The 127,505-nt window shown below is 37.0% G+C and overlaps 5 protein-coding genes across 10 annotated transcripts; 2 read left to right on the forward strand and 3 right to left on the reverse strand.

The window, feature by feature from the left end:
* Positions 1-5,736: 5,736 nt before the first annotated feature.
* neurod6a (neuronal differentiation 6a) lies at positions 5,737-12,067 on the reverse strand. 2 transcript variants are annotated; one of them, XM_079863629.1, is made up of 3 exons: positions 12,015-12,067; positions 8,453-8,732; positions 5,737-8,101 (listed from the first exon to the last, which is right to left on the reverse strand). In XM_079863629.1, the coding sequence occupies exon 3, from the start codon at positions 8,089-8,091 to the stop codon at positions 7,108-7,110; it is 984 nt and encodes a 327-aa protein (XP_079719755.1). In that variant the 5' UTR covers positions 8,092-8,101; positions 8,453-8,732; positions 12,015-12,067; the 3' UTR covers positions 5,737-7,107. The 2 variants fall into 2 exon arrangements, with proteins under 2 accessions (XP_079719755.1, XP_079719756.1); XM_079863630.1 differs by having other exon boundaries at positions 5,743-8,101; positions 8,555-8,732.
* Positions 12,068-17,695: 5,628 nt separating this feature from the next.
* itprid1 (ITPR interacting domain containing 1) lies at positions 17,696-33,512 on the forward strand. The gene is made up of 18 exons (XM_079863229.1): positions 17,696-17,887; positions 17,975-18,058; positions 19,666-19,848; positions 20,079-20,127; positions 20,319-20,356; positions 21,210-21,266; positions 24,617-24,665; positions 25,548-25,622; positions 25,706-25,908; positions 26,815-27,281; positions 27,358-27,418; positions 27,868-27,992; positions 28,676-29,572; positions 32,267-32,394; positions 32,475-32,586; positions 32,803-33,084; positions 33,175-33,226; positions 33,391-33,512. Exons 3-17 carry the CDS (start codon positions 19,731-19,733, stop codon positions 33,220-33,222), a joined length of 2,709 nt encoding a protein of 902 aa, XP_079719355.1. The 5' UTR covers positions 17,696-17,887; positions 17,975-18,058; positions 19,666-19,730; the 3' UTR covers positions 33,223-33,226; positions 33,391-33,512.
* Positions 33,513-35,938: 2,426 nt separating this feature from the next.
* Positions 35,939-36,568, forward strand: ppp1r17 (protein phosphatase 1 regulatory subunit 17). Its single transcript, XM_079863332.1, has 3 exons — positions 35,939-36,086; positions 36,286-36,408; positions 36,490-36,568. Exons 1-3 carry the CDS (start codon positions 36,017-36,019, stop codon positions 36,558-36,560), a joined length of 264 nt encoding a protein of 87 aa, XP_079719458.1. The 5' UTR covers positions 35,939-36,016; the 3' UTR covers positions 36,561-36,568.
* On the reverse strand, positions 36,563-94,341 carry pde1ca (phosphodiesterase 1C, calmodulin-dependent a). Of its 4 annotated transcripts, XM_079862862.1 has the most exons (18): positions 94,071-94,294; positions 91,142-91,168; positions 63,056-63,169; positions 61,738-61,920; positions 61,368-61,434; positions 55,553-55,669; positions 54,757-54,897; positions 53,385-53,485; positions 53,172-53,300; positions 52,159-52,260; positions 51,876-51,996; positions 49,645-49,726; positions 49,441-49,564; positions 48,057-48,229; positions 46,651-46,989; positions 43,796-43,852; positions 42,078-42,199; positions 38,978-39,056 (listed from the first exon to the last, which is right to left on the reverse strand). In XM_079862862.1, exons 1-17 carry the CDS (start codon positions 94,199-94,201, stop codon positions 42,126-42,128), a joined length of 2,082 nt encoding a protein of 693 aa, XP_079718988.1. In that variant the 5' UTR covers positions 94,202-94,294; the 3' UTR covers positions 38,978-39,056; positions 42,078-42,125. The 4 variants fall into 4 exon arrangements, 3 of the variants coding, with proteins under 3 accessions (XP_079718987.1, XP_079718988.1, XP_079718989.1); XR_013820150.1 differs by lacking the exons at positions 42,078-42,199; positions 43,796-43,852 and adding an exon at positions 36,563-36,683 and having other exon boundaries at positions 38,818-39,056; XM_079862863.1 differs by lacking the exon at positions 43,796-43,852.
* Positions 94,342-105,335: 10,994 nt separating this feature from the next.
* LOC307153429 (dual specificity calcium/calmodulin-dependent 3',5'-cyclic nucleotide phosphodiesterase 1C-like) lies at positions 105,336-119,649 on the reverse strand. 2 transcript variants are annotated; one of them, XM_079862868.1, is made up of 6 exons: positions 119,601-119,649; positions 115,800-115,928; positions 111,553-111,736; positions 107,122-107,172; positions 105,892-106,057; positions 105,336-105,608 (listed from the first exon to the last, which is right to left on the reverse strand). In XM_079862868.1, the coding sequence occupies exons 3-6, from the start codon at positions 111,635-111,637 to the stop codon at positions 105,569-105,571; spliced, it is 342 nt and encodes a 113-aa protein (XP_079718994.1). In that variant the 5' UTR covers positions 111,638-111,736; positions 115,800-115,928; positions 119,601-119,649; the 3' UTR covers positions 105,336-105,568. The 2 variants fall into 2 exon arrangements, with proteins under 2 accessions (XP_079718994.1, XP_079718995.1); XM_079862869.1 differs by lacking the exons at positions 115,800-115,928; positions 119,601-119,649 and having other exon boundaries at positions 111,553-112,007.
* Positions 119,650-127,505: the final 7,856 nt, after the last annotated feature.

Genomic DNA, 127,505 nt, shown 5'->3' on the forward strand with positions numbered 1-127,505 from the left:
TTAAATATTTGTCATATAACATGAGAAAATGGAGCTAACAGAACTGACAAAAAATTCTGATATCTGTATCTGACATTCAAGAATAATTAAAGCCTAAATTCAATCTGTTCATCATAAAAAGTGATCGTATCTCTTCAGAAAAATTGGACTAAACCACTCAATTCATATGGGTTCCTTTTACGATCTCTTTATGAACTTTTTGGAGCGTAAAAGTGGACACACGTTATGATTTAAATGTAACAACTCAAAAAGCCTTTTCTAGAACTTTCATGAAATATTTACAAAATGAAATCATGTGGGGTTTAATTTGATCAGTATCTAGAAGTGGGACTGCACAGTTGCCTTTGTTGAAAGAGAAAGGGAGAGATTTTCGCCTGAAATCTTCTTCACCATTAACTGCAGTGATAATTTATGGCACTGAATCTGGTGCCAAGAGACCATTTGGTCCTTGTGTCTGAGTCATTTTACAAAGACACACACAGTCACACATACATACACGCACAGACATGCATGCATTCTTTCTACATAATCACTTATATGTTGTTATTTTTTACATTTAATAAAGGACATTTCAAGGATAAAGGATTTTTTTATTTTATTTAAATATCTCACAATGTTGTAAATGGGCAAAACTGCAGTTCAGTGCAAAAATATCTGTATTAATCATCACATTTAATGCGATACAACAGTTGGTTTACGAACTAATAGTTTTAATAGCGTCTGTTCTCAGCCTTCAAGATCAACAGCTTCTTTGTTGTTGACACTGATCTATAACATTGTCTTATCATTCTCTGAATAAAGTAACTTGCATAACAAAATTTTGGACAGATTCTTAAGAGTTACACAAGTCTGTGAAATAAACATCATGCAGCTGAAATGGAGGTGTTCAACCTGTAGGAACTTTAGGAACGACTAAAGCATACCGATCCATATAAAATGAGGTTCTTAATTGATTTCCGTGCTAAAATATGCGCTGAACACCCAGGCAAAGACATTTATCAGAAATAGTCATTAACTTTCCTTTAGTCTACATTTAACACAGAATACAAATGACTTTACTGTCCAACATTCGGTTTTAATGGCTGCTAAATGTGCCTGTGATTAGCCAACATCTACTTCAGACAAACTTCATGTAATTTGTCCAAATGGGAATAGTTCATACATTTTTAATATTAGGTTTTGAAATTCACATTAACGACCTACTAGATTGATGAGCTCTAGGGCCTCTTGATGTCACGCTCTCTGCCAACTAGCTGAAAATCAGCTTTAAATGGAATTGATGGTCAGGTTGAACGTAAAAGAGAATCGTATAGGCTATACCTGAAAATTCCCAGCACAAAGCGAGTGAGAAAAAGCCCAATCCAGACCTGCGAGTCTCTATTAGTTTAAGTTAAGCTCGTGGGTCAAATGTAAGGGCTGAATAATAACAGAGAGATCAAGTACCCCGGAAACCTCATACTGAAAACACATTTGCGTTCCGTGCCAGGATACGCACACTCCATGCCAAGTCTAGAAATAGGGGCGTTCATCTCAGCCAGGACGGGTGCCAAACTGACACCAATCTAATATGCAAATGAGTTGCTGGCTGATGATGTGGTTGCTTCTGTGGGGAGGATCACCTGCACCTCCTCTCACAGGACATGGTTTTCAAAGGGGTTTATCTCCTTAAACCCTCTAATTAAAATGAGAAATCCCTAAGCCACCAGAACTCATGCAAAAAAAAAAGAAAAGAAAGAAAGAAAGATTATTAGGAAAATTCTGTGTCCCACACCATCTGCGACCCAGGACTTGTGGAGTTTTTTTGGGAACGAGACGGAGAGAGCGAGCAGGAGTGGGACTAACGTATGACAACACCCTTTCTCCACTCGTTAGAGGGGCTTCACACAGATAAATCAACATCGCACCAGTTCTACATTGTTCATTCCTAATTACCATTATTATTAACAAGCAATTCATTCCAGAAACTGTCTCTGAGGCTCTCAGGTGTGAGTTACCGAGAGCTACCGAGTGAACCTTCATTAACAACTATAATCAAACAACCTCCCTCTGAAGCACGCCGGCAGAGATCTCGACATCTGTATTGCATGTTTAGCATGATCTCGGAAATGTGGGTCGCGTCCAAATTCCTGCACATTAATAGTATGTATTCAATTATGTGGGTATTATAAATACATTTACAGACATACCAAGAACATCTATACCTGGACAAATAGCCTATGTTATGCATTCCCATTCATCTTAACAGCATGCAGCCCTGGAAGTATAGCCTACAAAAATTGAAATCTGCCATCTTTGCCTTCGATCATGACAAAGCTGATTGGGTGATGGCACCAAAAGAATATGCATGAGCTCTTTGTTAACTATTATCCAATGCATGTTTTAATATCGCTACAATAATTGTTTAAAAGTTATTTATTTCTATTATATTTGTATAAAAAAATTATGTAGTCAGAATTAACAGATATTAAATGGCTGTCAAAAGAGGAAGATGTTCCTTGCAGCCAGATGGTGTGGTTAGAAAATTGACCACCAGGGGCTAAAGGGCCAAGTCCAGTGACATAGGATGCATCCAAATAGGTCTATGCATATTTTCCTTCTAAAGTTACATAGTAGGCCTAGGCGAAAACTATGTCCGAATGTATTCATAAAACATGGCCAAAAAGTACTAATTCAAAGCATTTTTAAATACTTGTTTATTGCCTATGTTGTTCTATCAATAACCATGAAAACAATTTATTCGGGTTCCGTGTAAAGCTATAGGCTGCAAGGACTACATTTATCTATTTTTTGTTCAAAAAAAAAAAAAAAAAAAAAAAAAACGAACGAAAAAACCCCCCGTTGTTTTCAACAAGTCAAAACAACAGCGGCATAAGCTGCTTACCTGTTCATTATACATATTTTTCGGATATCCAACTTTCTTTCGTTATTGGAGGAATATTTATGTCGCTAGTGACATTTCAACGCTATCTCATGACCAATTCGTACGAGTGAGTAAAATGTGACTGATTCGAACGCCTCACTCGTAGCCGATGCACAACTCACGTTATTACAAAACAATGTTCCTCCGCCGCTCCGCGTAAGTAACTTGTAGTTAGGCTTCAACCGCTAGATGGCCAAAAGTTACACCGTGTATCGATTTGAAAAGTGGGCCCACATTTACCAAAAGAAACAATTTGTTGGTCCTTATAGCACTTACATTTTAAAAAATCCATTAAAAATATATGTTAAAATATAAAAAATATGGTAGGCTATATAAAAATATGGTGCCCTAGTTCCCATGGCCTATATGGGATAGCAAAATGTCTAGAATTGCAGCATCAGGTAGGCCTATTTTTGCCCAACATAAAACACCATAACAAGAATTTAGACATCAATTAATTTTGCATATACTATAGTCCGGCAGGACACATTAATCGTGTGGGCCATTCAAACTAACTGACCACATACAGCTTTACCATTCTGGACAGATTGTTTTTGGTCATCATATTTGGTATAATTCATCTTCCAATGATAGGATTTGGAACAGAAGTGTTGACATCAGAACACAGAATGAAGCATCACACGTGGACAAGGGCTATGATGAGTGATTGTGAACATGGTAATAGTATTTTACCTCCAACCATCCACACACAAATACACGCCCACAAACACTTACTCCCACATACATCTGTACCATATGCCACACAATCAACACATGGAATTTCTTTTAACTTTTTAAATTAGTGTGTGTGTGTGTGTGTGTGTGTGTGTGTGTGTGTGTGTGTGTGTGTGTGTGTGTGTGTGTGTGTGTGTGTGTGTGTGTCACCACACCCAGACTGTAGTAGGTCCCGTACACAAACTCTACTGTGACCTACCAGAGAAAGACTTGATCTGATCCGGGATGAAGTTCCTAGCGTTCAGCTGCAGACATATGTCCACTAAGTTGGTGGTGGGTTGCGAGAGCCCTTTAGACAGGGTCTGAACGAAGGTCAAGAGGTCAGGCCTCTTCCCAGTGCTCAGGATCTCGGAAAGCGCCCAGATGTAGTTCTTGACCAGCCACAGGGTTTATATATATACAACATACATGCGTCTTAATTCAAAGTCACCTTACTATGACTTTTTTTCATTATCATATAATTGCATATTTTAATAGGCAATTGGTTGGGAAAAGTTGTTGATAGTGCAAATTATATAAAAAATGTCATTTGTTAAAACTATATAGTGTTAAATACAGTATCTGTTTCCATGTTTTTGCTGTTTCACAAATAGTTCTGTTTCATAATTTTAATATTGGAATTCCACTTTTGTTTTTTTTACTTTAAATTGTATATTTTAAACTTTATTCTTATGAAGTCGGTTTCACAGATGCATTGTGACAAATTACCCCATTTAGTGTATGTCCCACTATTTTAAATGGAGAAAGAACTATCCAAAGTGTCAACTAATAACTGAAAAAAATTGAAAGAAAAAGTTTTGATTAGGAATAAAACATATTTATTGAAGTCTAATAATAAAAGTACTGTTGGAATAAGGCATACATGCGAGACACTGTCAGTGATCACACATTACATTTTGAACTAAAAATAAACCCCGATCTAAAAGAAAGCAATGGTGAGAACTTTCCACCGGCCCTTATAGAGGCATCGAGAAGTGTTGCTGCTCATTTTTCAGCTGTTCGATCCTGACAGCTTTGTCTCTGGGGCAACATATGTTCTGCCTCTCTGAAATATCGCCACTGTGGGGTTTTTCTGACACCTCGACATCCCCACAGCACATCAACAATCTCATCGCACACAATCGGGGAATGTGCAGGTTGGATTTTTGCACCTGTCAAAAGCATTAATTGTTTTAAGACATCGTGATGGCTAATTAAATGTTAACGCAGATTACTGTCTATTTTTCGTTGAAAGCGTGGAAAAGAATCAATTAGCCCACTACCAGAAAAAAAGTCTTGTGAGATTTATCTAGGCCTACTAAATAGGCTATAAAGCGAACTTAAATTGCATAGAAAGATTGATGACTGACTTATGCATTTGGCTCGGCATTTTATCCGAAAGCGGTTCACATTGCATTCACTCATTATCACGCATTATAGTCGGGAATCGAACTCACTACCCACTTTTGACTGTGGGGTGAAATTATGACAATGCACATTCGCGGGGGAATCGCTGATTTCGGGATCCTGATCCGCAGTCTGTCGCTGTTTGGCCCGCGTCCAGCTCTCTACTGAGAGATCCAACCCAGACAACCTTTACTCTCCTAAACCCAGTGCTGAATAACATCTCAAGAACATCTCATTTTACAATTAACATTGACTAATGCGTCGCAAAGGCATAAACTAAAGCAAGAGAAAGATTGCGTGGTTTTGGCAGGTAGGCCTATCATAAATTAAATTCCTTTGTCCTCTGCTTTTCACAGACATTTTATGACCTCCTAGGCCTATTTGTACTTTAAATTTGTAGCTAACACAATGGTCTACCTATATTATCTTTAAAGCGTTGTTTATTTTTGTCCATTATGGTGTATAATTGCTAAAACGAAATGCGACATTGTATAATGTTGGTTTCGTTTTTTCTTAGTCCTTTTTTTCTTGCGACACAGCGAGGTTTAGATAGGCTATCTATTCGATTTTTTTTTATTTAGATATGCCTGTGCATTTAATTTTTTATTATTTGCATTTGATTTCAGATATCCTGTCGTAGTCTATTTATTCAACAGTGTTTTCAACAGAGAACTGTATTTAATTAAACTTTATTTTACTGTACAAAACAGCTTGACAGTGTACAAAGACCAGTTTCAGTTCATTCAGTCATTTTCACACAAAATAATTAAAATAAAAAATCCCGTTTGGTGAGAAAAGTCCAAATGCACGAATCCACCACTGTAGACGTCCATGACATTGCATGAATGATGCGTGACAAATATATTAAGGCAGGTTTTCCTGTGACATGAGTTCACTAGAAAGCACACAGACATTTCCATTAGAGATTTTACATGCTTCAAATGCATTTGCTTACAGTGATTGTTCCGAGATTGTAGGCTACGCAATATCACCAATTTATCGACGACTCTGCATTACAGAAAAGACAGAATTGCCAAACAATCTGTTGCATAATTACATCATCGTGTATTGTGATTTTCCTTTATCATCCTTCTGAAAATTATGCGTAGACAAATGCGATTTATATTTGGAAATTAAGATGATGCTCAAAAATCAATTGCCCACATTTATAAAGTTAAATTACACAAATTGAAATCAGTGAAACAAACAAATTAATAACATACCATAATTATTTCGTTTTTCAGAATTACATCCATATATATTTTTAAATATATCGTCATCTTCAAAGTAAATTGATTCAATAATTGCCTCTTCCTGGTGATCTTAGCGTATAGCCTACATAATAATAATAGGCAATGGTTGATTCAATTTATTTATCGACATATTAACATGTGCCCTGTGTAAAACATCACGAAATTTTCTAAAGTAATAACGAAAGTTTTATTCAAAGGAAATAAATAAAATGCATGTTGTTAGTTTTTCATGTTACTTTTCATAAACGAATGAACACATGTATGCATTACAAAATGATGAGATATTTAGTCTTGTTAACACTATAATATTTTGAACTTCGTGTGAAAACTGTTTAGACAAATTTATGTGTATAAATAAAGAGCCAGATCGAGAATTATATTGCATAGCAGCACCCTTAGCAATTATTGCTCTCATATTTTACTGAATGTTCATCGCAAATATTTGAATGAACTTATAATTAAATGATGCCTTTCGGGGCAAGAGACCTTAGTAGGCTAACAGATTTTTAGATCTATTAATACTCATACAGGCCATTCAATTAAAATGCACACAAACGTGACACTTAAATATCATCAGCGTAAAACACATTATTGTTAGAGGATTGTTTTCCCATCAGACCACACATTTTGTAGAACAGTTAAAAAACAACAATTCATTTAGGAACACTGTAAGCACATCTTTCATTTAATCAAAAATGATAAATAATAAAACATCCGATTGTCCCAAATCAGAGAAGGACTTTATAAATAATACATGTGCGATTGAAAGTCCAGCATTTTCGGTCCTTTTCACTTACATTGGACTTTCTGTCATTAATTATGAAAAGTGTTTAATTCGTCTTGCACGGGGTAAAACTGGCCGCGGAGATGAACGTCATAGGGGAAATGCAGATCTGACGCGCCTCTCGCGCTCTGGCTGATGGAGGAGCGCGGCGGGACCGCGCAATAGCGCGTGCCGTAGTGGCAGCTCTTGCCGTATTCGAACGGCTCTTCTTGCTTGAGGGAAAAGATCCCGTTAAAGTTAATAGGAGGGCTTATAGGACCGTCGAACTGAGGGCTTCCGCATTCCGGCGAGACGCTTTCGTAGAAAGTCTCATAGGAGCTGCAGTAGTTGAACGGCCTGAAGGGTTTGACAGGATCTACGGAGGCTCCAGAGGGTGTCACCACACCCGGACTGTGGTAGGTCCCGTACACAGACTCGTACTGCGACCTACCGGAGAAAGACGGCTCGCTGCTGATCTGATCCGGGATGAAGTTCCTCGCGTTCAGCTGCAGACATCCGGCCACTAAGTTGGTGGTGGGTTGCGAGAGCCCTTTGCACAAGGTCTGAACGAAGGTCAAGAGGTCAGGCCTCTTCCCAGTGCTCAGGATCTCGGAAAGCGCCCAGATGTAGTTCTTGGCCAGCCGCAGGGTTTCGATTTTCGACAGTTTCTGGGTTTTGGAGTAGCAGGGCACCACCTTGCGCAGGCTGTCCAGGGCGTTGTTCAGGCCGTGCATTCGGTTCCTCTCCCTAGTGTTGGCCTCCGCGCGCCTCAACTTGACCCGGTCCACCCTAGCTTTGGTCATTTTCTTTTTCCGAGGCCCTCTCCTCCGAGGCAGACCGTTCTCGTCCTGTCCGTCCTCCCTTTCGTCCTCGTCTTTCTCCGAATCCTCGTCCTCCATAGCGTGGGAGAGCGTCTCCTCCTTTTTAAACGGCTCTTGTTTATTGACCTTCATTTCACCCACGCAGTCCCGTGGAAAGTTTGCCCCGAATTGGGTGTCCATTATGACAGGATCCTCAAATGGAAGAGTCAGCATTGTGCTCTTACTGGGGATGATGAGAAGATAATAGATCTTCTGAATCAATCAGCAGCGATTTAAAAACAACAGCCTAAACATTACCAGGTGCTCAATAAATACAATGGTGCGCTAACATAACAAATAATTGACAGAATTCCATATGAGTGATCCTGATCCTCTAATCAAATCAATGTACATTGACACAAACACAGCTGCAACAAACAATGCAACAGGAATGAAATATATAAACTTGTATTCATGTGCGATATCGCATGAGATTCGTGCATTTACGGATATAAGCCATTAAAATCTGGTTAAAATGGAAGACCTAGTCGTACGGCACGGATGTCAATCCTTACCCTCGAACTGTCGTGCTTACCTGGAATATGATGGTTTTAGATGTCAGTTTTCATATTTCCTATTTTGAACTTTTTTTCCGCGTGGCGTTTTAGCAGGTGAACAGCTCGTGCGTTTTTCTCACCTCCCCACTGTTCTCCTTGTCTCGCGCTAAGAGAAATGACACTGATGCCAACTGCCAGAGCTGGTACCCATGCCATCTGCCGCTGACGTCACGTGGCACGGGTTGGTCACGTGACTGGCTCCCGGGGGACCTGTATTCCTCCCCTGATCATCTGGCGTGTGCCTCGAGCTGCGTACCACTGCAAAGCCACAAAGCAGCCTCAAACAAGGAGCGACCACCAGCATCCACCATTAGAATTTGATGCCATGGATAAATAGGAATGGTGTGATACGGTCAGGGAAAGACATTTCTTAGTCTTTGCTGTTATCGATTTTCACGCAAACACACCTATAAGTGGTTTAAATCTAAATAGAGACAAAACTAGTTTGCGATATATATCAGGTATATTCTGTAAACATGGAAAAGGAATGCTGGGGAATGACAGCAGGAACTGGATGATTGATGGCTCTTGTTTGCTTGGTCAGTCTCTTCAAGGGCGTTTGCTAAATTACTGAACCTACTGTCTGTCATCATCGTACAGGCCATTTTCTGCAGTGACGTTCACTTGAATAAAGTGAAAACATCATGCTTTGACCAAGTAAATCAAATAATTAAGTCGAGATCAATTAAATTCACTGTCTGACAGTGAATAAATATAGCCAGTCAACAGGGATTCTGAGATTTTAAGCAGCTTTTTTCGTTCTTATTTCTTCTACAAATGAACGTAAATCTTGTTTTTTTTGTTTACACTCTCTCTCTTTCACACGCACACACACTCACACCATCCCTCCCACCTACCTCACACACAAACACAGACATCCACATTCACACCACTCAGAATGCGAATGAATCTAACGAAAACAGGTCCAGGTCACGTTTCACTCCATGAAGTTAAACTGTGCATAAAGAAAATGTTGCTTATTTTAGGGAGCATTATTTTGTTATTATTATTCGGATTGTGACATTGTGACGCTTCCCTCAAATTATGCAGTGTATCCGGATGTTTTTTTTTCTTTTTGGTCATTCTCATTATTGTAATATGGTTATAACAAAATTTGTATTGCACTACATGTAATATTTTTATTTAAATTAGTATAAATTAAGTGCCATACAACAAATACAACCATAATTTATACATATGTTACATAATATTGCATTCAATATTGTGCATATGTCTCTTATGCATTCAATGCTCAAATACAGTAATATTTTGAAATATTATTACAATTTAAAATAACATAATAAAATTTTTGAATATATTTTAAAATGTAATTTATTCCTGTGATCAAAGCTGAATTTTCAGCATCATTCCTCCAGTCTTCAGTGTCACATGATCCTTCAGAAATCATTCAAATATGAAGATTTGAATGTTGAGAACAGTTGGGCTGCTTAATATTTTTGTGGAAATTCTTTGATGAACATAAAGTTCGAAAGAACAGCATTTATTTGAAATAATAAATATTTTGTAACATTATAAATATATGCACACCATACATATAAATATACATTAAATATAAGTTTAATAATAATTTTCTATAGTTATTTTTGGTAACGAGAATTATTTTTTGCATCATATGATAACTGAAAGAAAAATATGCTTAATTGTCATGAAAATAATGTAAAATCATTTTCATTTCCATCATGAAAAATCATTTCCATCCTTAAAACTATATTTTCTTATTTTTATGTTTTGATTCATAATGTGACCTAAACATGTTCTTGACCAGTTTATTGCCAGATTCAGCCATACACATTCACACACAGACTTTGGGTCTGGCCATCTCTGGCATCTGGCTGTTTCTTGTAGCATTTGTCCAGAGCTTTGGCTCCTCCCACATTAAGTCCTGACACTCATGCATTCCATTATCAGTGAAAGCTCCTGCTGCTATTGAACCCGTGCCTGGCCTACTCGCGCTCTCCCTCACTCATTCACATGCACACACACATTTATAATTCAAATCAGAAGCTCTTTAAAAGCCCCCCATGAGCATTTATCCCTCTCAGATGGACAACACAAAAAGCAGCACCTCACAAATGACACACAACACATTTCTGCTCCTGTGTAAGATTAATTGGCTCTTTAAACCCTTTAACCAGAATTTGACAGATTTCACTGGTCCTGTTAACAGCAAGCCACCTATCAGACACAATCCCTGATGCATTGTTAGTCATGAGGGATCTTGGTGAAATAGAGGCTGCTGTGTTTTTCGTTGGGACGGCCAGGTTGATCTGCACTTATCAGCATAACAAAAACATAATGAACACAGCATACAGATGCAGTTTGCTGACAGTGATGGCTCAGTCACGCATGATTGGCGGGTACCCTTGGATGTTGTTGTTTAGAACACACACACACACACGCACACACACAGTCCCTTCTGTCCCCCTCCAAAAATGCCTCAGCTGGTGACGAGCTTTCCGGTTCAACACACACACCAACATCTGATGAGTCAAACTTCCCCATTTCAGACTAATCACTTGACTGCACTAATTGCAAATGCAAATATGCAAATTCATATTAATTAATTACTCTGTTAATTAGTTCTCTGGTCTTTTTGGGCAATAAATCATTGTGCTGCAGAAAGAAAAGGGGACAGGCCCATCCCGCATAAAAAATTTAGCATGCACACTCTGAGAAGGACTGGGCGAAAGGACCTGTAACATTATAAAAGAGCAAAGAGCAAACAATGACAACACAAAGCAATGGCTGGGCCAGACACACACTCCCCTGACAGACCTGCTTTATACCCTGCAGACTCACAGTGGAGGACTGGAACATTCGGCTCACAAGAGCTGTCTGCCAGTGATTTCATTAACACATTATCAGCTTTTAAGGACAGTGTGATACCAGGAACAGGCAGCAAATGAAGGCATGGATGTTCACACGTCAAGTGGCATGCACACGAACACACACACACACACACACACACAGTATTAAGATCAGTAGCTCTGCTAAAGATGGTCTTTTGAGAGTTCTAAACGTCTGTTGATGGGCATACTCGAAGCTAATCTCCAGTACAAGGATTTGATATGGAAAGTATTACCGACCGTCAACAAAATGTTATTTCTAATCTAAAATAATCCCTCTGTTTAATTTTTTTTTAATATGATAAAATAGTTTTAAAATAATCAAACAGAGTTGACACACAAAGATACCCGTGTGTACGACAGCCACAGTGTTTATGATTTGACAGTATGGCATATGCATAATTCATAATAGTTTTTAAAAATGAATAACATCAATTTTTCAGAGAAGGACAGCTGCATGCAGCAAGAACTTTTGCTTAAAATTGCCTATTTTTGTGAATTATGCACAAATATTTCTATCAATTTCTGTATAAAGAACTAGATAGGCTACATGTTATAAAACTGCCTACACTACTCAAACAAATAATATCATATCTTATAAACATATAGCTTATTTCAAATGTTTAATAAATAAAATATAATATAGGCCTACATAAAAGTCCATATTCCAAACCGTGTTTGACTCGCTATGGCTATTCATGATATTCTGAAGCTGTCGGGAAGGATTTTGCGGTAAGTGCACACGTGTTTCCGTCATGTCCGTAAATAAAGAAGACGTTCCGGCTACTATAGCCCTGTCAGATGCGGTGAAAGGTGTGCGGACATCGTATTTTGCAGGAGAAATCACCTGAAGCCATGTGTACACGCCTCAAACTGTGGCTGCATCCGAAATCACATACTTCCCTAATAGGTGAAAAACAAAGAAGTTCTTCTTTGTGACAAAGAAGTAGGTCTATGTCCAAGTAGGCAAAAAGTACCCGGATACTTCTTCCGAGGAGATTCTGAAGTGTACATACGATGAACACTTTACCATCCCATGAGGCCACGGGAGAGGATTTGTGAATGGCAATGAAGCGACGTAACTGACGCTGGTAGGTCACATGATAATGACAACTACACACATTCATAGGCCTACTATATACGGAGCATACTTTTTTTAAGCGGTCGTGAAGTAATTACTTATTCAAAATAAGTAGCCTACCTATGCGATTTCATCAGATTCATCAGCGCAGAACAGCGCAGCCGAAGCACATCTAACGTTATTACCAAAAAATATTCCTCCGCCTAAGCAACTTGCAGTTTTATGTTTCGTTTGAAAATTACACAGTTCAGCCTTATCTCTTTATCATCAAATAAATAGTTCTACCCATCCATTCTCCAAACCTCTGTAAGTTCACGGGTCTAATCTAATCTTCTATCATTTATATTTATTGAAATAAATTTATATCAAGATTTTTCACCGAAGAACTTCACTGGGGCATCAATAGTTCTAAAGTTCTCTTTTCTCATTAGAATTGCTGTTACATGCAACTGCATACAAGCCAAAACAAAATATGCCTTTGATGTAAAATATGAACTTGTGCCATGCTTGAAAACAAAGACTTGATGATCTGCTCAGTGCCGCTGATCCACACTGTTAAGTGATTTTAATTTCACTCTTGTACCAAGCCAATGCTATAGTCCAGGGACTAGTGGGAGGGGATGGGGGAAGTGTGTGTGTGTGTGTGTCAGTGGTGAGGATGCATCGTGCCAGAAATGTTGATGTGACTGTGATTTATGTCGGAATCGTGCCAAGTATGTCCATCAGGGTGAACCCTCTCCAAGCCTCACCCTGTCCACATCTCTGACTCAGTCTCAACACGATTGCTTAAATCGGATCTGGTAAGAAGGTAGATGTGGTATAAAGTGATTTGGCACGGGTGAAGTCTTTGGCATGGGTTAAATGGGTCGTACCCTCTCTTTTGGCCCTGTGGAGGCACACATTGGACCGCCGTTGTCCTTTACAGTCTCCTGCAGTCCCTTGCTGTTGTTGCCCAGTCCAGATTAGGTTCTTCTGGCACATCTCACGCTGGGCTTCTTCCCAAAACCGTCTGGCATCTTCTCGCGAAGCAACCCTGAATGTTGCGATGTTAGGGCCATATTTGGCTCCTCATGAGACCAGAATGTGTTTTTGTCCACATTTAAATGAAAGAAAAGATCAACTTTTGTGGTCGGGTTGATGTAGAAAATAAAAATAGAATCTGGAAAGAGTGCGTGTTTTTATAAATGTCCATTTTTACTTTGAAATGAGCACCAAATATTTGTTCGGTGATAAGTGTCTTCATACAAAAAAGCTGGACACAGCCTAGATGTTTACTGGAGTTTTTGCACTCTATAGTTATTGTTACTTGAACGTTGCTGGAATGTTATGGAAATGTTATGCATTAGCATGGTCCCAGCTGCTTTTTTGCATGTCATTTCATCATTTGCCATCAGTGGTCTCCTCAGGCTCGTCTGATCATCTGCCCCGATGCAATGAGAAGCACTATAACAAATATTGTTTTGAAAATCTGCCTGTTTTGTCTTCACTCTTACCCAGAGAGAAAGCATCTCAGAACTTCATCTTTCGTCTGCTTCCTGAATTCGTACATGCTTTCATTATTTTTGAAGTCTTTAGCAGCTAATAAGACTCTAACTGTATTAGAGATGTTAATGATCCATGGCGTCAAGAGAAAGATGACAGAAACGTTTCTTTTAGAACAGAGATTTCTTTTTTTACTCCGCAAATCAGAAACAGACTGCGTGCTCATTAAAACCCGCATTGGTCTCTGCAAAAGACACACCAACACTTAGAAGTGTGATTCCACACAAGCACACACAATTTGATTCAGATTTGTCCCATTTAGCGCAACCCGTATATTGTTCCTCTAGTGCCAAAACCCATCTGGCTCTGGTCGTTTTTATTATGATGTACCCAATTTAACCCCAGTTGGTACCAGTGCAAGAATCCTCATGCTGGAGCCGTTTTGGACCGCGTACTGGACGGCTCACCCTCAGGAACGGACCTAAATGTCCTTGGTTTCAGCAGGCAGCTGTCCCCACTTAGACCCTAATTTAATCTCCACTCTCCGACCCTCTGAGGCTCCTGTGAATGTTCTGGAAAACAGAACCTGGCAACACGGACTCTCTCTCTCATTCAAACACACTCGCTCTCTGAAGGGATCCAGTGCTGATGTTTATTAGGAAGATATCTGGTATTTATATCACACACACACCTCTCTCTAATGTTATGATATGTATATCTTTCATTTGTAATATCTACATTTTCCATAAACACTCATAAAACGGCACGGCCAGTATTACGTAACAACGCCACTGTCATTGTTCTGTGTCTGTTGTTGCCTCCTCTGAAATGTTGTCCTGCTCTTGTTTTTAGGCATTCTGAAGGCCCCATCTGGTCAGCCTGGTGGGGTTTGGATTAGTCATGGTCTGGACCCTGTGACCAACCGACAGCCTCTCGAGGGTCTGCGTAACCCACCCACAGACAGCCTGTAACAAACTCCGTCCAAAAGCAGCCCAAGCACACAATGTCACATTCAGCCACCACCACCATTCTGCAGAGATCAACACGTGACGGATGGAGTTCACACATAAAAGCTGCAAGTTATTGTTAAGAATATGAAATTTTCATCCAACAATGTTCAGTATTCCCTCTGAAGATTCAATACTCTACAAAAAATGCATACTGTAAGTGTATTTCAATTAAGTCAGAGAAATCACTATCCGAAAGCTACTGTAGTTTTCCATAACATCCCATCTTTAGACACCTTTTTAAAAGCAGCATAAATGTATCCTTCACTGACTATGATATCCCACAATCCTGTGTGCGGTCAAAAACAATTGATTATTAATTTCTCAATTTCTTATTGACACCTTCAGACACAATTTTATTCATTTCATTTATATTACATTTATTTAAATGGATTCATTTCTTTCTTTATATATAAAAACATGCATTTAAATGAAATATTTTATTCAATTAAAATAACATTGATATTAATTGTATTTAATTTGCATTAAGCTGATGATATTTACAAAGATGATATTTACACAATACTTGCATTTTTTTATGTTATGACTGTTCTAGTGAGCAATAAGCATTGGAGTCACTAAATATGTGTTTGGTTATTTCTAAAGCTCACTTGAATTTTGAATCATTAGAAATTACATTGATTTTTTTGAAAGCATGTCTGAAACTTTCCTTGCTAAAACACTGTCTGGGCATGTGCAGTCTCTTTGAATATATATAAAATATATTCTTTGTTCTAAAGCTTTCTTCTAACAATAACACTCCACATTCATGTCTTGATGTGGAAGCCAGAGTAATTGTAACAGATGTTGAATGATTAAATTAGCAGTTGCAGGCTGCTCAAATATTCATGTTGCGTTGCGAACGTGTACCATCACGAAGAAAACCCATCGAACACTACTTGATTATTCTAGGCTTTTGTTTCCTTCGCATACGGCACAAATCTCTTAAAATATATATTCTAGGTGAATATGTCTTGTTTTCTGCGAGGGCACTCGTGTGGGAGAAGGAGATGCATTAAAGTGCCAATACAGCCATTTAAAACATTTTCCAGCACTGTACCGCAGCATTTTATTCAGCTCTGAGATTCATGAAAGTTTAAGACAGACTCTAAGTGATGTCATGGGAAGCATCACACTATGAAGCGAAAGAGGGGAGCTGCTCTTGTGCCCTGGAGCGGGACACTTCACACTCGTCTGCTCCAGATGTGCTCAGCGCCTGCTCCTGTCAGGATGTGTCAAATCCCACTCAGAATGTGCAAAGTCTGCATGGAAAGTCACTGAAGGACTTGTGGACACAAGATTGAATTCCTAAACATAAAGTAAGACAAATAAAAATAAGAGTATAAGACTTGATGTTTTTATGAGCAATATTAAGAACTTGTTTAACAGATCAGATACAGTGAACCCAGAAACTATTTAGACTCCTAAGGCACATGCTAAAATTAAGGAATGTTATTGCATCAGATATAAAATTTGAATTCACACACTCACACTTTGTGTTTTCATGCTTTATAGGGACTTTCCATAGACATAATGATTTTTATACTGTACAAACTGTATATTCTATCCTTACACTAACCCTACTCCTAAACCCATCACAGAAAACTTAAAAACAAAACAAACTAAAAAATCAACTCACTTAATATTAATTATAAGCTGTTTTCCTCATGGGGACCAAAAAATGTCCCCACAAGGACAAGGATTCAGATATTGCCATCTTTGCGGGGACATTTTGTCCCAATAATGTTGGATTTATCAGGACATACACACACACACACACACCAAAATCTTGTGACATTTTATGTGACACTTTAACCAACGTTATTGGGCCATGTTCATATTTAATGTGATGAACTACACATGGTTACTCTGCTAGGACACCCGTGCAAACTTGAGGAGAACTGACTTCATACATCTGCTAAAAAGCACCAAAACACAAGTCGGCCTAGATTAAAAGTCATTGAGCAAAAGCCTGTGTAGAGTGTTAGTAGATTATTATTATTTTTTTAACAAAATATGTTCTGAGAACATTAAATAGGTGAAACAGTAAACAATACTTGTTTATGTGAAACTTTTAGACGTTATCATTTATATTATAACGTCTAAAAGTGATTGGGTTTCTTTGACAAAACATTCAAATAAACAGTGTTCTGCCACATCCATAATGCAGCCCAATCTGTGCCAGTCACCTACCTAGTTGTTTATGAATAGTTTACTGGTCCATAGTGTGCACAGAATATTAATTCACACAGAGAAATGATCTAGTTTCCACCTTTTATCCTGGGGAAAAAACTGCCGCACATTTTTATAGCTTAATTATGAGTGGTGGCATTCATTATTGAGAATGGAGGAATGGTTTTCTTATTTCTGACCTTTAGTGACATCTAGTGATTCACATACAGAACTGCAGTCAAGTCAAGTTGATATAACATACCCTATAGCCTACCATATAGCCAACATTTAATAAAAGGGAAGTCTGAAGGGCAACGCTTAATAATGCACAACGCTATAAATAGCCTACAATATATAGTAACAATAATAATAAATATCATAGGCTACATTGAAATTCGCGCATTTTAAGTGTGAATTATGTGTATAAATTTGTACATGCACACAACATGGGCTACAAAGAACAATAAACAGAACGCACAATATATAAATTTGCACTTTAAATTCTAGCCTAACATTTAAAATACTTAAATATGTATAAATAATCTCTCTTATAGCCTATGTGGATTGTTTTGTATGCAAACTCCTCCTCACACATTTACAGGTAAGAGGTTTCCTGTATTTATCAGTTCTGTGAAATTGCACAAACTTCCTTTGAACGAACAGGTTAGGCAACAAATATCATGTTTCTGCATGCAGCAGCGCTCAAAAGCTCGATTCCTCTTTCAGTCTTCCATTTGTGAATATTCATCTGGATTAAAGCAGAGCGCGACGACCGCGCGTTCACACATCGGCTTTGTGCTTCAGGTTGTTTTTCCTTGCACTTTATTTGCATGCGCGTTCTGCTTTTTCCTCTTGATGTGGACCAAATTAGAACCGTGTTTCTGTTTTTAGCTGGGGTTGATATAGTGATAAGACACATTAAAGCAGGCGTGCTGCAGCAGCTGCTCAGTTTAGGTCTCCTCCGTTGAAGCGCAGGTGAGTGTGTGTGTGTGTCACATCTTTATAGTTTGCTAACTTAATAGTCTTTGCTGATCATATGATTGTTTAAAAATCGATATAAGTTCCAACATTTTCACACGTTTCGTGCTTTCACGAAATCGTGTTTGTGTTTATTTATTAGAATTTGTCTTACATTTTTGTTATGAACAATATGGATTGCGCTGTTTTCATTATACGTTATGTAAAAAAACAAGGTTGGTAGACATGTTTTGTGTGGTAAGAATGCTTGCGGAGCTTTTTGTTTAACTTTTGACAGCATATTTATGACTATAATTATTGGGGTGCCCAGTCCTGTTCCTCGAGATCAACCTTCCATTAAATTTCATCTCCAACCCTAATTAAGCTCACCTGAACCAGCTAAATGCGATCTTCAGGAACAGTATTTGGCATTATATCAAAGGGAAAGTATTATATTTAAATATAACATAAATTATTAATATTAATACCTATATAATCTGTCTATCAAGCTTTTTTTAACCATCATTACACAAAGTTTGGGTAAAACAATTAAGTGTTTATTATACATAATGTCACCATTTAATATTAAATAAGACTCTTGTATCATTTAGATTTTACCGCTGGTTTTACATATAGGCTTAAAGGGATACTCCACTTTAAAATGAAATTTCTGTCATCATATACTCACCCTCATGTTGTTTCAAACCTGTATGAATTTCTTTCTTCTGCTGAACAGAAAGGAAGATATTTAGGAGAATGTCAGTAACCAGGCAGTTTCTGGGTCCCATTGACTTCCATAGTAGGAAAAATATATACTATGGAAGTCAATGAGACCAGAAACTGTCTGGTTACTGACATTCTCCTAAATATCTTCCTTTCTGTTCAGCAGAAGAAAGAAATTCATACAGGTTTGAAACAACATGAGGGTGAGTATATGATGACAGAAATTTCATTTTAAAGTGGAGTATCCCTTTAAGTCCTGGACTAAAATGTATGATTGAGCTGTTTTTACTGAAATAACTTTCACTGACATATCTTAAAATATATCAGTGCCATTGTTTTGTCTCAAGAATCAATATGCACACCAGTAATATTTAGTTTCTAAGGCATGTTTATAAAAGCTACTTAAATGTCCTAATTGAACTAAGGCCTAATCTTGGATTAGTTTAAACCCTGTCTGTGAAACTGGACCTTAGTGTTTTAGTGCACATTTTGCAATGTTAGTCCCGGCACATAAAGCCCAACAACAAGGTAGCTTTAAATGACAAAAATCCTTTTGCTTAACAGATACTGAATAACTGATCATTTATTCACCTCAAACAAAACTGAATCATAGTCACAAGTCTTCTGTCTTCAAATATATGTGAAGGTTTCAGGGATTCTCATTAGCTACATGAACCTGCAACCTTGTTAGATCAAATTACATCAAACTGGATATGTTTTGAGTGCGCAATGGCCTTGTGGATTAGGAACGGTTTGCAGTGCACAGAAATTAACAGGTGTTTAGGAAAGTACAGGTAATTTAAATAATGTAGCATGAATGAATAATATGACTATAAATATGAAACCAAACACCTTTTTTCCCTGACTCTCATCTTGGAGTTAAATGTATTTGTTTCTTTTAGTGTTTGCCCATGAAGATGACGTGTCTGCTCACTACCGTGGCTGTTTTTTGAATGGAGTGGACCTCATGACCGCAGCGATGTCTACTAGTAAATCTGCAGCCAGAAGAGCTATTCTCCAGACCTCACGGGTTAGATGGAAGACGGATCAATGCGAGATCGTTCCGATTATCAATTCTGACACAAGTAAGTGCCTGAGATTTTTGCTTGTTAGATGTTAGTTTTTGTCAGTGTTGTTAAAATCGCATTTCCATGGATCACTCATGCATCTTCACAGAAAATGCAAAGCAGTGCAGTGAACGCCCATGTAACCCTGGAGCTCTGTGATTCAGTGGATCATCCAGAACTCAGAGATACTTTTTTTTTTTTTCTGTTTCTGGAGCAAGGTGAATGTTTCTCCTCTTTGTTTTGAACAGGGAAGTGTGATGAAGACAGCGTAGAGCGCTGGCTCACGACAATCTCAGAGTAAGAATCTCACAAGTGTTTATTTCTCCTTCATTGTGGCTTCATTTTGGGATAAATCCTCTCTCAAAGGGTTTCAGCTGTGCCATTGTGCGATCTGTTGATGCCATTTGAATTTCTTCCCACATTATATTCTTTAAAGCGTTTCCTCCTAGTGATGTGGTTACTAATACAGCTCGACTTCCTTGTTTAAGGGACGGTACGAGACCAGAGGTTGTCCTGGAGACGGAAGGTAAGATTACACACACACACATATATAAATATATATTTTTCATTTATTATTATTGTATTATTAATATTATAAAAAAACAAGGAACTCCCGCACACTATCAATACTTGCAAATGAGTATCAAAAAATGCCTGATGAAGGTCGTGAGACCGAAACGGTGCTAATAAAATTTTGATACTCATTTGCAAGTATTGATAGTGTGCGGGAGTTCCTTGTTTTTTTTAGATTTTTGACCTACCCATTTGGTCTTTTTTCACACGCACCTATCACCTGCAGGTGTGTGATGGTGATTGCCAATTGATTATTAATATTATTAAAATTTCATATCACTGAGTGATAATTCAAATAATAATTAATGTGTTGATTATGTTGAGAAAAGATTTGAGTAAATCCAGTTGGGTCTCACAAAAGTAACTGATTATGTAGTGATCTGTAGTCTGATAGTTGCTGTCTATTTCAATTTAGCAGACTGTTTGATAAATGTGTTAAATGCTCAAAGTACAGAATGATCTTGTGAAAGCCTGTTTAACTATGGAGCTCTAAACGTTCTGTTATGCTGGATATATCATTAATATACTGATATGATTCACAATGATTCAATTAGTCATTTATCTGTGATGGCTGACAGTGTGCTGGATTATACCATTATAATAGGTGTTTGGTGTTTTAAGCCCCCAACGGCGCCTTCCAGGCAGCGAGGGGATGGGTAGGTTTAAGGTTGAGGGTAGGGTTAGCTGCCTCTAAGGAGCCATTGGGGGCTTAAAACACCATCGAGCATTATAATAGGTTTAGCAGGTGACTTATTTTTTTCACTTTTGTAAATACTTTATCGTAAAACACATTGCTTTGCTTTCAGTGAAGGCTATAAGGAGAAATGCGAGCGGAGAAGATGATCTGGCACTGGGAGTTGAAGGTAAGCATTCCCTGTTTTGTGTTGCTCGGATCGGTTAAACTAAATACTTGGCTGAAACGAGACATATGAATGAGTGACACTGTTTGGCATCAAGGTTTGAGTTATTCTTTATAAAAATGTGGAGCATACAATGGCATATGGGTTTGTGCGTCTGTTTCTTTGAATACATTGAACTATTCAGAAGGCCTGTGCTAACCCTGGATTTTAAACATGGCAAACCTTTCCATACTTTCAAACACAAACACTGGCAAAGAGTGAGACAATCCAGTGCCTGCAGTCTTCTGCTTCAGGAAACTTCATCTGCTACTGCATTGTTTCCAGTTACACAGAAAAGATAAGGAGTAGATAAAGACGTGATCTTTACTTTAACATGATTTACGCAAGTACGACATGTTCGTGGATCAACCTCCATATAGGTCTGTGAAGAAAACCGCCCTATCAGATCAACGAATCCTATCAGATTTTAGAGTTAGCTTTTAGGGGCCTAAAACATTTTCTTATCAAGTTCCCTTGATTTTCAAAGTTGGTTATGGTTGTAGATACACTGCAAATACGATGTTTAGATCAAGATAGTAATGCAGGAAAGATAACCCAAAATGTAGTGTTTTTGTTAACTTGCTATTCTGATACTATACTATACTTTCACAAATTCAAGTAATTCATCTTAGTGCAGCTTTCCTATATTTTTATTTTTAAGAGACGATAAATACACCAGGTGAGTTAGATGTATGCAGTTTTTAGTTTAAATAAGCCTACATGAAAATTGTATTTCGTAATTCAGTCCTAGTCACTCTTTTCCCAGCATGCACTGGGGCATGACTAGTTAAGGTTGCATTGTTTGCCGTTTTCATTTATGCAGTTTGTTAATTTTGTTACATTTAGCAACTTGATGTCACGTGACAATCATGACTTGTTTGTTCCTGTACCTATAATGATCAGTTAGTTGATTGTTACCTTTGTTTTGTTTTACCAAGTCTTGAGTTCTGCAGGCATTGAAACATTTTAAGAGTGTTTTTTTTATGTCTCATGAGTGTTCATGTGATGGGTATTCACATCTCAATAGTTTAAGACCACAATCACTTTGCTCTTAATGACATGCACATAGAGAAAACAAGATACATACATAATAAAAAAATAAAAAAATGGATTATTTTGTACTCCTTTTAAGTTGAAACAACTTAACTGTTACGTAATCTACATATTAATTATAATAATTGTTACATATTACATTACAGCAACTTGACATTAAGTTTAGTCAAGACATTTAGATTAAAGCTGCAGTCCGTAACTTTTTTGGGTTAAAGATTATCCAAAATAATTTTTTGAGCAAGTACATAACCAGCCAGTGTTCAAAACTATCTGCTTGCCGTAGCTCGATTCAAAACGGTAAGATTGTAAAAATGGTGTAAAAATCCAGTGGTACTGGTGGATTTCCACAGGAAATTCGAGCATGTCTTTGCGTCATTACGTCACATCTGTACACATAAAGAAGGAGTCTCGGCTAGTAGGCTATATTGCGTGTGAAGATGTTGGAGGTGGAGATTAATAGCCTTTTCTCACAGCACTTGAAATAATTAAACATCAATTTGATCATGGCGGATCCAGAAAGGTTCAAACGACAATCACCAGTGACAGCTGCGATTCACCCGTTGTAAAATGCAAAAGACTTCCGACTTCGGAGTGGCTACAGAAAAAAAGAGACTGCAACCGGCCCGTGTGAAAACAAGGATAAATATCGGAGGGGCATTAAATGTAGTCAAGCAATTCTGATGTTGTTAACATTAACAATTTGAGAACAAAAGTATAATTTGCACAGTTTGACGTGATATGATAAGCGATTGTTAGATTTAATCAGCACGCTTTACTGGAATGCTTTTTCCCCCTCAGTTGGACAGAACAAAAGTGTATGTTACTTATTTGTTCAGATGACATTTTCCAGTGAAAATTCTTATGTTGGTCATACTTCCAAAAAGTAGAATCTGTGATTCCGAATGACAGTATCCACACCGACTGACAGCCACACATTCTCCTCAAAACATTGGATTCATCCGTGCTGTGCCGTGCCGAGACTCAACCCAAGTAAAGTTGATAATTCTGCGATTAACTGCAATTGCAGATTTCAAACAGAGATGGCGACAAAGAGGAAAAAACTACGGACTGCAGCTTTAAGTAGATTAATTCTACTTAAAAAAGCCATGCACACTATTGCCTTTATTTTATAAGCGCTATACAAACACTGATGTTAATGCAAGTACATGTCCAACTATATGCTTCCCATGCATGTTCCTCGTGTCCTCTAGGCACACACAATGAGATGTTAGGAAAATCTGAAGAGGTTAACCTTGAGCTGACCTTTCACTTCAGACACCAGAGACTGTTACAGAAATCTCTTTTATGAAGTTAAGCTCTGACATGTTCTGACATACTGTAAATCGCAGATAAGATTCTAGAGGTATTTTTCCCTAGTACTGAGAAATACTTTTCCAAAGAGAAGTTTAGAATCTTTGTCCACTCACATGGAAATGTATCTTTAGCTCAAATAGGACAAAATCTATTCAGACATTTACATTCTTGCTTGACTTCCTCATGCAGCAATTTAAGACTAAATGCAGAATATAAATAGTCAAATACAGTAGGATACAGTGACTGAAAATATAAGAAACATTAGCATGCAATAAATTGCAATCCCAAATGCATTTGTTTGCTTGCTTGCCAGACATTCCTCATATCTGTTAACATTTCTGAATGTTCATATTCACGTCGACCACCTATAGTTGTTTTCTTTCCGCTCAGTGTGCTGTCTCTCTTCAGGGTTCTGTCTTTCTTCTTAGAGTGATGTTTTCTGTCCTGGGTTCTGTCTTCCTTTTCATGGTCACTTTGTAGGGAGTGTCTTGACTCTTGTCTGTTGTTGTTTGTCTCTCTTTTCTTTCTAAAAAAAAGTTGGTTGCCTCCTATGAATTATATGAATTTCTTGTTCATGTTCAGTTGCGCTGTCAGACACTCCCTTTCTAGGGACTGAGGTGCTTTGGTTTCATAACACAGTTTCAATGAAAGGTACAGGACGGAATGGACTGTTTCTCTTCGGAATCAGCAGGGGTTAAACAAAGATTCTGGTTTAGGAAAATAAGTTGGGCACTTTGGATCCGGGTCCTCTTTTAAGAAGACATTGGTGTGACCCTGACAACATGCTGAAGTCTTCTGTGCAGTTGTTTATGAGAAGACAGGAACATCAAAACAACAATGAAGAATATTGACCTAATATAGTTACTGAACAGCGGTCTGGAGGGGTTTAATTAAAAACGCAGATGTTTTCCATCTTTAAATGAACTCTGTTTCTGTGTTTGATGCAGCATCTTTATATGGCAAACGCTCTCTCAAGAATGTTCAAGATATTTTGAGGTAAGAAGACATTTAATATTCACTGTGTTATTGAGCACTTTCCATTTGTAACTTGAATAACTTTGACTTGACAGAACTTGGATCTGAAAATCTTACACTATTTTGTTTAAATAAAAACTGTCAAAACTAAATACAATTGTTTTCACACAATTTTACAGTATTAAAAATGGATATTCATTTTGGGATTTGCTAAAGATGACATTTAACAGTATTATTAAATTATTCATGTTTCAAACATTAACTTTAAAGTGAGTGTTAGATAACAGCAAAGGTAATAAATCTAAACATAAAAATAGAATAAATGCACAATTTTAAATATCCATTATGGTACTAATATAATGTGTATTCCTAGTTATAAGTTTTGTCTTATTAATTTTAGAACATTTTTATTAAATTTAATAAAGAATTTAGAACTCTTTCTATTTTGTAATAGCACTGTCACCTATCCACTGTTCATTATATAGATATATACATTGTATATCAGTGTTACACCAATGTGTGGGAAATTGCCTTAAGTGGTACATTTGCTATATGAATATGTACTATGTAGTATGTACATGTGTTTATATATACTATATATCAGACAAAGTTCTTTAAGTGTGTATATGTGCGTGATGTAGGCTTGTTCAGGCACCTGCCAGAAACCTAAGTCATATTTCCCATGCAAATGCTGATTTGTTGACATGCCACCACATGGGTTGCTGGGCTGGTTTGCATGAGGTGGAATGTCACTGATGGGGCAATGAGGCAGGAGAAAAATGATTCCAACCGGAAATGGGTGAGACGGAGGAAAGCATGAAGAAGGATTTGGATGTGTAGGAAGGGCTGGTCAGCAGTGTTTGGTTTCATTACTTGATGTTTGCTGATGCCATCCACTCACAGGTCATCTCTAGATTCTCCTGGTCTGTCCAGGTGGAACAGTTTTGCATCGACTGTCTCGATACCATCCGATGTCAGGTCAGAATTTCTCAACCTCCTTCCCCACCTGTCATTCACTTTGGTTTATTGATATTCATACTAATGTTGTTGTTTTTTTGTAGTGTAATGGACGTGTTGAACGTACTAAAAGATGACCCTGAAGAATTGTTGCTAGATTTGGGTTTTGGCACTGAGGAGCCCGACATCACTGGGAGAATCCCGGCCCGATTCCTCAATTACGAGTCCAGCGCTCGCGGCATTAGCTATCAGCTCTTTCTGGAAGCTCAGCAGAACCGAATGGATGTTGAAAATCCGGATGTCAGGAGTAAGCAAGTTTCCTCAAGTTCACACAAAAATGGAATAATGAGTTATTTACTCAACCTCATATTGTTCCCAACCCGTATGACTTTCTTTCTTCCGTGGAATTCTGAATAGGAATTTCCATGTAATTTCTGAATAATATCCAGGCCATTTGAAAATGAATGAAGATTAAGATTGAAAAAAAGGGGGGGAAGCATCACAAAAGTAGCTACAGTATATGACTTGTTTTCGCTAGTCTTCTGAAGTCATACATTAGTTTTGTTTGAGAAACAAGCCTTAAAAGACTTGGAATATAGTGCACAAGCTGGACCACTTTTTAAATTATGCTTTTATGGTGCTTTTTCATACTTTTTGAAGCTTGAAATCTCCAGTTCTAATTAATTGTAAAATCTTGGCCAAAATGTCAATTAAAATGTCTCTTTTTGTGTTCCATAGAAGAAATAAAGTCATCTTGGAGTGAATTAACCTTTTAAATATCCGTTCTTCATATCCACACTCTCAAAAATAAAGGTTGAAGAAGAACCTTTAACACCCATGGAACCTTTTCAATGCACAAATGGTTCTTTTTTTTTTTTTTTTTTTTTTTACTGTAAAAGGGTTTTTAGTATTATGAAATGTTCTACAAAGAAAACAAATGGTTATTTTAAGAACTGTTCACTGAAAGTTTTTTTGGTAAAACCACAATGGTTCTTCTTTGGCCTCACTGCAATACCCCCCTTTGAAACCTTTATTTTTAAGAATTCATAGGTATTTAGGAGGTTGAAAGTGGTTTAAATGTAATTTGTGAAATGGCAAAACTAAAAGTGAGTCATTTCCTGTGAGGCTGCAATATGCTGAAAGTCTGATAAGGAGAGTTTTATGCAAGTCAAGAATCTTGAAGCTCTTTATCTCTCTTCCTTCCGGCGTTCAGATAGGTTCAGACAGCTCGAGGTTCTTCAACAGGTCACGACAACGTTCTCCTCTCTGGTTGGTGCTCAGGATGCAGACGCATCTACAACTTCCCAGATGTCTGCAGAGGCCCGGGAGAGGAGAAAACGCATGGCCATGATTCTGCGTAGAGCCTCCAAAAAGAGCCTCAGACAAGCCCAAACGTCACAGAACCAGCACACCATCCCTTCCGTGACCTCCTCAGACCCATCCAGCCCAGAATCCACTGGCACACCAAAAGCAGATAAAAGGAACCCTTCAAAACGCACAAAGATGTCGGACAATAATCTCTTCCCTCTAAAAGAGGAGCAGAGTGTTAATTCGAATGCAGCGGAGCCGGTTCTGAACAGCCCGACAGCAAGAGGAACATCAGATCTTCAGAAACTCGACTTTGTCCCTTCAACTGAGGGAAGTCTGCAACAACCTATTGAATCTTTCGAGCTGGAAGAGGTATTAAGTCTGCAGTGATATCCTCTGTATGTACTTACACATTGTTCCTTTTCTAATGTTGATGGCTGTTTTCCAGATCCAGAGTTTTGATGAAGGAAGCATTCCTGGGAGCTACAATGGCCCAAGGGATCCTGGAGGTGCTTGTCTTTTTTTTTTATTGATTTTTTAAAAACCCTAAAACTGCATAGTAACATGCTCACAACCACTTAGAACACCTTAGCAACCACCCTGAAATTGTAGTGGTGAGTTTTGTACAGGCTAACACTTGTACTACTTACATACACAAACATAAAGTTTCATTTGAGATGTTCCTTTTACTTCTTGAAAAGCGAACGTTTTTAAAGCCACTGTGGGTTCAAATAATTTACATGAAACCATTTCCATTTTTGATATTAGGCAAATGACTCATGAGATTGCTCAGTCATTTTCATGTGTGTAGTAGGTTATATGCTGGACAGTTGATGTAATGTTCACCTCAGTTCTGTGGAAAAATTATCTTGTTTGTTTAGTCTGATCAAGAGGCTTTAGTGTCCTTCTGAACGCTTGTGATATGTGGCACATGCTAATGGCTATTGGTTCCGTGTAGGTGAACGAATCGGGTCTTACGTGATGAGAACAAACAGCTGTCAGTCTGACAGCAGTGGTTTCCTAGAGGAGCCCTTCATACCTGCGCTGTCCCAGCAGAACAACCCTGGACCAGAGCTCATGAAGGTAAGACGTGTTTCAGCTCGCTCTTTCTTTACATACTGCAGAGGGTTCAAGCATCTGTATTAAAGGTGGTGCCATCGAGTAGTTTTTATCTGCCATTGTGTTGCCCTCCACCAAGGACAGCAAGCCAATATGTTTATTTACTACTACGTTCAGATTACATGAACATATGAACGTTACTGTATTTTTAGTCAAATAAATTCAGCCTTGGCAAGAGTATAAAAGACTACTTTTAAAACCATTTAATCCATTTTGTATTGATAGTGGTGCATAAATTATTTGCAGCACCTTAAAGGTAGATGTAACTAATGTGTGGAAGTCATTTTTATTGGTCACATTGATCTATAAATGCAATATGATACTATTGTTTGAGGTACCTTGGTAAATACCCTGGTAAATTAATATGATAATCACTCCTAAGTACTTTACTTTTTTATAAGGGATGACATCCATACCAACCTACCAATATTGGCTGAAACCGTGCTGAGTTTTCTGACAACAGAGCGTTTATGAAACCTGTTTGGAAACAATATCTGTAGCTGTTGTATTGATTATTTTTGCTGTTACATTTGGTGTTGCTACTGAAGCAGGAATCACGAATTGGCCCTTTAAGGATATTTACCACATGCTTGGGTGTGTTCATGAATATTTGTTTGATTTCCTGTGATCTTTCTGCTTTTTTGCAGATGCTGAATGCAATATCACAAGATAGCACAGAAGGACAACAGAAGAGATCAGAACAGCGAGAGGCGGAGGATCCCTCCACATATGAACAGAACTCTGAAATGCAGTCGAACCAAAAACACTCCCCTTCGACACACTCTGGAAAAACTGCAGACTCTGAAAATATATTTGACTCCGAGTCGGGAGAATTGAAGAAAATAATGACTGAAAAAGAATACTCTTTGTCATCAGATATTAGTAAAGTTAGCAATAATGATGTTTACACTCTAGCATACTTTGTTCAAATGGATCCTGTTGGTTATCAGACTGAAATTCGTAACGGACCGCAAGGATCAGAAAGTCCAGGCCGAAACGTTTATAGGGAAGGCATGTCCCTGTTTGAGGAACTGAAATCTGCTGAGACAAACTCACGCTTGTGTCCTACTGATCTGAGGACAGATGTTATAGAAAACGAGGTGGACAGCTTTACAAATCTCGAAGTGATGCAGGATTATCCGGCCTCTACCCAGAGCAAAACCGTGACCTCTGATGATACTTCTGGACACAATTCCCCCACTGCGCTTAAACTTAGGAGAGAATCTTTCTCCAGGAGGTCCCGGTCTGACGTGGTCACGGATAATGACTCGGGAACAGCACAGACACCCACAACACACACGCCGTTCACATCTGTGGACACATCTACTCCTCACTTGTGGAACTCTGTGGAATATTCTGGCGATCTTGGAGGTTTGCGCACGCGGTCGATATCTCTGGACACGGGACTGTCGTATGAGGAGGAGGATCACAAACTGCAGGGAGCATTGTGGGCAGGGACACAGCGATGTTTCCATTGCGGGTCTCAAATCAACTACGACACCAGCTGGGCAAAACCTCAACCTGAGCTGTCCTCCAGTCTGCCTGTAAGTAGAAGTTGTCTACAAATAATCAGTATCCTACACTATGACAGACAGGTTTGAGGAAAATTCCCATTATGCTGTATATTGTACATTTTAAATTATTAGGAATGCTCAATATATAGGTAACAAATTGATTATTGGTTAATATTACTTTTTTAAATTTTTATTATCATATCAATATTGGTAAGTATTGAATATTTAATTTTATAAAACGGATAGTTCCAGTCCTTGATTCTGATTGGTTGAGCCGCATTCGAAGCCGTTGTAAATTACTCAACAAACATACACCTGTGACCGCATTACATTAGTATAGGCCTATGTCACACTTCCTGCTTCCAGAACGCGGAGTAGGGATTCAGAACTTCCGGTCAACAGTATTTCTCCATACGGATTTAGATTATCATCCATAATATCTAAACCATCCGAGGTAGACTGACCACGAGCTATGTGGTTGTGAAACGAAGGTTTTTGCTCCTGTAGAAGCTATAAGTTCGTATGAAATCAACCTTGTTTTAAGAAAAACACGTTTTATCCGCGATCTTATGAAAAAAAACTACACTACCCACAATCCTAAGCGTAGCAGCAATGTCTGCTGATTGGTCCAACTCGCTGTTACCATAGAAACGTTTACCTTACTGGCGAATGGCCCGCCGCTGTTGTTGTAGTGTACCGGGTTGCTCTGCATCAGGACGTAGACAGCCATACCTCAGATTTCACACTTTTCCACTTGAGAGTTTTCATTTACCATCCGAACCACATCGTCATATGTGATTTCAGGCAGGTTGCGGAGAGATTTAGTCCAGCGATATCTATCGGACTCCGCCATTGTAAAGAGTTAACCGGAAGAGCCGTATCCCTACTAAAAGACGTACTTCCGGTCTTCAATTTTTTCGTGACATAGGCCTATTACTGCGCAACTGCCGTTTGTGATTCTTTGTTGCTGCATGTGTTGCTTAGCAACCTCTTTGGAACTACATTGCTTGGCGGAGGAATAAATGTGTTTATAACGTTATATTTTTTTGTTGCTGGTGTTTATTTTATGAATAAATTAAATATTAAAATGAATATTTTTATGGAATAACCGTTTTATAAAAGCAATAAGCCCCGCAAAGCCGTGTTTTACAGTGGATTTAGAACAGCTAAGGGACGTTGTTAGACACGACGCGGAGCGGAGTACAAGCTCATTTTCCCAATTTTTATCATCTAACACTGGCTTAAATTAATCTTTTAAAACACACACACATATATATATATATATATATATATATATATATTATAATAACACTGTTAAATGGATTCTTTAGCAACAAGAATGTCCAGTTTTCATACTGTACATTAAAAGATGTGATGCCTAAATTTAATTGTAACATTTATAACAGTTTAATTTATTTACACAAAATTTTATGAATAGTTTACATTTTAATACCATTAATTTATTGATTATCAGCCATAACGTACTGTAAATCATTATTGTCTTTTCGTTATCGGCCATAATTTTGTTCTTGGTGTGTCCTTATGCATCAATGGTCTCATTCATGAAAATCATTCTTTGTTCATTAGAGATTGACTGAAATTGTTTTGTTTTTTTATAACCGATACCGATTCCAATTATGTGCCCGATAACCGATATGCAGAACCGATATTTATTTACTATTACACTTCTGTACACCACTGAACTGAACAAATCGTCAATATCACTCCCTCCTTGCATACAAAACAAAACTCCTAAACACCAATAAATAGAGCAGTCTGAAAGAGTGCAAGAAAATAAAGTGCACTGTTACTAAAGTCTTTTTCAAAATAAAAGCTTTAATGAGTTTAACAAACAGGTAAGCTAAATGAAGCACAAAAATAATTCTAATAATTTAAACCATTTTAACATAAAATGTAGCGTTCGCAATACGTAGGCGGTTTACAAATATAGTTCTGCGTAACCATTTTTGTAATATGTTGTTACACATAAATTTGTAGTGCTGTTTCATGAATGAGGCCCATTGTGTTTAAATGTGGTTTCACCAAGCTCATCCTGATTGATGTTGGAGGAGCTTCTCATTTATTTATTTATTTATTTCATTCTTTACCACTCTGAGTTTCCTCTGATTTTAAGAACAAATTAAGATTAAACATTTCTATTTTGGGAAAAACTCTTCTACCCCTTAAACATCTGAGATTAAAAGCTTTGTGCTCTGCTCATGTTTAATGAGGTTCATTTGAATTTGTATAGTTCATTTGCATGTGTAATGGAAAACAGTAGCGAACACTGACCACTTCAGAATCTTCACAGCATTTAAGTGCACACACACGATATCGTTTCATGCACATCCTCGCTTACACTAATTTAAAAAATATATATATTTTCCTTTCTCATTTTAAGTTAAAGATTTTAAAGTTTTAGTAATTTTGTGTGTGTGTGTTTTTTGTCCATATAATTTTTTATTAATGAATTTTTTTCTTGGTATTAACTTTAATAAGCCTGGTTGACCAGTTGGACTACCAGCTTATGGTACTAATGTCAACATGATAGACCACCATGATCACATTTAACACTGGAGGATCGCTTTGGTTAAGATGTGCTGAACATGTTCTAACCCGCTTTCAGCAATAAACCAGCTGTTATGCTTACTTTAAAGCCCATATTTTTCCTGGTTATGGAATGTATCTCTCCCACCAACAATATCCTTCTCTTTCACTTTCCAGTACTCTCTGGATGAGCTTGAAGACATGGTGAAATGTTTGAGGAAGTTCCGCACAGTTCTGACGGACATTGAAACAAGACTAGAAGAGGAACAAGCATCCGTGCTCGGATCTCTATCAGACTCCCACAGGTGAACTTTACTGTCATTATGGATATCTCACTGATTTTATAGTGTACTTTGCAGTGTTTAAAACTGAATTTGTGTTTTAGGGAGGAAGTGGAAGATGTTTTGAGGCTACGAGCAGCTGTCAAACAGGAAGCTGGGACGCTTGAAGAGCAGCTGTCCGATCTGGTGCATCACTATGATGGTAGCATCAAAATGGTATTTAATCTACTCATATACGCTAAATATATGGTTTATAGGAAATAAACTAAGGCTTGGGGCAAAAATGCCACAGAAATTGACAAAAATGTTCCAAATATTTAAATAGAGCAAAACTCTTTCACTTTGTTACCAACCAACATCCTTCAGCAGTGAAATGTATTGAATGGACAACAGAACAGCATTTGTTTTATCTCTGCACTGTTATGCTTATAGAAGCTGAATCGGCTCATGGATGAACAGTCACAGCTGTGCACCCAACTGCGAATTACACCCTCTAATACACCCCGTTCAGAACCCACCTCGACCAGGAGTGTGGCTATTCAATGCTGCCTGCTGCCCGTGACGTCCAGTCCACAGAGATGTGTCCATCATCACTGCACCTGTCATGGGAATCAGGGAGCAGCATGTCGAGATCCACACCGGTTCCCTCGTCAAACCCAGTGGGAGGCCAATTGCAAACCAGACAGGCTGGACTTAGTAGCTTTTATTAAAAGTGTAAGAAATATCTTATACCCTCATCGGAATAATTGGATCTGACAATGGTTAAAATTCTACTGTTGTTAACTGTGAACTTTTATCTTTCAGCTGAAAAATTCATTACAACATTCAATCAACAGTAACTCAATGGAATAAAAAGGTTTGCATTATTTTCAGTTCAGTTTCTGTTGACATTTTGCATGAGAAATTGTTAATGTCTATATCTGATCAAATTTAACTAAAAGACAAAATATTTTATGGGATCTGAAGCTAATTTGATTTTTGGTTTTGGATAATTCTGATCTTTCCTTTGTTTTGTTGTAGTAATGCAGCCAATGCAGTGATGGAGACCTGAAGATCCTTATCAGTTTTTTGCAAGTCACTTATAAAGTAAAGTGCTGACTCTTGAGTTCAGAACTAATAAAGAATCATGTATATAAATCATTATCGTGTGTCCAGATGAGTTTATATGTGCACGCACATCTGTTATGTAGCACGAGCCTCCTCCCAGTAGCCCTACGCTCTCTTTCCCTCTACTTCTTTATCTCTTGTCTGTAATAAACCACTTCACTTCATTGTGGTGCAGCACTGACCGTATAAGGAAACCAGAGCTTCCTTTCTCCTCCAGTGGATGACACAGTGCTGGTTCTCCTGTCTGACTGGACGGTGATCTGATGGTTCCTGAGACGCTTTCCGAGAGTTATGGCCCGATCTCAGGAAACAGTGTCATTTGCTGCTGAAAATTTCAGTACTTTTAAAAATATTTATAAATAAAGATAAAGTTTAAAAACGTTGGTGAACTCAAAATAGGCTAAATCATATTTTCCCAATGGGGAATCATCATAGACAGTGGCAGAGTCAGTCCATATTATTAAAGTGCATTAATATTTATAATAGTGGTCTACAGTATTGCTTTCTCAGTAGCTAGCTTATATAGTATTGGTACTTAACTATAGTTTTAAAGTTAAACTTATAATCTGGCTACTAACCAATAACATTTCAAGGCCGTTACAGTATAGGTTTGGCATTCATTGAATTAACAATTGACTAAATATTGTGGCGTAACAAAACACACATTAATCATAACAGTCGTCTTATCAAAACGTAAAACTAACTTACTTTTTGCTTACAAAATATGCACTGTTCTGCCGTGCAACAGAGCTAACTTAACCTGGCTTGAACAGTTAGCTACTATACGAAACTTAGCCTAGCATACCTGTTTGTAACATTATCAAAAACGCGTCGTTGTTCCTCAAATATGCTAGAAATGTAAAAGATTCCTTCAAAATCGTTGTACTACACGGTAAATTAGTCAAATAAAGTTTCAGAATTGAAACATTTCGTGAGAATGAGCCATGTTTAACGGCTCTCTCATCGCTTAGGGATCATGTGTAAAGTGCCACACTGTATCCTTTAGTTAGACCAGGTTTTTACTCTTACATTCATGTTCTTGGCAGACGCTCCCTTGACTTATGTGGCGTTGGCATATGAATGTCGTGTTTAAACTGGGTAGAGAAGTGCATTCAAAATCAACAAAACCACTTCACACACTCTCCATACACACTCCACACGGGAGGAGGAAACACCATTCACATCAGAGGACAATAGAAAGACATCAAAGCCTGTCAGCAAACAATATGTCCACATTGTTTTCCATTATTATTCATTTTCTCTTGTTCACGCTCTCCATTGTGCTCGTAATGAGAGTGTGGATGCGTCGCAAATTGCAGAAATGGTTTATTGTTATCTGAAATATTATTATTTATGAAGTAGAATGATTTGATCAAAAGCAAATCTTTTAGTGGGAATCACTGCATTGATAACATTCTGTCTAACACAATCCATCTTAACCAGCCTCACCTCCAACATGTTTAAATCACTGCAGAAAGTGTTGAAGTAGTTTCATTTACCTCGATGACGTGCGCTCGTGGAAGCTGGGATGACTGACACATGACAAGGGCCCCTGTCACCATGACAACAGGCTCTAATGGAGGCCCCTCCTCCTAAAGTACATAACCCCTGTCTCTGATCTGGCCTGCACTTGCTCCATCTCTCTGCTGCACCGAGGTAAGGCCCTCTCCCTTTCTTTTAATACACTTCTTTAGTTTTTTCTGAATCTACATACATTTCAAAATATTTTAGCATATAATATTTATATTATATTTAAATAAGTAAAATGTTTACAATGTTTATTCAGTGTGTTTAGACTGTTCAAAGAGTATCAGAGGGTATTTTAAAGTATTGTATGTGTTTGTGTGTGTATATATATGCAATACTTTTAAAATATACTTTATTATTTATATAATGTACATCCCATACATATATGGCTATTTATGATGTGTTATGGTTTAATTTTAGATACACACATCAAATCAAAATCAAATGAAGCAAATACTACTTATATTAATATACTTTAGATATTTTGATTATGTTTTATACATATGAGAATGTGAATTGCATTTGAATAAATGCAATATTAATATTCATCAGTGCTCAAAATGCCTTAAATTAAAATTAGAAAAGTGTAAAACCTGTTTTCCATTGCTGTCGATGTTATTTTTAATTGCTGATTGAGCCTGAAATGCAAATATTGCAGATTTATTTTTGTCATCATGTATAGTTGAAGAAAGTACTTATATTCTTTGAAAAATGAATGTTAACATTTAATGAGTGATGAATATGTTTCTTGTTAAGTGAATGTGATGCATTTAAGCATCATGTTTTGCAATGACATAATTAACCATATTACATTCAGAACCCAAACACCAATAACATGATCATCATTTTGTGAAGCGAGGAGCTGCTTTTGTTGAATCAGTTTGCTACCATTCCCAGGTCCAGTAAATATGCTTTCCAGTAAATATGACAGAGCCTTTGTCATGTACATGAGTGTGTGTGTGTGTTGAACACGAGCTGTTATCTGATACCTGAACAGACTGCTGTGGGGAGCATGTCCACTGACTGTGTGAGGTCACTCTCAGACAAAGCCGAACACACACTCACCATGCACGAACATCTCTGTAAGTACTGCATTTGTGCATCTGCATGCACAATGTTTTTTTTTTTAAAGGAAAAGAAATACATAATGATATTGGAAGGGTCGAAATTGAGGTCAACAGCATCCACCGGGAGTAACAAAGACGGTTACAGATGGCGACAGTCTGACTGATACATACAAACCAGTGATTGTGAACCTGTTTCTGAAATGCTCTCCTGCAGATGCGAACGCTGAAATGGACAATCAGAAGCACGGCTCCGAGGAACATCAGCAGGACAAACTGGGACAGAAGAAACCGCGCAGGAAAGACACTCCCGTCCTCAACAGCCCTCCACTCATCCCAGGCAAGACTTCTCGCCCTCACGCCCTCTCCATCCACCTCTCGCTGTCTCTTTGTCTCAGTTCCTTGTGTTTGTCTTTCGCAGGCGTGAGATTGATGAAGACAGAGGCTCGAATGATTCATCAGGAGGATGAGGAGAAGGAGATGAAGAAGTAGATGTGTTCAAAACATTCGGTTTTCACTGTTGTTTGTGTTGTTTTCGATCGTTGACTGAGCCTTCATTAAATGTAGGTTTTGCAGATATTTGCAGAGTTGTCATGTCGTCATTTCAGTGCTATGCTGTAGAAACACAACTCAGAGTGAAGGAAACAACACCCATTTAATTACAACATTGCAGCATACATATTGGAATAGTGTGAATTTGGTCATCATTCATAGCAGAAACAATGTCTGTAGAACCAGCAGAACTAATAAATTTATTCTGAAAGCGATGATCAATATAGTGTGTAACATGGTACATGTACATGTGTGCTAGTATAAGATAATGTTTGTACAGCAGGTTACAGTACAGTAACTAGGTAAATCTCAAGAAACCTGTCAATAACATGTTCAGGTCATATTTCACCCCCAAATCAAAAAGGAAGGTTGAGGGCTGGGAAAGAAATTATGTTTTGCAGGTTTTGCTCCCTAATTCTCATTATGGTAATACAAAAAAAGAAAAGTATGCTAAAAGTTGCTGTTTTTGCAGCTTTGACTTGCCATAAGTACTCCACCAGGGTTTAAAATAAATGATATATCTATATATATATATACAGCAAGTGCTGGGCAACGATTAATCGCATCCAAAATAAGTTTGTGTTTACATAATATATGTGTGTGTACTGTGTATAATGATTTTGTATATATAAATACACACATATGCATGTATATATTTAAGAAATATTTGCATATATATATATATATATATATATATATATATATAATTTATATGATATATAAATATTTTATATATAAATAACACATTTTTCTTAAATATATATATGCATGTCTGTGTATTTATATACAAAATAATTATTCACAGTACACATTGTGACATTGCAGTTTCCCCGAAGATTCTTATTACTGTAGTGTATCTAGATGTTTTTTAAACAGATGTTCTTGAAATATATATATATATATATATATATATTTCTAGAACATATATTGGAATATATATATATATATATTTCATACTATCTCATACACACACACACACACACACGCACACAAACACACACATGTATGTGACTGCAACAGAGAGCATTTTTACAGAAATTGGCAAATAAAATAAACAAAACTGGCATAAATCTAAAAAAATTTACATTTAAATCAAGGTCTGGTCCTAGAGCATAAACCCAAAGTGGAATGAACTTTCTATCTCATACACACACACACACAAACACACACGTATGTCACTGCAACAGAGAGCATTTTTATAGAAATTGGCAAATAAAATCAACTAAACTGGCATAAATCTGAAAAATGTCACATATGCAACATGGAACAAGCTTGCCCCCCCCCCCCACCACACACACACACACACACACACACACACACACACACACACACACACACACACACACACACACACACACACACACACACACACATTACAGTCATGTCATAGTGGTGACTTGTAAATGTATGTATAATAATTTGCAAAATATCAAAATATATCAGAAAACAACAACAAATTATAACTCTGACAAAACTACATATTTTGTATGTATTTCAAAATGTTTATAAAAAAAATATTCACAAAATATATATCATAAAGTTGTGAGGAGAAGTTTAAGCATCAAGAAAAATAAAGTGAAAATGAATGAGTCTCTATGGCCCTCTATTGGATATATGTGGTCATTGCAATTTCTTTCTTTAATTATAATTTCTAAAGTTTTTCCACAAACCAGCAGATGTCAGTATTCTATCCCTAACACATAGAGCAATGTCCAAAAACTATTTAGATTTAATTAAGATCATCATTTAAGTGATTTTTTCTTTAAAATATCTTTTTTCATGAGACAATTTATGGCCTAGTTATGTAATTGTGCAGTAAATAGTTAAAAAACTTCAAAATTTCCACAAAAACACAGCATAAATGTATAGTTGAGAAGTAAATAAAAAAAATGATATATAGTTTTCCATATAAAAATTTATATTTCCTTATGTAATCGCTCTTTAAAAGTTTGGGGTCATTTTGACCCCAAACAGCTTAAGTGTTGTCCTTTTTTAACAGCGATTAAGGGTTAAAAAACATCTAGATACACTACAGTAATAAGAATCTTCGGGGAAACTGCAATGTCACAATGCAAACAATCTTATTGTATTGTCTTTATGGAAGATATAAATATAGATATATTTTCTTCTTTTTTTTTTTGATTTTGGGTTGAACTGAAATAACATCACTTAACTACAACATCACTGCAGAACAGACCTATTGCTGTGTGTAAAGCAGCCTGAAGTGTGTGCAGTGCTATCGGTGGGGTCAGGGTCAGGGTCAGGGTCAGGGTCACCTCCCCCGTCTCAGAGAGATGCTCTGGAGATGTCTGGCCTTGCTACGGGGGTCTGCTGGTTTGCTGTCCTCTTTCTGCGGGCGGGAGGGCAAGTAGGACTTGGCACAGTAACTGGGTTTTTTACTGTATCTGACCAGGTGGTATTTGCGGCGGGTCGTAGCTGCAAAAAACAGAGAAGAATCTTAACGAGGAGGCTGAACTATTCGTTTCTGTACATTTAAAAACAAAGGTCAAATATACCAAAAATAAAGACTCAAACTCATCATCTGAGCCCTTTGAGTAAAGATTTATTGTCACAAAAGTGCAATTAAGGAGCATTGAAACAAGCATGATCACATGACCACACCTGCCTAATGATTTGATATTTTTCTTTTTGAAATAAAAAGTAATGAATGCATCAACAGACATTAGTGTAGAAAAAAAACAAAAAACAAAATTAAGATAAAATACAATCTCATGACAAATTATACACTGGGAAGTAATAAAAAGGTAAACGAAACAATTTGTGTGTATATAAAAATGTCCAAGAGAATGTTTGACTGCAGTGATGCAGTACACTAGATGGCCAACAGATGGCTGCACAGTACCATATGATTCATGTACTGCTGATCGGAATATTCTTTTATGAAAATGTTCTGTTTGAGTGACGGTGAAGTTACACTGTACGTGAGGATTTCAGACCAAAAAATAAATAAAAAATAGCTTAGTTTTGACACAAACAGAGGTTTCCTGACAAACACGTATGTACTCAACTAAGCTGAACACGTGACAGTTACTACAAAGCCGACGTAAACACTCATTAAGGCAGAATCTCATTGTGCCATATTTACTCATCAACTTCAATATTCTATAAATGTAAAGCAGTTCACCTAAATAATCTCACATTCTGAGCCTAAACAAGGTTAAAAAGGACTGATATGATATGTATCATATTCCATTTGTTAGTATCACAACTCTCACTACATGCTTGATTTCTGCATAAAGCAACATATCACCAACTCTAAATCAGGATCCATTTGGTAACACTTTATTTCGATAGTCCACTTTAGACATTCTATAAGTGACTTTGCACTTTATTTTGATGAACAGACATTCTACTGACTATAAGTAACTTTGCAAGTACGTGTCAACTTATTCTATTAACCTGAACCCTAACCTAACAGTCTACTAATATTCTAATAAGAGTAAGTTAGCATGTAGTTGCAAAGTTACTTATAGTTAGTAGAATTTCTAAAGTGTAACCAAACATTTTATTCTTAGAGTGAAGAACATTTTAAAATTCGAAAGAAAATGTTCCATGGATGTTAAAGGAAGGTTCTTCATGGAACCATCAATGACAATAAAGAACTTTTGAAGGGGAGGGCCATTAAAAAAAATGATATCATATATAATATTCATATTTTATAATGGCACAGTATCAACCAATCAAATGAGCTTTGCAGAGTTCAGCAGCACAGCTGTGAAGAGCAACATGCAGACTGAACTTGAGATTTTCCAGTAAAAAAAGAAATCTCTCAGATCTGAAGAGAACGTTGACACAGAAAAAAAAAAAAAGGTCAAGATATGATTCATGACCCAAAACCAAGGACAACTAAACAGGAAGATGAACACGACACAAATGACAACAGAGAATAACTCACAAGGATCAGGAATTAATAACAGATTTAAGGCAATAACGCTTCTTTATCTTTCTTTCTAACCAATGACTAAGTATGCATTGAATGATGGCTTGCAGTGACCTCCAGTTAAATGACGTACAGACATTATAATCATCTTTGGTTGAGGCAACAGAGACATTTACACAGGATTTCGCTGCCTATTTATAACAGCCTATATTAGGAGGCCTTTACTTTTTTTTTTTTTTTTTTCGTTTTACATCATTTTTGTTTTCTACATTTCTACATTAGTTTTTATGAAACTAATATACAGAAAGATTCACATGAACAGGCGCATTATACTGTGTGTGACACACTCTGAGAAGATGGCCGGCACAGACAGAGACATAAATACCTCGCTAGGACAGTGAACTAAAGACTAATATCAGCATGCAGCATCTAACACATCAAGATGCTCGTGCTCATACTTTATTCTATTTCTTCATTTACCAGATTAAAAAAAAATCCCTTTTTAACTCTGTCAATTCTCAGAGATTTTGAGTAAGCATGAATAGTACACCCTTCAACAATTCATCTATATTGTTCATACCAAATTTCCCTATAAACACTTCATAAATAATTTAATATTTTATATACATCAAATACAAAAATAGAAGAGAATTCAAAATACAACCTAATGTCAAAATAAGTACATTTACTACATTTTTAAGGTCTCGAAGAGACGACAATGGTTGCAGAGTGTTGGGGGAAAAAAATTGGCCCAATAGATTTGGCTCATATCAGAAAATCTGATTTTTTTTTTTAATGCATACAGTGGGGTTCAAAATTCTACAGAATTTGTTCAATTTAATGCAAAAAAATATATATTTAAAAATTATAATGTACTAAATATTAACAATTTGAATTTCACAATATCCAGCTGATATAGATGCATGTTGTGCATACGACAACATAATTTGAATATTCTATCAAAATTACGCCGTATTGTGACAGAACTGATTATTTGTGTACTCCAATGAGTTGAAAAAAATCTTCTATAATCAAAGTGACATTGGTAAATGATAATGGATCGTTAAACTAACCATCCAAACCCCCAATCACAAGAAGCTCCTGAAAAGCATATGAACAGCTTCGTACAGTATCAGCATCAAAACAGGATGACAGGAACATCAAATCCACAACTTACACAAACAATGATAAAAACAAGAGGTAAATGAACACTAGTTCTGCAGACATTCTTTGACCGCGTTGAAGGTGATGTGAGGGACTGAAGTTCTCCCTCCGTTCACTGTCTGTGCAGGTTTGCCAGATGTTGCGCCGTCCCCGGAGGAAGAACATCAGGATGGTTTCCACAGTCGTCTTCATGTGTGACAAGAGTTTCTAAAACCCACCGCACGTCTCTTTGCGTTAACAAAGTCTCAGTTCTCTGATGGCCTTGTGCATCTCTGAACCAAAAGCTGGCAAACATCCTTAAAGTCGGATGTGAATTAAAAAACGAATATGAAGATTGTCCATCAGAGACAGAAAAAAAAAGAAAAGAAAGATGAATAATAAAAAAGAACCACCAGGTGACAGCATAGCACAGGGTTTGGAGTCCTGCAGAAATGGAGCTGCTAGTTTGCATCAGGTGCAGATTCTGCCGGTGAAGACGAGGAGATCCCACAGTTACTGTGCTCGTCTTCAGAGTCTGCAGAGGAGAGCAGATATTTGGCACATTTAGAGCTCTTGTTCCACAGCTCTGACTGATGTCTGACAGGGGAATGAGGCGATACGACAACTCTCATGCCATGAGCTCAGATGGAGGGAATTGAACTTATTTTGATGAATTTGATGAATGAACTGGTTTCTCCTTATCTACTGTTTGCTGCTGGATTCATTATGACTTTCGATTATGAATGTCGTTCCAAACCCACATGATTTCCTTTCTTTAGTGGAACACAAAAGGAGTTATTTTGTAGAATGTCTTGGCTGTTCTTTCACACAACAAAAGTGGGACTAAAAGCGCCAAAGAAAGCACGGAAAACTATTAATCATGTAGGACATGCAGCAAACAATGATTGAATGAATGGTACTTTATATCTTGGACGATGGATCTTGATTTGGTACAGTATGTTTGAAAGCACTCCTGAACAAGTACTTTTTGTCCTATTTTCCAGTTAAATGTATATATAAACGTCCTTGAATCAAAATACGCCATCGTTCAAAATACTCTTTATAATTAATTTTTTTATTCAGCAAGGACGCATTAAACTGTTCAAAAGTGACAGTAAAGAAATTTATGTATAAAAGATTTATATTTCAAATAAACACTGTACTTTTGAACTTTCTATTAATCAGAGAATCCTGAAAAAATGGTATCACGTTTTCCACAAAAATATTAACTGTTTTCAACATTGATAATAATAATAAGTGTTTCTTGAGCAGCAAACCATCATATTAGAATGATTTCTGAAGGATCATGTGGCACTGAAGACTGGAGTAATGATGCTGGAAATTCAGCTTTGCATCACAGGAATGAATTACATTTTAAAATATATTCAAATAGAAAAGACATATATTTCAGATTATTTTTGATCAACTAAATGCAGCGAAAGAAAGTCATACAGGTTTGGAACAACACAAGCAGAGTAAATGGTTTCCTTTTTGAACTATTGCAAGAATGAGAAATGCAGAGGTGAAAGAAAATCAAACCAACATAATGTGGGGTTATTTTGATGAGAGGAATGAACCTGAAGTGACTCTCTCCTGCAGATAGCGGCTGAATCCCAATTGACATACTATCTATCTGTTCTACCTCCCAAATCATAATAATGTTGAAAAAAGTATTGCCTGGATAACAAACTACTTACATTAGATTTTTAGAGGACTGTTTTAATGGATGTTTTTTGGACCAGTGTGACTCCCAAGATGATAGTTTCTCTGATGCATTATGGGAGTGCAATTTTATGATGCTGTAGTCAGTGTAGTACACGCTGTCCTAACCATGTGCAACACAATAAAAACTCAATAAAAGCTCTTCCATAGTAATTTGAGTTTATGTTCTAAACAAGAACAAGACGATCTGTGCGCCAATTAGTTTAGACTTCTGTAATAATGATCTGGGTAGCTCCGCCCTCAGTGAAATCTCATTGGTCAAAACATCAGATATGTCCTCATTTGCAGTAATTTTGGTTTTCAGCGTGGACATATTTATACGAGTGGTTAGAACACAGTGTTCATTGTATAAATTAGGATTCAGCCACTATGTGATGCCATTAGCAGTTAAAGGAGATGATGGTGTTACCGTCTGATCTCTTGCTTTCACTGTCGTCACTGTCAGGTGAGTTCAGTTCCTCGTTTCCTGACATTCAGATAAGACACGAGTCACTAACCGAGTCCGCTTAGGGCATACAAACAGACAAACAAACAAACAAAAGAAAAGACGAGCGCTTTTCTAACATAAGCACCTATTTCGCCAGCTACACTAACTATTTAACAGCATTATTGCAAGTGTGCCCTTAGTTGTTGTTTTTTTAGCTACAGTAAAATATGAACATAAATGCATATACAGAATTCAGAATACTGTAGCACACAGTGCTTTCAAACCACAATACAAGCTACATTACAGAGTAACATACTAGTAAGTAGTATACACTAGTTAGTACACTAGTTTGAGGACATTAAAGGCCCCGATATACTTCAAGCAAAATCGAAGAATGAACTGGTCTGACATAATTTTGAACAAAATCAGGCCAAAACAAGTCAAGTCAAGTAAAGTCAAGTCAAGTATATTTGTATAGCGCTTTTCACAATACAGATTGTATCAAAGCAGCTTCACAGTATTAAATCAAAATAACACAACAGGGTTTGGTTCTAGTGGAAAAAACGTCCACGTTTGGTAAGGCTGATCAATAGTATTATTGATTGATTAAATTAAATTAAATATCCCCAACTGAGCAAGCCAAAGGCAACAGTGGCAAGGAACCGAAAAACTCCACCAGGTGACCTAATGGAGAAAAAAAAAAAACCTTGGGAGAACCCAGGCTCAGTCGGGGGCCAGTTCTCCTCTGGCGTTTATGAACTAGAGGCCGGATTTAACTGTAAGATTAAAAGTATTATATGAATGCCTGGCTGAAGAGATGCGTCTTTAATCTAGTTTTAAACTGGGAGAGCGAGTCTGAGCAACGAACAGTATCCGGAAGACTATTCCAGAGTTTTGGAGCTAAATGTGAAAATGCTCTCCCTCCTTTGGTGGATCTGGATCTCCTAGGTATGACCAAAAGCCTCGAATTTAGTGATCTTAAAGAGCGCGATGGATTATAGGGCGATAGAAGATCCGTTAAATAGACTGGAGCTAAGCCGTTTAGGGCTTTATAAGTCAGTAGCAATACCTTGTAATTAATACGGAACTTTATAGGTAACCAATGTAGTGATGATAAAATCTGTGTTATATGATCATATTTTCTTGATCTAGTTAGTACTCTAGCGGCGGCATTTTGGACTAACTGTAGCTTGTTTATTGAGGATGCAGGACAACCAGCTAATAAAGCATTACAGTAATCTAGTCTCGAGGTCATGAACGCATGAACTAACTTTTCTGCATCAGAAACTGATAGCATGTTACGTAGCTTAGCAATGTTTCTAAGGTGGAAAAAGGCTGTTTTTGTAACATATGAAATATGATTTTAAAAAGACAGGTTGCAGTCTAGTATAACACCCAGGTTTTTTACTGTAGAGGATAAAGTAACAGGACATCCTACTATGTTAAAGTTGTATTGTGAGAGGTTTTGTGGGCGGTTTTTTGAACCGATAAGTAGTACCTCTGTCTTGTCTGGATTTAATAAAAGAAAATTACGCGTCATCCAATCTTTTATATCTTTAACACACTCTGTCAATTTGGATAATTTAGCGTTTTCATCCATTTTCAAAACAAACTTCATATCGGGAGTTTGAAAAATTATAGTAGAAAATGAAGGTGTGATTCTAATCAAAAGTAACACTGTCACTGTTTTTTATGTTTAATACGGCAAAGCTGCTGCTTTAAAGCAATCTATTGTATAAATTGCTATATAAGTAAATGTGACTTGACTTGACTGGAGTGCCGAATTGCAGAGCTTGTGCAAACAGATTCACATCATATGCTTTCTTAACTGCTGTTTTCTCACTACTGTTATTTTTGTTGTATTGTGTTGTGCTATTGAGATGAAAGCGTGCATGACATTTTTACATCTAAACGGCACACTCAGTGTGGGCAGCGATGGGATGTTCGCTAATAGTATACCGCTGGTCACGTATTTTGAACTTCTTTTCACCTTTTAAGCAAAGAATGAAAAAGAACTTTGCCTTGAGTATATCGGGCCCTAAACAGTAAACTACACATTACATGGCAATCTATACACCATACTGCATACTATAAATTGTATTGTATACACTATAGAGCACACTACACAACATTGACCACTCTGTATAAAACACATTATGAGAATAAGAATTAGAGTGCGCTACAAGTATACTAAAAACTATTAAGAACAAAGCCACCTTATTTCCAACATGTAACAGTTTGGATGCGACAGTGCTTGGTTACAACACAAACAATGACAATGTTAAGCAAGGAAAAAAGTGGTAAAGCAAGTATAGTACAGGTTATGATAGTGATAGACTGATATATTGGCATTGAAATATTGTTTATCAGCATAGTACGATAACAGTTCCATTCTAAAATCTTTTTTTTTTAATCAATTTTGAGGAAATGTTTTAAATTAATTAGGAAATATAAAATTAAATTATTAAAATTAAATAAATAAAAATTATTTACACATATAAATGTAAAAAAAAACCTAAATATTATATTGTTTAATATTCAACATAGTATTTTTAATTATTATTTAGCACTTTTTTTTTTTTTTACTTCTGCTATCATCCAGACAGTCTCTAGATATCGAAATTGGCTTTGGCCATTATCATAACCCATATCAGTCAACCACTAGTTTATGTCATGTATAATGTAAATCAAAGGTCAAAGGTCACTCTAAAGTATCAGTCAGTACAGGTGTTTTGGTTAGGACACAAAAGGCACCACATTTTGTTAAAAAATATGAACATATTATTGCAAATAACAGTATATAATTGTAAAGAACTGTTGTAAACTTTGACACTCACCGTTGAGTGCTCGCAGACTGTTGTCCGTGTCACTGGGCTCTTTGGCATCAGATGCTGGTGTTTGAGCCCCATTCACCCCCCCTGGGTCTTTATTGCCCTCTTCCTCTCTGGGCTCCTTGTTATCAACTGCAGCTTTGCTTGAGTCTTCTCGATCTGTCTTTGCATCCTTCTCTTCTCTTGTGTCTTCCTTCAGTTTGTCTTGAGAATTCACACTTGAGTCCGTGTTGATTTTGTCTTCTGTTTTAGTATTAACATCTTTGCTGTCACTGCTGTGTGTGTCTGTGTCCGTTTTCTTTTCTTTCTCCTCGATCTCTTCCTGTTTAGCCTTCTCTTCTAGATCTAACACACACAAATGCAGTTCATTATTACTGAATATGGGCAATAGCATATGTCGTCGCACTATCAAGCTTCTGTTTGGATACACTAGTGGTCATATATGGTCAAATACTGACACATTTTTTTTCATGTTTTTGAAAAAAGTCTGAAAAAAAAAGAATATAATTTTTTTGTACCAAATGTCTTTACTGTAACTTTGATCAATTTAATGTGTCCATGCAATTTAAAAAAAAAAAAAAAAAAAAAACCTTTACTGACCCCAAACTTTTGAATGGCAGTGTACATAAATAACAAAAAGGAAATAACAATACATTCAAAATGTTAAACTATATGATCCACTCCAGAGTATTCTTTGATTTGAGCCAAGAGTTCAGTCTGTGATGTACAGTATAGATCTTCTTTTGGTCAAACGCTGTTCAAATTAACAGGTCAGAGTTTAACAATCTTTTGGAATATCCTTGCATTTCTCCTCTCCTACATTTGAATAAGTATGACTAGAAATGAACGAAACAGGATGTATAATGTGACAGCAAGTTAATGCTACTGCCAGAAAACATTTTTTTTTAAAGAGAAAGTGTTCCTCTGAGATCTGCGGTCACGTCGTATGTCACTCCACAGTCATAATTTAATATTACAACATATTTTATGTACGAAACATGTGCCAAATGGGGATCAAGAGTCATGCTAGGAAGATTTATGCTTGTTTATTGGTTAAGCTTGAATCTTTTATTTATATTGAATTCATTTATATTTCTGAGACTAGATTTCTACAAGACGAGTAGTGCTTGATCTTGCATACTAAGGTATTGTGAATGATGTGTGGCTGCCCTTAGTCTCAATGATTTTCTGATCTCTAGATATGGCTTGGATCCATCATCAGCTGTAATTTGATGTATCATTTATGTATGTTCAGCATAAGTTACAAGCCAAATGTTAATATTTATTATTAGGGGTTTGTTTAAATCCCCAACCCTTAGTCTGAGCGCCAGTAAGCAGCACTAATAATTTACAGTGCAACATCTCGATTTATCTTGATATGAAAGGGTTTTTCGGGGTGTGTGCGTTTCTACCTTTGGCGGCTTGTGCTTTCCATTTTTCCCGGTTTTTATGCACTTCCTCGTTCCAGGTGACTTTGAAGGTCTTAAATTCGACAGCGTTTATGGAGCAGTTATGGGAAGTGCCGCCCTCCGAACCAGTGCTTCTCACACTAGACCGTTTCCCATCCGACGGGATGTTATTCAGACTGCACAAACACACAGAGAAATGGTTTATTTAGCTTATTTAGTAAATGTTTGTCTTTGGATTATATGAAAGTACATCACTTTTAAGTGTAATGTCATTAGTTGTCAAGCTGACGAAGGATACATTTTGACCAGTCGTTTTCATTTTTGATTTAGATCAATTTGCTAATAACTCATTCAGATTGATTTGTTAACCTCTTTTACTCACTGTCAAGAGCCGACTTAAAATATTTTTTTCCACAAAGTTTCGATTTACACAAGAGCAATATCTTGTTGATACAATATTTTTGATCAGAGCAGATCTACAAAAAATATAATTTCACTGTAGAAATTGACTTTGAAATTGGGAAACAGAGGAAACAGTATCCGTGGCATGTTGTTGATTACCACAGAAAATTATTTCCAGTCGACTTTTCGGACTTTTAAACTGAAGTACAGTACTGTAATTCCTGTGGCTGGTTTTTGCTCCATTAAAAACAGTCCATTTCTGCTTTTTGTTATGTGAAATTACTGGCTTTACATGGTCATGAAAGTACTTTGATTTAATTTTGGATAGACAAAGCTAATACGTGACTCTATCAAACCAATCTCAAGTTAGCATGTATACTAATTCTTGTGTGTATTTTTTATCTGTGTATTGTGTGCAATACCTCACCCTATAGACTTCTGTTGTAAGTTAATTACTGTACACATGACTTTTGCTTGTTTCTACAAACTGAAGGATGATTTTAAATCATTTTCATATATACACTAGCTTTCAAAAGTTTGGGGTTGGTAAGATTTTCTAATGTTTTTGAAAGAAGACTGAAATATGCTAACCAAGGCTGCATTTATTAGATCAAAAACACAGTAAAATCAGGAATAATGTGAAATATTTTTACAATTTAAAATAACTGTTTTATATTTGAATATATTTATAAAATATAATTTATTCCTGTGAATTTTCAGCATCATTCTAATATGATTTGCTGCTTAATATTTTTGTGGAAACCAAGATAATGTTTTCAAGATTCTTTGATGAATAGAAAGCACAAAAGAATAATTTATTTGAAATTGTTATAAATGTAATGCTTCTTTGCAGAGAAAAAGTATTCATTTGCTAAAAAACAAATAAAAAATACAGACCCCAAACTTTTGAATGTCAGTTCTTTAAATATGGAGCTTTGATAATTTAATAGTGCAGGGCTGTTGCCGCCCATTCAATTGTCCTCACCTGGAGCGCCTGAATACGGCCAGGCCAGAAGAGGGTGAGGCCTCTTCGATCAGCGGAGTCACTATTTTATCAATCATCTCTGTCAGCACAGTGAAGGTGGGCTCCACAATGAAATCAATGAAACCTGTTAGAAAAGTGAAACACAGCATTATAATACAGGGCATACCATATCCTATTAATTCACACACAAGCCTGATCACTCACCGATCTGAGACTGGGCCACCATGGTAGACTTGCGGTCACATAAAGGAGAGAAAGAAAGTCCAAGCTCTGCCTCCTTATCACCCTGTAACATAAAGTAGAAGAGCACAAGCACCAATTAGCACTGGTTAGCATTTCTGATTATGAAAGCGGTTATTTAATAGATTTGAACATTTCTGGTAGCACTTTATTTTATTCCTGTTCTGCATGTACATACTATGTACTTATTATAGTTATTATAATAAGTGGGTAATAGTTCTGAGTTCTGAAACTTATTGTTTACATAGCATATTGACTTTCATCATGAAGATCAAGAACTTAGACTTCTCAATATATGACCCCTTTAGTACCTGACCAATCCAGATGAAATAAAGATTTTGGTTCATTGCAATTCAACTGGAATCCCTTGTGTTCAGCTCAACTGCATTCTCATTATTCCTCTGAATCAGCCCATAACACTTCATTTGCAAATATCATAGATAATCCTGAGAAACGATAGCTGTAATTATCTTTGCTATGATTGTCTTTAAGCCAAATAATAAAGCTATGACCTCTAAAGAAAATAAGCTCTTAACAAATTACGTTCCACAGGATGTTTTGCAAATCACACCTTTCACGGTCATCACCAATTTCCTTGAGCAACGCTGAGCGATATTTCATCCTAACCCTGAAATTACAATTATAATTTCTGTGGGGTGATTTACCTGCAATGAACTGATCAGTTATTAGCCTAAACATCAATAAATCATAGATTCAATTTCACTCTTGTAGGAACACCAAGATGGGACCGGTGAGATATCAAATCAGACAATGGCAAGTTAATTGGTATGGCACTATAGGAGAGATAATCATGTCTGAAAAACACACTGTTAATATCAGAATTAGATCCGTTTTCATTTAGCAAGGAAACTGAACTCTACCGCATTATATATTCAATCAAACAAGAAAGAAAACTCTGAATGACTTTTTCTACATCTTCATAGAGATGCAAAAAAGCTGATGGAATGAAGTGAAGCAGCCGAGATTCAAATGTTGAGGTTAGAATGCGGGAAATGGATGTTTAGAGGAGATTAATGGGATTTTTACAGTGGCCGTTACAGGCTTGGAATGCTAAATAAGATTAAGACTCAATCTGAGATTAGATCAGAGTGCTGATGACCACAGAATGGGAATATGGACGATGAAATGACAGAGCAAGAGAGAGAGAGAGAGAGAGAGAGAAAATGCTCACTGTATGATTGAAGAACTATAAAGATGTCTACGGGACACTGCTCTCAGCTTCAGACAGCACGCCCACCGGCCATTCACGATGCATATTGCACACAAAAATAGCAAGAGCTTACTCAAAAGCTCAATCTCCAGTCTGATTGTGAACACAATTTCCAGGACTCGGGGTGCACAGGGTTTTTATAGGCCCACTGGGAAACAAAGCTGTGTTTACAAGGTATTGGTCTGCTGCAATGATGAGCACTTTCTAGGAAGAACTAGGATGGATTTGCGGCAAATTAAATTCAGATCACAGACATTTAGAGTTCAGTTTGAGGCATTTACTTTGTAGATTTTTGTATAAATTATTCAGCATTTATTCTTGTCAAATCAAAAAGAAAAATAAGACAATGTATTTTGCAAAATGTAAAAAAAAAAAAAAAAAAAAAATTTTTGCAAGTTCACAGTAGTTTTAAGATAATTACGGGCATTTTGTCCTCAAATTCTAATTACCTAAATGCAATAAATAAATAAATAAAATTCTCATCACACTGTTACAGTGATAAAATTATCCTGGACACATTTCTATTATTAAAATAAGCATGCATTACATGAAGTAAAGCAAATAATACCATATGTATTATTTACCATATGTAGTCTATTTAATTGATTTAATATATATATATATATATATATATATATATATATATATATATATATATATATATATATATATATATATATGGTAGCAAAATTGGAGGAGTGGAATCAATTATTATTAATTCATTCATTCATTAAGTAATTATTTATTATTAATAAACTGTTAATAATTTAAGTTATTAAGTTATTCATATTTTAATTACTATATAATTATTTCATTGTTAATTTGTTAAATTATTAATTAATATTGTATAAGCATATTATATATATATTCAATATGACCCAGAATAAGTTTGATAAGACGTATATGCTTATATAATTAGAATATAAGATTTAACACTGAAATCCCAAGGTGTCGGGACACTGACCTGTCTGAAGAACTCCTCCAGCAGTGAGGTGGTCCAGCGGTGGTGCATGTTCCAGTTTTTGGCAGGGTGGCTGATGTCAGCGGTGTGCAGTAACAGGGATAAGGCCTTGGGTTTATCAATCCTGCAGAGGACAGAGATGTTCAGCCCCTCAGAGCTGTTATAAACACTCTGTCCAACCTCTCATTATGTGGATATGAATATCTGTAGATGCAGAAATGTTTTCGAATGAACAGTGTGTGATTATCTTCCTCCTCGTTACCCTGATGTGTGTGACCACACTTACGCTTCTGGCTGCTGCAGGAAGTTCTTCATGGCTTTAATCTGCTGGAAGTGACAGGACATGTCGGTGGCCAGGACCATCTCGACCACCAGGGCCCTCAACTCTCTGAGAGAAAGAAAAGTTTTAAGTACTACTTTACATTCAGTAAAGAACTCTCGTCTTATCAAGAACCAGTTTTGATGTACATGGTTTTTGAGTTGATTTAATATTTTGATTATAAATGAATAAATATATTTTGATTTGATATACATTGTACACTCAAAAATATTTGACCTTAATCTGGCACAGAACAGATCACATATTTAATTTCAGTCATACAATAATTTTCACGTGCATTTACGGCATTTTATGTAATATGGGTTCTTCATGTAGGCATATTAGTTAGTTATTAGTTATTATAGGTTTTATAAAGCAGGGGTTTTCAAACGGGGGTCTCCCAGAGGGTCCCATGAAAAAGAGGAAAATAGTGTTAAAAAAACACCAAAAATGTTTTCATTCTGCTTTTAACATCTTGGTCAGAAATAATGAGATTAATAACTATTTTATTCTACAGACAGTCATAGTTTTATGTTTTTTTTCTTCCCTTATACATCTAAAAGTGCTCTACTAGTAAAAAATTTAACTTAACTTAATAAAAAAAATCTGATTTTTTTACACATTTTACATAGTCTATTATATTCATATATTTAAATATACATTTAAAGTATATTTTAATATAAATATATTAAAATTTAAATATTTTATAATATTAATTTGACATATTTATCATGATATATTATTCACATGATAAATTGAATATTTTATACATGAAAATATATAGCAACCTTTATTGGAAAAGAAATGGATCCATTGCAAAGGGATGATTTTATTTAGTGGTTTATTGCATCAAAACGTTTGAAAACTCCTGCAATAAAAGCACCTGAACTAGAAAATAAGTTCATTGTGGAACTTAAAAATGTTCTCCTCAAGCAAGATTACTGATTTAGCTGATTTGAGGTTTGCAAAACGTTTCTAACCTCCAGTCATCTTTCGACAAATTGTAGAGGATGTTCATTTCATCATCTTCCTGCAGGAGGCGATATGCAGCGCTCACGTGGTGGTTTTCCTGTACTGCACGGTCATTGTATAGGATGGCTGTGTCGGATCTGTAAAACACAAGTTCTGTTCAAGGCCACTGATGTATTGGGTCTGCTGAACTGAATGATACTGGAGTTGACTTTCAATAATACCGGGTCTGTATGTGGAAGTTGTTGGTAGTGCCAGTGTGTTCGTAATCGTGCACAGCCGCGGCAAACAGCATAGCGAAGATCTCTAACTCAGTTAACCAATTCTGGAAGAAGGGAAATAAGAAAAATGCTAAAGAAACAAGAAAATCCCTCTAGATTTACAGTTCAATTCTGATTCACAAGCTTGATTCGATTACGATTCTTTTGGATACATTTCCGCTATAATGTCCAAATCAGTAACTTGTCTTTGTGAACTATTCATTAAAAGTCATAAGAGTCGGAATCAGACTCCACTGCTTGCCCTGTATATTCTTGATTCACTAAAAAGGACTGGCTCAAAAGAGTCATAAGTTCAGGAATCAGACTACACCAGTTACACTATACATTTTTGATTCACTAAAAAGCACTGGCTCAAAAGAGTCATACGTTCAGGAATCAGACTGTACTGGTCACACTATACATTTTTGATTCACTAAAAAGGACTGGCTCAAAAGAGTCATACGTTCAGGAATCCGACTGCACTACTCATCCTGTATATTCTTGATTCACTAAATAGAACATCTCAAAAGAGTAATTTGTTCATGAATGAAACTACACTGGCTGTGTTGTAATGTTTGTTTTAAAGTGCAGACTTTGAGGACAACTCAATAGAAAGATGTTTTTGTGCCTAGCGACCACCCTAACAATCACACACCAAGGCAAAAACCACTCCAAACACCTTTTGTGTTCAACTTTCTTCAGAAAATAAAAAAAAACACACTTCATTATCAGACAGTTTAAAGCCCCATTCTGTATTCTTCTATGAATAATAATATCATTCTGCTGAACTGAAGATAAGCATACAGGAAATTAAATTATATTAGTTCCTTATTCTTCTGCACATATATTCTTCTGTGCATAACATTATCTTGTATTAGAACTAAATCACCAAAGAGCCAGAATAACAAAAAGAAATCATCAGTGGTGTAAATGCTAGGGGGCAAATAATTTGTCAGAACGCCAGTGTGAAGTCCACACATCATGGAGAGGTTAATGAGCCCGCTGAGGAAGTGACAGGAGTGTGTTTTGAGGCGTCGAGGGAGATTAACTTCCTATCGATTGGTATATGAGCGGCATCATGAAGCGAGAACGGACCGTTCTGAGGGCCCCAACCTCAATAAATACCTCAAGTGCAGTGTCAGGCTTAATAAAACATACTTCAACAGCTCAGTTCAGTAGAAATAATAATAATAAACAACCGAGGGGACTCGATGTACATGATTATTTTACCCAAGTACACGTAAAGATACACAAATCCCCGATGGCAGGACTGTTGATTAAATTCATACAGCATAGGAGACTTTTTTTTGAGAAGGCGGTGCAATTCTGGACTTACAACCATGCCGGTCTTGAGCAGAAGGTAATGCACTGTCTGGGTGACGTCGGCGGCGTGGATTAGGTTATGGTATGGGTTTCTGTGTTTGCTGTAGCCCACCTCCAAGGCCTCCACAAAAGACACCAGAGCAGAAACGGGGATCTGAGGAAATGCATAAAAAGGCCTTAAAATCGGCATGAAACAGAAGTTGCGATAGCTCCCTATTCTCTCGTATTTCTACGTGAAACTGCTTCTCAAACAAGAAAAAATTTAGAGGCGAGACTTGGTTTTGTCAATCAGGAATTGATTGGATTGTTGGACGGTTGTGGTTTGCTATTGGTCGATCTCATGTGAGTGACAGGTTGCCCCGCCCTCGCGCTAGACATCAGAGAAGAGAAGAGATGTCGTTTCAAGAGGAAGGGGAGGTATTTTGATTAAAGATTACGAGGGCACATGAATTAAAAAAAAATAATGACGTGCACGGATAAATCATTTTTAATAAATACTGCAAAAATTCATTAAAAAATTGGTGACTTTAGAATAACAACCCACAGATGATCATCTGGATTTTTGGTTCCTTTGCTATGAAATGTCACTATGATGGTTAAATTCAAACATGCTGTAAATGTGATTTCAAAAGAGATGGTAAATGATGGTAAATGTAAAAATACATTAATCTTTCACATTACCTTATTATTATTTACTCAGATCAACAATACCATGATATTACAAAGGAAACCACTCTGAGATAAAGTTTTACGGTTTGAAATCTTGAACTTTTGGTCTTATGATGAAAACAAAAGAGAGAGCATCTTACCTTAAAGCGATTGATTAAATCATATCTGGTCAGAAGTTCATAAAAAATAAATTTCAGTGAATGATCTGAACTGGCATCATTCAGTGAGAAGACGTCAAACGACCACGTGTCCACATGCTAGACCAACAACAAAACAGACAGATCTGTCAGTGTATTAACATCTTTACCATTATTATAATATCAATACAATCAACTTTTTAAACATGAAATAAACTATTGCTCAAAAACTCTTGAGGTCTGTAAGATTCATTAATGTTTTTAAAAGAAGTATCTTATGCTCATAAGGGTCCATTTGGTTGATTAAGAAACAGTAATATTGTGAAATGTTATTACAATTTAAAATAACTGTTTTTGAGCATATTTTAAAATATAATTTATTTATTTCCCTAATGGCAAAGCTGAATTTGCAGCATCATTACTTCATGATCCTTCAGAAATCATTCTAATATGCCGATTTGGTGCTCAAGAAAAAGCATTTATGTGAAATAGAAATATTTTGTTACATTATAAATGTCACTTTTGATTCATTTAATTCGTCATTTCTGAATAAAAGTTTCATTCAAGAAAAAAAAAATCGTACTGACTCCAAACTGTTGAATGGTAGTGTATATAATCGTGGATAACGAGGAAAGAAAAATCATAAATGAGATCTCTATGCATCTTCTGGGCTGTGTAAAAGCAACTTCTAAGACTTCATTTTATGATGCCTATAAACGTGATAAGATGTTCACAGTCCCGGAGTCTTACAAATTGCTGCTTTTGCATAATGTAGCCTAGTAATACCAACCTCATCTCTTTTTTTTTTTTATAACGTATAAATTACTTTCACCTCCCTTATAAACAGGGTCTGTGATGAATGATGTGTGATTCTATCATTCTATACTTCAATCCTGAGTCATGAAATGAACCAATAATAGTTCAGGAGATTTGGTCCACATTATGGCCGCCTGTGGTTTATCCATTAAACTGCGTTCTCGATTTTTCTCTCTCTCTCTCTCTCCCATCCACTCTGAGTTTGACCCTCTGTTATTTCATCTCATCACTTTCAAAGAAAGTTCTATGTAGGTTTGATTAGTTGGTTGCAATGAACATTTGCAAAATGCTACATTAAATATTCACATCCTAAGATTGGAATATTTGTCCTGCACTCTGTCTCAGTCACGGCTCAGAGCTTTCCATAGCTTCAGGCTATGTGCGGCGATATATATATGCAGATCTACTGACTGCTGTTAGATCAAGAGAGAGAGAGAGAGGCCAAAATCCTGCTGCGAAGCTACCAGGACATCCAGTACAAACCTGAAGCCTCATTTATAAAACACTCGTACGCGTATTTGATTCTATTTTAAAAGTGAGGCAAAAACTGACACGAAAATGTTCTTATACAACCTTTTTCTGATGACTTACAGTGATGTAAGTGAGTAATTCAAGATATTAAAAAAATATTATTTTTACAACATTCACTAGCATTCAAAAGTTGTTTTTTTTTAACTGATGTCTCTTGAGCACTAAATTAGCATATCAATACCTGCAATGATTCTACACATCTTTATAAATGAGGGCTGGACAAAGCAAGAGGTCTCGTAAGGATTAAAAACTCTTTATATAAAACGAAGCCTAATTAGTTTCAGCTTATTATCTTCATTTTCTATTAAGATTAGGTGGACGGAGCAAGCAGATTTCTGCTATTGTTTGACAAGAACATCTGTATTAGTATTCTGTTAATTAGTCACTTAGCAGACACTTACAGTACTTGGAGATAAAGCAATCCGACTTGCTTAAGGGCATTAGACTTATAGGGGACTGCAGGAGATCTCTATTCCATTTCTAAAGTTTAAACCTCTGCCCTTTGTGAAACCAGCCTAGAGGCTTCACCACTAGGACACCACATTATTCAGTTCATTTGACTTTTATCCACACACCTCAAAAAAAGGTTCTGTGTCATGTTGCATGTGGAATTTAAATGGGTTTGAATGTTTACAAATGCGGGGTTTTCAAAAAATCTAGATGTTTATCCCTAGCTTTACATGCATCACAACAAAAATTATTTCATTTAAGTGCCCCTATTATTCTCTTTTGAATGTTACCTTTCATGTAATGTATATCAAATATATCAAAGTGCATGACAAATAAAGTTACTGTATCCTAAAAAAAAGAATCGATTCTGAAATGCATAAACGAGTCGTCAGCAAATCCAGTCTCACTTCCATAACAAATCTACGTAGCTTTGCAACAAATTTGCATAATGCCAGCCTATGGTCTTCATTTAGTACTTAGTACTTTGAACTCGCACTGGAATTTATACATTGTTACGCCGCCTTCACACTGGCAGTTGAAATCAGCTCCGTAATACGCAATACTCCCCCAGCGGACGTCGTACTACACCGTTGAAAAGCGTCGGAAGCTTTCGGAAGCAAGTAGAACAAAAATGGCAGAGAGATTAGAACGGTTGATTTTGTCAGAATGTACTATTCTGTATGATCTCTCTGATGAGGGTTATAGAGACATTAATCATTGACCAGTCGATGATTTGCCATCATGGAATTTTCTGGCTGTATGTGAATGAGCGGGGGCCACAATATTTAACTATACATTTTAATTGTATTAACTGCCCTAATAACGTTAGAAAATCATGCAAATAAAAAAATGACATAACAACTTATCGTTATAAAAACATTATTTATTTTATTAAAGGAGTCATAACCTGCAATTTTCACTTTTCCACGAGAATCAATGTATGTTATGATTGCCTAACGATTATACACTGGCCGGGAAGCCGATATTTAAAAGTGAAGCGTTTGTTTACCTCAGGGTAAATAAACCAGCGCGCGTGCACGCGCACTCAAATACAAGATTTTGATTTCAGCCCCGTCTTGACGTCATGACGGGGCAGGATATACCATATATGGACACCGCAAACCTATGCCGCGGGAAGCCCGCCCCTCTCCCCCTCATATTCAGTTCAGTCGAGAAAGATGGAGAAACGAGTACACACCTGAGTTGCTCTGTGGTTGACTGCCACAAACAACATGTAAATGTGTTTTCTCTACCAAAAACGGACCAAACTATCAGGGACCAGTGGATGAAATTCATTTTTAATGACGCTGTCCCAACAACCCTTTCAACTGGCTTATCGTTAGGAGTCTGCGCTAAACATTTCACACAGGAATCATACACACATTTGGGGCAATATCAGGCGAAGTTGTCCTCGAAGCTCTGTTTGGAAAAAGGTGCAATTCCAACCATCAGAGACTTGCCTGAAATTGAAACGGTAAGACTGAGTTTTTATTGCTCTACTGTGTGTAACAAACAGCAGCTAACTGCTAATGCGGCTATTGTATGCTAGCGGGAGTATTAGCTTCGAGGTAAACATGGGGAATGGCTGCTAACGTTACTTTGCAAAAAACAAATGACTGAGATCATCATGAATTCGGCTATTGTATATTGCCGGTCGCGGCCAGGGGTGCGTTTCCCGAAAGCATCGTTGGCCAACTATGGTCGCAAGTTCATCGCAATGTCCATTGAACTCTATTGGTAACGACGGAACTTGCGACCATAGTTGGCCAACGATGCTTTCGGGAAACGCACCCCTGGTCGGGTTCATTCATAACTTGCGCCATGATGTCATTTTGGAATGATATGCTAAAGCGTTACCTGCGTTGTCAACCCCCCTCCTTCCTGCCACCAATCAACGCGCCCCTCATTTGCATTATTAAAATGACCGTCCACGACAGCCAAAATATCGCATCAGATCTCGCGAGACAATAATGCCTTCAGAAATAAGGGTCTGAGGAGCTCTGTGTTTATTTTTTTTCCACTTTTCTTTTTTAGAAGGGCCTGAAAGACTATAATACAGCAGTAGGTATCCAAGGTAATACTAGGTTATGACTCCTTTAAAAGTTAAGAATTCAGGTTTGTTTATCAGTACCATAGCAACGCTAACTTCCGCTGGAATTGTCAGATAGGAACCGTCCGTAGCCCTTCGCAAGAGTTAAATTTTTTGAACGCATCCGGATGACCAACTGACGCGATTTTTTTCGCACCGGACTCATTCGGACCCGGTTCAGACCCATTCGCATGCGGTCTGCGAATCTCCATAGGAAATTAATGACTTCCGGTCGTTTCGAAGCTGTATCGGAGCTGATTTCAACTGCCAGTGTGAAGGCGGCGTTACTGTTCGTAGCACTATGTACGAGGAAGCCTCCGGAGCTGAAATTCAGATATGCTAATGAGGGTTTAGTTTCCAACACACGCTGTAATCTGTAGACCAATCACAACAGACTGGGTTATCTGACCAATCAGAGAAGAGGAAGCTCTCAGAAAGGAGGAGTTTAGAGAGACTGAATCCATTATTAAACATTTCAGACACTGTGAAAAAAGAGGTGATCCTTCATATTGTTTTTTGACATTGGATGCATGTAAACCTACTGTAGCAGACCTCCAAACAAAATCAGGAACGTTTAAAATAGAATAATAGGGGCACTTGATTTTTTTATTTCAAAAGTATTTTTTTTGACCATGTGAGCATTCCATTGACATTGAAATTCTGCATACTGTACAGTCCACAGCATAGTGTAATACTACAAACTGAAGGGGTATTTGCTATTCCGAACACAGCCTTAGAAGGCAGCAGGAATTTTTTAATCACAATAGGCGACAGAACAAAATAATATTTTTAAAAGATTGTAGACTTATTACTGAAACGACTGTTCTGCCACAAATTGTGATATATGTGAGAAGCTGATAGGAGAAGAGATGCAGCTGATAACAGCTCTGAAATGGCATTCTTGATCGAATAACAGCAGTTTGCTGGATTTACTGTATATACTGGACTATAATTTCATGTGGAGAAAAGTATTAAAGTGGAATATTTTGAATTTGCTCTTGCATTTTGCCTAATACACTAGCATTCAAAAGTTTGGGGTTGGTAAGATGTTATAAATGTTTTTGAAAGAAGTCACTCTTATGCTCACTGAGGCTACATTTACTTGATCAAAAATACAGTAATATTGTAAAATAGCTGCTTTCTATTTTAATACATTTTAAAATATAATTTATTCCTGTGATGCAAAGCTGAATTTTCAGCATCATTACTCCAGACTTCAGTGTCACATGATCCTTCAGAAATCATTCTAATATGCTGATTTGCTGCTCAAGAAACATTTCTTACTGTTATCAATGTTGAAAACACATATTGCTTCGTGATGTTTTTGTGGAAACAGTGATCTTTTTTTCAATCAAGATTCTTTGATGAAGAGAAAGTTCAAAGAGAACAACATTTATTTGAAGTAGAAACCTTTTGTAACATTATAAATGTCTTTACTGTAACTTTCGATCAATTCAATGCGTCCTTGATGAATAGAAGTACTAATTTCTTTTAAAAAATCTCCAATTTTTTGCTCTCCACAATAATGTATGATATTTATTTTTTCCACAGTAATTTAAATGTATCGTGATTTTTTGTGTCAAAAGGAAATGAAATCCGTGTTGTCCACATATACAGCATCCTATAAGACAACTATCTGACTATACCAAAAAACTGTCTAAACTCTCTCTGTCCTGTCCAAACCGCATGTGTGTGTGCGCCAGGTAACCCAGCTGGCCGAGGGACAGATCAATTGTTCACTTCGGTTGATTAAACAGGGCTGTTTGCCTGGACACAAACCTTTGCCTTGTTGTTTCTCTCGTAAGCTATTGTGCATTCAAAACGTGTCGCATTCACATGTTTCACATTCATGCTGTGACCAGGTTATGCGTGTGTTTGTGCATATGTGCATTTGAGGGCACAACCTCGAATCTGATTCGGCCGCTTCATTACCTTCAAGGCAGTGATCACGCTGGGCGGATAGCTCAGCCCCACCATGTTGGAGGTCCGTCGGTACATCCTGTCAGAAAGAGATAACACACTTCTGTCAATGTGTGAGAGCCTCTGGGAAGTGAAAAAACGGGGGAAAATCCCTTGTTTCACTCCAGATGACCTTTAACATTAATATTTTAGGAGCATGCCGTGCTGGAAATATAACACAAGATAGGAAATGCACAGCAGGGTCACAGGTCAGTCCACATCAATCGATCCAGCCAGTCAGTCCCTGTTTAAAATGTATCAGCTCTGGATCAGTTCTTTGAAAGTATATTGGGTTTAAATTGGTTTACTTTATACTGGTAGCCTTGGAAAACCTCATACAAACCTTTCTACAAATATCCCAGCTTGCACCGCGTGCACAATGCTGCGAAATCGCGGCTTCTCCTCCGACCGTCTTAACATCAGCCCCATCTGACGTGTGAAAGTTGATGCCAACCAATCACGCACTTCTGAGGGAACAGAGTCGGACTGGATGTCACTGAGCTCATCTTCTGTATCCACCAACCGCCTGCAGAAACACACACACACACACAAACATGAGACACGATTGTTGTCTGAAGACACTTGGGTAAGTCATGTCACTTCCGATCACGTCAGATGAAATTTCAGCCAAAACGCCTGTGAGCAAAAGTGATGGATAAAAATATACAATTCCACTTCAAAGACAAAGAAATACAAACTAACATATCTGATCACCTAAACACAACTTACATATGGAAGCCCATTTCTGCCATGTTAAAAAAAATCATGATTTGGTAAATGATAGATATGATATAAAAAGTAATAATTATAAGATAAAATGCATATTATTACATTGACTCATAATTATGACACAAAGCCAAAATTATGAGATGAAGTCATAATTGTAATATAAAAAGTAATATTTAAATAGTTAATAGTTATAGTAATAATTTCAAATGATGAGTCATATAATAATTTAGTTTTTGTCATAATTTCACTTTTTTTATCTCATAAATATGACTTAGTATTTCATAATTTTGACCTCAATTGTCAGGGTTATGTCATATTTGATCAGTGTTTGAGATTTACTATGATTTGGTTTTTGAGTCATTGAGTTGATCATTAGGACCCATCAGTCAGATTCACGACTGAATCATTTAAACTGGTTTTGTGAACAGAAACAATTTTTTCAATGAAAAGAAAAAAAAGAAAGATATTTTTATGGTGTTTTACATCCTTTTTGAAGTCTGAAAGCCCCATTCATTGCAATTGCATAGAAAGCAACAATCAACAACAACAACATCCTTTTGTGTTCCATGGGAAAAAAGAGGTTTGGAAAAACATGAGGTTGAGTGAATAAATCTAGAATTTTCTCTTTAATTTGAAACATGGCACATTTCCTTCTCAGATGGTGGCCAGATTTCCAATTTCTGTCTAAACAACTGAAACAAAACACATTAAATACTGGAACACTCATTGCAGCGAGAAGACAGCATTACAGAACTGCAATCCCTGTTCTATCTTTATGTTAAATCAGCATAGGGGTTTAAGAGAAGCTTTAGGGATTAAACTATCTAACGCACTCTAGGAACGAGATATACCTCTGACTCCTGACATCTGACCCTAAATGTGATGATTTAACATGTGATGATATTCACAATGTGTGTCAGAGTTGTGCTTACCTCGTCTCTTCAATATAGACAGACTCCAAAACGGATGCAGCATATTCTAGGTTTTTCTTCAGGTCCACAACAGAAGCTTCACCTCTCTCCAACTGTTTCACCAAACATCTCAGCCTGAAATGGAAAAAAAGACAAAATTTGATTAGGAAAAATGTTATATTTGGATTTTATGGGCCTCTTGTCTTTACATAATAAAATAAATTAAATAAAATGTAGATTCAAACCAAGTCTTGAAGTAGATCGGGTTAAAATTTTCAGTGTGCTCAATGGGTTTAATGGTGTCATCAGCTTTTTGCAGTTTGAGGCAAGTTCAGTAAGAGTCTTTAAAAGTCAGTTTAAGCCCAAACTGTGAACATACTGTGATTGGTTTGTGGCTACCGAATGCATTTTAGACAAAAAAGTACAGATTCATCCATCATCTTTATTGCTAAAGATCATAAAATAGCTCTTTATTGCTGACAGTCTCCACATTCTTTTCACCACTCTGCTAAAAGTGTTCAGCTGTTATCTAAACCAACTGAAAAGTGTATTATAATAAAGATATACTGTGAAACACCTGCCTTGTCTTAGTTTAAAGTCCCCTTGCTAAATGAAAGTTTAGGCATACATATTGAAACTTTTTAAGCAGCATTTTTTCTCTGGATTCCCACTGGTCATAAAATGAGCAGCATGAAGTGCGCTGGCTGTAATTCAGTGAACAGTATGCGTCACTGTTTTGTTTAGGAGCCACATAAAGCATCTCTGAAGTGATCTCCAGTCATGTGGACAAAGGGCCACATCAAAAGGCCAACAGTGATGTCCCAGGTGTGAGCAGCAGAGAGACATTTTTCTGTATGGGTCTGGGTGTTTGCATGAATGGAGAACACAGGAAACAATTTGACCCAATTTCCATCCCAAATGACTGGACCACGCGAGCCAGAGCAGCGTGCAGTGATGAAGCAGGGTGAAATCATGCAGTTAATCCACTGTGCACTTAAATTCCTAGTTCTGTTTAATCATGTGCTTTTCTAGCGCAGCAGCGGGATTCTGCTATCGGAATCTGCTGATTAACTTTTGACAGGGTACTGTTCATATTTTTGGACATGGTACCATGAAAATTCCACTGTATTCCTCAGAGTTCCATGTAAATAGTATGTGATATCAATATGCACATTTTTCAGTACTATAGTATATATATATAAAAAACAAGGTACTATGACAATATGATTGTATACGATAATACACTAAAAATTAATTTCCTATTGTATTTACAAAATACAAACATCTAAATATCCCCTCTAAACATGGTAAAACCAAAAAAGCCAACATTGTAGTAACATGGTAATAACATGGTAGTACCATGCAACGTCCAAAAATCATGTTAAAAACAAGTTTAAAAAAATGCCAACATTGTAGTATAATGGCACTTTTTGTGAACACTGGATTAATACAACCGCAAATAAAAATAACACATACCAGTGTTTATTCCATACTGGTAGTAATGAATACTGACTTAACCAGTTGATATCTGAAAAACTAAAAGCACTTAATTTATTTCTTTACTTTTTTATTTTAACATTGGTTATTACTTTTAAGGAGTGTTTATTTAAGTGAGAAAAAAAAGGTTTTGCTAACAAATTAGCATGAAAAAAATTGATAGTGACTGTGACAGTCCTGATGCTGATAATAAAAATGGAATAATGAAAAAATGAACAAATATTTATTTACATCGGTCAGTTTGGGAGTAGCTTAAAGGAATACTTCAGGATTTAGCATTAAGCTTTGTATTAGTAGAAAACCTGTAGTATTTTCGAATTACCATGCTTTCCACCCTCATATCCCCCTGAGAGGAGAGATTTATGTATTTTTTGTCTGGAAAAAATCCTCCGATGACGCAAAAATCGTCATTTTGCGTCATCGGAGGATTTTCTGTCCAGAGGCTAAAGACTACAGCCAGTAGAAGGAGCTTTTCCGCATGTTTTCAACCCGCCCATAGAGGGTGGGATCTCACTCACAGAATGTACACACAGTCAGCCGTCTTTCTTTGGAAGCTAAGCTAGCAGGCTCTTGTTCTGTGGAGAAAGCTGAGTAGTAGGAGAAAGCTGAGTAAGTAGGAGTTACCATCCTCCTTTTCCCTGACTTGTCCGGCGGGCGAGATCGTTCAAAATGTCCGGGATTCGGCTTTTGCTTTCTGCGGTCGCCATTCATTGTTTACATGCACACATTTCAATCTAACTGAATTCATTCCGATCGGTGAATCTGACTGTAGTGTTTACATGAACGCTAAACAAGTGATCGGTTGATCGTCACGGAGACTCACTGGTAGCCTAACCTTGTTTTAAACTGCGCTCTCTTACCAGTAGGCGTGGCCTCCTAAGGCAGCGAAGCAAGTGCATTCTGGGAGTTGTTGTCTTTCATCCACATGAGCCAAAAATAAATTTTCTGGCTTTTCTCAGTCTAGAAAGCTCCAAATTAAAAAATTTCTTCACATTTCTTCTACATAAATGACCTATTTTAAATACACATTCATCTTTCCAGAGGTGAAGTATCCCTTTAAGTTATGTCCATTTCTAGCAAAAAAATGGAAACTTGTGACTCTCCTCTCAATGGTCTCCTGTCTTCACTCTTCAAGTGGTTGGCAGCTGTGTTATTTGAATGAAGTGCTCGTTCAACTGAAAAGCGTGACGTCGGAAAGAGGGTCGAGGACACGATGTTTGAACAATGTTATCAAAACAGACGAGGCAGAGCAGAAACACATTCCCCTGGTTCCCCAAGGAATCCCCTGCTTCAGACAAACACGGAATCGATGCACCAATTCAATGCCATCCCATTAGAGGATTAGTACTTCCTAGAATCTGTCTGGAGCAGAAATGATAAGAGCAAAAATTCTTTAAGCGCGCACGTCCGCTCGACCACGACTGCACAATGTATGACCTTTCTAATACAGACAAAGAGCCAGATTAGATGATTATGATTAAACCATTAGACTATGGGATCAGATTTAGTAAGCATGTTTCAAGGACTGCATCAGAATTATGGGCTAAAGGAATTGAGGAATGTAAATGTGTTTTAGCCCTGATTTCTGAGCTCTGTAATGTCTGTGAACGGGATACGCTGAAGCTGAAACGCATCAACATGTTGCAATTTCCTCGAGCTGAATACTACAGGGAAATTGACTTTTAATGTCCATCTAACACACAGGTGTCAACAGGGAACTACTTTTATTGATTTTGTGTTTTTGTTCTTAAAACGGCGTTTTGAGGCATAATTTGAGATTACTATAATAGTATGGTGGCTAACATCAATTGTACTAATACACAACTAAACCTGCATGCAGCATATTTTGATTGTGTTATATTTAAATGTAAATGTAAATGTAATATATGCAAATGTCCATACTTAAAACAGTTAGGCTTGTTGTTTGTCTATACAAAGTATTTTCTAAAAAACTGAGAGCAGGAGCTCTATCTCATGAGATTTGAGGCCATTTCATTCAGATTCAAATTTTACAATCTATTTTGGAGTAATGAACATTGTGGGCCCAAAACTGTGCAAATATATGAATAAAGATTTCTAGCAAGGCAAGCTTGAAAACGTGGGTTGTTGTGTTCCAAAATGTGGCAGAGAAAAAAGTGACTTTGAACGTGGCATGGTTGTTGGTGCCAGATGGGCTGGTCTGATTAGAAACTCCTGATCTATTGGGATTTTCACACACAACCATCTCAAACTGGTTGTGACAATAAGTTCACTATACTCAAATGGCCTGAGGAATGTTTCCAGCACCTTGTTGAATCTATGCCACAAAGATTTATGACAGTTCTGAAAGCAAAAGTGGGTCCAACCCGGTACTAGCAAGGTGTACCTAATAAAGTGGCCAGTGAGTGTATATTAAGTACATTGTTATGTACAACAGAACTGTGCGCATGCAATGCGTTGGCCAAACATTCGTGACTGCATTTGCATATTTGCATTTGCACAGGGTATGTGTGTTTTGCCGAAGGCGAACTCTGTATGCAAATATAATTCAATCCAATACTCATTCACTGTCATATTTTGTCTCACAGACTTACAAATTCTGTTGTACGAACAGACCAGCAGTGATATCACACACTAGGCTTCCTGTTCATTAGCGGCTTCTAATGAGCATGTGTGCCGATGACTCATCGTGAATGTTTGACTTGTGATAAACTCCAGCCTAAGGGGTTAAAAGACTGCAATGTCTTAAAGGGGGGGTGAAATGCTATTTCATGCATACTGAGTTTTTTACACTGTTAACGAGTTGGATTCCCATGCTAAACATGGACAAAGTTTCAAAAATTAAGTTGCACGTTTGAAGGAGTATTTTTGTTCCAAAAATACTCCTTCCGGTTTGTCACAAGTTTCGGAAAGTTTTTTTCGAGTATGGGCATGTGTGACGTCAGATGTGGAGGAATTTCCTTATATGGGTCCTAAGGGCGTCGCGGGCGCGCGCGCACTCGTAGACCAGAGAGAGAAGAGAGCGAAAGCAGTACCTCATCAAAGCGCTCGGCTTTTGGGAAGTCAATGTCACCAAAGAAGTGGGTTTTTGGTTGCCAGGGCAAGACAACCCTGCACAGATTCCCAAAGAACCCAGCGTTAAGGGACCAGTGGATGGAGTTTGTTTTTTCTGAGCATCAACGGAGTTGTGCAAGACTGTTTGTTCCCTGCATTTCGACGATGATTGTTTTATAAACAAAGCCCAGATCGACGGATTTGCAGATCGTCTAATGCTTAAGGATCGAGCAGTCACAATGATAAAGGTTCGCGGTCGTGCGTTGGAACCGGGCAGTGAGTAAAACTGCTTCAAATGTCTCTGTGTGTTGTTAGCTCGGCGCGTTAGCACAGCTTTAGCTTCGCCCACACGGCCCGCCTCCAGCCGCTCGTTTTTTTCCGGAAAGACTCGGTACAGCCTATCTTTCTTTTATAAATATAATAAAACTAAAGACTTTTTGGAGATATGAAGGATGCAATACTACTCTATAGGTACTCAAGATTAACAGGAGATTGAGTGAAAATGAGCATTTCACCCCCCCTTTAAAGAAAGACTTCTATGCACAACTCTATAGTTATATTACAAAAACGTATGAGCTTCCCATAGACAGCAATTTCCAGCATTCAAAAAAGGTAGGCAACATTAATGATTTTGCCTCCTAAGATAACTTTTTTTTGTGTGTGTGTGTGTGTGTGTGTGTCTCTCTCTCTCTCTGAGTGTAAATGAGTAAATAATAAATAAATAAATATACTTTTAATGTATTATTTAGACACATATGTATTCAAATATACAATATAAATCATATATTAAAATCTGATAAAAGCATACAGTATGTATAAAAATATAAATAGTTTAGTGTATATTTGTTAAATAGTTTAAGTTTATCGGGGTTTTTTCTTGTATATTTACAGACTTGGATGGGAATAACCTTGTCTTGTAAGTGCTGAAGTCTGTACAAAGGCTCCAGATGTCAAGGGTGTCACAACCAGATTGTTAAATGGAGTATCTGATACAGCATGAACAAGGAAACGCTATTAAAATGCAGACCTCTGGAGAGACGTGACGATGTGTGAGCTTCCTTGTCTGCCTTTTTTCACCTGACACGGCAAGGTCACTTTTAATCCTTCCTTTAATCTTGTCTCCCACCTTTTCCTTTCTCTTTTAATGCATTACACACACACACACACACAAATGAATTAACTCACATTGCCCGCTTTGCCAAAAACCAACACATCCCCTCATCCTTCCCTCCCCCACGCTGAGAGATCTCCATCTTACTCTCCACAAAAGGTCAGTGGACGGTCTGTTTTAAGGTCAGTCATTGAAGATATGAGCCATTATCCCACTTCACTGACTTCTAGAAAATACACAAAAGCTGCTGAATGTCTGAGGACACAAGATTTAATCAAGACCAAGTCCAAGTCCATGTCTTGCTTGAGTTTTATGTATCATTGAACTGGCAGACGTTTCCTTCTTGAAATAGACACTCATATCTAAGCAATTACGAAATCCTTACTCTGATTCACAATTAATTAAAAAAGAGTTTGATGTTAACATGTTGCAAACAGCAATACTGAACAAAGTAAGCCTAATTTAGCATTGAAAAAATTATATTGGAGGAAAAATGAAAAAAAAAAAAGAGGACAAATGTAAATAGAAAAGATTTGATAAAATGAAGGATGAAATTTAAATAGAATAAACAATATTTACTAGTATTTAATTATTTAATACACACACACACACACACAAATTGTTGTGCTTTGTTGTCATATGAAAAAACAAATCTAAAACAGAATTTAAATCTCTGCTACATGCTGTGCATTCGGGGTTTTTTTTTGAGAGTGTGACTGTAAAGTTGTCTTGCACAGAACAGCATGGCTGCATGATGTTATGTTGTTGATGTAGAGTAATGGGGTTATATGGTAATGCATGTTGATGTGAGTTTTTTCTCACAGGGGACTGAATGAATGTGTTAGTGCTGAGTGGACTGTTTACTGTGACCTTGACGGAGCTGGTGAGCTCAAACTCTATGATGCTGAACATCACGTGACTCTCTCGAGTTCCGGCACCGCTGAGGTTGCTGTGGTGATTTGCGATGCGTCAGTCAACTGGCACATGTAGCATTGAAACATATGTGGCTTCCACAGGGGGGCCCAAATGCCTTCCTTCCGCATAGTGGGGGACTGGACCACAAGGATATGCTGGTAATCAGGTGATAAACAATCAGTTCCTAAATCTAGAACCGGATGTGGTTTTAGAAAGGAAGACGGGTCAGCACCCCAATTTCCCAATAGTTCTTTAATTCCGACTCACAACTAGACGCCCACAGGGACAAATACTCAACTGGGCCAAAGGCACCAGAAACCGCTTGGATTGAGAACAATGACATAATATTCTCCAGTGACTCCACCTTAACCTCCAAAGATCAAACCGACAAAATAAACAACTCATAAGCCTTAAAATCTTTTAAACCTGTTTGGTCTCAAATTTCAACAGATAACACAATGTATTTATTTCCGGCTACTTTGAGAGGAAGAAAGGGGAATAGGATTAGGAAATGTTAAACGCCAGATTCAAATTTGTGCTTCTTGCATAATATCAAAGTGTATTAAAAAAATATATATATATATATATATTTAAGTCATAAAGAAATAAATTATAGTAATTTTGGTTAAAAAATAAAAATTATGAGCTAAGCACCTCTCAAATTCACATTTCTGTAAAAAACCCCAGAATTAATTAGTGTAATTTTTTAAAATAAGCCTGTCCAAAGACAATGAAATTAAAATCAGCAAATTCAATACAACCATGATAACACTTTAACTTAAACTTACTTTACAACTGAAACAATATATGATAATTTTCAGCGGTTTGGTGAAGAAAATGACATTTCTCTGAGAAAATCAAAATAATTGGGATAGTTCACCCAAAATTTTTAATTTTGTCATCATTTACTCATCCTCAATTTGTTTCAAACCTATATGAGTTTCTTTGTTCAATTAAACACAAATCAAGATATTTTAAAGAATGTTGGTAATCAAACAGTTAACGGTATAGCCATTGACGTCCAAAGTAGGGGAAAAAAATACTATGGAAGTCATTCTTTAAAATATCTTATTTTGTGTTTAATAGAGCAAAGAAACTCGTATAGGTTTGAAACAACTTGAGGATGAGTATGATGACAACATTTTAATTTTTGGGTGAACTATCCATTTAATGGTCTCAAAAAAGGCTTAGTTTCAGAAACATGCCCATGCACTTCTTAATCTCAGTAGTGATAAATCTTTGCTCACCAGACCAGAGATGGATCTGAACCTGTCAGCAACAGGTTCAGTGTGTTAAGCCTTTCCTAAACCAAAGCATAGTGGCGGATGAAGCAAGAAAAACGATGTTGGGCTGATCTTCTCAAGCTCATCGGGTTTAAACCTGTCTGTGAAGCACAACACTGTAAAAGCTTTATAAACCCTTTAATCAGGTTGGGAGAGAGCAGGACTAAGTGTGCTATAATCCCCTTTAACGGTTCTCTAATTGGATTCTGGCAGAATTACTTATGTGCACATACAGTATTGAAATGATGTCAGTGACTCCAATAGCTACCGCAAACTGAACTTTGAGAGATGTGTAAACCAGTGACCAAAAAACTGAATGGATGTAATCTTGCATGTCTATTTTAAAAGACGACTTTCCATCATTTTGAAAAATAAAAAAATAATGTTTTAAAGTCACACAAATTAATGTGTGCGAACCAGGATATTTAATGAGGCAATTTTTTTTTTACTCATTAGCACTAATGTTTTGTAAGCCTGTCTGGATCGGTCCAAATGGGGGTTTCCGCCAGAACGGGTGAAGGTCTCTGCGTGTTACTGTCTTTCCGAAAGTAATTTAATTCCATTTAAGTTTTTATCTCACTCCATTTTGTATCTGACTCCATTTTATCACAACCTCGAATTTAAGTTAGATTGCCAATTGGTTATTGGTCAGTTATATAATACTTCAGCAATACATTTGATTGTTCTATTTAACTCTTTACTTATATTTTACCCGTTCATATTAGGAAGCTATGTTGCTCCTCACGCCTTGCTTAACGTGGGTCTCACGATCACAATCTCACCAGCTTCGGTCAGTAAACAGAGGAAATTGCAATATACCTGAGATCGGTCGCATTCACGCTTACACAATCAAAGATACTGTGGTATAGCCCCCGTGATTGCATACACTTGAAATTAAAGTAACGTTTACTTCAGTAGAGGTATGGCCACTACTACAAATATAAGTCAACCAACTTTACTTGTCTTATAATAGCTTTGGATTGGCCATGCCGTGATTTCCCACGTACACTTATCTATAGTAACATTAAATTAAAACAGAGGTAAGACACACCCAGATTTAGGTTGGTGAAGCAGCACTTTTGCTGCCCTAAACGGAAATTCACTTCTTGTCTTTGCAAAACATGTACACTTGAATTAGTGCTAAATATTAATCGTCACTAATCTGACGCAAAACTTGCGGTAACATACGAATCTGTTTAATCTACTTGGGAAAACAATTTCAGAGTCAGTCGGAATCAAATCAAATGTCACAATTTATTATGTCAGGTAAATGTATCATGCCAATTTCATAATCAGTTCAAAGATAATAAATACAAAACATCAAATGCTCTGGAATAAAGAGAGAAGATGCGAACCTGACATTATAAAATACATGATCCGGAATGCCTGCATACACTCCGTATCACGGGCTAATTTGAGTTACAAATCGCCCCGAGCCTCTTGTTGCAATTCATTATATACCAAGACCAAGACTGAAACTTCTTTCACATGGAAACATTTGCTAACAATGGGAATTTGCATTCAGAGTTTACACCTTTTGAGAGCAGGGGGCCATTTGCCTGGAAGACGCCCCCCCCCCCCCCCCTCTGTATGCAAGTTATCTCTAAACTCTTAAAAACTTCATTATCTTTTGTGTAACTTCTTTGGGAATTAGACCTTTGTACCAGTCGCACTGAGACATTTCAAATGATACCAAACATGCATAATTACTTATTGTACACATTTAACATTGCATTGTTTTTAGTGAGTTTTAGGTGATGAGGGGAAGAGGGGGAGATGATGAGACATGAGACTGTGTGGTGCATCTCGGATGTTGCTGTTACATATGCAAATGTTAATTCTCAGGAGAGCCTTTTGCTTTCTCGCGGGGTAGCCTAGACTTACTGGCACCCGCCTTACAGTTTCCTAATGTGTACAGTCACAGGACATCTGTTGCGCTGTATTAACCAAAAGCAGGAGGGTTAGACCAACCTTCACATCACTAAAACACAGCCAGGGAGATAATAAACTAATTAATGGAGCCAGAAACGAGATTAGACAAAGAAAAACAGCAAAGAGAGAACAATGAAGTACTTTAGAAGAAAAGAAACAACAGACTCCTACGAGACTGACCTTTAACATGTCTACAATTCAAATCATGCCATTAATTGCCTAGTTTATCCAATTTAAATATGCTATTTTAAAGGTTCACATCAACATGATCACATGATGATTATTTAGCGTTCATGTAAACACCACGTTCGGATTCATCCAGCGCCACCGCTCCCACCACGCGCATCACGCGCTGTGCGAAGGGCACCAAGTGCTGAGGGGGCACCAAAAATAGCCTAATGAAAAAAATATATATAATGCCGAATGCCGATATTATTTCATTAGCCTATAGAAATATTATTAGGCACATTTTAGCCATGTATATGTAACAAAAAAGGGGGAACTAGATAATTTAATTGCTCTAGTCTAGAAAGTACCGCCCCCCCCCGCGTTGGATGGTCCGTGCCGGTTGTTCGCGCAGGCGCCTTTGCGATGGACGCGTTTGCGCGGACGAAGTTTGACAGACAGACAGACAGTAGGCAACTTTTTTGGAAATGGCCCCTAAAAGACAGCAGCAGGAGTTAGGATCTGAGAAAAGAAAGAAGACGAAACTGCGAGATGATGCCCGTGCATCACTTGCAGGTAAGTCCATGTTTAATCATTCTTAAATACGGGAAATGTGCTGCATGTGCTGCTGCTAATCGTAACGCGCCTCGAACTTACTGACGTTAATGTTAGCAAACTATGTTATTATAACTTCGGTGCAAGCTAAATTGAGATTTTACTGTTAAACATTACCTATTTTACAAATAGCTGACGCCAGCTAGCTCTTACTTTCTTTACTATCTTTCTTTAGATATTGAGCAGTAGTTTATGGTTTATTTTGACGTGACGGTGGTTAATACTTTCTCAGTAACAGTTAACGTTAGCAGTCAGTGCAGTGCACATGGTTGGCTAACAATTCCTGTTAAATATATAAAATGTCATTATGAATGATATAAAGCAAACAATACTGTTTAATTGTGTGCATTATTGCACCTCATTCTATTAAGCTTAAATATTAGATTAGATTAGATTTATCAAATAGTTGATAAATAAGGAATAAAGGGGGAGAACTCCTTGGCTGCCATGCTTTCAGTTTTAAATGTTTATAATTTTTTCCGGTATGAGATTCTTTGTTTGAACATTTTGTCTAATAAATGTAATTTATTCAAAGTGACATTGAATTTGGGAAAAACATGTCTGGATTATTTTGATATTTTTTTTATTTTGCTATTCTGTTTACTGAAGAAAAGTTTGCACTTTCAAATGTGTAGTGTGTTGGCTATTCTACATATGTTTACAAAGTCAGCAAAGCTGTGAAGATTTTACTTTCTCTTTTTAGTGCTCTTAAGCTTTATAATGTGATGCTGCTATTGTGTTATTATTGGTATTGAGTTATATGTTTGGTAATAAAAAGTTAAACTGGCAAAAACAAACGTTTTTTTTTTTCTCAGGGTCGGGGTGGGGGGCATCATAAAGGAATTATGCTTAGGGCACCAAAATGGCTAGCAGCGGCACTGGATTCATCAGTCGGAATGAATTTAAACATGTCCATGTAAACCAGCTAATGTTTGAGGGCGAATCGAGCAAGAAGTAAGACTGGAATTACTGAAGATGACTCCTCGTTTCAGGCAGTTCAGAATCGATTCTATCTTTTGGAAAACAATTTTCAGACCTTTTACATTCACAAACAGCTATATTACACACTACACTTTAAATAATTTGTGACTTCTTCTATGTCCTTTTGACAATCTCTCATCGTACTGTCTGAGTGATTACTAAGCTCTGGACATGATGTCATCACCTAAGGTTTAGTGTAGAACAGGCCTGAAAATTACTGATACTTAAGAGTAACACACACATGAACACGATTTGCACTCTTACGCCCTGGAATATTAGTATGAGCATGTGCTGGAGTGTATGATTGCTGCACTTTTACATGGATTTTTTTCCCCCACCAGGCAAAAATCATAAATCTGAGATTAACTTGGAAAATGAAAGTAACCACTGATTTCAATCATGTCTATAGAACTTAAAAGGGATAGTTCTTCCAAAAATTTTAATTCTGTCATCATTTACTCAACCTCATGTTTTTACAAATCTGTATGACTTTCTTGATTGCTTGTATTGTCGAATTTTAATTTTATCACTCAACTGCTATACATGCCAATACGGCATGACGATATTAAGATACTATAAACATCGACATCATGATTTTCTGTTAAGCTGCTTTGAAACAATGTGTTTTGTGACTTTCTTCTTTGGAACAAAGATATTTTGTGTCTGTGTTTTTGTCCTTTCAATCAATGTCAATTTAGGTCCAATGTTGTTTGGATCCCATTCTTCACAATATCTAAAGTTGTGTTCAACAGAAGAAAAACAACATTAGGGTGAGAAAATGATAACCGAATTTTAATTTTTGGATTATTTATCCTTTTAATTCATTGGTTCAGGGGTTAGTTTGAATTGCTAACCCACAGTATGAGCAGTAATAATAGTTATGCTTGCCTTAGCAAACACCACTAATTACTGTAAACATTATTAATGGTCCTTTTTGTGGCCAGGTCTGTAATGGATTGGTTTGTAACTGTAAACTGCATATGGACAACTAGTAGTCACAGTCAGTTACAGACCTCCTGAGATAAATGTCTGGCTTACGGTGCCTCTCCAGTCTCACACACACACAACACACACACACACACACACACACACACACACACACACACACACACACACACACACACACACACACACACACACACACACACGTTAATGGTTAGTACAATAATTAAAGAATTCCGTTTGTCAGATTCACTCCATCTGTCAGAAACCATTTTCACACTGTTTTAATAATACTTAGTGCCCTGTGTCTATTCTTCTGAAGCACTAAAACAGATTCATGCATTAAATGGGTGATATGAATGCATAAAGTGAGTAATAAAAAGACTTGAATGCTTTTGGTGTGCAATCTGTTTATCAGTTTGGAAATGCAAGTGGGATGTCAGCTTTACACATTCAATATAAATATAATTTAAATAAATAAATAAAAAGAATTATGGGTACACTCTTAAATATAAAGAATAACATTTTTGTTAATCTAAAGAAAATAACCTTTTTCCACAATAAAGAACCTTTTGTGCAATGGAAAAATTCCATAGATGTTAAAGGTTCTTTATGGAAGCATTTATGGCAATAAAGAACTTTTATTTTTAAAAGTGTGAAAAATGATCAACAGAGCAGGAGAATTTGAGAGAAAATGAGATAAGAACCAATGAAATACCTCTAACTGTGAACTTGCTGACATGGGTTTCGCCTCGATTGAACCAGAAAACATACTAGAGAGGGAGATTATGGTTTGTACATGCGTGACTCTCCGAGAGGATCAGAGAGGGAAAGACCAGTGCCATTCAGCACCATTACACGCCACTACATCTTGACATCATATTCAAATAAAGTATTACAATTTTGGGAAATTATTTATTCAATTACAACTACAACTTCAAATATTTCAGTGAAGTTACTTATGAATATTTCAGTGAAGTTTTGTTTCCCCTTGGGCAAAGATAGATTTCAAATCTTATACTTCCAACATTGCATGCGCCAGTAATGAACAGCAGGGCTGGAAATAATAGACTGAATAAAAACAAAAGACTTATTTGAGTCAGTCCTTCTATTGAATCATTTAAAACTACAGTATAAACCCATACTTTATACAGACCCATTAAGAGCTTTTAAATGGGAGTTTATAACGGAAGAGTTTATGATATTTTAATAATTTTTAACAATCCCGTTACAATTTTACACAAGAGATGCAATTTAAAGTTTAAACTTTTAGTTCAGTTGTGCCGGCTTAACTCTGTAATAGCATATTATATGTTTTTATATTAATAGCATTTTAATATTTTTTGTAATGTATCAAGTTAGAAGCTTTTCTGCATGATTTACAACATTAGCTAAGAGAATTTCTTTAATATATAAGGAAAATGAGCATTGTCCCTGAAATACAGTATATCTAAATGAAACTGAAATCGAACCAAACTAATGATAATAATAGTTGAATCAAATCAAATCATACTGAATCGAATCAAGGGTTTGTGAATTAGAATCAAATCAAATCTGGAATCAGAATCAAATTAATACCAAATCAAGTCAAGTCAAAATCAAAATCAGAAAAAAACACAACAAAACCAAACCAAACCAAACCCTACTGAATCGAATAAAGGGCTTATGAACCAGAATCAATTAGAATCTGTAAATGTATCCAAATGAATCAAAATCAAACTATGGATGAGTACTTATTAGCATGTTTCATGAAGAATGAAAGCTGTACTTTGAAAATTATTTGACTTGGGCTTTATTAAATTTAAGCAAGTGATGAAATCTGCGAACAGCTGTGATGAAAAACAGTGGGATGGAAAGAGATTTTTGAGCTGGCACTCACAAAAAAGGAGCGACTTGGGCTGATTTGAAGTGACCATCTGTGGCATAATGAAAATCATGTTTGCAACTTCGAGTCTCGTCACGAAACAGCCTTTATCCACGCTGCCACGGGCGTACACAATGCGCTGGCAGCTTTGAAATAAAGTGCAGCTTGTTTACCGAGCGAATACTAAGCACCAAACCGGGACACAATATCTCACAAATGTTACTGCGGTATGAAGGTCAGTCAAAGCTTCAGGTTACAGGTCATATGAGTTTAATTGCCTTCCTAAACTAAACAGAGAGAGGGCAGATGGAAAAAAAAGATAGATAGATGGGGAAAGGGAAAGAAATTCATTAAATATTCAACTCCTATTTTGTTCAGTAACACTTCAGTGGAGACGTTAGATTGATAATTGGTAAAGATTCAACCGACACTCAACTGTCACTCAACCCTAACAATCCCATTTATCCTGAACCCCCCCCAACCCCCTCACTCTCTGGTGATGAAATGAAGGTCACTGATACACAAAAGTACACAATCACTCACGTTTGCGAGCGCACGTACACACTTCGTCACACGTTCTCTGAATAATGCCATATGGAAATTTGATACACAATAGTGCATAATCTGATTGTTTAAATGATTTGATTAATTGCACATTCCACATGCTATAACTATTCAGGTTCACTAAGACAGCTTTGAAATACGACCTGGGCTTGACTGTCCTGTGTGTTATATATAGCCGTGTGCTACGTGGTACTGGACAAATAGGGTTCCATGGATCTATAACCTTGCTGTATGACCTGGTCGCCCACACCCAATCCCCACAAACCAAGCAAAAATTAGCCTTACTGATGGATATCACAGTAAATGATTCTGTTTACATACTAAACCACGTATTCAATGAATACTTGAATATACATTGATATGCACTGAACTTCTCTGCTTTCATTCAGGATTAATGACTGAAGGTAATCTGAGGTTGAAGATTTGCAGCACTAGCAGAGACAAAATACAGCTTTAATGATTTTTCCACATCTGAGAGCAAACCAGGGCATCAGATGATTACAGCACAGAAATCACACGCAAATAATATTTATTTGCAGTAAATGAGAAAGAAACAGCCCATACGTCAATGCTAGTGATTTAGCGAAGTATTTTTTTTAAAACTAATCAATAATTTTATCCAGGAAGGATGCATACAATTTATAATAGTGATAGTGAAGGCATTTTGTGAGCTTAGAATTATAAGGTTCTATCTCCGTTTAGGGTAGTTCTGAGATATTGAGCATCAGAGTTTGCAACTCGGTTTATGTTTTGTGAGATGGAACCTTTTTATTTTATTAATAACTACTAACAAAATATTTTTTTTTACAAAAATAACACCACACAGGCATTAATAAACACCAAATGGATCAGATTATGTCAAAAACTCAATTTCAACCAAAAGTGGAGATAGAACCTTATAATTCTAAGCTCACGATTTATAAATTACCCACATTTTTTTCTATTTAAAAAGTGCTGTTCTTTTAAACCTTCTATTCGAGAAAGAAAAGAAAAAAGAAAAAATGTATCACAGTTTCCACAAAAAATATAAAGAAGCAGACATTTTCAACATCACAATAATAAGAAATGTTTCTCGTGCAGCAAATCTTAGAATAATTCTGAATGATCATGTGACACTGAAGTCTGGATTAATAATGCTGAAAAAATTATTCAGCCAATGATAACTTTATTTCAATCTTTCCTCATTCACATAGATATGGGGACTTAGCTATTATCAAAATTGCTGCCAAGTGTGCTGACATGCCTTAAAGGGACTTTGGCTACATGTCTAGATTCAGACAGATCATGAGGCAGCTCAGAGTTCATGAAAAAGTCCTGGCACTGCTGGAAACGATGAGCTATTGGCAGAAGTTTCCGAGAATCTGTCCAGTCTGGGAGGAAGAGCCCTGTTCCTCTGTAACTGTGGAGACAGATGCAGCGGTGGCTTATGGGTGGCGTAGCCAATGATGCTAACAGTGGGTGAAAAGTTTAATGGCCATAACAACACACCATTTACTGCCCGTCATCACTAATTAAGACCAGAGAGGCTGGTGTGGAATTGGCCAGGATGGGGAAACTCTAAATACAGCTGCTGTTGAGCAGCTGGGCAGACAGAAACGGTTTGACTCTGTTGTGTCTGTTCTGTCCAGGTCACTAATTGTCTCAGTGGCTGGTGCTCTGGTGCGATGGCAACCAGAGGTTGAGGGCAAAGTGTTGACACAGCGTTTGCCAGGTCCATCTGGAGTCTTTCAGAAAGGTCCAGACCTCCTGAACTGCTCTCTGGGGGACAGAATCAATGCCCAGTCTGATCTGATTCATTCATATGACAGGAAACGACATAATACATAATACAATTCCAGAAGTACACAACTGAACCTTTGTTAAGCTCCGCCCCATTTGGTTAATGTACTCAGACAAGCTTTAGATTTGGTCAGTAACATTTTAAAGAGGGACTAAGCAAAGGTTAAAATAACATTTGTGTGTTCCAAAATTTTGTACAATGTTTGCAACAATTAAACTCATAGTACTTTTATATATGTACATTATATAAAAAAAGACTAAAAGCTGGTCTGATAATATGACGGATGGCAAAAGTTGCTAAGGCCGGATTAGTAAGTAACATTTTAAGTTGGACCTTAGCGAAGGATAAAATAAATGATTGAAAACAATTAAACACACAGGATTTCAAGACTTGCATTAAAAGTATTGTCTGATAAATGATGGATGACAACAGTTGCTACGATAGGATTGGTCAGTAACATATTAAGGCGGGCTTAAAGGCTCAATTAGAGGCAGCATATAGATCCTGACTTAACTCCTCCCTTGCTATAGAAAATGATAAATGTCTGAGTTTAAGGTCAAGAGCTTTGTATTGCTGCAATTATGATTTTGATAGGTCATTATGCCACAGATTGGAAATTTTCCACGCTGTAAACTCAGTTTCACAGTATGCCACTTTGCCAGCTATTCCCATGTAGCCAGACATCTTACTTTATTTCACACTGAGGCCATCAGGGCTCCGTAGTAGAACTATGAAAATTAAAACGATTCTCAGCACTGAACGCAGATTCACTGATAGCACCTTAATAACAGAATAGATGGCTGTCTATTTCTCCGTCACCTCATTTCTCGCATCAGCCCGATGGCAGTACTCAGATTTGATTCAAAACACTCATATTGTCTTATTTCCAAGAGCCAAAGCGAAGTCAAACCTGGCACTGATCATCTGAAACATTTCCAAGGCTGGCAGAACACACCGAATGGTTTAAATTATGCTGAAATGAGTTTCTGTAAAACCATAAACCCTTCCATCCCTTCTGTTTCTAAAGACAAAGTGGCAGCCACGAATGAGTTCATCCTAACAGACTTAGTCAATATAATATAGAAGGTTCCCAATGCAAAGCGGAGAGCCTGGTAAAGTGACGATAAACTAGAAACACAGGTACAGAAGCATTCAGCTAACCTTCACTAGCTACTACAGACTATTTAGTCAGCAAGATGATATTTCCCTTTGCAGATTAAGTGGCACAGAAAACACAAAAACATGGGATAAAAATTGTCGGCTGACGGAAGGAGGAGATTTATTCACTAATACCAGACATGACATTTCACCAGAGATTTAGCAGGTACAAAGCATCTGCATTGTGGATAAACATCCCTGTGTATTGCCTGATTATTGACGTCACATTCCTCAGGGGAATGAATGACAGGGAGTGATGCATAATTATTTTAATTAGATTTTTACTCTTTTAGTACAAAATGTGCCTGGTGCCACACTGCAAAAAAAAAATCCTAATCTGAAAATATTTTAATCTATTTTCTATGGAAGCTTGTTTCCGCCACAGAATAAAACATTTTAAGAGATAATTGCGACTTTTTATCTCACAATTGCGAGTTTACATCTCGCAATTCTGACTTTATTTCTCAGAATTGCGAGATATAAAGTCAGAATTGCGTGAAATAAAGTCGCAATTGCGTGTTATAAAGTCAGAATTGCGAGATATAAAGTCAGAATTGCGAGATATAAAGTCAGAATTGCGAGATATAAAGTCAGAATTACGTGTTATAAAGTCAGAATTGCAAGACATAAAGTCAGAATTGCGAGATATAAAGTCAGAATTGCGTGAAATAAAGTCGCAATTGCGTGTTATAAAGTCAGAATTGCGAGATATAAAGTCAGAATTGCGAGATATAAAGTCAGAATTGCGAGATATAAAGTCAGAATTACGTGTTATAAAGTCAGAATTGCGAGATATAAAGTCAGAATTGCCTGAAATAAAGTCGCAATTGCGTCTTATAAAGTCAGAATTCTGACTTTTTTTCTCACAATTGCGACTTTATATCACGCAATTCTGACTTTATAATACGCAATTGGGAGATATAAAGTCAGAATTGCATGATATAAAGTCGCAATTGGGTGTTATAAAGTCAGAATTGTGAGATATAAACTATTCTGAGGTGTATTTTTTCCCCCTTAGAATTGGACTTTATATCTCACAATTGTGAGTTTATATCTCACAATTCTGAGAAAAGATGTCAGAAATGCGAGATATAAACTCGCAATTATGTGTTATAAAGTCAGAATTGCATGATATAAAGTCGCAATTGCGAGAAAAAAAAGTCAGAATTCTGACTTTATTTCACGCAATTGCGACTTTATTTCACGCAATTCTGACTTTATATCTCGCAATTCTGACTTTATATCTCGCAATTCTGAATTTATATCTCGCAATTCTGACTTTATAACACGCAATTGCGACTTTATTTCACGCAATTCTGACTTTATATCTCGCAATTCTGAGAAATAAAGTCAGAATTGCGAGATGTAAACTCGCAATTGTGAGATAAAAAGTCGCAATTATCTTTTAAAATGTTTTATTCAGTGGCGGAAACAAGCTTCCATAATTTTCAGTTAAAATATCTATAAAAAAAATTGAAGCAACACTGCAGAAAATTGTTTTAAAAATCCATTGCAGTAAAACAAAATACATTTATCTACATTTAAATCGTTGGATTTCTAGATACATTTAGTGGAGAATAAAGAGCAAATCCTTCAATGCGAGTCTATGGGATTTTTATACCATTTTTTTTCCCAAAAGTCTAATAACTTTAAAAATGAATATCACACCAATTCTCAATAAGCCACATGATTTGAGATAATTTCAGGTATAATGTTTATGGTTTTATATCCTACATATTGACACTTTCCTTCAGGAAGCACCAATACTTACAAAGTATGCTCTTCTAAGGCACATGAAGGATTACATATAAGATAGAAAAGATTATACTTCATACCTGCATGTGTATTCATAGTCGGAAGCAGCAAAGCCTAACAAATCCACTGTGTTTTGTGTCTCATCAACCGGCAGAGAATACCACTTTAAAGCAAATCTCTCCCAACATCAGAGTTAAACACCCCGGATCTCCTAATAGCTGAGTGGCATTTCCAACTAAAGGTCTCTGCCAAAAGACAAATAATAAAGATGCCGTTTTCCTCTGTGAAAGATAGACAGATACTCAGGAGGCCTGCAAAAGCATTAGTAAAATAGGTCTAAACTAGCTCAATTCTGAACAGAGTTTGAGGAGTCCCTGAACTCTTAATTCCTCAAGAGGAAACATTGCATTATTTCTTCATTCTGTTTAGTGACACAAAAAATTACCCACTTCACCTTTAAATGAACTAAATATGAACTAAAAGTAATTCCGGAAAGATTATAGATTAAAGCTGATAGTAAATAACCGTTTCGAACATCAGCCTCATTCTGCTCCCACGACCCAGGCCCTCGTGGAGCCCCATTGTGCACGACAGGTCATCTGTGGCCAAAGTCATCACAGCTGTGCTGATTTTATGCAGCTGAAGAGCTGTGTGAGCTTGGGCCGAAGCCAGATCGGTCTGCTCCAGGAGAAAAGAGTGTTTATCCCCTCAACAGTATTTTTGCAGTTGGAGTTGCAGTCGTTTAATCAGTATGCCCTACAGATATCTGCATGGGAATGTAGAGCGAGGTCAGAGGTCACTGTACATCCCTCATGCAAAAAACAACGACCAGGAGCAGTGTACTAAAGAGTGCAAATGTTGCAGGGAGGCTTCTGGGTTTTAGCTTGCCTGAGGTGCAAACTGCTGATTTTCTTTGTGCCATTACTTCGAACACATCTATAAATCTTTTTGATAAACACAGCTCAAGTCCCAAGGTCACGACTTCCTTTCACAGTTCTACGGCCTCCATCCAGGCAAGCTATTTTTCTGCAAGTCATCCAAACTAGCCGAAGCAGAAACTTAAACTCAAAGGAATAAAGAAGACCGGCATAACTAAATTATGATCTGTAGCACTTTACCTAATGAACTTTACAATACAAAAAACATTTTCTTAAAGGCCCACTGAAGTGCCTTGAAATGCACAGCATTATTCAATATGTTGACGTATTCTCCATTGAAACAGGAAGACAGGGCGGGGCATATCAAACAGCTCCTCCCCTTTTTTTAAACAGCCAATGGCGTTTAGTTTATATCACAGCTCGGCCAGTGGTTAAAGGGATAGTTCACTTTGAAATTAAATTTTGGTATGTTTTAGCTTACCTCAAGGGCATCCAAGATGTAGGTGTCTTTTTTTCCGCAGTAGTTTCAATTTTGATATTTTTAGGTCAAACCGTTCTTGTCTGTCAGTCATTTTATGCAGGTCTATGGATACTGTCTCAAAGAGCATGCACAAAGTCCAAATTAAAACAATTCCCCATCGTCCAAATTAAACAATTCCCCATCTTAAAGGGTAACTAAACCCCTGGTCAGAGCCTGACTCCACCCACTGGCAATATTTGAAAAATGCTGGAAAAGTAGGCAGAGCCCAGTGGAGAGGGGGCGTGCATCGGAGACGTATCTCTCTGCAGGCAAGGGCGTGGTTAGCTGGTACCCTCTGATGTCAGAGTGTACCACAACTTCCAATAGGAAAATTCAACTGCAGTAGCCACTGTTCAACCTGAAGAGGGCAGCACTCAGACGTTTTTACACCATATTTTGTAAAATTAAAACACTTTAAACACAAATGTCAAAAAAATTACTTGAATCAATGAACAGCACTAATAAAGCCCCATTCTTACAGATCATTCACTAAAAAAAGTTGGTTTAGGGTTTAGTTACCCTTTAAGTACACATTGATGGCCTAAGACACGAAACGAGCGGTTTGTGTGAGAAAACGAACAGTATTTATATCGTTTTTAGCTCTTATAACACAGCCGCGTCCAAATGATCTGAGGGCTCGGGCGGGTATAGATGTATACACTAGATGTCGCCTTGGCTACGGTTTCGTTCCAATGAACTGCAGTAGCGAAGGCGACATCTAGTGTATACATCTATACCCGCCCGCGGGAGGGTATAGATATATACACTAGATGTCGCTTGGCTACGGTTTCGTTCCAATGAACTGCAGTAGCCAAGGCGACGTCTAGTGTATATATCTATACCCGCCCGAGCCCTCAGATCATTTGGACGCGGCTGTGTTATAAGAGCTAAAAACGATATAAATACTGTTCGTTTTCTCACACAAACCGCTCGTTTCGTGTCTTAGGCCATCAATGTGTACTTAAGATGGGGAATTGTTTAATTTGGACGATGGGGAATTGTTTTAATTTGGACTTTGTGCATGCTCTTTGAGACAGTATCCATAGACCTGCATGAAATGACTGACAGACAAGAACGGTTTGACCTAAAAATATCAAAATTGAAACTACTGCGGAAAAAAAGACACCTACATCTTGGATGCCCTTGAGGTAAGCTAAAACATACCAAAATTTTATTTCAAAGTGAACTATCCCTTTAAGCCATAGTTTCCTCCTAATCTCCTCCATATCACTTTAAAATATAGCAGTCAGTGCAGAATTCAAATGAGTCCGGTAGATTTTGAGGTCTGCGCCTACTCGCACATTTGATCCGCTCTGCGCTATCGTGTCTCTGGACCGGAGCAGACTGTGAGCGCTGCGGCGGTTCACGTGACACTAACGTGAAACCAGACTTCATTCACCCCAATGGTAAGCATATTTACAATGTCTGAATCTTTCCCTATCCCCTATAGAGTGCACTATGTGCCATCCACAATGTAGAAAATAGTAAATGTGAACAAGTTAACCGATTTTAGCTGCAGATTTAGCGTCTATTTGGGGGCGGGACGCTTTAGATTCTAGAAAGCATTTGATTGGACAGAAAATCTGATGAAAAGGTTAAGTGCAGAGTGATGTCATCAAAATAACTGATCTATTTTGGTGGAAGTGAGAGACTGTATGTTTTGAATGCTTATATCTTCTAAATGCAAATTTTGTTGTTGTTTTGGAGTACACTATAGCTTATAGATAATAGTAAGGCTGACATAAAAAAAAAAAAAAAAGTGTCTTTTTACACTGGGTGCAATCTTGTTGGCAAATAATATTATAACTAACTCCGCCCACTCTCTAGTTGAGCCAGACAAAATTACAAAAGAAACCAAGCTGGTAGCTGGAAGAGTGGCTTGGAGAGTAAGGACAGTGGATTTCATGGAAAGGTTTTTATTTTAAATCAAGACACCACAGGTGAACAGGGTAAAAACGAATATATCACCATACGTAACCAGTTGATTAATCACAGTATACATTAAAAAAACTGTTTTGTATTACACATTTTCTGGAATGTCATATGCAAATGAGGCATTATCAAATAAAATCTGCACTAATTAGCATACATTTCCAGAACAGAAATCTGAACATTGGATAAAGCCAGTTTCAACATTTTTATTATAATTGGAGGTTTTTACAGAAGGCATTTTTGGCAACAGACCAAAATATACAAATAAAATAAAATTTTCACTATTATAAATCAGTGGTAAAGATTTATAAACACACCCATAAACCCATTGTGGTATGCATGGAAATCAACACGTTAGTCAGCAACTGTATCCCATTTTTTTGTGCGGGAACAGCAGGGAAAGAGGGGTCGTCGTTGGTCCGGAAGGGATTGCTCACTGCTATGGGAGATAAACCCAGACTCATTTCTGCTCTCCATCTCACTGCCGGCAAATTGAAGGACAGATCAGAGCAAAGCGTACCCACAATCAGCACTTCACTCTTCAACAGAACGGCACATTTAATCCCCGCAAACCCCTTTGGGCGCGGGACTCTTCAGGAGTATGGAATTATATACTCAGGAAAGCCTGCTCATGGCCTATGCGGAAAGCACATGAAGAAAGATGGCAAATGACAAAAGCATCCATTTTGTCTCCCTGTTTTGTATTCAATTGAGAAAACACACCAGTGACGGCGGCTCCCGTGGGAGGGCTTTGGTGTTGTAAGGTGAAATCGCTTGTTAAATATGTCAGTTTTTGACTGGAATAATTATCTTGTTAATTATCAGGTGTGGGGGCTGCGATTCAATGACTGTGAAGCGATCAATTAACAAGCTGAAATCAGTCAGTGGAGGCATGACGAGACAAGACCTCAGGAGCCGAATGCATTTAGCTAGTGCAAGAAACTCACAACTGCCAAAACACAGCACTGGATCGCTGACTGACTTAATCTTCTGAGATGTTATTGTGTAAAAAGTCCAAACGCTCCAATGCGAAAGAGAATTTTCGTCTGTCAGTGGTTTCTAAATATTTATCTGCGGTTCATTCCAACTTGGCATTGTTACTCGGCTTCACATGTAGTCTATCAGAGCGACACGACAAAAGAGCTGAATGCGGACAGACTGTTGGGTTCAAACCACATCAAAGCTAGTTTCCATGCCACAAAAAAAAAGAGTAAAAAAAGAACGTCATGATAACGTGTAAACAAACCCCATCTGCACAATGCTCGGGTGGGTTTGAATGCCCTAGTGTTTATTACGCCATGTGTGAGAAACAGATTGAAGTGCCGTCGGGCTGCAGGAGCCTGTAATGGCTGTGCTGTCTCTGACTGGGAAGCCAGTCCTAATTAGATCATCATAAAAGGCCACACTGATGGCCGTTATACTCTCCCTGGACTCAGTGGCTCTGATATCAGTTTGGGTCAAGATGCAAACAGTGGACAAAACGCTGGTGGCAGTACAAACCAGCCAAGAGAAACCTTTAGCCAAATACTCACTATATTGCTGACTTTGGCCATATAAAAAACTCTTAAAATGATCTCTACGAAGATTAAAAATATCTTTTACAAGAGTGTCCTGGCCAGGACAGGCAGCTAATTAAGGAACACAAAATAAAGTTAACGAAAGAAAACATAAAAATCACAATTCACATAAAATACATAAAAACAGTGCCAGGTAAATAAATAAATAAACAATTAAATACATACATTTGCATATTTATGTATATGTACACACACACACACACACACACACACACACACACACACATATATATATATATATATATATATATATATATATATATATATATATATATATATATACATATATATGTGTGTGTGTGTGTGTGTGTGTGTGTGTGTGTGTGTGTGTGTGTGTGTGTGTGTGTGTGTGTGTGTGTGTGTGTGTGTGTGTGTGTGTGTGCGTACATGCATACATCACAGTTTAAAACTTTGGGGTCGGTAAGATTTTCAACGTTTCTTATGCTGCACAAAGGACGCATTCATTGGATCAAAATACTACAAAAACAGTAATATTGTGAAATATTATTGCTGATAAATATTATTTTATTATTTATAACAAATATAATAAACGTGTATTATTATAAATAGTATCATAATTTAAATTAACTGCTTTCTATTTAAATATATTATAAAATGTAATTTATTCCTGCATGGCAAAGCTGAATTTTCAGCATCATTACTCCAGTCTTCAGTGTCACCTGATCCTTCAGAAATCATTCTAATATGAGGATTTGGTGCTTAAGAAACATTTCTGAATTCTGATTGTAATCTAAGTTGAAAACAGTTGTGCTGCCATAAGATTTTATCTTCAAAAAACCTACCGGCCCCATCAAAAGCACTGTGCACTGACCAAACACTTAACATCTCTTCAACTCATCTGAGAAGTTCAACACAGCAATGGTGAGCTAAACCTCACCGGCCACCTATAAATCTAAAGAATATCCTCCTACTAAAAAAGATGCTGCATGTTCACTTCAGACAGAATCTTTTTGAGAGAAATGACTAATGCTAAGAGGTTTATAAGGGAATGACCAGCCGAGTGTCTTTTTCAGGCATATAATCCATTAAAACTGTGTGAAATATAACTAATAATAGCCAAATGAATGAGTAATATCATCAGATTGTCTTTTTATAAGAATATCTTTAGTTGTTTATTTTAGAAATGTTGAAGTGGCTCAAATTTGCATGCCGAACTAGCTCACAGTCCTTTAGTCACGAAGCCTGACTCATTTAGTTCTGAGCCTAAACCACAATGTTAGTGTGTTACAGATCGGCCAACACGACAAAAACCACAAACCCTTGTGCAGTGTGACCCAATTGAATTTGACCTAGAATTTAGTTTCTCTTGAAGCTATAAAATATGTTACACATACTTGCATATGGCAACACACTTCATTCAGATCTTTTGCCATCAAAACAATTTCCAACTGGCATTCAATGTCAATAATGTTGCCTGAACCCTGTATTGATTTGACGTATTGTCAATTAACATACTTTACATTTAAACTTTAGTATGTTACATTATTTTATATTTTACGTCAATATATGCATGAGTCGTGTCAACTACTTTTATTGTGCTTTTAGCTCCCTTTTGGAGCTTAGTGGTGAGAACAGCCATCCATTTTTGTTATATGAAAAAGAGTAGCTTAGACTTCCACATTTTGTGTTCTTCAGAAAAGAAATGAAAAACATATGAGGATGAATAAATGATGGCAAAAATATACATTTATGGGAAATCTATTCCAGTGTGGGAGAGAGATGCATTTGAACATGCAAGAATCCCTCGTGATTTAACAGAGATCATCAGGAGACATAAATCCTGTGAAGGAATGGAGTGATGGTGATAATTACATCAAATTAAACAGCTGCCACGAACAGCCCCAACAGTGCTGTATTTCGCCTGAGAAAACGTCACTCTTCCTTATATACACACACACACACACGGGAAAAAAATTACGACAATGCTGATTTAAGCTGATTCTTATCAAATATTCTCTCTCAACCTTATGGGCACAAAACTGTTTTGCATAGCCAATATAATGTCTAGTCCACGCCCGGAGCTTATTATGGCCAACAGTTGCTGATTTATCTAGGACAAGATTGTTTGAAGGACATATAAAGCGACCAAACAGTGGTTTAATAATAATTAAATAAAAAAATAAAAATAACTATTTAAAGAAATAATATTACTCATACAATACATTATTTAAGCAAAAATATTTCAATAATAATATAATAATATATTAAAAATGATCAATAATAGCTTGTCAGTTTCTACCAACATTTGTATAAAAAAAGTCAGAAAAACATCAGAAAATGTAAACATTTTATCTGAATTTTTGTCCATCTAAAAAAGTAAGTGCTGATTATTTTACAGACATTCTGCTCATGATCATCTAGTTGCTAAGTGTGGTTGTGCTGTTTAAGTCTGAAACTGTGCACAAAATAAGTTCATAAACTGGGTTTGGTGAAACAAAAATCATTATCAAGAGAGATAAAAATGTGATCTGATGTCTGAACGGCTTGTGACCTTTCACCTTTAAGGACTCATAAAGCATATATCCCTCAAGCCCTATTCAAGCACACACAGACACACACATGTACTTCCTTCCAGCCCTGCACACACACACAATTACTGACATCTCCATCACTGCCCTTCCAAACCATCAAAGCCTGACAAACACAGACATTCTCATGCACACACACACACACACACACACACACACACACACACACACACACACACACACACACACACACACACACACACACACACACACACACACACACACACATCCAGTGAGAAAGGCAGTACAGGCATCTGCTGCTGGCTGTTTATGTCTGTCTGTCTGTGTGTGTGTGTGTGTGTGTGTGTGTGTGTGTGTGTGTGTGTGTGTGTGTGTGTGTGTGTGTGTGTGTGTGTGTAAGAGAGAGAGAGAGAACACACTGTCTAGATCAAAGTCATTACTGACTGGTTAGGGCTCATTTTGTTTAGTCTCTGGTTGATGTCAAAGGACGTGTGTAGATTTGCATTGTGTTTGAGTATTTTCCTCACATACACATTGAAATATAAACACACCTACACTGATATATACGAGAGTTATAACCGTACACACAGAAAGTACTATGGTATAGTAAAGGTATCAAATGGTAATGCCATGGTACTCTGATGAGTACTATGAAATACTATGAAAATGCTTTGGTATGGTACCATAGTATTATTATCTAATACCTTCACCGTACCACAGTAATTTTTTGTTCTCATATGCTAATGCACAACTGCACTCCATTCACTTGTGGTAATGAAAGAAAACTGCTGTTTATTTCTTACTGACAACCAGTAATTAAACACAATGCCAAAACCCTGTTCTGCTGTTGGTCTCTGTTTTTAGCACAAAACACATCAGAAAACTGTGACCATACTTGCGTACAACAGATGTGGATCTGCTGACCTGAAACAGAATCATACACACCTGGTTTCTGATTACAGCCAATTTCAAGCAGAAAAAAACCCATCAGTTTATAGTTTGTAAACAGTTTTATTCGCTCGTTTTCCCAGCTCATGATTCACGTTGAGATGATGAGATCTGTCGTATTCACACCAGTCAGAGTGGATATCTTACCTCTGTGACGTCTTCTTATATTTTCGCCTGAAACAAACAAAAAAAATTGACATTTCAGTTCGGGTAAAAGCTAATTCAATTCAGTACATAAAGCCTTCGGGCTAGTTGTCACACATGGATATCTCTCAGCAACTATAAGGTTTTGGGTCAAAAGTCCAAATAAAAACAGAATAATTTTTTTTTTGTGAATTGAATCCATCAAACTAAAATGACAGTACTTGTTCACCACTATGGCAACAATGTAATAAACACAATAAAACCACACTTCATAAATTTCAGGTCAAGTTTTCATTTGTTATTTTATGTTGTCATTTTTTAGAATTGATTAATTCCAATATTTTTTTGGCCAAAACAATAGTTTAATATTCTTGTGTTACTTTGCTGTTATTTCGTTAATTGTTTTGGGTTTCAGAATTGTTTCACTATTTAATTTGTGCTGAAGATCCATTAAACAGCATATTTTAAATAGGTTGTAGATGGCTTTTTTACATTGCACAGCATTTCATATTTCAAAGACATTAGACTATATCATCTCAAATCAGTGTCAATAAACAGTTCCCATGTCCAACTTTATGAAAAACAATCAGTAAACTAACTTTTTCCAGGGTAATAATGTGTGAAAAGTTCAATAGCTTATTTTAATGCATGTGTCTATATAACATTTTTATTTGAATAATAATCCCACCTTGACATATTCACTGCAGTAATAAGTTTGACCACTAGTTTGTTTAATTTCACATACTAGTAATCAGAGTTAACAATCCATTAAATATATAAATTCTACAACGGTCATGAGTTCAGATAAAAAAAAAAAAAATTCTACGTTAACATCAATGCATTTAAATGCTTGTTCCTTAAGGCATCCATGACGTTTCTGTAAAAAAGGAAAACAATGACCCTTCTATGACGGACATCTGAACATTTGGTCATCTAAATCCAGTTACTTCATGAATGCTCGCTCTGTCTTGCACGTAGAGAGGAAATGCCACTTCTTTTAAAGCAGCTTTTGGTAAAATATCTCAACTGCAGCTGCTCTCAAGTCATATGAAGACAGGCGCTCTGATTGGTCAACCTAGATACTGATGACATCACCTTCAGTTCAATTGCTGCTATTCATGTGATCGGTGAAGAGATGCGTGTTCTGAATGGATTTGAATGTGCAGCGACTTTTAACCTTTACCCTCAGCTTCCTGTCTTTCATCTTACAATCTTCATTCATCATCATCATCATCGAAACCTCTCTCTTTTCTCTTACCGCGAAGAGCGCCTGCCTTTATTACAGCCTTAAACTTTTATATGTGTGTGTGTGTGTGTGTGTCTAATGGTGTCGATATGGGTCTCATTTCCCTTGGAGCCGCCAAGGGCACAATTAAATTCTTAATACGCACAATAAAACGGGGTTAAAAGGGAAATAAAACTGGAAACAGAACGACTTTGCTTTCCTTCGGTTCAATTCTGCCCCGAACAAAGCCCAGATCTTGACCAGTGTCGTTATTACAGTGTTGATGGCCTTTGTTTCAGGACAAATAACAGCTGTCTGGTTTCCCCATCTGGGTTCAGAGACCCCGGGCTGACAGCAACCATCACGGTGAACGCAGTTGTCATAAATCTAAAACGAATCCTGGAAGATATTTTGCTGTTTATAACCGGGATTAGCATTCAGCGGCTTAATGTGGAATGACACAGTGAGGGATTAGATCAATCCCTTCAACGGCAAACAATAAAATCCCCCTGTGATAACATACACGGTCATTAAGCTCCAAATAAATTCAGAATAAGCTATTTTTTTTACTGGCAATAAATGAGACAGCGATGGGAAATAAGTTGCACATGCAAATATTTCATGCTGTGCTTTCATGGCACTTAGTCGTGAGACTCTTGTGAGCACGCATGCATCTTTTTCTGCAACATTAGCACCTGAACTTCACCTCCGGATCACATGACATCAATGAAATAAAACATGCAAAACAAAAAATGCAACTTTGAGATGTTATAGTCCATTTTGGTGCATTTATTTACATGATCTAGATCAAGTGTGAAATTCAAACATTACATTTCCCTTCTGTAATTCCTCCACAAATATGTGAGCTTTGCAAATATTTAGTTTTAATATGCTAGATCCATTTGAAGTCTAGTTTTCAAACAAATGCACTCGAAATGTTGAAACACTTTTAATGGAAGATGAGGCTGGTTTTGTGTCTGGGAACCGAGCCACACATGAAGAGGATGTTTGTGTTGAACGTGACCCGTTAACCCTGACCTTTTCACAAATATGCCGGCATCACATTAGAACGCCATCTACTGCAAATCACACATTGAAAACATCAAAAGTACCAAAAAAAGTTAATAAAATAAGTTTAACTCACAATACTTTTAAATAATAAATCATTTTATTATTCATAATAATTTAGTCTGTATAATTAATTTACTTAATGCACAAAATAATATTTTTTATTGTTTATCTTAGTTTTGATTAAATTATTTATTAGCATCTTTTATGAATTAAAATTATAATATTTAATGTTCAAATTATATTCTTTTACTCTTTGTAATGTATCATTCTTATTTATTATGACTGTTAACCTCACATTGAAAAACATATTTATATTAAAATATAAATTATTTTAATTAATGTACTTGCATACTTCTTATTACTATAAAATATGACCATTATTATTGTGTAATTTTTTTAATAATACATTTTTTTATTCTTCACATTATTTTACTCTTTGCAATGTATTATATTCTTATTTTATTTAATTAATGACCTCACAATAAAACATATTATTTATGCACTTTTATATTTAATATTCCTATAAAATATTCCTATTATTATTGTGCTCTTTTTTTAATGTGTTTTAGTCAAATTTACATTCATAAACATGTTGCTCACTCGTGCAGAGAAATAAAAGTATGAAACTCTACTCACAGTCCTCGCAGTCTGAGCCAGATCTTCTCAATCTGATCTGCCTGTAGGTACTTCAGAGAGTTGTTCTCGAAATCCTCAATCTCTTTGGTGGGGGATTCCATGTCAAAAAAGTCGACCAGGCAAAACGACATGAACGAGTTTGTATCAGGACAGCACGGACGCAGAGCCAGTTTGTAGAGGCAGCAGCAGCAGACGCCGAGTGTGTCACAGAGACAGCTGTAGCACGTCCCTCATCCTCTCTCTCTCTCTCTCTCTCTCTCTCTCTCTCTCTCTCTCTCTCTCTCTCTCTCTCTCTCTCTCTCTCTCTCTCTCTCTCTCTCTCTCTGTGTGTGTGTGGTTGTGGGCTTGTGTCACCAGTTCTGGTCAGGTGTACAGAGAGGAGCGCGTATGGCAGCACTGCAGGGGGCCGCTCTCTCCCTCTCATGAATATAAGGCAGTGGAGAGGAAGAGGAGGAGGAGGAGGAGGAGGAGGAGGAGGAAGGGAGGGGAGGGGATTAAACAACTGCTGTTGATCTCTGTATCAGAGTCTCAACTCTATGCAGCCACACACACACGAAGAATAAAACCAATGCAATGGACTGCTGCACAGTCTGGGATGAGTGGAGAGACATAAAGGACAGGAGGGAGAGAAAAAAAGAAAAAAAAGAGATAAGAAGTTGAAAGAGGCGGACTTGGAGGAGAGGTTGTCTCTAGCGTATAAATGTGTTTGAGACTGAGAGAGAGAGGCTCAGACTTACATAGTATGTAAACAGGAGGGAAAAGGTATTAATAATGCCTTAATTAAAATATTTCACTCTCAATAAACAATACTTAAATATTTTTATACCATGGTCTGTCTGAACACTCAAATCTGATTGTCTGGAAGGTGTGCAGTAAAACCGTGCAATAAACTCACAGCTTTATTGTTAAAGTGCCCCATTATGCTTTTTTGAATATTACCTTTCATGCAATATGTAATATAGCTGTCTGTGAACGAAGATGTAAAGTAGAAAGTGCACGATAAATAAAAGTTATTGTCTCCCAAAAGAAAGAATCGACTCAGAACCACCTAAACAAGTCGTCAGGAATTCCAGTCTCACTTCAGTGATCCTGCATATGCAACGCGTAACTCATTTGCATAATGCCCGCACATAGTCTTCATTGGCTGCCAGCGAACAACGTCTACTTTGACCCGCCCTCAAACACTTTAGCTGGTTTGTGTTGTGTACATGTCGAGAAGACGCTGTTTTCTGCTCATTAATGCAGATTGTTAGTTGTTCTTACTACTTTGAGTAATGATGAAGGATTGAGCAAACTTCAATGTTACATCAGTCATTCGCGTTAGTTCCTCAAACTGAGTAGCGTATCACTGAAATACGCCCTGCTCAAGCCGTCCTTGCGATGGAGGTTCGGGTTGAATGACTAGTTCTTTAATGTTTCATCATCGGACTCGTGCTCGGATTGATATGGTAAAATCGACGCAATCGTTACTGTACAATCACTGAGCTTTAGGAAGCCTCCGGAGCTGAAATTCAGTTACGTTTCCGACACGCACTGTAAACGTTAGACCAATCACAACAGACTCTGGCCAATCAGAGCAGTGTAGGCTCTCGGAAAGGTGGAGTTTAGAGAGAATGAATGAATGAATCCTTGGACGAGTCGTTTGAGAAACACTGAAAAATGTGGTGATGTGCAATGTATATTATGAAAAAATGTTAAGTGTTTTTTTAACTGATGCATGTAAACCTGTTGTAGGAGACCTTTAAAATAGCATTATAGGGGCATGAGAGAGATGTTGAACAGACGCAGGTAATTCACACATGCATCTCTCTCTCTCTCTCTCGACAATGAATTAAAATAAATGCTATAATTCATTCACTCAAAATAAATGTAATCTTACGCATTCCTACCATTTGAATGCTCCTCCCTGTGGATTATCCCTTACATATACCTTAAATAAGTGTTGAATTAAAACACACTATTAACACTATTAATTTTTAATGGTTATATTGTGTAATAATGTGTTGTAAATTGTAATGCATTACATGTGAAAATCAACATTTACACTATTTTCTCACATAAAACATGTTCCTGATCTTACTGCAAGTAATATAATGGCAAACATTTTGTGTCCGTCTCTGAAACACTTTCCATTTTAGCTCTCAGATTTCAACAAGCCTTATTTTACAAGCCTTCCTATTCAACCACCTGGATAATAAAGACCACTTTTTATCATTCAATCAGTTTCCGATGGATAAAATCAAGTCTCGCCTACGTTTTCATGTCGATTATACTGCTTCACTTCACAATGTTTCACATTAGTGAAATAAAATAGGCTGCAAAATGCAATTTCATGCTGACTTTAAAGGTACAACCAAGAATACAAGAAAACAATAAAAGTCTTTTTTGGGTCAATTATAATTAAGTATAACTAGGTAAAAAACATGCACTTTTTACAGTGTGTTCATGGCAATGTGAAATTGCAAGCCATTTCATTTCAATATTGTAATGTATTTTGGAGTAGACTCAGCCCTTCAGACGGTTTTGTGAATGAAAAACCCCAAATACAGTGAAACTATAGCACATTCTGTATAAAAATATCTGTCAACCATAAGGTAACAATGAGAAATATAAAAATCCAGCTGTATTAAACAAAGAGAGGCAGTGCTGGCTCATAAATGTCACTGTGCGTAAAACAGCAGATGGTTAGCATAAAGATTGTATCTCAGACTAAATACCAGCTACGGCTTGACGTTAAAATACAAATGATACCATCACAACAACAACTGAAAACACAATGGACTGACACAGCAGAGGGAGGACGCCACAACCCACTCAGTTGAATCAAGACAGCATTAATATCCGACTGAGCTTTAGACTAAAGCACCATTAGATCGAATCGTTTTGATGGTGGTTAACCACACTCCATTAGCATCTGACACTCAACAGAACATCTGCTCTGTTTGGATTCTTCTTTGATGCATATGTGGATCATTAATTATTATGGTGATTTAATAAAAATGTCTAGAAGGAAATTATTCTTTGTCGTTTGAGCTGTGGGCAGTTTGAAGTGCACTTTATTGACCAGAATGACTCGAATCAATGAGGATAAGACTGAACAAGACTTGAAAGTCTGAAGTGAAGGACGTCAGGTGAGAAATAGTAGGTGTTGAGAGATATGTGAGAGGGGAAAGGTGTAGGTGGAAGAGATGTTGAGAACTGTGACCAAGACGATGACCACTGAATTCAGCATGGGATTCTGTGGAAATACTGTTTTTGGTGATCACAGGGAATCAGCTGAAATAAGATCAGTCCAGAGCAGTGAATAATTCCATTAACACATTGAGGGCCCTATTTTAACGATCTAAGCGCATGGTCTAAAGCACACGGCGCAAGTTCACTTTGGGCGTATCCGAATCCACTTTTGCTAGTTTAATGACGGGAAAAATGGTCGGCGCGCCAGGCGCATGGTCTAAAAGGGTTGTCCCTATTCTCTTAATGAGGAATGTGTGTGTTTTGGGATTTATGTGCGTTAAACCAATCAGAGTCTCATCTCCCATTCCCTTTAAATGCCAGTTGCGCTCACGCATGGCAGATTCGCTATTTACATGACGGAATTTGATAGTGGAAAGACCGAAGCCGTCTCCAGAGCGCAAACGGATCTGCTCGTGTGCGAGGTTAAAGTGCACAAGCAGACCATCTACGGGACAAGCCGGATTCCACCATATCTTTATGTACACAATAATAACCTTTTACATTGTAATACTTTTAATTTTAATATTTGGCATGTTTGTGTGCTGCTGTGCGTCCCTGTGTGTTTAATAAGCAGAATGCGTTGTGGACCCACCTATAGGCGCACATTATTAACGCGCTCTTTAAATAACAAAAAAAAATATTGCGCTATTGACTTTAGACCAGGTTTCAGTTGGTCAATGGTGCAGTCTATTTCTATTGCCTCAAAATAGCAACACGCCAACAATGCGCCAGAACACACCTCGTTTTCAGACCAGCACGCCCATGGGCGCACAAATGGGTGCAAATGCATTTGCTATTTAAACAACGTGGCGCAGGACGTGAAAATGATAACTGCGTCGGGCTGAAACTAGCAAAAAATACTTGCGTCGTGCTTGGCGCTGCATTGCGCAGGGTGTAAGATAGGGCCCTGAGTCTTGAGCCAAATACTCCTATACGACACATTACACTGGAAAAATATTAATATTTTTTACTGTCATGCAGATAAACATATGATTTTTGTAATGATAAATGGTGTTCCCAACCCATTTTACTCCCGTAAATGTGTTTAGAGGTATGATATTTTGATGTCACAAAAAGCCCACAGATGATTACCACTAAAAATAATTCTGACTCATCCTTCAAAATATACATTACCGCACTTAATGGAAGCATGCATTTTAAACCTGAGGGTTTGAAAACATAAGACTGCACAAAAATAAATAAAGTCATCCAAATCCTTGTCAGCTAGGATTACTTTTTTAAGTGGATGAATGTCTGGTTATGCGTTATCAACATAACTGTAAAAGCTCAGTACAGTAAAAACTGTGTATGAGGAGTTATAACATCCCTTCTATGACATCAATCTTAACATGTTACATTGCATTTTATAGTTATAATTTCAAAACAATGAGAGAGTATAAACAATATTTAATATGTATACTACACATACAATTCTCATCCACTTCCATTGAAATGCATTACTGCGTTTCATTTTTCTTACTATGTTGTAGTCGACAGAATGCCCAAATTTAACCTATAATATTAAGAAACACTTTTTGTCTATGTGCACATTAATTAAATACACGTGTGCCATATTTAATCTCTGACAGAAGCACAACTGGTTTACATTTAAAGAAACTAATTTTCTTACAACTCATAATTACGGTAATTATCTAAACAGATGCTGTGTGTTAAGACTATTGCTATTTGTAAAGTATGTCAAGAGGGAACTTGAATACAGGTTAAATGTGACACGTCTGTACGATCATCTTAGTTCTTTAGTTTGGATTCAACACAGTAATAATAACAGGTGAGTCCATAATGATTGTAATCAGTGTCCAGTATATATATATGGATGGATGGATGGATGGATGGATGGATGGATGGATGGATGGATGGATGGATGGATGGATGGATGGATGGATGGATGGATGGATGGATGGATGGATGGATGGATGGATGGATGGATAGATCTAGCCATACTACAATGTTCTTCCACAAACATCAGTGCACATTCATTAAAAATAAAAGTAAAGTCAAAATACTTTACACTTTCTAAGCCCATGAAAATGAGGAAAAGAACCAGATAATGGCAGATGTAAGCATTAAAAATGAAATCACACTTGTAAAACTTGTGCTCAATGTTCTAGACGGAGCAATGAACCAAGCTGTAATGCTGAATTATATTAAAACTGTTCATCATAAAAGCTTAAACTCACCATGTTCTTTCCTGTGTGGATATCTGGCTCAGGAAAAACTCTCTCAGCACTTTTTATGAGAAAGTTTAACTTGAAAAATGAATGTTCTGCCATTAATAAAACATATATTGTCCATCCAAAATGATCAGATAATAATGACTTAAATGTTCATCTGTTCCTCAAAAAAATGCGGTATAACTTTGGAAACAACTAAGTGTGAGTCACATGTGCTACTTTCAAGGTTTTTGATGTTGACAGGTCCTCGTCACTATGAACTGTAGTTGAGCTTCAAAAACTCACAAATAATGGCATACAGTTTTATAACAACATGAGGGTGAGTAAATATTAACAGATGTTACGTTTTGAGTGAACTATCCCTTTAAGGTTTAGGAGAGAGACTACACTTCCCTAAAGTATGTGCTGTTAAGGGTGTTTTAACAGTTGGATGTTGTGAGATGGAGTTTGCGCTTTTTTAAATCAGTGTTGAGCAAAACACGCACAAAGCATGACTGCACAGAATTATTCAAATCTGACCTTCCCAAAACAAATATGCAGGTAGAAAGCAAACAGCAACAGAACCAGACATGAATATTTAACAGACAACGAAAATGAAAACCTCTGAGGGGAGATAAACAGAATGCAGTGTATTCTTCAACGAGCTGGAGTGGGCGAACTACAGGAAAGAGATCATCTGAGAGATAAGTCTGACCTGTAACCAAACAATCAATGGCATTTATTGCTCAACATGTTAAGAATTCTGTAACTGAAATTTTATCGGTTTCATCATTCCATTCACTCAATTCATTAAGCAAGAACATAATGGTATAGATAAGAATGAAGGGAGAGGGAGGGAGAGAGAAAAAGAAATGAATATATCTGCATTATTAATTAACATTGCTGGCATATCTAATCATGCATTCATTGGTCTGCCTGTGTAGATTGATGACCTACCGGAATATTCCCAGTTCATTAAAAAATAATTGAAATGGTTCTGTGACTAAAACCAAGTAGCGAATTTTTGCACTGTATACACCTTGGAATATTCATGATATATGTTGCATATTAATTGCAAAAATAAACATGAATTAATATAAAAATATACACTTTATAATATATATACATAAAAGAATGTGTACATTATAAATCCATTATATAAAGTGTACATTTTATGCAATTAATAGCAAATATGCATCATTTATTTTTGAATGAAATGTTCTTAATAATACATATATATATATACACACACACACACACACACACACACACACATATATATATATATATATATATATATATATATATATATATATGTTAGTGCTGTCAATTGATTAAAAGATTAAATAATTAATTGCACAGTCTATTAAATAGATATTTCCCCTTAATCGTATCCATTAATAAATTGAAAGCCATTATTTTTAAATTTGGCTTTAAAAAATATAACAACTTTTAATTTAAGTAAACTTAAAACAATCTTAAATTGTAAATTGTAAACACATCAACTATAAATTGTATATGCATAAACTATAAATTAAATATAGATTAACTCTTATTTTATCCTACAAAAGTTAATCAGTTAAGAGCAGTGAGTGATTTCTCTTTCTCTTTTGTTCTGTGATTTACATCAATGAGGTTTATTAGGCTACTGTCACTTTAAAACCTGAGAAGTGGCTTTCTGTGCGCAGACAGCTGTTTCACATACAGCGTGCCAGTACTAAATTGAGTTCTCTTTTATTTCTTATGGCGCTTGATAGTGTGTTCATATAGCCTACTGTAACGCTAGCCAAAGGATGCCAGAAAAAAACCCGGATGCTGCGGTAATTTTGAGAGGGAATTTTTAGAGTTGACAGAAAATGACCCAAAATAAAAACCCAAATCAGGCAATGAAAACCTGTAATCATTACATTCTTAAACTTCTGTGTCATTACATATACACCAATAACAACTTGACTAGTGATATCCACTACCTTAAATTCAAGGGCACCACAAAGCCAAAGGACACAACTACAAAGCTCGACCGGACAAGCTAATTAACATCCAGCCAGTGCATGAATTATTGAGTTTTTAATCCCGTCAGCTCACAGTAGGGTCTCCACCGGGCAGGTCAGGTGACTTATTGTGGGGGGTTGCAGGGGAGACACTCATATTGAGTAACAAGCCCCCTAAACATGACAGCCTCTGCTCTTTGAGATTTGTAGGTCAGAGAAAACAAATACTCTCCAGGGCCTCCTTTGTGGAAGAATGACAGGATAAACAAAGCTTTGAAAAGAAAGGTTGGAGATATCTTTTTCAGGTGATTAATAACCCTACATGCACTGCCCATCAATACGCTGAATTTTAATTGATAAGCAATCTGCAAATAGCTGCATTTTAATAGAAACAAATATTTACACGTTAACCTGAAATAGGAAATAAAAGTCAGAAAAATCTAACTTTTTGTTTATTGAACCTTTAGACAAAATATTAAAAAAGTTTGACGTGTGTTTTGTTGAGTATCATATGATACATCAGGCTTTTATGTTTAATTTAGTAAGATATAGGAGAATATGGATCTCGTACTCGAGGAGGGAAAAAAGGCCTCAATTTTATTCAGAGGCCAAAACTAAGCAAAACTTTTGACATTTATTTACCCCATATGTAATTCTGATAGCTTGTAATGTAAATTAATGAGTTCAGAGAAAGAACAGAATAACAGACAACTAACATAAAATGCATTTAATGCACATGTATCAGTTGTCATTTATCGCCCAATAATGTCTTAGTAAGATGATATTTAAATGCTTAGTTTTATGATCTTAATTTGATTTTTTGATATTATGAAGCTCTGTAGAGTTTATTGTGGAAAACATGCCATGCAATACAATGATGACTGAAAGATGTACAAATAAACATTCCTCAAAAGCCTGATGTATCATATTTGATACTCACATTTTTAAATATGGATGATCAAAAAATATGGATAATTAAAGAAACCTATAGGCTGCTTCAGTCCATTAACTATTCATCTTGAAATATTACCAACAATATAAAAGTTATTCTTATATTTACTTCTTATATTTAAGATTTCACAGCAAAAACACTTGTAATTTTACAATTATACTAAAAGGCTTTTTACTTTCTAAAAAGTATATACTATCAATCAGATGACAGAAGCCATGTAGTAAATTGCAGATCATGTTGAAATTATCATGCCTTACAAATTTGTGTATCAAATATGATACAGTTGGCTTTATAGGGTTAAAGGGGTAATTCCCCCAAAAAAGAAATTTTTAAATTAAATGTGGTAAGACATTTTTGCATTAACTTTACCTTTAATGCTACATTTAAATGATTTATATTTGAGCTTTAACTCCAATCACAGCTGGACTAAAGTGTTGCTCGACTGGCACCTGTCCAGCTCAAGTCTGAATGCTGTTTGCCAGCAGCCCTGTTTCCCTGCATTCCTGTAAGATCTCCCTCAATCTCGCTTTCATTCACTCAGTTCATTCTACTCAACGGAGCTGCACTCAACTGGAAAATTAGGTTTCTCCACTAAAATGAGCTCTGCCTGCTACAGACCTATCAGAGAGACGGCTGAAAGCTTGGCTAAAAGAGCAACGATAATCGAAAGAAAACTTGAGGCGCGCAGCCCGTTTGAACCAGATGAGAATGGGACGTCCACCTATGTACGCTCCCCCGAGCCCCGGCTAAAGATCGGAGGCGTGCAGAGGTCAAATCATCCATAAATCAAGAGAACCATCAGAGGCAGCTGATGTAAGGAGAAACAGACACTCTCCTGAAAAAAAATCCTGCTGTGTGTCGCACCTCAGATGTAATGAGTTCATTCAGAGGAGATGAACCTCAGCCTGCTGTGTTACACATGAATTTGATCCAGAGGAAATAGGGAGAAAGAGAAAGAGAAAGAGAGAGGGGGAAAGAATGGAGCGAGAAATGAATCCTCTCCTAACAGCATCATTAGAAAGAAAAAATGCATAGGTGCATGACTGCAGTCTGTTTTCTATGCAGGAGAAAATAGACAGATAGTTAAGAAACAGTTGCAATAAACCATTATTTTGATAAGCAATAAATCTGTCAATCAGACTTGCATTGAAGGAAGAACCTGGGCTCTTTTGACTTTAGCCAGCAATCATCTAGCAACTACTGAGACCGCCCCAGCCACCTGAGCAACCACACAGCACCCATTCACAAAATCGTAGACAAAGGGAATGAATTTCACAAGGATTTTCAACGGAATTGTCAAAAACAAGCATCTGAAAATGAAAAACATTCAGAATTAAAAAAACAAAAATCAGAGCTCAAGAGATCTGAGCTTTCATATGACATATAAATGTCATAACTCCAAAAAGAACTAAAATCAAGAACCAATTTATAGCCATGGAGAAATTCAACATTTCTCGACAGGTGGTGTAAAGGTGAATGTGTCTGTCATAGAGTAAAAGTCACCTCTTAGTAAATTAGAATAATAAATGCGGCTGACACTCCAATCTGTGAGGGTCACGCTGAATCAGTTCAACTCTTTAGTCATGCAATTTTCAGATAAGACTAATGGAAGAACAGCCCTGCCAATCTTAATGTCTTATCCTGGGGGGGGGGGGGGGGGGGGGGGGTCAGAATGGTCTTGTCCAATCACTCACTCAAAAGGTGCTCCATTGGTGCACATGCTCTCCTTGCCCTTTTAATTAAGTTCACACACTTCCTCAACAACAGCACCATAAAGGCCCCGATATAGTCACGGGAAACTTCTATTTCATTCTTTGTTTACGGGTAAAAAGAAGTTTGAAAGAGCATTTTAGCTGTACACTATTTGAAATGACATCACACCAGGTCATTCTTCGATTTCAAGTAATTTGGGGCCTTAAAAGTAGTTAGTACAACTCGAGCACTATATTCCAGGTTATCAATACTAACTCAAAAACCATTGAATCGAGACTATGGACTGAGTTTAACTTGAAAACCTAATCAAACTAATTTGTTTATCAACTAGTTTAGTTCAAAGAACTGCCTCAAAAGTTTAAAGGACAAGATTTTAAAAAAGGTTATTCTGATTTCTATTTCTTCAGAGTACTTTGTATATAGTGTGTGTTTCTGTTAAAGTCCCCCTGTGGTGAAAATCAATGTCTATGTGGTGTTTTTAATATGCTTTAAGACAAACCATGTGCAAATTCATAAGTCAACCAATCAGGTCAACGTGTGATCGTCAACGAGTGGATCTCTGAGCTGGTGTGAGTGAGTGGAGGCGGGGCTCATTTGCATATTCATAAAACCACGTATACTAAATGAGGCAAGGGTGTAGAGTTACATTCAAGCTATTTTAAGGCATGAAGAATTTTTTTCAAGGAAAAAACATTTAAACGTCATTTTGGTGATCAAAGATGAGTTTTATGCGATAAAATTATTGACTACACGGGGACTTTAAGACTACTTATTTCTTTGGAAACTTTAAATATGTGTGCTTGAATCAGGCTGATATGATTCTCGAAAAGACAAGATTATCAGTGAATTCGTTTTTGTGACAATTGTGGCCACTATGAACAGATATCATGATTGGGTGAGCTATCTTTTTAATTGTTCATTTTGGTCATTCTCTATGTTCATCCATTGTATGCATCACTCTAGTGAAGGGTTCAATTCTCTCTATGGGACATCTGATGACAAGGAGGTGGGCTTTGGCTTGGCACATTGTGCTATCCCATCATGCCATGTTCAGACTGGTTACTTCTCAGCTGGAAGGGGAGACTCTCTCACCTGCAACCCATCACCCTACCTGCCAAATGTGCCTTCCCAAGCACCCCAAGTACACAATAACACACTAATAGGACATTAAGGATTCACTGGAGCACAGTTTTACAGTGGATATTTATAGCAGCCGATGCCTGGTGCTGACGTCAGGACTAATGCCATACGGTTCTCCCCTGCCTTCCTCTCACAGGGTGATTAATGAGGAGCTGCTCGCTACAGAACATCACAGTCCACTGGAGACTCCCTGTTTAACACAGCCGGTCGCACCAGCAGACAGCTGAGTCCACATATCACTCGGTTTCATCATTTATTTTCCTGTCATTCACTTTCAGAAGGCCACAATGACAGGATTTATGCGTCTGACGTCCATGTGAAATCCGTTCGGGATACACTAGGATTGGAATGGATTAGGATGGTTTACTGAATTGCTGCGAAACTGGGGTTTACGGCATTGGAAAAAAAAGTATAAAATTGTACATCATCCTTACGAATATATGTAAAAAAATCTATATTTGTGATTCAGATTTACAAATAATAAAATAAAAAAGTATGGTCAAGAATAATAAAATTCTAAAAATTGTACTCCTATTCTGGTAAAGGAGGTGAACTGGACTGATTGATTGATTGATCGATTCACTCAGGCGTTAGTGAGGTGTGTGTGATTCCCTCCAAACCTTATGGCGGTCTTCTCCATGGCATCGGGACTGTCGACAGCGGGCAGGTCATCAGCTAGAATCTCCTCTGGACTCCGCGGGTCAATCAGGATACCCCGCTTGTCCTTGTCCTTGATCCCGATGCCTGCTGTGATGGCGTTCCACAAAGCATTCTGTGACTTGGAACCTAATGCAACAATCAGAGATCAAAAGCTCAGAGGGGTGTAGACGACAGAATGCAAGACCGGGGCAGATAAGTAGACAGAGAGATAGAAAGATAGAGGATGTTTTCTACAGAATTTTCAGTTCTGCCAACATGTAGTCGAGAGGTAAAGGTTTGGAAGGTTACTTTGGGTAGACAGTCCCTGCTGGTAGATGCTGTAACTGCACCATTAGGAGGGCAAAAATATATATATTTATTCATTGACTGCAGGGTTGTGCACCCGAATTTAATTGAGAATTAAATTTAACTGTAAAAATGTTTTATTTAACTTCTGAATTTTAATTGAGATAGTGAACAGGAGGCAGAACTGAAATTCGAATTTGGATGTAATAAATTAGAAGTAAAATGAATTTAAATTCAAAGAAGTTCATATTACTGTCATTTTTAACAAGAAAGGTAAAGTTTCTCAAGACGGATGGACGGATATATGGACAGACGATGGATGGGTGGATGGATGGATGGATGGATGGATGGATGGGTTTGTAGATGAATGGATCGATGGATTTATGGATGGATGGTTGGGTTTGTAAGTGGATGGATGGATGGTTGGATGGATGGGTTTGTAGATGGATGGATGGGTTTATGGATGGATGGTTGGGTTTGTAAGTGAATGGATGGATGGATGGGTTTATGGGTGGATGGATAGACACTTAATATTATTATATATTATAATATTATTGTTAGACACAAACAGATAGTTAGACAGACAGACAGGTAGACAATACAAATATATGAAATAGATATACAGACAGACACAGATAATATGCTCAGGTGATTAGGTCAAATAAATATTTCCGAAACTGAGTGTCCATGAACAAACATGGCAGGATGCAGTATGCATACGTTCAGTGCCTAGCCTTCAGATGGCACACGGACAACATGAATATGATCACAGACCCTTGGGATTGTGAAGACTGTGAACTTTACTGTGTCACACTCATACCTGTTTCCTCGCTGTGCAGGAAACAATTCTAAAGTAAAAGTGAAGCCAACAGCTTTCAATCATGTGTCTGATTGCACATACTCACGTGCGAAGCGTGCCAGAGGTCTTGAGCTGCTCTCTCCCGCTTCATTCGCCACTGTGGAGAGAAAGAACAAAACACAGACAGATGAGTGATGTAGACCTTTCTTCAACAATCATGATGACTCATCAGAAATCGCTTTTCCTCGCCACGAATTTCAAGTTTTTCAGAAACAATCGTAAAGTACAGAAATTGATTTTCAGATGAAACATAAAAGTAATGTTGTTGTTTACTTATGTTGTTTACCGGATGCATATTACAGCATACCTATAAATGAAGCATAAATCATTTCACTCTCAATCTTATTTGCCAATCATTCATGAATATGCTAAAAATATTGTAGTAGGCTAATGTTTTAATGTACTAATATTTTAGGAATTTGGCATTTGCCCCGTAGTGAGAAAGGCAGATGATAATGAGTCAAAAAATTATAAATGAGATTTCTCCGAAACATAGCCAACTTAAATGTTGTAGTCTGCTGCTTCTCAACAGTTTCTCCTGAGATATAATGCAGTAAAATATAGACACAACATTTCTCATTAAAACGCACAAATTAGCTAGCTATGCCAACCACATTCAATTCATCCCTGTATAACAACTGTCACTTCACCTCTTATTTTAGAATAAACATCTGGAAACAGTTGATACTTACATGAAACATGACTGTCCTCTGGACAGAACAGCAGAGAGAAAAAAGTTTTATGATGTTTTTAGACAAGAAATGGTGATTTATAGTCAAGAAGAAACCAAGGTCACAGATAAATGTGTGTGACATTGAAAATACCACAGTCCTCCTACATTTTCAATAATGCAGACATAAATCCTGCTTTGGTTTAAACGCTATCGGCTGCTGAGGGGATATTAGACATGTGGTTTTTATGTGTTTACTTTAAGAATTTCTGCTGGGAAAAAGTTCCCTGTTAAAATCTGTCGAGGCTTCCATGATTCTGAGCAATAAAACTGACTCAGGATGGATGAGTAAAAGAAACCACATGAGGTCAAAGACAACACGCAGCTGTGTTGTTTACACAGAGGAATCGCTGCTGTAAAAACTGAACGGACAGCTCCTCTCGCCGGCCACCTAACCACACTGCACTGAACGACTTATATCATTAACAGTTGACCGCTGGAAGCACCGTTTACTGAAACCACAAGAGGTTTTGAAAAACTAATATCTCATCAAAAGGTTACAGGCATCCAGACTGAACCTGCGGAATAGTGGCGTCTGATTCATAACGTTAGCGAATCGGTTTTTTAATGATTCATTGAAACCGATTCGCGAAGCTTTTGTGAATCACTCCGATTCAGAACAACCGCAAGATTCAAAAACAAGGCGTTAAATACACATTTAAAATACAAATAAAATAAACATAGACTGTAAAAAAAAGTTGCTGCCTTATATTTTTTTAAGTAACTTCAACTTAAATTACATTAAACTGACTTTAAAAATTAGTTGAATCTTGTATGCCTATAACTTATTAAAAAAAGATGAAGTTATAGCAATGTAAAAAACATTATGTTGTCATAACTTATTGATCATATAATGTTTTACAGTGTATAACATGCATAAAAAAGGATCTTAATTAAGTTTCAACTTTTCTGTTGGTATATCATAAGAATACAGGCTATATAGTTCAATCCCTTTACAAATGTTTTTGAAATACATGAAATGTAAGATTACTTATATAAACTTAACTCCCAATAAAGTTAGGCTATATAAAATAAAATAAATGTTATTTGAAATAGAATCCATTCCAATGAATAGCCTACCCTACATTATAAGTGTGAAATAATTGCTTCTTACTTCAAGTTATTTTCAATTTATTGCCAATGCAATATTTCTCATTTTCGTTTAGTTTACGTTTTTCAGTTGATATTGACATTTAATTTTATTTCAGATAAAATCGATAGCAGCCTTGGGGGATTTCTAAAGAGTTAAACAAAAATAACAATTTAAGCAAAAATGAAAGACAGAAAAATCATGAAACACTGAGAACAGGTGAATAAAGAGCTGAAAGAATGAGAAAGGCAGAGAGAGGGAGTCGTGAGGTTGTTAAGTGGGGACAGCCGGTCCGCAGGGGGCAAAGAGGTAATGAGAGGGAAATCAGAGAGAAGCCTTTAGCACAGTGAGTTTGTCAGTGTCCAACGAGTCAGTACTCAGGAGAAGAGGAAGGACTCTTCATTAGAGATAATGACTCCCCCTGGGCAGCGCACACGACTGCTCTAATGTGCTGACGACAGAAAGGCCTCCAGCGAGGGGCGCACGCCATCACCCACACCTCCCCTGACAGGTAACCAAAGACCCCTTTTTCCATTTAATGCCTTGGATCTCCATATCCACAAGTCTTCACATGTATGTATGAATGTATATAGTTCTTATTATTGTTATATTATTGTGATATATATAATTTTTCTATATTTTCTTTATTATATTATTGTATTGTTCTTTCATTTTTATTGTTAAGATAAATTAAAACATTTATATATTATGTAATTGTAAATAATAATTATTCTATTATTAATTGTATATATATAAAGTGTATAATAATAATTATTATTATTAACATCATTAACATACAGATTTGGGGTCTCCTTAAGGGCTCCACACCTGACCCAGGAGCCTTATTGACTCCTCCACTGCAGGTGCTTTAATGAGGCCCCATTGGCCATCCTGCCCAAGCACACACACACACACACACATGCAGCTCTATGGGGACGGGATGGGTTGGGGTTGTTTGTTAGGCAGAGGCAAGAATCACTAGGTCGTGACATCACATCCTGCCTCCGCCGGTGACCATGGAGACGGTAATCGCAAAGGCAGCATGGGAGACCCACTGGAGAAAACTCCTATCATTGGCCCAGTGCATTTTAAAAGCGTGACTGTTTGTGTGGGCTTTGCTTTAATGATAAACACAGGTTCCCGTGAGAATTCATCCAATCAAACAAGTCACAAAAGGACTCCAAATGATCACTTCTTTTCTTTTTTTTACCTGATGCCTTCGATTTGTGCACCGCTGTGGGTTCTCCATTTCTTCATCTCCCGGTTGTGGTCTGTTATATAAGCCCATGACCTTTTAACAGTATAATTACCACCATCCAATGTTCTGCCACCACAACTGTCATGTCACATTGCTGTTCAGGCTCTCTTTGTTCTGTGCCTAAATCAGCTAACCCTGTCAGAAAACTCAACGTCCTGATATCGTAAGCCACACCATCTGACAGGGCACCAATTCAGGCTAACACAAAGCATTGTGAATCATTTTGTGCCAAAAAAAAAGTTGTTTCTTATGTAATCTAATTGTACTCAGAAACACCCAGAGACTGATTGTAAGACACAATCACTTTGTTGCTTTCTTGTTACTATGACAGAACAGAAGACAGGGAATTTGCATGCAAACTCAAAATGTCTTCAACCAATTTACCAAACCTTTGTGCATGTGTTAAGATGGCGTTTTCTTGAGACATCTCTGAAGCCTTTTCTGAAGCCTTCACATATAAAAAACACCACTGTAACTATACCCTCATGTCTGAGAGACACCATGACGCCTTTTAATAGCTCAAAACATACTAAATACTGACATATCGGGTTGATACCTAATGTTACTTTAACTTGTTAACACGCTTCAAATGTTCTTCATCTAAAAATGTTTGGGGTTTAAGAGATCCCCCAAAAATAAAACATGATTAAATGCCATGGATTTCACATGCTAAGGTTTTGATTGGTCTATTTGTATTTTTTATTGCATTTTCTACAATGTGTTTTTGCTCAAGCTGACCCAAAACAGACTCAACATTACTATACTGGATATTCGTCATTGTTCTGAAAATGCGTAACTTTTTGGTTAAAAAAAAGCATCAATATTATATTTCTACGCAGATTTGATATTAAATGAATTTAAAATAACAACAATATTAATAATAAATTTAAAATGATGATGATTCTTGTTTTATTATTGTGAAGAATTTAATATTTTTACTTTTTTTATAAATTATTATTAAGAAAATGTATAACAATAATAAGGATGATTACTGTTATTATGAATTAATAATAATAATCATTACTATTCTTAATTTTATATTTCTGTTTATTATTATTAAGAAAGAAATTATAATTCATAATAATAATATAACAACTATAATAATTAGTATTTTATTGATTAATTGATTTTTATTATTCATATACAGCATTGAGATCTCTGGGACCATAAAACATAAACAATGTGAAGTTAACCCGCATGTTCTGTTGAGACTGACATCTGTTTGACGTGGACCTAATTAATGAGTTTTCTTAAACTAAACGGGCTAATTTATTGTTTTAAAATGCCAAAGGCACTTGTAGCAGCTCCATGCTCGCTCACACAGAAAAAAAAAATCAGTGCTGGCCATCGAAAACACACACATCCACCCACACACACATATCTGATCAACTGTTCTTACCAATAGTGAAGCTGTAGCCATCAATGCTGAAAGTGGCACTCCGGCATTTTTTAAATCCTTGTTTTTTGGAGCTCAGCTCTGACATCTTCTCCAGTTTACTCTGTCCGTCTGCGAGAGGAGAGAAACTCTGGAAACAGACTCCTCAGGTGGGAAAAGCGTACTCTGAGCAGGGAACGTCAAAGATCTGAGAGGATCATTAGAAAAGGAAGTCACAGGGTTGGCATCTCCTGCAGGGTCCGCATCCCATCTGTAAAAATCCCTATTGCGCTCATCATTCAGGCCTGTTTCTCTGTTGCGTGCCTTTCTTACACTGTAAAGAGAATAAACACACAGATGGGAGATGTTTCTCTCTCTCTCTCTCTCTCTCTCGCTCTCCCCTGCCGCTCACACTGTGACCCTTCCCACTGCTAAACTGTGCTTGATTATAGGCTCTCTCTCTCATTCACTGTTAAACTCACTCGCCCATTTACTTGAGCGCTAAGCATATATGCATTCACTGATCTGAGTCAGTGATACGTGCTGATGTTTATTCGTGTGCCTTCTTCAAACCTGTGTGGTTACTGTACGTGTGGGCGTGTGTGTGTACAGGTGAATGTGTGTCATGTGCTATTGCAAAAGGGCGACCTTTTTATGATGTTCAAACAAAACACTTTGTCAGAATTGCTGGCTGGATGAGATTAAAAGAAGGTTATAGAAGGCCGTGGTGTCAAAAACAAAGCAAGTCTCAGAATCCATACAGGACCCATTCTGAATTACTTCATTTTCGTTTATGAAAAATGTGTCATCATTTATTCCAAACCTGTATGACTTCTTTTCTTATGTGGAACATAGATCTAAGACAATTCTTGAAAGCTCAGTTTCACCAGTCATTGTGTTTTGTAAGAGTAAGAATGCGAATTATAGTGCAACTCATTGCCACTAGGGGCGCTATAGACCTTATGCGCCAGAGAAACGAGGGCGCCGCCATCTTTAGAATATTGTCTTTTAATTTCCGTTTTGCGGTCGCTCTGTATATTTCTATGGCACTGCTGTCCAGGAGTAATTAGCTTTTGAAGTGGATTTGCTTAATGTAAAGTTAACGAAAGTTATCATGAGGACTGTAATGTTTAAAGGAGAACTCCGGTCAATTTTAACATTGAGCTAATTTTTTTGTAAATTTGGAGTGCTGTCAGTACAGAGAACAACGACAAAAATCGGTGTTGCCTACACCGTGTTATCCTCTTTTTAAAATGTGCACCCTGTTGACTTCAATGGGGCAAGTTTTAAACCTGCTTTTAGCCTCTTAACATCCTTGATGTGTCATTACAAGTGCCCAGCCATGTGAGTGATTCCTTCAGAGTGAACGCGGGTGAATCTGACTGCAGTAGATGTGAAAGATATGAATAAAAGTGATGTTATTTCAGCCAGCGCACATACCTGTATTTACATCCTGTTTTCGGCTGAAGACCACAGTAGTCGATTGTCGAGTTCACGCGCATAGGTTTAGTACGTACGATCATGCGCCCGAACTCGACAATTGATTACTGTGGGCTTTGACCGAAAACAGGATGTAAATCCTCAACGGAAGTTATTCTTTAGTGAGAACTCCGCTGTACGTGGCTGCAGTACTTCCAACATGATCTAACTCTAATACAGTATGCATTGTAGTTATATACATTCCAAGGGGGAGGGATTACATAGAGGTGGAGACTCTGAACAAAGCATGCAAATGAAGTAGGAACACACCCCACTCCAATTGAATCAGCATAACTATTCACATGCTGATACTGGCCAGGAACTCCAATTCCAAGAGCCATCCCAGAGCCATTAAAGACAAAAGGTGAAAGTCAATCAACCTAACGATTCAACGTCTGGGCTCCGAAAGGTGAGAATCAAGTGATCTGACTCATTTAAAACACAATAGAGAAAACAGGTCTGGCAGAAAAGGAGACTCTTGCTGGAGACTCAATAAATCAGTCTATAAACTTTATCAGTTTATATACTATAGCAGTGGAAAAACTAAATTAAACATTTAATAAATATGTAATACAACAGCGCTGACATCTGATATGGCGATCTCGTGACCAGACCTGCGCAGTAGTAAGCAGGAAGTTAAGCCGCGAAATCAGCGCTCCGCCCTCACTCTCGCAGAACTTTTTTAAAAATTGATTGCAGTACGACAAGAGGCTTGTTAAAATAAAGTAAATACAATCTCCTCAGGACCAAATGTGCGTTGGTGCTTCAGTGACTACTTGGCTCAGAGAACCTGTCAATCACAGCTGTCAATCATGACGTTACACCACCGTTTTTATAGCATCACGTAACTAACTAAAAACCAACTTATTTTTGAAACAAGACGTTTTGGCTTCACTTTTCAGGGCTTGTGCAGTTTTTACATTTTTTTTACATGTCCCCTTAAGGAACATGGTGGTGGAAAAAAAAACGTCTGTATCCGAAAAACTTGGGCAATGCCTCTTCAGACAGCGTTACCTCACGAAACTGATTTCAGACAGACTGAGGCAGTGTAACAGTTTAATGATCTACAGCAAAATAGAGTGAGTTTTGGTGAGAACTAAACAAACATTTAATTACTACAGTAGTAGTTTCTCACTAGAAATCACATCAGAAGCAGAAAACGTTGGTCAAAAACTTACATTTACACAAAAACTGACCAGCAACCGCAACTTTCAGATGCCATCTTTCTTTTTCTAGCTCAACTGCTGTCATCAAATGGAACGCACAGGATTGTGGGATATCAAAGGCAGCAAAGGATAAATCTACGCAGCCTTCAAAAATCGATCAGATGAAGGTAACTTCAGCTAACATTGGATTTGGACGTGCCTTGATGCCTTGAAATGCGTCCTTCAAAGGCAGCATTTTTAAGATTTCGGATGCAGCCAATATGAGATGGGAGGCAAAATAATAGGCCAATGCTTTTGCGTTCTTTCGCAAATGTTTTGCGTTCCTCCAAGAAACTTTGTGTTCACCCGACGCACGAGTGAACGCAAAGTTTCTCGGCGGAACGCAAAAACTTTGCGTTCTCCGTAGTTTTCTCTTTCTGGCCAACTACTATCTTAGTGGAGCAACAAGCCAGTTTGTAAAACTGTCAACATATTTATAGCTACCTGAATCATAACACATTTGGTTTATTGGCACAGATATTTGAATGTGACTATCGCCCCCTAGAGTACGGATGTCTGTTTCCTCCACAGTCACAGTAACATTCAACAGGACGGTGCATTTAGTATGTGCAAACCAAGAATTAGTGTTAGTGTCCTTGATATGTTTCTGTTCCACTTACTGCTGATAACACTAGATTGTATGAAAAGCACACATTTCTTACTATATCTTTCCAAACATCTCTTTTAAACAGGACTTTAAGCTCATTTGAGTGATGCAACCATTCACTGGTGTTATGTTACAACCCTGTGGGCACTTCAATTCACTCACTGATTAGACTTCGTGATCTGAAAACGGCACGTACACGAACTCAAGCATCAGCCATGCTCTCTGTTTCTCTCTTTAAAGTCTTGAATTACATCTTCAAGGCACATTTGCTTGCATAAATGCATCTATCTGGAGATCTAGTATTTGCCCTGTAGCTTTTGGTGCTGTAGATCTGATTGTACAATCCAGATATTAAAACTGGTAAATTAGTTATTAGCCACTGCTTAGAGAAATTATAATAGATTCAAAAGCTTTTAACACTTTTTTATATAGAGATCCCATAAGAATTTACTACATAGCAGTTTTATAAAAATAATAACAATTTTGGCAGAAACTGTGGTTTCCATGGTATTGTTGTTTGGGGGGGGGGGGTGTCTCAACAATAATAATATAAAAAACATAAAAATGTTTCTATCCATGGCATGGGAAATAAACACAACAGGTGAAATAAAAACGTAACAAATACATTTCTGTCGTGGTATATGAGAGTAGACCATTCACCTGAAGGCTACGACCCAATTTCGGTGTCACTTAGCAACCACAAAAATATGTGTCCTTTATATTTGAGTCTTATTGCTGTGATCTGTTTTCACTAGGATTCTGTACGGTGTCAGCAGGTGTGGGATCTAAATCAGATGAGTACGTTTAAGTGAAAGTGATTGTTGTCTGGATATATGTTGTCGTAAAGGAGAGGTGAAGGGGTTGTGCCATGTATCTTGTGTTCATATACAGCGGTTGTCTCATGGTGATAATTAAACTGTCATATTAGTTCAAGCCAAGAGAGTTCAAACCCATTCACGCTGTATTAAAACATATAGCACCTGTTAAAATGGATGTATGCGTGACACTCCCACATGACTGCGATGTGATCTCACACACACAAGCTGAGTGGACCATTCCCATCCAGCTGTGTTTTTGAGCACCTGTTTTCCAGATCCCCCCTCACCCACCTGCAGAGAAAACAGAGACCAAAGTACAGCGTGATTATACCCAGAAACACCTGCTGTAAAACTGCTGAGATGCAAATCTGAGAGTGATGATTCTGCATGTAGCTCTCTCTCTTTCTCACAATGCTCTTCTTCACCTGATGAGTGTTTACACCCCTGCACTATTTATAGATTCACACATCACACACGTGTGTGAAAATTGATCCACTCCTTTATTTTAAATTGTCACAAAGAGATAGTTGAAAGCAGTTATTTTGTGGTCATTAAAGGGTTAGCTTATCCAAAACTATTAAACTTTAGCCACCCTGATAGATTCCCAGCAGAACACAAAAACAAAAAGTTTAGCAGAATGTTAATGCTACTCTTTTCTATAAATTAAGTTACAAAAATCACACAAAAAAAAAACTCCACAGAAGTGGCCCACGCAAATTTTTCATTTTGTAAAGGAAGATTTCCAGTGAAAACTGATGGAATATAATATGGAATATGGAATTATATGGAATATAAATCGGTTTTCACTGGAAATCTTTCTTTCCGCTGTATTCTTACATCTTACTCATATGATATCACAGCAATAGCAAACATCAATGATCCAACGATCCATCCAATTCCCACTGGACAAAAGCCAAAAAGTCCCGCAAAAGTCCAAAAAGACAAAGGTCCCGCCCATGTTTTCAATAATCCATTTCACTTGGAAATACACTGTAAAAAATGTATTTAATGATTTACACATTTACACATAATTACAATTTTTTTTCTTTTGTCAAATCAACTTAGATAATTTTTGTGGTTCAGATAACATACAATTTTGAGTTTCTATTGATTAAACCAAATCAAATCTTCATTGTATTAACTCAATTTTTATTTTATTGTAATTAACTTAAAATTTTAAGGCAACCAGGTTATACCTTTTTAAGTTAAACCAACATAATTATTTACAGTGTACATCACAATAGGGAAGAAAATACTGTCACAACTTCCGTTTCATGACAACTTTAATGGTTTTTAATGGCTTTTAATGGCTTTAATTTATGATTGTCATGGCAGAAAACCACAGTGAGCCCATAAAGCCTTTCTTTTGTTGACAACAGCCACACTAATAAGTCACTTCAGTTTTATTTCTTTTAAATGTGCAGCCATATCATGGAAAAATGGAATTGAATTGAAAGGGGAAGAGATTTCTGAGAATAACAGCATATATTTCCTTCGGTTTCTTATAAAGCTTTTGTGTTGCGTTGAAATAAAATGTGCCTTATCTATTTACTTTTATGATGTTATACCTCAACCGTAACAGTCCCCATTCACGGTCATTGTATAGAGAACATCAGCATGAACATTAGTCAAAATTCAATCTGTTCATCAAATAAAGTGATCGAGTCTCTTCAGAAAATTTGGACTAAACCGCTTGATTCATTAGTTTTACAATCTCTTTATGAACTTTTTGAAGCATCAAAGTGGTAGTTGCGTAGCTGTCAATGGAGGGACAGAAAACTCTCAGATTTCATCAAAAATATCTTCATTTGTGTTCTGAAGATGAACGAATGTCTTACGGGTTTGGAACGACATGAGGGTAAGTAATTTCATTTTTGGGTGAACTATCCCTTTAAGAGATCTACAGAAGAAAGAAAAAGCATGCTGTTAGGAACAACATTTGGATTAGTAAATGAAGAAGATGTTTTTAGCTTTTAAGGTTATATGGTGATCTCAAAATTTGATTGAAATATTCAAGGCAAAAAATCACACGGCTATATAGAAAGCAATGGTGTTTTTCTGCATATTTCGTGCAAGGCCAGTCATAAATTTACTCAAACAATGCAACAAGTGAAATAAAAACCCAGGGTCAGCCCAGACTGGCACTCTGACAGCATGCCAGAGAGAAATATATGAAACTCAAGGACGTTGAGAGCAGAATGAAGCAGGTTAACTTCTCCATCTCTGACTCTGAGTGGGAGTAGCGAGATAAAAGCTTGGTTTATCTGATTCTGAAAAGACCATAGTCCACAAAACCCCACCCAGGACTCTCAGCTCACAGGTTTCCATGGCAACCACACACAGCTCACAGGTTAAAAAAGTGCCTTTTGTGGTTTCACAACATGCGTGAAACATTTAGCAGATTTACGGCTCTTCGAACCCCAGTCGGAGCTTGTGTGGCTGGTTAAACTGTGTCACTTATAAAGCAATGAGGGCTTAAAAGCAACCAGGTTTAAATGTTTTTTTTTTAAATAAAAATAAAATTTTTACTACTATACTAGGCCTACTAATATGTATTTAATATATAAGTCAAATACATAACTTAATTAAAATGCTAAAAAAAAATGTGTAACATGTTTTACACATATTTTTAGGATTTTAATTAAGTTATTTATTATTATTTTAGTCATCGTCTTAGACATCACCGTTCTGTATTTGAACTTATTTTTTAACAGTAAACTTCCAAGGGGACTTGAAAAATTATTTAAAATATATTACAGTTTTTTTTTATAAAAATATGAATTATATATTTAATATATAATTAAAATAATAATAAATGCAAAACAAAAAAACGTTTTAGCATATTTTAGCATAAGTTATTTATTATTATTTTAATAATTACCTTAAACATCACCTTTTTGTATTTTATCTTGTCCCATCAACATTTTTTGTTTTTATTGTAGAACGTACGCATTTCTCTTAAACTTCAGGAATCAAGAAATGATTTGCATTTAATTGTTTTTGTTTATTGACAGTAGTTTTCCCAAGTTTCTGTTCTAGAAAAACAAAATTATATTTGTCATGCAACAGAAGTACACAACAGAAATATTTTAGTGAGGGTTTCAAATATTTTCTGGAACAATGTTGGGCCTTGAAGTCAATAGGATTGAATGTACTGCTCTAGAGTAGCAGGGATCTCAATAATGGCTCACATTGTACTATCTCAATATGAAATTAAGCATTTCTCATCAAACACTTCCAAATGATCTGATACTGTATATAACCACATTCATGTCATAACTCTATATTCTTATTGTGCTATGTCAACAACTGTCTCATTTTTGTCAATTTGTATTTCTCTGAATCAATTGTTGGAGAAACAGCTGATAAAGCTCCTAGTTAAAGGGGACCTATTATGCAAAATAAAAGTTGTACGTGGTGTTTGAACATGTGTGTCGGCAGTGTGTACACAATCACCCTATAATGATAAAAAAAAAAAAAAAAAAAAAATCCACCTATTCCTTTGTTTTAATCCCCATAAATCGTAAGCAGTGTCTCAGAACAAGCCGTTTGCAGATTCTAGCAAAGTGAAGTCACGTTGCACAGGCCCCGCCCACGACTGCTGACGGACTCTGTTATTAGCATAGACCCTGTTTTGAGTGAGCTGTACACAGTCCGCCATGTTTATCTACATGTTTTATGTATTCTTATTAAAGCTAAAGTTATTCAGTCAAGAGCAGTGAGTTATTTTCTGTTTTTCTTTTGTTGTTTGATTCATATTAACAGCATATATAGCAGTAGGTACTGTATATAACGCTGCTTTTCGCTTTAATACACAGATCTAATATAGGCCTACACATGAAATTTATTTACTTGCTGTTTACGTTCGAAGACAAAACCAATGTGTGTTTTTGACATAACCTTGTGTGTATTTGACAGTTTAAGCACAATAACATGCGAAAGAGAACTTAGTTTAATACTCACGGGATGCTTCGGATGTGTGTGCTCAGAAAACCATATCAGAAGTTTAGACTGATATGGCTTTAAAACGCAGGCAGATAATAAACTTTCAAGATGACGAACAACTGCAATGTCACGTGAGCGTGACCACGATAGAGATGATAATCCAAACCAAACTGTTAGTTTCTGACAGAGTATCTGAGAGAGGAGCTTTACAGGCTCCGCCCTCTTCTGGAAAGCAGGGTGGAGCAGCAGCTCATTTGCATTTAAAGATACAGTACATACACGAAAACAGCATGTTTTTCCTACCACTCAAAAATTACCATAACAACATGGTATAATAAATTATCTGTTGTTTTTTGAGCTGAAACTTCACAGACACATTCTGGGGACACCCTGAGACTTATATTACATTTTGTAAAAAGGGGCATAATAGGTCCCCTTTAAAGGAAGCAAGTGAGAAGTCCACAGAGTCTCTGGTGCAAACTCTGAGCAACACAATAGACTTCTTAGACAAATTAGACTTCTGAAGACCTTACAGTCATCACTGTTGAAGTACTGGCATATCACAGCTGTCTGAACTTTGAACGGCTAAATCACCTGTAAGTGCAATACAAAAGTCACGTGTAAAACAATCCGCTGTTTTCATTTAAGATCACAAAAAGGAGCCTGAGGAGTTTTCTATCGTACTCATGAATGTTTGAGGAGCTCCCAGGCCTTATTCCGAGGTGGAGAGAGAGAATAAGATGCTTTACGCTCCATCGGTTTAGCTCCGATTACTCGCTCATCCCAGTGAGAGCAGCAAACACTTGTAAGAAACACTATCGCTCCAACAACAGGCTTGATAAACCAATACACTTCTGTTACAGCTTCTGACACACTCGGCTGCGCTTGTGGCATCAGATGTCTTGTTCGAGAGTTTGTATGATTGAGCTGCTAAAAGCCTCGTGTTAGGTTCAGGCAGACTATCTATCTGGTTTAATGAGAAGAGTGCATCCGTGGGTCTATCCTGCCCACCTCAGCACTCTCAGACACCTCCACATCTCAAATGATGCAGATTTTAATGCTTCATCTAAATATCTTTCTCACTTGCGCATACAATTAACGCTGCCTTAATGTCATGTTGGAATAATCATATTTGATGAACCCACCTGAACGCCCCCGCAATGTTGAAACTACCAATGGGATGTTTACAGACATGGAGATGTTTAAGACAATTAATGGCTTTTAAATTATGCCACATATACCATAATAATGAACTAAGTTTTTACAAAATACACATCTCTGCACCAATAAAACAGGCAAAACTTTGTTTTACTGCCAAATTAAATGCAATATCTTTTGTATATTTTATAGCAATATTTTTTTTATTATATTACGTAGATGTTCAGCATTTCACAGTAAATGTTTCACCAGTTGCTAATTCTTTTTTGTGGGCTCTTAAAAGCATAAATGATGACATCTGCGCTGGCATTAACATCAGCAAGCAGCATCATCCAACCAAGTCTGTAATTGCCTTTGTCCGAGCAGGCGAGAAGCCTCAGCCCCCCAGAAAGACTCCACCTTAGAAACGCCTCCACCTTAGAAACATTGCTAAGCTACGTAACATGCTATCAGTTTCTGATGCAGAAAAGTTAGTTCATGCATTCATGACCTCGAGACTAGATTACTGTAATGCTTTATTAGCTGGTTGTCCTGCATCCTTAATAAACAAGCTACAGTTAGTCCAAAATGCCGCCGCTAGATTACTTACTAGATCAAGAAAATATGATCATATAACACCAATTTTATCATCTCTACATTGGTTACCTATAAAGTTCTGTATTAATTACAAGGTATTGCTACTGACTTATAAAGCCCTAAACGGCTTAGCTCCAGTCTATTTAACGGATCTTCTATCGCCCTATAATCCATCGCGCTCTTTAAGATCACTAAATTCGAGGCTTTTGGTCATACCTAGGAGATCCAGATCCACCAAAGGAGGGAGAGCATTTTCACATTTAGCTCCAAAACTCTGGAATAGCCTTCCTGATACTGTTCGTTGCTCAGACTCGCTCTCCCAGTTTAAAACTAGATTAAAGACGCATCTCTTCAGCCAGGCATTTATATAATACTTTTAATCTTACAGTTAAATCCGGCCTCTAGTTCATAAACGCCAGAGGAGAACTGGCCCCCGACTGAGCCTGGGTTCTCCCAAGGTTTTTTTTTTTTTCTCCATTAGGTCACCTGATGGAGTTTTTCGGTTCCTTGCCACTTGGTTGCCTTTGGCTTGCTCAGTTGGGGATATTTGGGGATATTTAATTTAATTAATCAATCAACAATACTATTGATCAGCATTACCAAACGTGGACGTTTTCCTCTAGAAACAAACATTGATGTATTATTTTAATTTAATACTGTGAAGCTGCTTTGATACAATCTGTATTGTGAAAAGCGCTATATATATAAACTTAAACTTAAACTAAACTTAAACTTAAAAAGACCCAAGGGGGCCTGCTCACAACAGCAAGAGACTGGCACCTCCTGGTGGACCTAGGGAGACAATTGAGGTTCCCAGACACCATTGCAGTCACATCACTCCGACCGGACATGGTCTTGATGGCAGGTGGTGTTACTTGAACTAACTGTCCCCTGGGAAGATCGAATGGAGGAAGCCCAGGAATTGAAGAGGGCCAAGTACGCTGATCTGGTAGCTGAGTGTCGGAGGAACGGGTGGAAGGCCCGCTGTGAGCCTGTTGAAGTGGGCTGTAGGGGCTTCGCAGGCCAGTCTCTACACCGGGTCTTGGGACTCTTAAGGATTTGCGGACTGCACAGGCAAAGAGCCATCAAGAACATCCTGGAAGCTGCTGAGAAGGCTGCACGGTGGCTCTGGTTAAGGAGGGCGGACGCGTGGCGTAGGGCGCTACCTGGACTGATCACCCCCGGCTGGGTCGCCCGGGTAAGGGTGTCTGATGTAAGACCCGAAACACCCTATGACCCCAGGAGCATCACTGACGATGTGTTCAGGTTGCACCACAAGGTATATTCAAGTATTAATAACAATTAGCAGTCTCTCTGGCCGTCTTTAGTCTGAACCTTAAAAAATTAACTTTTAACAGTCATCTGTTGTTGATGATACAGGGGAATTTGAAAGTGAACACATGCAAAGATTGTGGAGCTTGACTTGAGAGAAAATGTGCAATGACTTGTCCACTGTGGAAATGAACGACTCTGAAGGCAATGTAATCACAGTTCATCGGCTGCATCCGAAATCACATACTTCCCTATTATATAGTAGGCGAAAAACAGTGTATGTGACAAAAGAATTATGTCCGAATTCACAGTACTTCTTTAGGCAAAAAGTACCTGATGACCTACTTCCGACAAGATTCTGAAGTGTGGATATGGACACTTCACTATCCCATGAGGCCATGTTTAAGTATTCTGCCCAACTCTGGTCACAATGCAGCACTGTATCTGTGGCTATATTACTGGCTTATAAACCATGCCAAATTAGGCAGATGGTAACACAGACCAGTCATGTGACAAGCCCACATCCTCAAAAACCAGCAATATTTGCTTCCAGTGTTTAATTTTAACGACATTTTTGTTTACTTGTGTACAATGTTTTGTATTTAAATTAATTTCAAGTGTCATGAAGTCCTGAAGCAAAGTAAGTTGAGATGCACTTCGCTAACTGCCAGACAATGTCTACGACAACTCAGTATCAAATTAAGTCTGTGTGACTAATTATATAGATATACCGAAAGTATTGTTTCTATAAGTAGCTGAACTGATAGAACATGGTCAATGTATACCTTGGGCCCTATTTTAACGATCGAAGCGCATGGTCTAAAGCGCAGGGCGCAAGTTCACTTTGGGCATGACCGAATCCACTTTTGCTTAACGATGGGAAAAATGGTCGGCGCGCCAGGCGCATGGTCTAAAAGGGTTGTCCCCCAATGCGCCTGAGCACACCTCGTTTTCAGACCACCACGCCCATGGGCGCACAAATGATCGCAAATGCATTTGCTATTTAAAAAAACGTGGCGCAGGACGTGAAAATGATAACTGCGTCGGGCTGAAACTAGCAAAAAACACTTGCATCGCGCTTGCCATTGCATTGCGTTGGGTGTAAGATAGGGCCCCTTGAATGCATGTTGTTTTCAACTCTTAAAGCAAGCTATTAATGGGTAACATTTGCCAAGCAATAAAAAACATTTTCAGTTTCTGGAATCAATAAGACAGTAGCGCAGAAAACAGATATGATTCGAAATGATGTAAACCTCTAATTTAGTGAACTCAAAGCATGCATCTTCTTTTCTCTGTAAAGTGCGTTCTGAAGCAGACAGCTATCTTTTGTGTTATTATATCTGACACCAGAACTTAGTTATAATGCTTCTCTGATTACTTTGCCCCTCTTGAACACTGCAATTAATTCTGGTCTCATAGCTGAGAGTTAAACAAGAAAACGAGTGTTTCATCAAGGACTATGATAATTAAAGCCTCATCCCTAGCAATTAGCCCTTGTCTCACGCAGAGGAAGAAGTTGCTCAGAAACGCTCATCATTATTAAGGCCACCGCATGTCAAACACGAATAAAGCTTCATTGAGCTCTTCTGTGCCTCGTCAGCCAATCTGAAATGTCTAGAATGTGTCTTTGTAGGCCTACTTTAATATTAACATAATGTTATATTTGCTATAGCTTGCAGAAAGTTTTATTTTTGTCAGAATACAATTAAGTCGATGTACAAACTTTTGCTCACAAAATGGTCTAGTTACGGTGCCGTGCAAAACCCCAAGAGCTAGCCGTTCAAACTGTAATACATTTGTGCAGTATTTTAATTTTATGGTTAAACTAAATCTGTTTCCCAATGGAGAAAATGAATGGGATTTTTACTTTTGGAACACAACTGTGCTCTTTAACAAATGTTTAATTTAACCTTTCATAGCTTTATTTATATAATGTGGTATGTCATTTAAAAGACGTTCATCAGCTTTTATTAAGGCTAAATGCAGCATATACAGCGATTTTCTATCATTTCTAATGAAGTGCTGTTCCAAATTCAGACAATGTCTGCTCAAGGCTCCTTTAACCTCTGACCTTCCTTCCTTCCCACTAATTTGACTTATGACTTTGGCTAGAAGCAGTTGACCTTGATGGCCTTTTCATTTGGTTGGTGGCTAGCAGCAGTTAAGCTGGTTTTGAAAACAGCATTCATACATGCCACTGACCACAGGCTTTAGCAGTGAAGTCTCTTTTCTCTGCCCCAAAACCTTGACCTCTTAACTGTAATGTCACATTACAGATTCATACAGACTTGACAGCAGTGAGTGCATGAATTAGCCACAAAAGGCACAGAACACAGAACATGTACGGTGCCTGAGGTTATTAAACCCATCTGGGCACAAACTCTCTCAAAGTTCACTCTGAGCCAGTTATAATCACAATATATCTGCAATGAGCGTAGAATAAAGTAAAAAAGACAGATGAATTTATCAGTCCTTTGGTGACCAGAATGATAAACACTCTTTACAGTGTTTAACTTGCTTTAACATTAAAAACTAGATGTTTTATAAGATATAAATGTAATTATCGTTCTTTCAGCCCCACAAAAATATATTTATTTGTGAGGCATGGTTATTGTCGTAAAATAAACCCTGACCTTTTTTTCTTCCGAAAATGTGTTTTGTATACATGCAATTAAGTAATAATCCATTCAGATCAGCTGACTGTTCATTATAATGTTTCTTATGTGGCTACCAAATAATAATAAAAAATTGACATATTATTCATATTATGTTATATTAAAATTGTTATATTATGTGAGAAGAAAGTAACCACAGAGCGGTTGAAAATACATAACACTATAGAAAATCAGTTGCTCAGGGCAACAGACAGTTTAGCTGTCATTATATAAAATATTTGTCAACAGAATGTTGAGTCAGCTTATAAAAAAGTATTGCAGTTGCAATTCTCAGCCACTTTTTTTCTGTTCTGCAAAAAGTAACTTAAATGTTGACATATAGTGGGCAAAAGTGATGTCCCTAGGGGGCATATTTGTTTTAATGACCATACAAGTTTGATTAAACCATCAAAATATGAGAAAAATATTTTATATTTTTTGATTATTTTTAATATGAGGGAAGAGCAAAACATTAAACTTCATTTAAGGTATTTATCTGACAAAATTATTTAGCAAAAAAGGGAAAGCTACAGCTGTACAGGTTTTATGAAAAGAAAAAACCTAAAAGCTCAACAAGCATACATTGACTACAACATATTCAGTTATTATTTTAATTTTTTTAGTTCTCTGTTGTTTTTGCATGTGCACAATTTCTTTGTATGACACCCAAAAATGATATTCGCACAAATTGGCGTGTTTCATTGCGTTATCACAAATAAACCAATTGACTCCAAGCAAAGCTTCGCAATATGTTTACAAAATCTTGAACACATTTTTGAAAAACATTTGAATAAAGGGTGAAGATGTCAATTTTCCTGTAGGTTGGACATCATTTTTGGCCTCTGTATCCGTATAAAGTTATAAGAACACATTAAAATCTTAATTCAGAATTATGAGAACCTGCGCTGCCATGAATGTTCATGAGCTTGTTTTGTAGATTCATTATCGCATTTGTTGGTTTGTGAAAAGCAATATTCTCTGTTTTGACAGACGTCTCTAGAGACCATCCCAATGCTCCCTCTCCTTCGTGTATCTCTCTTGATTCCCCTAAATCCCTGCTGGTGACACAGATTGCCCTTCACAGTGTTTCTGGAGGAGATAATGAAATCTGTAATGGAACAGCAGGGCCGTCTGAGATGTGTGTCCCTGCAGCTGCTATAGACCTGCATTACTGAATCTGAACAACACCAGTCAGACACTACCATACTGGAGTTTGTTAAACACAGTTTAAAAGGCTGAATTGTCCATGTCATGTTCCAGTTTTACGGTAAGAGACACACACATGGATACATTTCAATTTAAGGAAAAATCTTCTGAGTTTCTTTCTTCTTTCGCTGCTTCTTGTGGCCTTTCTGTCTCTGTCAATCATCACTTTTTCAATTATTAGTGATTATAGACACAGCAATTTCTTCTCATCAGACCCAGTATCTTCATGATTGTAATCAAGCCCAGATCAATCCTTCCTGTCTTCCACTTAATAAAACAGTGTAAAAAGGGAGAAACAGTACAGTTTCATTAATCAAGATGCAGCATCTTCATATCAGACCTTTGAGATAGAAGAGCTAAGAAGAACTACAAATGTATGTACAGTAGGTCCAAAAAGTATTCTGATGTGTATGTCCACTCATACATGAATGTCATTGCATTGCAAACAACATATCAACATTTGTTTTCACGTTTTGAATAATGTGCTTGTCCTCAATCAGTTTTTATTCCAAGTGGTGCACAATTTTTGCCATTTTTCTGAAAAGAAATAATAATAAAGATATTTGCGTTATTTCTCACACAATTCTGACTTTATTTCTCACAATTTCTAGTATATTTCCTCCAATTTTGAGTTACCTCACAATTCTGACATACAAACTCGCAATTTGAGTCAAAAACTCAAAATGCAAAATTTAAAAAACATTTTTTTTCTAAATTAATTCAATTTTTTGAAGGGTTCTGACTTTATTTCTCGCAATTTTGACTTTTTTTCCCCTTGCAATTCTGAGTTTACATCACACAATTTTAACTTCTTTTCTTGAAATTCTTAGTTTACAATTCAGACTTTTTTTCTTTTTTTAAATTGCGTGTTTTTTCCCCTCATGAGATTACAATTCTGATTTCTTGAAATTGCAAGTTTATACAATATCTCGAAAATATTTTCCTCTAAATTCTCAGCCCATTATGAAAGTATGGTGCTCTGGGATTGATTCTGACAAAAAATGGATTTTAAAACTTAAAAATTTAATTTGGATTAATAACCTAAAAAAATAGTCAA

This window comes from Squalius cephalus (genome assembly GCF_949319135.1).
Source record: "Squalius cephalus genome assembly, chromosome: 25".
NCBI lineage: Eukaryota > Metazoa > Chordata > Actinopteri > Cypriniformes > Leuciscidae > Squalius > Squalius cephalus.

Excerpts from the sequence above, each read along its gene's own strand:
- ppp1r17 (XM_079863332.1), top strand. The coding sequence starts at position 36,017 with ATGTCCACTGACTGTGTGAGGTCACTCTCAGACAAAGCCGAACACACA. Across the intron at positions 36,087-36,285 it reads CACCATGCACGAACATCTCT|ATGCGAACGCTGAAATGGAC; the intron begins GTAAGTACTGCA and ends GCTCTCCTGCAG. Across the intron at positions 36,409-36,489 it reads CAGCCCTCCACTCATCCCAG|GCGTGAGATTGATGAAGACA; the intron begins GCAAGACTTCTC and ends TGTCTTTCGCAG.
- itprid1 (XM_079863229.1), top strand. The coding sequence starts at position 19,731 with ATGACCGCAGCGATGTCTACTAGTAAATCTGCAGCCAGAAGAGCTATT. Across the intron at positions 25,909-26,814 it reads TGAAAATCCGGATGTCAGGA|ATAGGTTCAGACAGCTCGAG; the intron begins GTAAGCAAGTTT and ends TCCGGCGTTCAG. Across the intron at positions 32,587-32,802 it reads ATGATGGTAGCATCAAAATG|AAGCTGAATCGGCTCATGGA; the intron begins GTATTTAATCTA and ends TTATGCTTATAG.
- neurod6a (XM_079863629.1), bottom strand. The coding sequence starts at position 8,091 with ATGCTGACTCTTCCATTTGAGGATCCTGTCATAATGGACACCCAATTC.
- LOC307153429 (XM_079862868.1), bottom strand. The coding sequence starts at position 111,637 with ATGTCAGAGCTGAGCTCCAAAAAACAAGGATTTAAAAAATGCCGGAGT. Across the intron at positions 106,058-107,121 it reads ACCTCTGGCACGCTTCGCAC|GTTCCAAGTCACAGAATGCT; the intron begins GTGAGTATGTGC and ends TTGTTGCATTAG. Across the intron at positions 105,609-105,891 it reads ATGGAGAAGACCGCCATAAG|TGTATCCCGAACGGATTTCA; the intron begins GTTTGGAGGGAA and ends TTCCAATCCTAG.
- pde1ca (XM_079862861.1), bottom strand. The coding sequence starts at position 94,201 with ATGTCGTTTTGCCTGGTCGACTTTTTTGACATGGAATCCCCCACCAAA. Across the intron at positions 63,170-91,141 it reads TATAAGAAGACGTCACAGAG|GCTGAGATGTTTGGTGAAAC; the intron begins GTAAGATATCCA and ends TTTCCATTTCAG. Across the intron at positions 49,727-51,875 it reads TGGAGGAGTTCTTCAGACAG|GGTGATAAGGAGGCAGAGCT; the intron begins GTCAGTGTCCCG and ends TTTATGTTACAG.